Source organism: Lissotriton vulgaris, chromosome 3_1 (assembly GCF_964263255.1).
Source record: "Lissotriton vulgaris chromosome 3_1, aLisVul1.2, whole genome shotgun sequence".
Taxonomy (NCBI): Eukaryota; Metazoa; Chordata; class Amphibia; order Caudata; family Salamandridae; genus Lissotriton; species Lissotriton vulgaris.
Window position 1 is genome coordinate 250,062,109 of NC_141689.1, and position 144,179 is coordinate 250,206,287.

The window sequence follows — 144,179 nt, forward strand, 5'->3', positions numbered from 1 at the left end:
ATAAGAAATAGTTTGTAAGATTTAAACATGACGATTAGAAAAGCGTAGCACCGGTAATATTAATGAGGTACGGAGAAAACGAAGATAAGGACTAAAGGCCCGATGTAGGTAGGGCTTTACCGATCGGTATCGGCCGAAAATACTGATTTTTGGCCCTTACCGATCGGTAAACAGCCATCGAGATGTAGGGAACCAAAAACAGAACGAATCGGATAGAAAACCGATTCGGAATGTGTACCGAATGGGAAAGATTCCGATACGTACATACCGAAAATCGGATATGTAACGAATCGGAAAAACACCGATTCGGTTACAAAGACCGAATCGGTCCATGTACCGATTCGTTAGTGACACCGAATCGGAAAATCACCGATTCGGTCCTACTACCGATTCGTTAGTGACACCGAATCGGAAAATCACCGATTCGGTCCTACTACCGATTCGTTAGTGACACCGATTCGGAAAATCACCGATTCGGTCCATGTACCGAATCGGAAAAAATACCGATTCGGACATGAACCGAATCGGAAAACATGCCGATTCGTATGAATCTCCGATCGGGAAATTCCCCGATTCCGACAGTTGGGGAGATGTAGGGAGGCACAGAAACACCGAAAACGGCTCAAAATCGGTAGAATGCACTCGGTATTTACCATGGATTGCAATCAGGTGGTAACCAACTCCAACCCATATAAACAGTCCCAAAATGCATTGCAACTTGCAGGATGGCAGCTTTCTATGTCATTGCGAGGCGGCTACGGCTACAGCAGGAAGGACAGAGGGAATGGCTAAGAAATGAACAGGTCTACAGACAGAGGATAACCCTGTTCATGCTCACTGAGGCTGAGATCCTACAGAGATACAGGCTGGACTCTGACACCATACTTGAGCTCATCAGGGACCTTAAGCCATACTTGGACCACCACACCCCAAGGGCACACGCCATCCCTGCGCACGTCCAGGTGCTATGCAGCCTACACCTGGTAGCGTCTGGCAGCTATCAAAGTGGAGTAGCAGCAGCAGGAGGGGTGAGCCAGAGCAGCCTGTCAAGGTTCTTCCACATATTCCTTGACGCCATGATAGACAGGATGGACCAATACATCTCATTCCCTGCAACCCACGCAGAACTGCTACAAACCAAAGCGGACTTCTACCAGATGGCACACTTTCCCCAAGTCATCGGTTGCATAGATGGCACGCATATTCCGATTTGCCCACCAGCGGACACCGAATACATATACCGCAATCGGAAATCTACACACACCATCAACGTGCAGGTGATCTGCAATGCCAAGTGCACCATCACAGACCTGGTAGCAAAATTTCCAGGAAGTACCCATGACTCATATATATTCCAACAGAGCGGCATATATGCACGGCTGATGGCTGGCGATTTTGGAGAAGGATACCTCCTAGGTGAGCCACATCATCAGACCCCCATAACACATAGTAGGTAGGTGTAATACATATATGCATGTGTCTAATGTGACCCCTTTCTCTTCCAGGCGACAGTGCATATGCCCTCCGCTCATTCATACTCACCCCCTACCTCAACCCCTCCACACCCAGCCAAAGGAGGTATAACCGGGCCCACATACGCACCAGGAATGTTGTTGAACGGACCTTTGGCATCTGGAAAAGTAGATTCAGATGCCTGCACAAGAGTGGAGGTGCAAGGCAGTATACCCCCATCACCTGCTGCAAGATCATAGCTGTATGTGCAATGTTACACAACCTTGCGGTCAAGAAGGGCACTGAGGTGGAGTTGTCTGACTACGAGGACTATGACGACGACGAAGCTGTGCCACTGACACAGCCAGCTGGGGTGTGTACGCCATGTGATGGCAGATACAGACGTGAGGAGATCACTGAGAACTATTTCTGACTGAGTACAGATGCAAAGACAGCTAAATGTTGCTTGGAAAAAAAAAGTTTTAATAAAGATGCACCACAGTTACAGCACTGATGTGCATCAAATAATGGAGATTGTTAACTCAAATAAAGTCCAGGGTTCTGGTTTGCTCATCCCCCCTTGCCAGCCTATTTTTTGGCCCGCTTTCCAGACCCACTGGGGTGTCCCTCGGCCCCCTCCGAATGGCCAGCAGCATCAGCGGATCGCCTGGTGCTCCTCCTTGGCTCTGATGCAGCGCTGGCCGGGCTGCTGCGGCTGCTGCTGTCTCCAGCATCACCCAGGTCCAGGGCAGGATTGGAGGCGGCGTTTGATATTAACATGGCCTCCATGGCCGTGGTGATCCTGGCCATCCCCCTAGTCAGCTCAGCTGTATGCTGACTGAGCGCCGATTCCTGATTTGAGCTGCGATGGCACAGCTGTGCGGTCGCCGCTGCAAGGCGGGCCATGGCCCGGTTGAGCACCCGGGCATCCCTCCTGCGCGCAACCTCATGCTCCTCCTGCCTGGCAGAGGAGTGGGTGATGGCAGTGGTCAGCCTGCCCAACCCTGCTGCCACCTCCTTGTTGCTGTCCACAACAGCCTGGAAACCCTTCACCAACTCCCCCATCTGCAGGTTGTGCTGCAGGAGCTGGCGTTGGCAGGCCATGGTGGATTTGGCCTGTTGGCGCTGGATTTTTACCATCTGGCCCTCCAGGCCCAGGAACACACTGCCCTCCCGTGCTGGTGCAGCAGTGGTGGTGGTGGTGGCACGGCGTCTGGCACTGCTGCCTCCGGCCTGCTGAGTGGGCTGGGGTGCCACTGGTGGTGGTGTGGTGCTGGCCGGTCCCGGAGCCCCTGCTCCCACGACAGGTTGGACGGGTGGCAAGGCCACGGTTGTGGCAGGAGCTGTTGTCGGCGGAATGGTCTGCCTTGTAGGGGAGTTGTCAGGTGAAAATTGCAAGGGGGGTGAGCTGGGCAGTACTGGGGAGTGCACTGCCTGGAAATCAATCACCAGGACTCCCTCCATTCCAAGCCCTGGGGTGTCTCCTTCCTCATCCTCATCCTCCTCCTCCTGGCCAGGCTGGCTGGTGCTCGGCCCTGCCACTGCAGTATTTGATGTCGAAGCTCCCTCTGCTGCCACAGTGGTGCTGCCTGATGGTGCCCCTAGGTACAAAGAAGCATTTGTAAACTGAGTGCCGATGTATTACAGTCAGTACAATTATGGCATTCCACATGTCCTTGCATCTCCTTACACCGTGTCACACTGTTTCCTGTCTTGTGATTCTGCACTGACATATTTGGCTAACTTCTGCTGACTACATGTACCATGATGCTTGTCTCTTGTATGTTGGTGACAGTACAGTGCTGGTGTTTGCCTATGCATGGTGTCTAATGGGGAGGTGTCTGGTAGGGTGTGTCATGATGCGCATGCTTCTTACCTGTAGCTGTGGCCATCGCAGTGCTGTCCAGGGTCCCGATCCCTACGATGCTCGCCCTCTCGATGGTGCTGGAGACAATTTCCTCCAGCTCGGTGAGGGGTGGCGCCGGGTTCTTGCCTCCTCCGGTGTGTCCAGCCTGCCTTTGGAGGTCGGCCAGCTTCCTCTTCGTGAGGCTGCGGAGGTCGTAAAACCTTTTCTTAAGTTCCTCAATGGACCTGGGGGTGCCTCCAGCAGCATTGACCTTCTGGGCGATGTCGGCCCACAATCTCCTCTTGGTGCTGTCTGGCACGTTGAGGGACAGCTTGCCAAAGAGCTGGCGGTGCACCCTCACCACCTCCTCAACCAGCACCTGAAGTTCTGTGGTGGTGAATTTGGGCTTCCTCTTTTGGGAGGACTTCTGGCTTCCTGCCTGATCTGCCATTTTGCTGCTGTTCAGTCTGCAACCTCCTTCTCCCACTGCTGCTAACTGTGTGTTGGGCTCAGGCAGGCTTTCCAGAAACTTCTAGAAACTTCTTAATTGTCTGCACCTGCCAGGGTTGCCACTCCCTGTTTGGGTGGGGGAGGGGGAGCCACCTCATTGGCTGAATCGCCTATTGCCGAGTCGGCTTTTACCGATTCGGTAAAATCCGATTCGGTAAAATCCGATTCGGTATTATCCGAATCGGTAAAAGCCGAATCGGTTCATGCAATGCATTCCTATGGGCTTTTTCGCCATGGGTCTATGATTGCCGATTCGGTTTTTACCGAATCGGCTTTTACCGAATCGGTATTCGCCGAATCGGCAATATCCGATTCGGTGGTAGCCGAATCGGTGTTTTCCGATTCGTTGTTGGCCGATTCGGTAATTTCCGATTCGGACCGAGCTGAATCGGAACGTACCGAATCTCATTACCGATGCCGACCGAATCGGTTTTCATTCGGTATTTTTTTCCTACATCTCGTTTTCCGATTTCAGAATACCGATTCGGCCCGCCTCGGTATTTTGAAATCGGAAAATCGCGTTTACCTACATCGGGCCCTAAGACCACTGCTTTTAAGAGGACTGAAGTTTAAAAATAAGGCAACCAATCAGTGCCCACTATGAGAGACGTATAATTGTCTTGATAAAGATGGAACAATAAAACAGAACCATCGAAACGCGTCGACGCTGCATTCAATGCAATTCGTGGGACTAGCTAATCCTATAGATAATAAGGACAGATTTATTTAGGACTAGTGCTTAAAACTGTTGGAATCGGATGTGTTATCAAATGACAAAATGTGTTGTCTATTAAATTGTCTTGTGGTATATAAATCTTAGGTATAGGTTTTTGTTTGTTTCATTGCATACAGGACTGGAATCAAGTCTAATGTTTTTATATTTAGTCCCTCAGTGATATTTGTTTTTTTGCATTTATTTTCAATAATTGTTTGTATGGTATATCAATTAGATTTTAATGTGATTGATGATAATTTCTACTGTGTCTTTTTAACTGCAAACACTATTTATTTTTATTAAAAACACTTTTTAATACATACTTTACATGTGGCATTGTTATATCTAGTAGTGTGTATGACCTAACATATGGGCTAACATTTCTTCCCCTTTTGCTGGGAACTTAGAGATCTAGAATTCATATAATTTTCCACCAAGGGATCCTTATTTCTACCTCAATAGGTTATTCCCCATTCCAGAGAGTTTAACATGTAATCTGTGTTAACTCATAGGTATATAACAGCCAGAATTGTTAATTCCTGCTCCAGTATCTTCCTGCAGAGTAAACAGGATTCTTAACGAGGGCCTTAGGTCCATCTCTGGCAACATGCAAAGATATTCAAAGGTGGAAAAATAGTGGGAACCCCCAACATTTTATGTGGGTATATGAAAAGTGGTATACCACTGTACAAAATATTTTCTTCATAAAGAAAACATTCACACATGCTCATGCTATGATAAAGTGTGGTAGCGTGCACCTTTCATCTTGAAGAGAGCTTCATAGCATTGAGCAATCTCGCAAAAAGGCACATTTTGGATTCACCATAGAGAATCCCTACAAAGGTAGAATTCTGGAACCCATTTCCATCTTGTTTTATGATCCTTGTGAATGGAACCATTAGTATGTATCTGTGAAACATCCATCACTTCATCTGGATTTGTCCTCTCATTAATGCAAAGTCAAGAAATGTGTGGATATGTTACGTTGGCCAATGGGTTTAGAGTATGGCAGAAGTGTACATCTTAAAACAAGGGTCAGTTACATTGAATTGTATCCATTTCAATCTCCAGAGTGGAAACTGAAGGGAAGTGTAGATAAGAGTGAACATTTTGATTGACATAGTTTGTGTGGACAGTGCGTCCACGGATAGGAGCGGAGTCTTTATATCAGGTCCTTTACCAACTCGGCCGGCCACCATCCTCTGCCAGTTCTGAGACTCCTCAGGATAAACCTGGCAGCCCCGTCCAGAACCCCTGCCCCAGGCACTCTGACCATGTCGGCCTGTAGCACCCTCCCACTCTCGCTAAGATACTTTGACCCTCCATGATGACCCTTAGTACCACTAGAACATCTGCGCTGTTGCTCACAAATCCACTATCATTACATCTAGTGCCCTGTCGTTGCCACATACCTACTGCTCTTCTGAAATATGTGTAAGAGGTGCCTGTCAATTCCACATAATTACTGCTCCTCTGAAGTTTCCATTTGAGGGTGCCTTAAAAGGGATCTATGGCAGCCTGTTGATGACATCACTAGCCTTTCTGTGAAGTGTGCATGATGGTCTCTTAAAAAAGCCAGACTGGCATGGCAGTGCCACATAACAATAGATCCTTAAAAGTTGGTGCATGAGAGTTATGAGGGTGCTTTAAAAGAGACCTACAGTGGCCTTTTGCCACTTAGCTACTTCTCCCCTGAAGAGTGAGCATTGATGTGCCCATCAAGAGACATACAGTGTCTGTCTCAAAGTTCAGAACTGAGTTTGGGGTGCTTCTCTTTTCAGGTGTCCTTCTCAGGCTTCTCTCTAGAGCCTTCATGTAAAGTAATGCTTTTTGCAGCAGGGACCATTGGGGCTATCCCCAGCATGGAGCACACACAACACAGGCACAATAAAGTGTGAGGTTTCTGTACCTGGCTGTCATCAGCCTCTTAGAAGCAGTAATCAAGGATAGACAAAAGGACAGGACTGACGGGGAAATTTCCTCATCTGGCACAAAAGAAACTGCAGTCCCTCTACCTACTATCAACTAAATAGCAGCAGCCAGGAAGAACTAACCATCAGCTCCTTGCTAACAAACATCCTTGTGGAATGTGTAAAAGTCACCCTAGCTCAATCCTCCTCACTTTAGTATCTGGATGTCCACCCTCCAAACACAGGAATGCAGATAATACAATCCCACTGTCTGGGGAAGCTATCATCACCTTACATCTTGTGTTATGTTAATCTGGGTGTTTCCAAAATGGATCTCATTGGCTTCAATAGTTAGGCTTACTCACACGCAGAACCCTACTACTGCACACTTGCTACACCCACCCCAACCCACCACCAAGTACTGGGCAAACACATAACAGAGTACCTTTACGTAAAAAGGGTCTGTTGGCCCCGCTTTCAGTGACACAAATTAAAAAGGTCTGGTCACACCATCAACTGCAGAAACAGGTATGCTGCCACCACTGTTTTATGAGCTTTACCCAGGACAGGCACAATATTCCTCTGACAGCTAGGAGGGCAAGAACAGTGTGTTCCCCAGGTCATGTTAAATGTCCAGGTCCTCTCATAGTCTAGGGCACGCCTAGGGCTCTGAAAATGCACTTAGGTTGGTACATCCGTATACCATCTAGGGGACATTCACATCCCAAAAGGAAGCATATTGTCACATGGGAGTGCCCAAAGAGACAGATGGGGCAGTCGAGAGAATTAAGGGTGCATCAATGTGCAATAACCCCAATAAACCTAAGTCCCCACTCCTCGCACACCCACCCAAAAAACTACTAAAATACCTAGGTCAGGGATTTCAACATGTCAACATTGCACCTACACAGAATCAGGACCAAGAGGCTGGTGCCACCCCTCATGCAGCTGAGTGTTGGGTGCCAGCCCTCATGACCAAAGACCCTCACTTGTGTCAGCAGTCATAGCTGAAGCCCTCACTAGTGTCAGCCTTCATGGCCGAGACCCTCATAAGCCGTGACTTAACACTAAGAGGCGCCATGGAGACATTTTAACGAAGTGCAGATGTAGGTGTGATATCAAACATACATACGGCGTGCAGCCGTGGTGCAAGCTTCCCGCAAACACACCCAGAGTACCGTACATGCAAGCACAATGTAAGCATCTCTCGAAACCACATCATCTACAGCACATAAAGCCACAATGCAAATATTCCTCAAACACAGACACACACTCAAAGAGTACAGTGCAAGCGTCCATTATACAGGCAACCTGTGAACAGTGCTTAAAAACCACAATGCAAGCATCCCTTACTCACAAACCGAGTGCAGCACATGCAGCCACAATGCAAGCATCCTGTTCACACAAACTAAGTGCAGCCAATTTATCTGTTACACACAGACACACCTAGTCACCACATGCAGCCACAGTGCAATCTTCCTCCTTCAAAAAGTACAGCACATGCAGAGATAGTACAGCAAAAGCGCATGATTCCCTCGCACCCATTGTACAGACCGATGTTAGACCTGTTAGCCGTTGGGATGTCTTCCCCATACATTTTGCCTTCCTCCTCCATTTTTTACTGATCTCATTTTTATTGGCTTAAGACTGCACTTTACCACTGATGACCAGTGCTAAAGTGCTTCTGCTCTCCCCCTAAACATGGTAGGATTGGCTTATCCCCAACTGACATTTAATTTACCTATAAGTCCCTAGTAAAGTGGCCCTACATGTATGCAGGGGCCCTTAAATTAAATGGTACAAGTGGGCCTGCAGCACTGATGGTGCCACCCACTTACGTAGCTCCTCTAAACATGTCTCAGGCCTGCCTTGCAGAGCCTGTGTGTGCAGTTTAAACTGCGATTATGACCTGGCAAAATAAACCTTTTGCCCGGCTCAAACCTTCCTTTTTAATACATACTAGCAGCCCGTCCCGACGTTGTCCGGGTATGAATTGCTGCCGGCCAGTAGTATATTGTTTTGTAGGATTTCGTTTTGATAGCATTTCTTATCTGTGACAGGCCTGTGAAACGCTCCGATTCACAGTGCACTGCTGATGCACTTAAGAGTGCGCGTTCAGTAGTGTGTGAACTAGAGTTTCCCTACTTTATCTTTCCTTGCAATATTATATAGCGCGAACTCGACAACATGGCATGAGCACAATTTACATTACAGAGGAACACATTCATTTGTTTTAGGCACGGAGAGACAAAGCAATTTGCCTGGAATCACAGGATGTTGTGCTGATGCCGAGATTCGAACGTAGCTCCCCAGCTCTAAAGTTCGCAATTCTAGAACTTGTGGCGGGAGGTGTGTCTAAAAGTGTATGTCGGTGCTGGCCATCAATGAGAGAGACCTGTGCATTTTTCAAATTGGTGGTGAAAAAATATGAGTATGTTGCTGGAGATGTGGGCCGCTGTGCCACCAATGTACTTACCGGGGGAGGGTAAACACCCATTATTCCGCAACTTTCTTTCCGCATACCATCACTCCGCATACTTTCATTACGAAAGTACCATGACTCCGCAATGCCATTATAACGCATGGCATTACATTGTATATGCTTTTACCACGCATACATTTACAACGAAATTTGTTGTAAATGCATGAATGGTAAAAGCATGTTTTTTTTTTAATGTTTGGATAAGGTAAGTATGGTGTAGGGGTATATGTTTTGGGGTACTGAGGTATATGTTTTGGGGTGTTTGGGTTTTTTAAGGGTTCAGATATAGTTTTGGGTTATGGGGTACAGGGGTAGTTTTAGGTTTTAGGGATAGGTATGGGTTTTGGGGTACAGGGGTATTTTTAGGGTTCAGGGCTAGGTTTGGGTTTTGGGGTATATGGGTATTTTTAGGGTTCAGGGGTAGGTTTGGGTTTTGGGGTACAGGGGTATTTTAAGGGTTCAGGGCTAGGTTTGGGTTTTGGGGTAAAGGGGTATTTTTAGGGTTCAGGGCTAGGTTTGGGTTTTGGGGTAGGGGTATTTTAGGGTTCAGGGGTAGGTTTGGGATCTGGGGTACAGGGTTATTTTTAGGATTCAGGGCTAGGTTTGGGTTTTGGGGTACAGGGGTATTTTAGGGTTCAGGGGTAGGTTTTGGTTTTAGCCCTAACAGGGGAATCCAGGAATAAAATAGTTATTAAGATATCCCTTGGTTAGTTTTAAAAATATTATCTACACTTATTTTTGTTTAGATCCTTTCCCTTTCTTTGTGTTTGTATTGTCTTCCCCACCCTATTGCTCCACCTCTAGCATTGGTCTGCGCAGAGGTGTTTTCAGCAGCCCTATGATGAAGCATGCCACAACTTGTGGTTGAGGGCAGTCTTTTCCTCTCTTTGCCCATAATTTTCTCATAAAAGAAGCGATCTACATTTCCTTACTTCTCTGTGTGTGATGTAATTCTCACCTTACAAACAGAGAACCAGGTAGTCCCAGCACACACAGAGGGGGGATGCACACAAACATTCCCACCTTGAAAAAAGAAAACCAGGAAGTCTCAGGACACACAGACATTCTCACTTTACAGAGAACCAGGAAGTCCCAGCATACACACAGGAGGAGGAGACACACAGACACTCCAACTTTGCAAATAGTGAACCAGGAAGTCACAACGGTGTACAGTCAAAATATCGAGTTTTTTATATCGAATTACATTAATATTGATTCAAAAATATAGAATGGACACAATATCGACTGTACAGAATATAGACTACAAAAATATCGACTAGAATAGCATTAATATCGATTTCAAAATATAGAATGGACAAAATATCGAAAGGACAGAATATAGACAACAAAAATATCGAATTAGAGGTAAGTAAGTTAATATCAATTTTTTAAAGTGTTTTTTATGTTACTATATGTGGGAAAAGTGTATATTTATTTTATAATTTATTATAATTAATTAATTGTATGGTATTTTATTTTTGCGTAACATAAATCAGTAGCGGGTTGTGGGTTTATACAGGAATAGGGTGGGAAGTCATTTAATTATAATTAATTAAATATGTTAATTTATTTATTGGTATTTATTTTTAATTAATTGTTAATTATTTATTAATTGGTAATTAATTAAAATGTAATTGGTAATTCATTTTAATTAATTGATTAATTGATAATTATGTTAATTATATTAATTTATTTTCTGTAGCGGGTTGTGGGTTTATAGGGGAATAGGGTGGGAAGTAATTTAATTATTATTAAATATGTTAATTTATTTATTGATATTAATTTTTAATTAATTGCTAATTATTAATTGGTAAATAATTAAAATTAAATTGGTAATTAATTTTAATTAATTGGTTAATTGATAATTGTGTTAATTATATCAATTTATTTTCTGTCGTGGGTTGTGAGTTTATAGGTGAATAGGGTAGGAAGTAATTTAATTAAAATTAATTAAATATGTTAATTTATTTATTGGTATTTATTTTGAATTAATTTTGAATTATTCATTGGTAATTAATTAAAATGTAATTGGTAATTCATTTTAATTAATTGATTAATTGGTAATTAATTAAAATAAAATTAGTAATTCATTGTTAATTAATCAATAATTGGTAAGTAATTAAAATATAATTGGTAATTAATTTTAATGAATTGATTAAATGTTAATCATGTTATTTGTATTATTTCTTTTTAGTAGTGGGTTGTGGGTTTATAGGGGAATAGGGTGGAAAGTAATTTAATAAATATTTACATTTTTTAATTTATTTATTGGTATTTTTTGTTGAAATTAAATAATTTATAATAAAAAATGATTTTTTTTTAATTAATTGATATTAATATTTAATTAATTTTCATTCATATATGAAGTATTTACGTTCCCTACTGTTGCACTCTCTGGAGTGGGAATAGTAATTTTTACCCTACACTATCCAAAGCTTTCCCTACTGTTGCACTCTCTGGAGTGGGAATAGTAATTTTAACCCCTAAGCTATCCAGCGCTTTCCCTACTGTTGCACTCACTGGAGTGGGCATAGTAATGTTTACCCCTACGCTACCCAACGTTTTCCCTACTGTTGCACTCACTGGAGTGGGAATAGTAATTTTCACCCCTACGGTATCCAAGGTTTTCCCTACTGGTGCACTCTCTGGAGTGGGAATAGTAATTTTTACAACTACGCTATCAACGTTTTCCCTACTTTTGCACTCATTGGAGTGGAAATAGTAATTTTTACTCTCCCGCTATCCAACACTTTCCCTACTGTTGCACTCATTGGAGTGGGAATAGTAATTTTCATCCCTACGGTATCCAAGGTTTTCCCTACTGTTGCACTCTCTGGAGTGGGAATAGTCATTTTTACCACTACGCTATCAACGTTTTCCCTACTGTTGCCCTCATTGGAGTGGGAATAGTAATTTTTACTCTCCCGCTATCCAACGCTTTTCCTACTGTTGCACTCATTGGAGTGGGAATAGTAATTGTAACCTTTACGCTATCCAACGCTTTCCCTACTCTTTGCACTCTCTGATTGGGGATAGTAATTTTTACTCTCCCACTATCCAACGCTTTCCCTACTGTTGAACTCATTGGAGTGGGAATAGTAATTTTCACCACTACGCTATCAACGTTTTCCCTACTGTTGCACTCACTTGGGTGGGAATAGTAATTTTTACCCTCCCGCTATCCAACGCTTTCCCTACTGTTGCACTCTCTGGAGTGGGAATAGTAATTTTTACTCTCCCACTATCCAACGTTTTCCCTACTGTTGCACTCACTGGAGTGGGAATAGTAATGTTTATGCCTACGCTGTCCAACACTTTCCCTACTGTTGCACTCTGTGGAGTTGGAATAGTGATTGTTATCCCTACGCTATCCAACACTTTCCCTACTGTTGCACTCTCTGGAGTGGGAATAGTAATTTTTACCCCTACGCTATCCAACGCTTTCCCTACTGTTGCACTCTCTGGAGTGGGAATAGTAATTTTTACCCCTTCGCTATCCAACGCTTTCCCTACTGTTGCACTCTCTGGAGTGGGAATAGTAATTCTTACCCTCCCGCTATCCAACGCTTTCACTACTGTTGCACTCACTGGAGTGGGAATAGTAATGTTTACTGCTACGCTATCAATGTTTTTTCTACTGTTGCACTCACTGGAGTGGTAATAGTAAATATAACCCTCTCGCTATCCTATGGTAAATATATTGTATAATTTATTATTAATACTATATATATATATATATATATATATATATATATATATATATATATATATATGTATGTATTAATTATTTTTTTTTAAATTATATTAATTATATTTATTATTTTATTAATTTAAATTACTTTTAACTATTTTAAAAAGTCGATATTTTGACTATATTTTTTACATCGATGTTTTTGATTCAATATTTTTGTACTTACCTGTTTGGAGATAGGAAGTCGATATTTTGGCATTCTATATTTTTAACTCGATAATTTTGTATATCAATATTTTTGACCGATTTGTGTCAGTGATCCAGCCACAACACACACAAGAGGGGGAGAGTTTTGGAGACAGAAATTCTCACTTTACACAAACAGAGACCTAGAAAGTACCATCACATACAAGAGGAGGAGACACACAGACACTCCCACTTTACAAAAAGAAAACCAGGAAGTCCCAGCACACATAGGAGGAGACACACACAGACACGTCCACTTACAGAGAAACAACGCTTAACTCGAACCTCCTGCCTTTCTGGGATCATGGCTGCAGCAGCTCAGGTCACGAATCTCAAAGAGGAGGCCACGTGTTCTATCTGTTTGGAATACTTCACTGATCCTGTGACTATTGACTGTGGACACAACTTCTGCCGCTCCTGCATCATTGAGTGCTGGGAGGGAAGAGATACTAACTTCCCCTGTCCGCAGTGCAGAGACGTATCTTCTGGGAGAAACCTCCGACCCAACAGGCAACTCAGAAATATTGTTGAAATGGTGAAACAACTTCATTTGGCCCCCGTGAATCCCCCAGAAGAGAATAAGTGCGAGAAACATAACCAGGAACTGCTGCTGTTCTGTGACGAGGATCAGACACTCCTCTGTGTTGTGTGTGACAGATCCAAGGAGCACAGGTCTCACTCAGTGAGTCCCATCGAGGAGGCTGCCGAGGAGTACAGGGTATGTGTGAGGGTGTTCGGAGATCACAAATGAAGTCACTGCATAAGAGCAAAAGGTATGTGTGTGGGTATTAAGGGATCACAAGTGAAGTTTTCCATTAAGTCCCACATGGACCGTTGCAGAGGAGTACACTGTGTGTGTGGGGATATAAAGGGATCACAGTGAAGACTTGTTGAGGCTCATAGAGAACGCTGCAGAATGGTACAAGGCCCCAGTGGAGAATCTGTGTGAGAAGCATAACCAGGCACTGCTGCTGTTCTGTGAAGAGGCTCCGACCCCCATCCATCTGCGTCGTGGGGCATATTTACAAGCCCCTTGCGCCGCCGGTGCGTCAACTTTTAATGTGGGGAAAAGTGATGCCCCAGCGGCGCGAGGGGCTTGTAAGTACGCCCCTGTACGTGTGTGCGTGCGTGTGTGTGTGTGACAGGTCCAAGGAGCAGAGGTCTCACTCTGCGACTCCCATAAAGGAAGCTGCCCAAGAGTACACGGGATGTGTGTGGCAGCGCTTGGATCACTAGTCTCACTCCGTGAATCCTCCAGAGGAGGCTGCAGAAGCATACGAGGTATTGTGTGGGTGTTCAGCATGTCTGTCAATGCTCCAAGACAAAATGAGAGGGCGATATTTGTGCGGCGCAGCTAGCACGCTCGGCGGGCCAGTGACATTGGGGGTTCATCGCTGTGGTATCTCACCCGTATGGGTAATGGGGCTCCGCCCTCCATAGTTGATGCAATTTGATGTTTTATTGCACCTTCAGCGCCCGACTCAAGATGTGAATCTGGTTGCCAAGGCTGGGAATGTCTCGGCCTCAGGGGCCAGCTCGGGTGTCACCCGCTGCAGCTTCACCCATACAGGAAGCCCCAGCGGCTGTAAGCTCCAGCCCTGATGTGGCCAGAGCTGCCACCGCGCCCTCTCGCATCCTCACAGGATGGGAGAGGTAAAGAGAACTGAGAGTCAGTAGGGAAAGGGTCAAGTGAGAAAGACGGAAAAAAGAGAGAATGTAGGAAAAGAGGCACACAAAGAGGCGGCCAGAAAAAGAAATAGAAGACTGGGGTTTAGAAAGAGGTGGATATGGAGGGGGCGGGGCGAGTGTCACAAGACACAAAAGAGTAAAACAGAAAGTGAAACAGAAAGGGGAAGATGAAGAGAAGGTGTAAATCATCCACGAGATATCTGGTGCATGCACATTTTTTATTGTATAACCACAGTTCCGCATCTTCCTCAGTATATCAATTAAACTGCAACATGAGATATAAGTCCCCACAACTTTTAGACAAGGAGGAGTAAGCGAAGCAGGCCAGAGGTGGATTATTTAACAAGAGCCCGGCATGGTCTACCCTCGAACCAGGAGCATGTAGGGCCATTCTCCACCACTCATCCTCCTAGGGACTGCCAGACTGCGGCTGCCACCCTGTGATGATAGTTGCTCAGGGCTCTGGGGCCTGCTTGCCTCACCCCAGCCCTCCACCCCTGAGCCGGGCTCCATGGAGAGTGCTGGCCAAGAGCAGAAGGTATCTCTAGCAAGGATGCCATTAACTCTGGTGAAGTAAGGAAAAGGCCCCTTCGACTGCTGTTGGGATAGTAAAATACAGCATTTTTCAGGGTTCAATGGGCCCCTGAAGGCTCTGGGCCCTTGTGCCACTGCACCAGTGGAAGCTATGTCCCTACAAGGCATGAGTGCAGAGGTGCAGGGTTCATAACTGAAGACACTTTGTGAGTTCATACCGGACTCTGCAGAAGAGCAGAAGGAGCGCAAGTAGGAGTCACTCATTGCATTTTTTTGGGCCCACACTGTGAGGTCAAGAGAAAAGACTGCAGAAGAGCAAACGGTGTGTCATTCATAGTCCTGGGGTCACAGGTCGCACACTGTGAGTCCCTCAGAAGAGGCTGCTGAGGAGCATAAGGTGTGTCATTCATAGTCCTGGGGTCACAGGTCGCACACTGTGAGTCCCTCAGAAGAGGCTGCCGAAGATCATAAGTGATGTCATTCGTAGTCCTGGGGTCACAGGTCGCACACTGTGAGTCCCTCAGAAGAGGCTGCTGAGGAGCATAAGGTATGTCATTCATAGTCCTGGGGTCACAGGTCGCACACTGTGAGTCCCTCAGAAGAGGCTGCTGAGGAGCATAAGGTCTGTCATTCATAGTCCTGGGGTCACAGGTCGCACACTGAGTCCCTCAGAAGAGGCTGCCGAAGAGCATAAGGGATGTCATTCATAGTCCAGGGGTCACAGGTCGCACACTGTGAGTTCCTCAGAAGAGGCTGCTGAGGAGCATAAGGTGTGTCATTCATAGTCCTGGGGTCACAGGTCGCACACTGTGAGTCCCTCAGAAGAGGCTGCCGAAGATCATAAGTGATGTCATTCGTAGTCCTGGGGTCACAGGTCGCACACTGTGAGTCCCTCAGAAGAGGCTGCTGAGGAGCATAAGGTATGTCATTCATAGTCCTGGGGTCACAGGTCGCACACTGTGAGTCCCTCAGAAGAGGCTGCTGAGGAGCATAAGGTGTGTCATTCATAGTCCTGGGGTCACAGGTCGCACACTGAGTCCCTCAGAAGAGGCTGCCGAAGAGCATAAGGGATGTCATTCATAGTCCAGGGGTCACAGGTCGCACACTGTGAGTTCCTCAGAAGAGGCTGCTGAGGAGCATAAGGTGTGTCATTCATAGTCCTGGGGTCACAGGTCGCACACTGTGAGTCCCTCAGAAGAGGCTGCCGAAGAGCATAAGGGATGTCATTCGTAGTCCTGGGGTCACAGGTCGCACACTGTGAGTCCCTCAGAAGAGGCTGCTGAGGAGCATAAGGTATGTCATTCATAGTCCTGGGGTCACAGGTCGCACACTGTGAGTCCCTCAGAAGAGGCTGCCGAAGAGCATAAGGGATGTAATTCGTAGTCCTGGGGTCACAGGTCGCACACTGTGAGTTCCTCAGAAGAGGCTGCTGAGGAGCATAAGGTGTGTCATTCATTGTCCTGGGGTCACAGGTCGCACACTGTGAGTCCCTCAGAAGAGGCTGCCGAAGAGCATAAGGGATGTCATTCGTAGTCCTGGGGTCACAGGTCGCACACTGTGAGTCCCTCAGAAGAGGCTGCTGAGGAGCATAAGGTGTGTCATTCATAGTCCTGGGGTCACAGGTCGCACACTGTGAGTCCCTCAGAAGAGGCTGCCGAAGAGCATAAGGGATGTCATTCGTAGGCCTGGGGTCACTGGTCGCACACTGTGAGTCCCTCAGAAGAGGCTGCTGAGGAGCATAAGTTGTGTCATTCATAGTCCTGGGGTCACAGGTCGCACACTGTGAGTCCCTCGGAAGAGGATGCCGAAGAGCATAAGGTGTGTCATTCATAGTCCTGGGTCACTGGCTACACACTGAATCCCGTAGAGGAGGCTAAAGAAGAGCACAATGTATTCCATCAGAGCACACAGGTCTCTGGTCACACACAGTGAGCCCCAAGGTTGGACTGCACAAGGAATGTCAGTCACAGCTGTAGTTTTACACGTTACACAAAGTAAGCCCCTAAGAAAAGACTGCAGAAGGGCACAAGGTATAATTGCCATACACATGGGATCACAGGTTGCACCAGATGACTGCAAAAGTGCACAAGTTATGACTGTCACAGCTCTGTGATTACAGGTTGCAAACCTTGAGTCGGCAAGACTCAAAGTTCTATGGTGAGCCCCATAGAAGAGGATACAGACAAGCACAAGCTATGTCTTTTAAAGACCTGGCACACATATCCCACACCGTTAGCCCCAACGTTTTGTCTGAAGGATGCTTAAGAGTACACAGAATGTCAGTGGGTGTCCTGGGATTTCGTGAGGTTGGTAGGTGTTAGAAAGGGGATTTCTGGTTGGCTAAGGTTTGCGCCAAAGCCAGGCAGAAACCACCACTCTAGTCAGGGCAAGGGAGTTACACGCCAAGATAACCCCTGCTCACCCCCTTGGTAGCTTGGCACGAGCAGACAGGCTTATCCCGGAGGCAATGTGTAAAGCATTTGCGCAACACACACACATCAGCAACACACCAGGCACACCACAAAAAGGTACTCCACACAAGGTTATATATAAAAATAGCCTTTGTATTACCATAAACACATTAGATCATAATCACAGAATTACACTGTGCCAACTGGCACTAGGCAGTATTTACAGGGGATTATATACACAGGACAGGGCCACATGGGCCACCGTCAGAAATAGGACTTAGTAGGAATAGCACTTAGAACATAGAATGATGGTTGCACCAGATAGCAAATGTAGAACACAACCAGTAACCACTTGTAATAGGTAGGTACACACTATGCAATCATAATCACTTTAGACATATATCACATAGGGAACCATGAACTCACAAGCATAACCAATACTAGGCAAAACAACCTCCTAAGCATAAACACATTTAGAGGTATCACAGGCCTAAGGGCATTGCACATTACGCATAAATCACATTAGGCATCAGGTCATTACCAACATGAACACAAATACCATCACTTTGCATAGAATTACATTAGATACTGACCCCCAGACCAACTTGCCCTCTCAGGAGCTCAGACACCCTTTGTCCAGCAGAGTCAGGGCTACAAGCTGCCAACGCAGCAATGCGCAGGGCGCAGGGGCACCACCTAAACATTGCAGCTGTCCACTAACTGCTGGGCAGCTGGGGAAACTGAGCCCGGCACCAGCGTGCCTCCTGGCTCTCCTCTGGGGCTCAAAGAAACAATTGTGCCCCCAAAACAACGGGGGAGCCCCTTTGGTCTTAAAGATCAATAATGCCCAGAACAACGTTGGAGCCTCTTAGGCTCTACCTATAAGAAATGCTCCCGTGTGCGTGGTAGCCACGGGGGCTCTAAATCAACAAATGTCACCACACCACGTGGGAGCCTCTCGGGCTCTGACTACAACAATGCCCCAATTACCGTTGGAGCGGCCCGCTGCCTTCCGGGGCCACTCAACAAACCAGGCTCTCCCACCAAGAAGCCCTCACTCACCGGCTTCTGCTCGCAACACGGGGAGGCTCAGACGTACCGGCCAGCTTCCTCTTGCTGCAGCGGTGTTGTGGGGCTCTCCTCACACCATGGGAGCCCTGCCAGCGCCAGCAGCCCTTCTCCTTCCCCCGGAGGCACTCCGGGGCTCTTGACTGGCATGCCTCTCTCTGTGGGGCCACAGGAGCGCGGGGTGGACTCCCGTCCGCTTCCTCGTTCTACTCTGGGGGCCACCCTGCTTCCTGGGTGCGTGTTGGGAAGCCCTCGAGCCGGGGACCAATCCCAGCGCGGCCCCACAATGACGCGTTGGGCGTTCTGGCAGGCGGGAACCAATCACTGCGCGGTAGGCCGATGACGCAGCCGGAATCCCTAAGGCCAGGAGCCAATCCCAGCGCAGTGCACCGATAATGGTGTCGGGACCCGGGCTAGCGGCGGTGAATTTTTCTACAGCGGAGAATAAGGGGTAGGCTCCCTCGAGGATGAAGATGAACAGCGGGGTGGGCACCGCTGTAATTTAAATAAAAATCACACAGTCGTCACGCAGGGTGGGCACCTGCTATAAAAATATCCCAATAACTAGGCGGCCATGCGGGGTGGGCTCCCGCCTCTCTCCCCTCCAGCAGGGGGGGAGTCCCTACGTCTGGATTCCCCCGGGAAAGGTTGCCACGCCGCGCTGCGGAGTCCTCGAGCTCCACTTCAGCAAGGCAAATTACAGGCACAAATTAGAGCGCTCCTCCTGGAAATTAAAGCGCTTTGCTGTAGGGAGAATAAAGCACCCCCAGGGTGCTACAGCAGAAAAGGTCCTGTGGGCAGAGTTCAGGGAAGTCATTCAGAAGGTAGGGGGCAAAGGCTGGGCCCAGGGGCCAGCTCACAGGGCCCTCCAACAGGGAGGCAGCACCCAGTGGCGGTTCCTTCTGGCGCCCAGCAGCAGCAGGCCCCCCTAAAGTCAGGATCAGACAGAGAACATTTTACATGGGGTCATAGCCCCATTTTTATACACATATTTTCTTTGTCTCAGGCTGCAGGGTAGGGGGAGGACCAGTCGTAGCTGGTTCTGGAGCACTTTGTTGTGCTCAGCCCCTCTACCCATTCACAAGACAGGCTATGGACGTCAGACGCACCACAGGGGGCGGAGCCAGCATTGTGGAGGGAAGTCCTAGCCCTATTCAGGTCCCAGGTGCACTCCTCCCTCCCATCAACATACAGATCTCTCCATTCGCCACCGGGGCAGACCCATCATGACTCCTTGAGCCAGGCACACCAGCCAGCTCCAGCCAATCACAAGCCAGACAGTCAATTCACATTTACTACACAGACAGGCCAACTTCTAGAAGAGGCACTTCCACACCAGACACATTAAATCTGCGCACATCATGGCGCAGGATTTAATCTCAGGAGTTCGCACATACCAAACTCGCCCCTGCACTCCTCTCACATCAGTAACTACCATGGACACATACATTCCCCATGCATTCCTATGGGAGGGCAGGCCAATCTCACAACATGCACTCAGAGTGCGCACGCACTTTACACTGGGACACAGTGTTAAAGTGCACAGAAGCCAAAAACAACCAACACCAAGTCACCTTTAAAAGCAAAAAGTTTAGGGGTGAACCTGCCAAAAGTGCCAAGTCCAACACTAGCAAGGAAGGTTCAAGACTTCTGTCTGTGAGTGCTCCAGGATCTCAAGCTGTGCTCTTGCATCTAGAAGGAAGGTGGTCCACATGTACCCAGTATGTTTGTGAGTTTTACAGGCTCTTGAGTACTGCAAGCTTTAAACCAAGCAAGATCCAGTGGTACACAATATCTCTGTGATCTTGCAGGGATCTAAAGCATCTAAAGCACGAAGGGCTCCATAGAGAAAGAAGCCCAAAGGTACATTGTATGTCTATGTGTGTTCTGGAGTCTCGAGTCTTGCTGTGGGCTCTAGAGTGGAAGAGTTCAAAGAGTACACAGTGAATCTGTGAGTGTTAAGGGATATCCAGCACCATGGGCTCTATAGCAAATGAGTCCAAGACCCCACAAGATGTGTTCTGGATCCCAGGTAATTCCTTGGTCACTCTAGAGAAAGAGGCACAGCAGTGAACGTTATGTCTGTGAGTGATGTGGAATCACAGGTCTCATGCAGTGAGTTGGTATCTGACAGCCCTGGGATCACAAGTTGAGCACTGTGAGCACCATAGACATGGAGGCTGAAGAGCCTGAGGTGTGTCTGTCACAGCCTTGGAATCACAAGTCACACCAAGTGAGCTTTATAGAGGGGGGTTGCAGAAGTGCACAAGGTACGTCTGTCACAGCGCTGGGATTACTGGTCATACAGGGCCAGCTTTAGCGCAGGTGGCACCCTGTGTGACAATGTTTGTTGGCGCCCCCCACAGACTCCTTCTCTACTACCCTTTAACAGTGCCCCCTCAAATCCCATAACCACACTCTCTCAGATGTATTTAATTAGTTATATAGCGCCATCTATATGAATGTAGGGTGTCAGCAGGCCCATTAGCTCTCTGTGCTACCATAAAATTAGTTAAAACTTCTGCTAGACAAAACTCCTTCTCTCTCCAGGAAGAACATTACTCACCGGAGTTATCTTGACATTTTTATTGTTGTATGAAAATTGCCTGAGGCCTTTAATGTGGCAGCAGATGCTTTTAAAGCCAAAATACTTCTAAACACGGCGCCCCCTCGAAGAGTCAGCTACCAGTGCTGTGGCACCGGTCGCACCGCCCTAGAGCCGGATTGAATTTTAATGGAGCTGTAGGGATCACTTCCCAGGAATAAAAGAGTATGGGCTTCACTCATACTTGGGTAGATTCGAGATTCACCAAAAAGTAGCGGTTGGGCCAACTCGCAGCACCCCCTCCCTACTTAGAATCAGTGGAAGCACTGTGCATCTGAAGGGAGACCCTCCACTGCCCCTACCAGCAGAAACCATTGATCGCAGGGCCATCCATCAGTGGGCCCTCAATCAATCTACGAAAGACCATTGCACTGTTCCATCGTACAAGTTCACGGCTCTGAATCGTCAACTGAAACCTGGCATTGGCGGTCTTTCAAAGGGAAACAAAGAAATTACCACCACGCACTGGAAGAAAACTCCCAGCATTTGAGAGGCCTTTCATTTTTGCTCTTTTATTACAAACTCCCAAGAAACAAAAAAAGAAGAACTTTGCTGAGCAGACTCATTAAATATGGCACCCACTCATCAAAGTGTCAGGGACCTCTTTATGAGGTGGTTTGCGTCGCTCTTGCACCACACAATGTGGGGCAAGAGCGACGCAAACCTTCATTCAGATTTATAAAGCCACAGCACGGTCCCTTTGAGCGGCCCTGAGTGGATTTATAAATCTGGAGTAAGGCAGCGCACCGCAAATCGCTGTGTTGCCTTCCTCTGCCCTGGAAGGCTTTTCATGGGCGTTGTATGGGTGTTCCTACGCAACTCCCATGGTTTTTGACGCATTCACAGAATTACTAGAACTGGAAAACCTGGGAATTTCCCCCATAAGATACGCTTTACCAGGGCAGGAGTAACACAGAGAATTTTTTTTATTTTTCTTTGTTACTTCCTCCTTCTAGATGTTCTGCATTGTGCAGCACACAAAGAACGAGGAAAATGCCTTTCACATAGAAAGAGGAAAATGCCTTTCACATAGAAAGAGGAAAATGCCTCTCGTGATTGTTTTTGAGCACGAAGCAGGGACGTAACTTCAGGGGGGTGTTTGGGTGTTACATACCCCTAATAAAAGTATTTTCTGCTAAATAGTTGGGCTCAGGTGCTATCAATCGGGTATAATGAGGTGTCTGTTGGATTTCAACAGGAACTTTAACCCACACACTGACAAAAACGCAGACACACAATTCCCTCTCTGTTTTGAAAGTGTCACCAATGTTGGTTATTTTACAAAATAATGTGTTTTCTCTCACTTAGTGCCCCTACCAATCCCTATACATCTCCCTTTCCATTGCCCCTTTAACCCCTCTCATGCGCCCTGCTTGCCATATAATGTATTTTGACGTTATATGCTGGTGTCATTGTTGAAAAATATGAAGCTCACACCCTTTCAATCTTACTGACCAAGTTACGCCCCTGGCAGAAAGGTGCCCCTTTCCCCCTGTGCAGGCGCAGTTTCAGCAGCCTAGCGCCAAAGCAGGCACTCTTGCACCATGGTGCAAGGGTGTCTGTGTTTTAGGCAGGATTGTTTTTGTGCAGAAAGGGACACCATCCTGCACAAAAAAACAATCCATAGAGGCATAGTAATAGAGTATAGAATGTAGCACACAGACACTCATTACGCCTCACTTGGGAAGGCATATCATTTTGGCACATTTCCAAGTTTGCCAGGTTTCAAAAACCATGCCTACTCATCACCCTACACCTCTCCCTCTACATACCTCTCATCACCCCCTCTCAATACATTCCTACTCATCACCCTACTCTTCTCCCTCTACTCAGCTCTCATCGCTCCTTTGTCCATGCCTACTCATCACCCTACTTCTCTCCCTCTATTTACCTCTCATTGCTCTCTCTCAGTACATGCCTACTCATCGCCCTACTCCTCTCCCTCCACTTACCTCTCACCACCCTCTTCTTTCAGTACATGCCTACTCCTCACCCTACTCCTCTCCCTCTATTTACCTCTCATCAGCCCCTCTCAGTACTTGCCTGCTCATCGCCCTGCTCCTCTCTCTATACTTGGCTCTCATTGCCCCTTTGTCCAGGCCTACTCATCACTCTACTTCTCTCCCTCCATTTACCTCTTATTGCTCTCTCTCAGTACATGCCTACTCATCGCCCTACTCCTCTCCCTCCACTTACCTCTCACCACCCTCTTTCAGTACATGCCTACTCATCACTCTACTTCTCTCCCTCTATTTACGTCACATCACCCTCTCTCAGTACATACCTACCCATTACCCCACTCACCTCTCATCACCCCCTCTCAGTACATGTCTACTCACCACACTACGCCTCTCCGTCTACTCACCTCTCATCACCCCTCTCAGTTCACCTATTCGTCGCCCTACTACTCCCACTCTACTCACCTCTCATCACAGCCTCTTAGTACACGCCGGCTCATGGCCCTACTCCTCTCCCTCTTCCCACCTCTCATCACCCCCTCTCAGTACATGCCTACTCATCTCCCTACTCCTCTCCCTCTACTCACCTCTCATCACCCCCTCTCAGTACATGCCTACTCATCGCCCTACTCCTCTCACTCTACTCGCCTCTTATTGCCCCTGTGTACATGCCTACTCATCACCCTACTTCTCTCCCTCTAATTACGTCACATCACCCACTCTCAGTGCATGCCTACTTATTACCCTACTCACCTGTCATCACCTCCTCTCAGTACATGCCTACTCATCACCCTACTCCTCTCCTCTCCTCTCCCTCCTTCCACTCATCTCTCATCACCTCCTCTGAGTACATGCCTACTCATCACCCTACTCCTCTCCTCTCCCTCCTTCCACTCACCTCTCATCACCCCCTCTCAGTACATGCTTACTCATCACCCTACTCCTCTCCCTCTACTCACCTCTCATCACCCCCTCTCCGTACGTCTACTCCTCGCCCTACTCTTCGTCCTCTACTCACCTCTCATCACCCCCCTCTCAGTACATGCCTACTCATCACCCTACTCCTCTCCTCTCCTCTCCCTCCTTCCACTCACCTCTCATCACCCCCTCTCAGTACATGCTTACTCATCACCCTACTCCTCTCCCTTTACTCACCTCTCATCACCCCCTCTCAGTACGTCTATTCACCGCCCTACTCTTCGTCCTCGACTCACCTCTCATCACCCCCTCTCAGTACATGTCTACTTATCACCCTACTCCTCTCCCTCTATTCACCTATTATCACCCCTTCTCTGTACACACCTACTCATCACCCTACTCCTCTCTCTCTACTCTGCTCTCATCATCCTTTCGTAGTACATGCCTTCTCACCACCCTATTCCTCTCTCTGGATTGACCACTCTTCACCCCTTCCTAGTACACGCCTCCTCACCACCCTACTCCTCTCCCACTACTCACCTCTCATCAACCCTTCTCATTACACACCTACTCACCACCCTACTCATCTCTCTCTTCTCACCCTTTCCCAGGACGCGCCTACTACTAACCCTAGTCATCTTCCTCTACTCAGCTCCCATTGCCCCTGTGTACATGCCTTCTCATCATTCTACCTCTACTCACCTCTCATCAACCCTTCCCAGGACTTGCCTACTCATCACCCTACTCCTACTCCTCACCCTCTACTCACCTCCCCTTCCCAGTACATGCCTACTTATCACCCGAGTCCTCTCCTTCCGCTCACCTCTCATCATCCCCTCTCAGTACACGCCTACTCATCACCCTACACCTCTCCCTCTACATACCTCTCATCACCCCCTCTCAGTACATTCCTACTCATCACCCTACTCTTCTCCCTCTACTTATTTATCATCACTCCCTCTCAGTACTTGCCTACACATGGCCCTACTCCTCTCCCTCTACGCACCTCTCATCACCCCCTCTCAGCACATGCCTACTCATCGGCCTACTCCTCTCCCTCTACTCACCTCTCATCACCCCCTCTCAGTACATTCCTCCTCATCACCCTACTCTTCTCCCTCTGCTTATTTATCATCACCCCCTCTCAGTACTTGCCTACTCATGGCCCTACTCCTCTCCCTCTACTCACCTCTAATCAGCCCCTCTCAGTACATGCCTACTCATCGCCCTGCTCCTCTCCCTCTACTCAGCTCTCATCGCTCCTTTGTCCATGCCTGCTCATCACCCTACTTTTCTCCCTCTATTTACCTCTCATTGCTCTCTCTCAGTACATGCCTACTCATCGCCCTACTCCTCTCCCTCCACTTACCTCTCACCACCCTCTTCTTTCAGTACATGCCTACTCCTCACCCTACTCCTCTCCCTCTATTTACCTCTCATCACCCCCTCTCAGTACATGCCTACTCATTTCCCTACTCCTCTCCCTCTACTCGCCTCTCATCAGCCCCTCTCAGTACTTGCCTGCTCATCGCCCTGCTCCTCTCCCTATACTTGGCTCTCATTGCCCCTTTGTCCAGGCCTACTCATCGCCCTACTCCTCTCCCTCCACTTACCTCTCACCACCCTCTCTCAGTACATGCCTACCCATTACCCCACTCACCTCTCATCACCCCCTCTCAGTACATGTCTACTCACCACACTACGCCTCTCTGTCTACTCACCTCTCATCACCCCCTCTCAGTACATGTCTACTCACCACACTACGCCTCTCTGTCTACTCACCTCTCATCACCCCTCTCAGTTCACCTATTCGTTGCCCTACTCCTCCCACTCTACTCACCTCTCATCACAGCCTCTTAGTACATGCCTACTCATCGCCCTACTCCTCTCCCTCTACTCACCTCTCATCACCCCCTCTCAGTACATGCCTACTCATCGCCCTACTCCTCCCACTCTACTCACCTCTCATCACAGCCTCTTAGTACATGCCAACTGATGGCCCTACTTCTCTCCCTCTTCCCACCTCTCATCACCCCCTCTCAGTACATGCCTACTCATCGCCCTACTCCTCTCCCTCTTCCCACCTCTCATCACCCCCTCTCAGTACATGCCTACTCATCGCCCTACTCCTCTCCCTCTACTCACCTCTCATCACCCCCTCTCAGTACATGCCTACTCGTCGCCCTACTCCTCTCACTCTACTCGCCTCTTATTGCCCCTGTGTACATGCCTACTCATCACCCTACTTCTCTCCCTCTAATTACGTCACATCACCCACTCTCAGTGCATGCCTACTTATTACCCTACTCACCTGTCATCACCTCCTCTCAGTACATGCCTACTCATCACCCTACTCCTCTCCTCTCCTCTCCCTCCTTCCACTCACCTCTCATCACCCCCTCTCAGTACATGCTTACTCATCACCCTACTCCTCTCCCTCTACTCACCTCTCATCACCCACTCTCAGTACGTCTACTCCTCGCCCTACTCTTCGTCCTCTACTCACCTCTCATTACCCCCTCTCAGTACATGTCTACTTATCACCCTACTCCTCTCCCTCTATTCACCTATCATCACCCCTCCTCTGTACACACCTACTCATCACCCTACTCCTCTCTCTCTACTCCGCTCTCATCACCCTTTCATAGTACATGCCTTCTCACCACCCTATTCCTCTCTCTGTATTGACCACTCCTCACCCCTTCCTAGTAGACGCCTCCTCACCACCCTACTCCTCTACCACTACTCACCTCTCATCAACCCTTCTCATTACACACCTACTCACCACCCTACTCATCTCTCTCTTCTCACCCTTTCCCAGGACGCGCCTACTACTAACCCTAGTCATCTTCCTCTACTCAGCTCCCATCACCCCTGTGTTCATGCCTTCTCATCATCCTACCTCTACTCACCTCTCATCAACCCTTCCCAGGACTTGCCTACTCATCACCCTACTCCTACTCCTCACCCTCTACTCACCTCCCCTTCCCAGTACATGCCTACTCATCACCCGACTCCTCTCCTTCCGCTCACCTCTCATCATCCCCTCTCAGTACACGCCTACTCACCACCCTACTCCTCTCCCTCTACTCACTTCTCATCACCCCTTCACAGGACATGCCTACACACCACCCTCCTCTTCTACTTACCTCTCGTCACCCCCTATCAGTACATTCCTACTCACTGCCCTACTCCTCTCTCTACTTACCTTTCATCACCCCTTCCCAGTACACGCCTACTCGTCACCCTACTTCTCTCCCTCCACTCACCTCTCATCACTGCCTCTCAGTATTCGTCTACTCACCACGCTACTCCTCTCTCTCTCTACTCACCTTTCATCCCCCTTCTCAGTACACGTGGGCTCAGGAATTGTAGGCACTCTTTCTTCAGGAAAGACAAGCTGACTTTTGACCTCGATCTCTGAAAGAAGAGCAAATGTGACAAGATAACAAGATTTAAAGGCATCTTTATTGCTCACAATGTGAAAGAGCAATAAAAATGCCATTAAATCGTATCTAGTAATACTTTCTGGTGTTTAGAGACAAAGGTCAAAGTCAGCTTATCTTATCACATTTCCTTTTCTTTCTATGACTTAGGTTAGAGGGTGTTGTAAAGTGAACTGTGTGACAATTGAACTGTGCAAAGCATGTTAAATGAAAGATGTAAGATGTCAGGCTTTTTACTAACACAACACTGACATAGCTAAGTGAACTGTTCAAACATTTCAAATATATTTCACTAGTTATGAAGACCCATTTTTGTAATTCTGTGGTAAAAATATTTTATAGGATCAAAACAAAATAGAAAACTTTACTTGGTGATGTGCAAAATTAGAATATTTTTGCTGAAACCCAATTTCCCAAAATTGTTTCTGCGCTATTAACAGTAAAACTACGTTAGCAGACCTTTTTGTGGCCATTTCAATGGAAAATATGCTATCTGTAAATGACATTGCACTACAACATCATGCTTTGATAATATCTGTATGAAAAGTGAGTTTTTAAACATTAACTGGCAATTATTACTGCTTCTGACCAGATGTCAATGCTATTAGTGAACTAAGAGGCAACCCAGGAATCATGTGGACCCTATTTATGGGCTTGATTCTTGTTATACATGGAGCAAATATTTAGTCTAGTTAATATGAGATTTTTTTGTAAAGCAGAAATAGTGAACCTACATATTTGAAGGTGCTCTCTTATTTGATTATAAAGAAAAAGGAGGCTCTATAAGACAACATTTTTGCCTAGGATCACACAATTTGAGGCCAGTTCACAGATCAAGTACATCACAGTTAGGTCGAGTAGATTATTAAGCTTTCTAGACCTTGAAGGTCTAGTAACATTTTTATGCTCTCCCGCTACTCACCTCTTATCAACCCCTCTCAGTACATGCCTACTCAGCTCCCATCTTCCAATTGGTTCATCTCTTAATCACACGGGTTCTCTCTCTCTCTCTCTCTCTCTCTCTCTCTCTCTTCTCTCTCTCTCTCTCTTTCTCAATCTCTCTCTCTCTCTCTCTCTCTCTCTCTCACTCTCTCTCACTCTCTCCCTCCCTCCCTCCCCCCGGTTCCCAGGTACAAATCCTGCAAGGGAGAGGAGTATGCTCGGTCTCTATTGCTGCATATTCCCTGTCACAGACAGTGCATGTGGGGGTAGCCTCCTATTCCTTTCTCGCTGTGGCTGCAGATTCCCTGGGGTAGATCCTCACGACGGCCGGGCCTGTTCCCTTCTGTAGACACTTTATGAGGCTGTTGCCTGCTCTATATGGAGGACCCTGCACCAGGCTGGTCCCTATTTCCCTGCCACAGACCCTTGTGGGTTGGTGCCTCCTAACCAGCCTCCTGTCGCGTATGTCAATCACGTGATGAAGCAGACCGGGCAGTGACGGAAATCACTGGCTCCAACCGCGAAGTGCATTGCAAGTGCATGGCGCCGGGAGAGACAATTCGTCTGAAAACAGCTCACCTTGACGAAGTTAGTTTCTTATCTCTAATTCTGCCACGGAGGGTGGAGCAGGCACTTTGGGCTATCGCTAGAATGGTCAGACCAAGTCCCAATGCCTACTCAGATCTTGCTTACAGCAGAGCAAACTATCAGATCAGGCCCTAAGTCGGGTCCGTTTTTCTACTCATCACGGACTTAACTTTTGTTGTCTTCCTACCTTATTATCTCTGTAGCCCAACAGCGTGTGACAATAGGGAGCCGTCCTCGCTCCCCCGGTAAAATTTGCCGGGTGAGTGGTCGTGTCTCTTTCTCTGAGCACTTACGCCTTTTTTTACTTTGCGTAATATTAATATAAGGAACGCGTGTGGATTGAGCGCTCGAATTGGACGTCTATTTTCATTAAATGGGACGCAAGGCCTTATGAATTGCACTATTGGCCTGTCTTTTATTGCGATGCCCATATGGAATCACTTGTTTGATCGGGCTGGTAAAAACCACCTTTGAGTGTGTGTTTTATTCACAGAGGGCACTGCACTGTATATTTGATATATGTTCTTGTTGGTTTTATTACAGGTTTCCCTCGGAGAGCAAGTTACTCTTATAAATACATAAATAAATAAATAAATAAAGGGGTTTGTAAAGCGCATGGTGACGCCATCCCGGCGTGTCCCCGCGCTGTGGAGAGAGAGGCAGAAGATAGTGAGAGGCTGGAAACTAGAGGGTATACAGGTAGGTCTTTAATAGTTTCCTAAATTTAGTTTCAGTGTCCGCTAGCCTGATATTCATTGGAAGAGAGTTCCATTTGTTGGCTGCCAACACACGAAAGGAGCGGCCTCCCATTCTGGCTTTTTTTATCCTGGGGATTTTAAGTAGACCTGTTCCCCTAGAGCGTAGAGTTCTATTAGGCTCGTAGGTGATGGCTAGATCTGTCAGGTAAGGAGGGGCTTTGTGCGAAGTGATCCTATAGCACATTAAGAGCGCTTTGAATAAGATCCTCTTTTTTATTGGAAGCCAGTGTAGAGCGGCCAGGGTAGGTTTTGAGGCTGCTCTTTTGGGTAGTCGGAGGACTAGTCCTGCTGCCGTGTTTTGGAGCACCTGCAATCTCCTGATGTTCTTTTCCGTTGTTCCTAAAAGTAGCACATTGCCATAATCTATTCGGGAGGTCACTAGGGCTTGGGTCATGGTTCGTCTGGCTTCTAAAGGAAGAAGGGCCAGAGTACGGTTAAGGGTCTTCAGAACCCCGAAGCATTTCCCTACTACTTTATGAACATGACCATCAAAAGAAAGTTTGGGATCAACCCAAAAACCCAAGTTCTTTGCTTCCTTACAAGGAGTGGGTAAAGGACCAAGACAGGGTGACCACCATTCTTTAGTCCAGCGGGCATCCTTTCCTCCTATCACTAAAACCTCTGTTTTAGAGCCATGTAGTTTCAAGCAGTGTTGGTTCATCCAACCTGCAAGATCCTGCATACAGGTTTTGAAGTTGGCAGCTGCTATGGTGGGAGCTTGGGACAGGGAGATAAGCAGTTGGGTATCGTCGGCGTAGGAGACTAATTCTATGCCGTAAGATTGAACCACATCTGCCAACGGAGCCATATAAAGATTGAACATGGTGGGGCTCAGGGCAGAGCCCTGAGGCACCCCCCGTTCTAAGGCTATGCTGTCTGAGAGGTAGGTACCTCTCTGAACCTGAAAGCAACGGTCTGTGAGGAAAGCTTTCAACCAACCCAGTGCCGCCTTGTTGACCCCGGCTTTGTTTAGACACTGTAGCAAGATGGAATCTGCTACTGTGTCAAACGCGGCACTGAGGTCCAGCATAATGAGTGCCATGGTATGACCCTCATCTGCTCCTGCCCGTAGAGTTTCGGTCGCTCTCAAGAGAGCTGTCTCTGTGGAGTAGCCCGTCTGAAAGCCAGATTGGGAGCTATGAAGAACATTATTGGATTCCAGATGGGCCATAAGTTGTTTATTAGCTATTTTTTCCGCCACTTTCGCTAGGTAAGGTAGCAGAGAGATGGGTCGCAAGTTTTCCAGGGTGTCCTGGCTCACATTGGGTTTCTTTTTAATAGGGAGTACAATAGCTTACTTCCATTCTTCAGGAAGACAGGCCGATGCAAAGGAAACTTGGAGCACATGTCTAAAGTATGGTTCCAATACTGTTAAACTTGCTCCTAGTACCTTAGGAGGGGCTGGGTCACGGGGGGAGCCCGACTTGATACTTTTGCAGATGTTGGCGAGTATTGCAGGAGGGGGAACCGAGAAACAATGTAGGCATGACTCTATGAGACTATCTCCTTCATTTTCCATAAAATCATGACCAGATGTCAAGTTTCCAGAAAAGTTGGCATAGATGTCAGTTATCTTACCAGCAAAGTATTTGGCAATTTTGTTGCACGTTTCCACAGAGTCAGTGTGGGACGTATTATCAGTGGTTAGCACAGAGATTTCCTTGAAGATTTTAAAAAGCTCTTTCGAAGAGTTCTCTGCTTCCCCAATGCGAATTTTGTAATGCAAGGCTTTAGTAGTGCGTATCTTTTTATTATAATCCTTTTGCGCTTTTTTATATTGAGTTTTAATTGTCGTGCAGAAGTTGGTGCGCCATTCCCGTTCTAGTTTTTTGCAAGCGGATTTAGCTATCTGGAGTTCAGGAGTAAACCACAGGGTGGACTTCCTCACATTCTTGGATTTTTTCATGTTTCGAATAGGGGCAGTGCTTTCTAGGGCAGTTAGAATACGGTTCAGTAGTCGATTATATGCTGTTTCACAGTCTAAACCTCCTGGAGGTCTTCCTGTTTGGAGTATTTTGATAAAAGTGTCATGGGAGAAATGTTTCCATTTCCGACACCGGTAGCGATGTTCACAATCTTTTTTTGGATCAGTCTCAGATACCCGTATGTGAAACGGAATTAAGAAGTGATCAGACCAGGGTACCGGTTGCGGAGGTTGAGCTTGCACTCTGGTCCAGTTCCCAAAGATAGGGTCCAGCAAGTGTCCTAGTCTATGTGAGGGGTCACAATTTTTTAGGTCTAACTGTAGGGAGTGTAGTTCTAACCTGATGTCCTCAGCATCTTTGTCGAGGGGATCATCAAAATGAACATTCATGTCTCCGAGCACCATGAATCTAGTCTTTCTTATGGCTAGGTGTGCTGTAGCTTCCACCAGGCTAGCCGTGAAATCATACAGCCTACCTGGGGGTCTATATACAAGAATACCCGAAAGGGAGTGTTGAGGCCCTATTATAATAGTGAAAGAGCCTGCTTCACAATGATCGATCGTCAGGGGAGATATGGAGCATTCCATAGGAGCTTTACTTGCGATTGCAATCCTTCCACCCCTTCCGTCCTTCCTGTCCAGTCTGGAAAGGGAGTAGCCAGGTGGCATGGCCTCTATTATGTCAGGGTCTGAATGTTCTCCTAGCCAGGTCTCAGTAAAAAACAGGATGTCAAGTGCCTCATCCTCAATTAAGTGATATATTTGTATGTTATGTTTACTAAGAGATCTGCAGTTTATCAGTGCCGCCTTTATCTGCCCTTTGGAGGGCTCATTAGTCGGTGCGTCATCAGGAGTAAAAGGACACACTGAGCAGCTATGCAGCGATATCGCCTCCATAGTGTGTTTACATGGTAAGGTGACAGTGGGACAAAGATCCAATAATTAGTGTCTACTATACCGTACATTGGGGGACTTTGGACGACCAAGATTATGTCCCCGCGCCACGTACGGCCGCGGACGGCCGCGGACGGGCGCAGATGGCCGCAGACGGGCTTGACTTTGGCTCGACTTCGGCTCGCTTCCGGCGTGCCCGCTGCACGCGTCCGCTGCGCGGTCGCTGGCCCACACACATTTATAGAGAGGTAGGGGCAACTAGAGCGCTGACCTGGCAGCCCTGAGCCCGGAAGTGCTGGGCTCCTCCTCACCCTCCGCATCAAACGCCCAGAAATGGACGCTGCGGACCGGGGCGGGAGTAGGCGGAATGCGTGATCACCGAAGCTTTCAGAATCAGCCCAGAGGTGAGGATAAGTCACAAATTATTTAACACAAAATACACTGTAAAAGTATTAAGATTTAGCCTACAATCGCTAAAGTTAAAAACACGCTATACAATCAGCGCTTACAGTGTGGTATTGGTAGAGCACAGCGTAAAGCGGATAAAGTCAGCCCCTGCCACCGGCTAGACTCTTCCATATCTTCTCTGAGCATTCACTCAGATGTGTGTCTACACTCGACCTTAGGAGTGAGGAGCTAGGGGTAGCACCTATGGGATCTTTTTCCTGTTAGTCCTGATGAAATCTGGGGTATTTACGGTAGCGGGCTGAAACATGTCGACGTTTTGCAGAGCGGAGGGGTAGGGGGTCATTATAGCCTTCCATACCATCATCCACTGGTCCGTTAATGACCTTTTACTCTGGTCAGGGAATCCAACATTAAAGTTACATTTGTAATTCCCGTGGTCAGTTTTAAATTGTTTTTCTGCACCATTTCCACTTGTGATCTCACACTATTTCTCTATGTGTTGTATTGTCTTCCCCTCCCCGATTGCTCCAGCGTTGGTTGGCACGGAGGTATGTTAGCAGACCTATGATGAAGCATGCCACTGATTTCTTTGGGTGAGGCCATTTTTAAAAACCTGGTGTGTTTTCTCACCCCTAGATCACACCGATTTTAAGTGCAAAGCCCCCCTTATACATGTGTGTGTAAGTGATCTTAGGAGGTCGAGGTGGGGCGTTTTTTCCTCCTACCCTTTATCTTTTGTGTGTGGTTGTCATTTCACTTTCAAAGACTGTAGGAGACTGGCACCTCTTTTTTTACATGGCTGCCTGTTACCTGGCACAGATGTCGTATGAGGCATTTGCCTGTCCTCCTACTCTGTCTGCCTGTTCCCTGTTGCAGGTCCAGAGTAAGGTTAGTGTTTGCACTCTTATGGAGGTGTCTGTTTCTGTGAAAGGTCAGTGTTTGCTCTCTTGCACAGGCTGCCTGCTTCCCGCTGCAGGTCCTGTGTGAGGTTAGTATTTGCTCTGTTGCACAGGCTGCCTGTTCCCTTGCGCAGATGGTGTTAGAAACTTTTGGGTCCCTGTAGCCCTTACAAGGTGCTTGTCTAAGGGGAAGGTGCCTACTCTCGCTCTTTCTGGCGCCCTGTAGGAGGCTGGTGTTTGTTCCCTGAGGCAAACTTGTAAGGGGGCAGTTCCTGCTCTCTTGCTGCCTGCTAGATGGGGCTGGTATCTGCTCTCCCTGGTGATGTCTAGCTCTTACCTGGCACGGGTCTTGTTTGAGGCTAGTGCCTGCTCATATTCTGGCTGCCAGATGACTGTCACTCACTCTCTAAGAGGCTAATACTGCCTGTTATCTACCACATGCGTTTTAAAAGTAATTTGCCTGCCCTCCCACTCTGCCTGCACCCAGTTGCAGGTCTTGTTTGAGGTTAGTGCTTGCTATCTCAGCTAGGCTTCCTGTTCCCGGATGCCTGCTCCTTGAAACAGACCCTGTGTGGGCTTGTCACCTGCTCTCTCCTTTCCTTCCAGTAAGGGACTAGTGTCTGCTCTCTCTCCTTAGGACTGCCTGTTCCCTGGCACAGACCCTGTATGAGGCCGGTGTCTGCTGTTTGTAGGGCTGGTGCCTGTTTTCTCCCATAGACCCTATAATGGATGCAGCCTGCCTATCACAGACCCTTATGCCTGCTCTCATGCTTCCCTTTCCCCTGCATAAGATTTAGTAATAGAAGCAACTTCTTTGTAGAGCAAGTTCATGGTGTCATTTAAAAGAAACTGGGCTACAAAAGACAGGCTCTGAGGCTATCTTACACACAAAAAGGCTACAAGGATAGGGCGACATGTATGGGTAAGTGGTTTGTGAATTATTCAGCGCTAAGCTGGATACCTGTTGCTTGGTACTTACAATCTGGATAAGACTGGTCTGGCGTTTTACTACAGGTCAGAGTGCCATGGAAACCTCAGTCTGAAAATGTGCAGCTGGTGCCGGGAAGCACGTGGCCTGGAACATAACTATCTGGATATGTGTGTCTGGAACTTAAAATCTGTACATGTGTGGGCTTGGTACTTCTATTTTGGATAAGTATGGCTGATACTTCTAATTTGGAAAACTGTGGCTAGCACTTATAAACTAGATATGTGCGATTGGTGACTAAATTGTAAATATGCTTGGCTGGTACTTTCAATTTGTACATGTGTGGATGGTGCTGTAATGGATATTATTGTAAGAATTACTTGACTTTACAGAAGTACAGTTGTCATTTGTGTTCTATGCTCTCTGCAGGTGAAGCTCCAGAACTGGCTGTGCCCTATGAGGAAAGAGATGGGATACATTCTGGAGTCTAAACTCAGGAAACAGCAACAAATTAAGACCCTGAGGGTGAGTAGCAGCCATGAGTCCTGTGCAGTTTAAGATCCGCCATTGTTTATGTGCGATTCTGTGCATGTGCCTGTCTAGGTTAGAGATGCAGGGAAGCCATTGGTTCACCCTCCTGCCTGGCTCCGGCCTCCACCAGGTAAATCATCCTGGGTGGAGATTCATTATCTGGAGTTTTGGAGCCCAGATCTTTCCAAGGGTCTTCTGGAGAGAAAAAACAGGAATTACTCTTCAGGCCTTTACGTAGTAATCACATAGTAACATGCCCGGTGTCAGAGTAAGTATGCATGATCTTAGGCATCTGACTGTAAGTGTTTCCATGCGGTATTCTACATTTATTTATGTGCATCTGTCTTTTTGTGTGTACATGGTAGCAATTGTGTGTGTGTGAGTTTTGAGTCATCTCTCTGTGAGGGCCACTTACATGTGGGCCTCTGGGTCTCTCTGTGTTTATGTATGTTCAGGTGTGGGAAATGTGTTACTATGTGCATGCATGCGTACATCTCTGTGTGTGTGCCAGTAGGTTTGTGCGTGAATAGATCTGGAGTTATCTGTCAGTGAGTTTGTACATGCATATATGCAGCTGTATGGTAATGCGTGTGTTTGTTCATCTTTGAATTGTTGTTCTGCTGTCATAATCTGACACCCCCCCCAAAGGTCAACAAGAACAGTCCTCGATACCAAAATCTTGCCTACATTATTGTTGATTTGTACTCAGGATCGATCTGGCACTGGCCACAGTTTATACTCTTTTTAGCAAATCTTTTTTTACATGCCATTACTTAAACTGAGCATGGTGAAGGGCATGTGGTCTTGTAGTCAGTATTGTGCATTTGACCCTTTGTTATTGAGATTTGTGCTGGCTTGCTTTTATGAGGTTGAGATTCTGACATAAAGCCTTGTGAAAGTGGAGAGTCAGTTTTAAGATTGTCTAAGGGATGTCAATTTAATTTCCTTCGGTAAGAGATATATGCCTCAAATCAGTTCTCACCAAGAATAATTAAAGTTATGGATGGGTCTTGTGGAATTGGGATAAATCAACTCTGGTCCCAGATTGGGGCGGACCCAGCCCCCCTTATAAATTCCTCTTAACATCTCTATCAAGCAGAGTAGGAGACCAAACTTCTCTAAGATAAAAAAAAAGTGCCTGCCAATCCACCAGATCGAATGCCTTTTCTGCATCCATCATCAAAATAGCCGCTCTATCCGCCCTGGCTGAAAAATAGTAGATAGCTTGAATTAAAAAAAAGGTATTTGCAGCCCTCGATTCCCGGGCAGGAACCCTGTTTGGTCCACATGTTTCATCTGTTGCGCACATCCCGAGATCCTATTCAACCAAATTTTCATAAAAAGCTTGTAGTCTACATCTAATAGACTTATTGGGTAATAGGACCTCGGGTCCCTAGCGTCCTTATCCTTTTTCAGGATAGTAATCACAACTGATTTCTTAAATCTGTCAGAGACAGACAGCCCATTCATAAACTGATTACACAAGAATACCAAAAAAGGATAGAGTTCATCTAAAAACAGCTTATAGATATATACTTCAATCGGTATTCCATCATTGCCACTTGCCTTAGCATTAGCCATTCCTTTTCAATTTCCCTTAGATCTGTAGATGTAATCGGTTCATTCAGAGCCTTACAATCATCCTTAGTAATCATGGGTAACTAAACTGTAGTAAAATAATCCTCAAGGGCCTGAGTGCTAACTGGCTGGGTCTCTGAATAGATTTTCTTAAAGTGAGACACAAAAATGTCGGCAATTCTATCTTTTTTACTAACCAGATTCACAGTGGTCGGATCTCTTATTTGTGGGATTAGTTGCCTACTCTGTTGAGTATTTGTTGACCAGGCTAGAAATGTACCTATCTGTTTGCTTTCTTCATATACTTTCTGTTGACATGCTTTGCTCCCAGAGATCTCTTCTTTGAGAATAAAAAAGTTTTTTAATTGCTCGTTCGCTTTTAGTCATTCCTGCTGAAGAAACTCCACCTCAGGATCCTGGGGGCCCGGACATAAGATCTCCCCTAGCTCGATCTAGCATTCTAAAGTCCTTCGATCTTATGTTGCCTAGGTTTGTAAAGATTCGCCCTATATGCAATCACCCATCCTGAAAAGAGGCCTTAAAAGGTTCCCAGACCATAAAACCTAATGCTGTATTAATATTCTCCTTATAAAACCATTGTATAAACTTACGAGTTTCAGAGATCCATATTGGATCCGAGAGCAATGCTTTATCAAAGTACCACCTGCTATTATTTTTTGGGCAAGTGGGTAAATATATTACCAAGGAGACTAAAGAATGGTCTGCACATGAATTAGAAAAAATAACGGATTCCCCTCTTACAATTTGTTTATTTGTCAAGAAGAAATCCAATTGCACAGCTGTTTTAAATCTAGCTGAGTAGTATGTAAACTGAGTGAGGCCTGGTTGGTCGAGCCACCATGGATCTAATTGGGCAAAATCTTATTTCATGATTCTTAATAATCTAGTTGTCTTTGGTTTTAATTGCTGTTTACCCTTATTGGATGTATCTGGGCCTAGATTTTGTATGAAATTAAAATCACCTCCCATAACTATGAAGCCATGAGCATCTATCAACAAATCGTATATCTGTTTTAGGGCCTTAATATCGTCAAAAATTGGCCCATAATAGTTCAACAACACAAGGCCTACCTACCCCATTGATTGAAACCTCGATCCAGATCCATCTTGCTCCTTCATCCTGGATCACCTTTCCCAGCTCCCAGTCTAGCGCAGAAGAGAGTTAAATACCCACCCCCATACCGCAGTATGTTCCGAAGCATAGTACGCATGAGCATACTTCTTTGGGAGTGCTAAGTTAGGGGAGTTGGATTTAAGGTGTGTCTCTTGTAGAAAGATCACCTGCGGAGAAAATTAGCCCAACCATTTTAACGTCGCTCCTCTTTTCTGTACATTTAAAAAGACATTTACATTGCATGATATTACTTTTAATGCTTGTGACATTCTTCAGAATAAGAAAAGGTTATTGGGATTACGCACACCACTGTTAATCCAAATGAAAATTTGTGGCGTGCACTAGAGATATCACTTCCTGACAGAAGTGTGGTAATCAGTAAACGGTCCGTGACACCCAGTGTGAGTGTCAGCTCTCTAGGCACAACCTCTGAAAACGCACAAAACGTTTTAAACAAAATAATCCAATAAGTTTAGTTCATTTTGTGATATCCTTGATAATCACGAATATTTATTCCATGTTATTATTCACATGTTTTTAGGTTCATTGCATCAAGGTGAATTATTACTCCAAGTATCATTCCAGATACACAATGTTCAATTCATCTTTAACATCACCCAATGCATTTCGGATCAAATCCTTCATCAGGGGCAGTCTGTAAATGATACAAATAATACAAATATAATCCTTGTCGAAAATGCCAAAAATGTCTAATCTATACATTACAGATTCCAAAATGCGTGACAACTGGCAAAACAGAAAGTGCGAGGGTCACACAAACGGGATAGATGGATGATTAAAAAGTGAAACAAAGTCATTGTGTGTGTAACTGAACGTAAACCATAAGGTAGGAGGGTGAACCCGTGAAAGGAAACACAGAAATGGAAACCCGGTAAAGGCAACCCTGTTGCCGAACAGAAATATGTATGTGAAGACAGTAACATTCAACGTGATTGTAAACTAAATAGCCACGGTGCGGTTAACAAACGAGGGTGAAACGAAGCGCGTGTCAGCATTGGAAGAAAACACTCACCAAAGATTCAGCGTGGAGAGATCCCACATCATCGTGCGTCCTACGCTACGAATGAAAGTTAGTCAATAACGCGTGTGCATTTAAAATACAAAGTGACGTGCGCATAGAAAGCGGACAGGAAACGGTGGCCATATTGGAGTGGAGTGTAGTACTCCGGGTGAAGATAGAAAAGAGACGACATCTTTAAAATACACGAAATGATGAGAAAAGGTTGAAGCAAAACAGTAAATCAGTAATAAAAAATACATAAAAAATAAATATGTGGATATGACCAATATAACAAGTGCATTATAAATAACAAGAAAATTCCATCCGGTCATTTAACCCATTTGGTTTAGCAGATTGCAGAAATTTAATCCAGTGATTTTCGTGTTGCAGAAGGAAGTTATTATTGTCTCTGCCCTCACGCTTCTCCACCACTTCAACAGCAGCAAATCTAAGTTGACTTATATTGTGTCTGTTGTCTTTGAAGTGTATTGCCACGTTGGATTTGGTGTTTTCAGTCCGAATATTGCTTTTATGTTCATTAATTCTCGTTTTCACTTTACGAGATGTTTTTTCAGTATAAATCAAACCGCAAGGGCATTTGATGATATTAATTGCATTTTCAGTGTCGCACGTGGCATTGAACCTGAAATTTATGTTCGTCCCTTTCATTGGATGTTTCATAGTGGATCCCTTGATCAGATTGTTGCAGTTTTTGCAATTGAGGCATGGTTGGTTACCCTTGTACGTAACAGAAGTTGATGGATTGGGTCTAGTGATGATGTCTTTTAAGTTGTTCCCCCTGGTGTATGCAAAAAGTGGTTGTTCTTTGAAGATCTGTTTGAAATCAACTTCTCTGCTGATGATAGGCCAATGTTTCAAGATAGATGCTTTATACGCTCTAGAGACTACAGAGTATTTTGAAACAACCACAGGTCTTTTTATGGTATCCTTCTGTGTAGAATGTAATGCCTCATGTCGGCTCAGTTTGTCACAACGATCTTTAGCATTCTGCAAGATTGACTTGGGATAGCCCCTATCTTCAAAGCGATTGATCATGTCGATAGCTTGATCCTGAAATTTATTGGGTTCTGAAACAATCCTTTTAACCCGTAGGAGTTGAGAGTACGGTAAGTGATTCTTCAAGGCCATCTGGTGAAAAGACCTATAGTGCAAGGTGTTGTTTTTGTCTGTTGATTTCCTGAACAAGTCGGTTTCCAGACGATTTCCACTGCGGCTAATTTTGACATCCAAAAAGGTGATGGATTCCTGACTGTACTCATACGTAAATTGAATCCGATCATTGATGAGGTTCAACTGTGTCAAAGCTGTCTGTAAAGGATCTAGAGCTCCTTGCCATAGAACAAAGATATCGTCGATATATCTTAAAAAAATAATGGCATGTGTATCCCAAGGATTGCGGTTCAAGATTTGGTTCTCCTCAAAGTACTTCATGAAGGCATTCGCATAGACCGGTGCAGCACAGTTGCCCATAGAAGTACCGGACAACTGTATATAGCACTGGTCCTCCCATGAAAAATAACTCCGGTATAAGATGAAATGCATCAATTGCATGATAAAAATCTGAAATTGCAGGTCTAAATCAGAATGCACCAAAATGTTCTCAATGGCTTCCATACCGAGGTCATGTGGAATGCTGGTGTATAAAGATTTCACATTTATGGAACACAGCCAAATAGAGTCCTGTTCTGAAAAAAGAATATCACCTATTTTTTGCAAAAAATCTGTGGTATCCTTTGATGTGAGAAAGATGTTCTTTAACTTGTGCTGAAGGATACTGATTTCTATCGTTCACAAGTTAAAGAACATCTTAATGACACCAACACGTACAGTGCCATACAATACAACCCCACTGGTCAATTTACAGAGGTGTTAATGAACATTTTATCAGCAGCTTTTGACGATGGCATTATCAACCAAAAAACGGTGAAATTCTTGACTCCAGACAATCCCGGAACACCCAGCATGTACATGCTGCCTAAAGTGCACAAGAGTTTGACTCAACCGCCCTTCAGACCCATTGTCTCCACCAGAGGGAACATTCATGAAGCTACAGGCAAGTTCATTGACAGATATCTGCAACCGCTAATTCAATCTTCACGCACTTACGTAAAGGATACCACAGATTTTTTGCAAAAAATAGGTGATATTCTTTTTTCAGAACAAGACTCTATTTGGCTGTGTTCCATAGATGTGAAATCTTTATACACCAGCATACCACATGACCTCGGTATGGAAGCCATTGAGAACATTTTGGTGCATTCTGATTTAGACCTGCAATTTAAAATTTTTATCATTTTCACCAGATGGCCTTGAAGAATCATTTACTGTACTCTCAACTCCTACGGTTTAAAAGGATTGTTTCAGAACCCAATACATTTCAAGAACAAGCTATCGACATGATCAATCGCTTTGAAGATAGGGGCTATCCCAAGTCAATCTTGCAGAATGCTAAAGATCGTTGTGACAAACTGAGCCGACATGAGGCATTACATTCTACACAGAAGGATACCATAAAAAGACCTGTGGTTGTTTCAAAATACTCTGTAGTCTCTAGAGCGTATAAAGCATCTATCTTGAAACATTGGCCTATCATCAGCAGAGAAGTTGATTTCAAACAGATCTTCAAAGAACAACCACTTTTTGCATACACCAGGGGGAACAACTTGAAAGACGTCATCACTAGACCCAATCCATCAACTTCTGTTACGTACAAGGGTAACCAACCATGCCTCAATTGCAAAAACTGCAACAATCTGATCAAGGGATCCACTATGAAACATCCAATGAAAGGGACGAACATAAATTTCAGGTTCAATGCCACGTGCGACACTGAAAATGCAATTTATATCATCAAATGCCCTTGCGGTTTGATTTATACTGGAAAAACATCTCGTAAACTGAAAACGAGAATTAATGAACATAAAAGAAATATTCGGACTGAAAACACCAAATCCAACGTGGCAATACACTTCAAAGACAACAGACACAATATAAGTCAACTTAGATTTGCTGCTGTTGAAGTGGTGGAGAAGCGTGAGGGCAGAGACAATAATAACTTCCTTCTGCAACGCGAAAATCACTGGATTACATTTCTGCAATCTGCTAAACCACATGGGTTAAATGACCGGATGGAATTTTCTTTTTATTTATAATGCACTTGTTATATTGGTCATATCCACATATTTATTTTTTATGTATTTTTTATTACTGATTTACTGTTTTGCTCCAACCTTTTCTCATCATTTCGTGTATTTTAAAGATGTCGTCTCTTTTCTATCTTCACCCGGATTACTACACTCCACTCCAATATGGCCACCGTTTCCTGTCCGCTTTCTATGCGCACGTCACTTTGGGCCAGATGTAGGTAAATCACATTTACCGATTTTGAAATACCGAATATTACCGAATTTTACCGATTCGGTATTTCAAAATCGGTAAATGGGATGTAGGTACCAACATCTGGATTTTTTACCGATTCCTTAATAATTCGGTATTTACCAATTCGGTAAATACCGAATTTGTCAAGGGTGCAGGGGGTGTCACTTTGACACCCTCTAGCACCCCCAAAACGGGCATGTGTGCAATGTGGCACACAGACATGCCCTAAGGCATGTGGAGAAGTGTGGCTCACGGTGTAGAGCAGGCAGACCCGGAAGCTGAGGTCAGACCCGGGACCAGGGTTCAATTCCCGACGCGGCAGGGTCTTGAGCTCAAATGTCCACGGACTCGATAATTCTCGCTTCGGTGCCTGCTCTAATCATGGGTTCTCACTCTGCAACTCTGGGCATTAAGCTTGCTTAATCTCCACAACGGCCCCCTGCGGCGGGATGCCTGGCTTTCACCTTGGGGATGCCCTGTAGGGGCTATCTCACAGGGAAAAGCCAGGACGGGTTCCCAAGGCAAGCGCCGGGAAACCTCTGGGTAGCTGTGCGCTCAATAAATGCAATAATAAATAAATAATAAATAAATAAGGGCACGTCTGTCTGTCACATGGCACATGTGTACATGCACAGATGTGCATGTACACAGGAATCGGTATTTTACCATGGATTTGTATTCCATAGTAAAATACCGATTCTGAAAGCCATGTGCCAATGGAAAATTGGCTACCCACATTTCAATCTTGCATTTTCGGTAAAATTACCGAATCGGTAAAATTACTGAATCAGTAAAATTACAGAATCTGTAAAATTACCGAAAATGCAACATTTAAGGGCCCCTACATGTCAATGGCCATTTACCGGTCGAATTCGTCCGTTACCGATCGGTAAATGGCTATTTTCGGCCACCTACATCTGGCCCCTAGTATTTTAAATGCACACGCGTTATTGACTAACTTTCATTCGTAGCGTAGGACGCACGATGTTGTGGGATCTCTCCACGCTGAATCTTTGGTGAGTGTTTTCTTCTAATGCTGACACGCGCTTCGTTTCACCCTGGTTTGTTAACCGCACCGTGGCTATTTAGTTTACAATCACGTTGAATGTTACTGTCTTCACATACATATTTCTGTTCGGCAACAGGGTTGCCTTTACCGGGTTTCCATTTCTGTGTTTCCTTTCACGGGTTCACCCTCCTACCTTATGGTTTACGTTCAGTTACCCACACAATGACATCGTTTAACTTTTTATTCATCCATCTATCCCGTTTATGTGACCCTCGCACTTTCTGTTTTGCCAGTTGTCACGCATTCTGGAATCTGTAATGTATAGAGTAGACATTTTTGGCATTTTCGACAAGGATTATATTTGTATTATTTGTATCATTTACAGACTGCCCCTGATGAAGGATTTGATCCGAAATGCATTGGGTGATGTTAAAGATGAATTGAACATTGTGTATCTGGAATGATACTTGAAGTAATAATTCACCTTGATGCAATGAACCTAAAAACATGTGAATAATAACATGGAATAAATATTCGTGATTATCAAGGATATCACAAAATGAACTAAACTTATTGGATTATTTTGTTTAAAACGTTTTGTGCGTTTTCAGAGGTTGTGCCTAGAGAGCTGACACTCACACTGGGTGTCACAGACCGTTTACATTCTTCAGAATAAAACATGCCACCTTAACACAACTCACAACTACACGTTATGCTCTTTCCTTCGCTATCCTTTGATTCGTACCGTCTGCATTGTTGAAGTGTGCTCTAACCCCTTAAAGAGAGAAAAACCACAGCATACCCCTTGCCCCCTGAACTTGGTTCTATTACAGTCCTGTTCCTTGTCCATTACTTGCCTGCTGTTCCCCCACCCATTTTGTTTGTGATGCTTCACCCCTTAGCCCAACCAGCCCTCCCTCCCCGAGCTACCTGAGGAAGGAGGTAGCCCATACTTTGCCTCCTCAACCACCCAGAAAACAACGGTCTGTTGTCTCTGCACCTGGTCGCACATCTATTTACCCCCCTTCCCCCACCGTGCTGAATATCATGTAACTTGCAACCCCCGGAGTATCTCCTGCATAAAGAGCTCTCATTATCAAAAAGTGATTGTGCTTTAAGTGTCCACCTGAACCAGCTGGAACTCGTTTTATTAGCCAAAACCTGCAGTCCATTAATATAGTAAGACAGCTCATTCCTGGCTAAAAAGTGAACGTACAAATCATCTTTACACTAACCAATACATATTCAAGAAAAGGTTACTACAAACTTTTCCCATTCCAACATGGAAAATACCATTCCTACCTCTTAGGGGGAAAAAATAAAGTGCAATAGTGGAAGAGAGCACTGTGCATAAAGATGTGTGGGTGGGTGCTGCTCATTTGAGGAGCCGTGTGGGTGGGAAATGTGCTGCTTAGTGAGGTTGTGGGTTGGCTGAGCATACCTCAGTCCTGGTCTGTGTGGGTGGGCATTGTTCACTTTAGTGGGCAGATTGACTGAGGAGCTAAGGGGTTGAGCAGTGCACAGCTCAATGCGGCTGTATGGGTGAACAGAGCACAGCTCAGTGGGGAGCTGGCGTGGGTGGAAAGTACAGAGCTGAGTGAGACGCTTCGTGTAGGCAGTGCTCAACATAATGTAACAGGTGCTCTTTGGCTTCTAGGTGGGTGAGCAATGCACATCCCAGTGAGGGTTTGTGTTGGTGGGTAGTGTACTGCTCTTTGAAGATGTAGGTGTGTTATGCACAGCTCAGTGGAGGGCAGCGTGGGTGGGTAGTGCACAACTCAGTAAGGTTCTGGTTAGGTGGGCAGTGCACAGACAGCTCACTGTGTGTGGGGCTTTGTGGGTGAGCAGTATACAGCTCAGTTGGGAAGACAGGAGGGCAGTGCAGGGCACAGTGGAGGCTGTGTAGGTGTGAGTGCATATTTCAGTTAAGGGCTATGTAGGTGGGTACTATGCAGCTCAGTGGGGGGCTTCATGGGTGGTAGTAGGCAGATCAGTGGAGGGTTGTGTGGGTGGGCAGATCCCAGCTCAGTGAAGGGTTGTGTAGGTGGGCAGTGTACAGCTCCATAGAGGTCTGTGTGAGTAGATAGTGCACAGTTCAGTGGTGGGGGTTGGATGGGTAGTGCAGAGCAAACTGAGGTGGCTGTTTGCAACACACAGCTCTGGGGGGTCAGTGTGAGTGGGTAGTGCACATCTGAGGGGGAAGAAGGGTGAGCAGGGCATAGTTCAGAGAGGTCTGTGTAGGTGGGCAGTGCACAGTGGAGTGAAGGGCCATGTTCAGTGTATAGCGGAGTGGGAGGTCTGTGTGGGGGACAATGCACAGCTCTTTGGACGGCTGTGGGGTCTGTGTGGGTGGGTAGTGCACAGCTCAATCTGGGATATGTGTGCTTAGGCATTACACAGCTGAGTGGGAGGATTGCCTGTGTTGTTGGGAAGAGCACAGCTCATGGGGTGGTGGGGGGAGGGTTATGGACAGTGCATAGCCCACTGGGGGCTTGTGTTGGTGGGAGATGCACAGGGCAGTAGGGAGTGGGCGGTATGCAGTCAGGCAGGTCAACTGCCTTTGGCGCACCTGAGCACGAGTCACCTGCGAAGTTTGTATTTTTAATCGTATTTCCATCCGCCCTGACGATTGGTCCCTTGTCAAGCACATTTAGGAAGCATATACATGGCAGGAAGTATGTGTTTGCCAGTTGTCGCACAGCAAACAGAGCAATCTGACTATTTATATCGAATTAACACAAGGCTTGGGGGGCAGGGGTGACTAGACTGGGACCTGCATTCTTATGTAGGGTTAGAGGGCGCATATGGTGTTAGTTTGGCTTCAGCCTTTACATCTTTATTCTCAAGGACTTTGACAGTTTGAATTGTCTGACCAATACTGTACATACCAACAGAGTAGCATCTGCCCCTTCTATGTTCTTATCTCAGTCTAACACTCAGGTCACTTGAGTCTCCCAGTCACCGGCATCATCCCGCCCCCCAGCAACCAGAGTGCGCCGATCCTGTACTGTTCAGCATCCATTTTTCCTACCAAGTTGTGTACTGGTGGGAGCGGAGAACAAAGACAGAGAAAGGAAGGTAGAAAAAGTATGCAGTTGAAAAACATGTTTTTCTTGCTTAGCTTAGCACCTATGCACCTCTAAATATGGCACCTCCTTTTGTCAGTTTCTGACAGAACACCCTTGCCCTTCCCCCATACACACTTAGGGCTGCAGCGTAAAGATGGCGGTGCTCACTGAAAGCCTCCCAGTATCTAACCATCTTTCATTTGATGCTGACAGAACAAGGTGAGAGCTGAGAAGGAGAACATTGCATCTGAGATTGAACAGCTGCGCCAGCTCCTGAGACATAAAGAACAGATACTGACCGGGAGACTGGAGGAGATGGAGAAGACAATCAGCATGGCAGAAAATGCAAATATCTCCAAAGTGTCCAATCAAATCACCTCTCTCAATGCCTTGATAATAGATCTAGAGAGGAAGTGCAAGGAACCAGCACTGGAACTCCTGAAGGTGAGACACTGCTTGGTAAATACAAAACAATACTAAAGTGCTACATTCACGTGGTGTGTAAGGTGTTGAATGTAAGCAGGGGACATGTATGATCAACAGACGGGGTTACTTCACCGTGACCTCCTGTATTCTGATAACCCAACAAAATATACAGACAAGTTCAACTAATAACAAAACCTTCTCTTCTGATATCCCATTGTAATGTGCAGGCAGCTTCAGTATAGACCAACCTCCTTGCATACTGAGAGCCCGACCCAAAATGATGGTAGGCTGGGTCATGTGATTCCATTCCGAATGTCAGACTGTTTGATATCATGTAATCTCTTTAAGAATATCACATGTGATCCCATCCAGAATGTCAAATGATGCTATCCTGTCACCACATTCAGAAAATGAGACTTTGGAGTGTCTGATGACCCTATTGAGAATGTCACATTCTTTGCTGTGCCATTTCAACACTTTCAGAATATCAAATATTACAAACTGTGCTGGCATGGGGCCCCATTCAAAATATCAGACTCTGTGCCGTCTTATGTGGCCCCATTCTAATTGTCACATGCGATGCTGTGCCGTGTGACAATATTCAGAACATCACAAATTGGACCCTGTCATGTGATCCTATTTGAAATATTGCAGACTAAGCTGCATCATTTAATCTTTTATCCCGCAGCATGTGACACCACTCAGAGTACCACGTGTGTGACCCCATTCAGAAAATCATAAACGATACTGCGTCACATTACCCCATTCAAAATATCACACTGTGTCGCGTGACCGCATTCACAATGTAGTTATAGATTCTTTTTTATTGTTATAAAACCTCCCAACAATGACCATCCTTAAAACTGTATAAAATATATACATACATTTCAATTATGTTCCTAAATTAAAAAATCATGATTATAACATACTTGACATGTTCCTAATTAATGGTTAACAAGGAGCACTGGTTACATTCAAGAACCAGTTGTGACTCAGAATATAATTACTCCAATGTGTGTAGTTTTGGTCAACCCAACTAGTACCATCCCATCTCCTCTTATAATGGCAAACCACGTGTGCGCAGATCAATACAGAAATTGTTCATTGAATGGTCAGAAACTATTCTATGAGTCAGCAATAGAATAGGTCAGAACCCATCCAATTCAAGGAGACAGAAATAGAATAGAATGAATCGAATGGTCAGAAACTATCCATTGAGACAGAAATGGAATAGGTCTCGAACCATCCATTGAGACAGAAATAGAATAGGTCATTAACCATCCAATGAGACAGAAATAGAGTAGGTCAGAAACCGTTCAGTGCGATATACATAGAATAGGTCAGAAACTATTTAATGAGACAGCAATAGAAATTGCATCCCTATCAACTGCTTAAACGTGGGCATGATTGATTACGCTTTTTTAATTGTATATGAATTGCGTTTTTAGCTTGTATAACAGATTTTATCAGATTTTTAATGTTTCTGTATATGTATAGCATACTTTTATGATTTTAAATAATCGAATACAGTGGTTTTTGACTTGACTTGACTTGAGACAGAAATAGAATAGACTGGTCAGAAACCATCCACTGAGACAGAATTAGAATAATTCACAAACCATCCAATAAGACAGAAATAGAATAGAATGATCAGAAACCATTCTATGAGACAGAAATAGAATAGAATGATCAGAACCCCTTCTACGAGACAGAAATGGAATAGGCCATAAACCGTCCAATGAGACAGAAATAGAATAGGTCAGAAACCATCCAATGAGACAGAAATACAATAGAATGGTCAGGAATCATCCAATGAGGCAGAAATAGAATAGAATGATCAGAACCCCTTCTACGAGACAGAAATGGAATAGGCCATAAACCGTCCAATGAGACAGAAATAGAATAGGTCAGAAACCATTCAGTGAGACAGAAATAGAATAGGTCCCAAACCATCCAATGAGACAGAAATATAATAGGTCACACACCATCCAATGAGACAGAAATACAATAGAATGGCCAGAAACCATCCAATGAGACAGAAATAGAATAGAATGATCAGAAACCATTCTAAGAGACAGAAATAGAATAGGCCATAAACCATACAATGAGACAGAAATACAATAGAAAGGTCAGAAACCATCCAATGAGACAGAAATAGAATACAATGATCAGAAACCATTCTACGAGACAGAAATAGAATAGGCCATAAACCATCCAATGAGACAGAAATGGAATAGAATGGACAGAAACCATTCTATGAGACAGACATTTCTAAGAATAATGGTCAATTATTGTGAAATATGGTTGCATACTGTATGTTAAAGCCCTATCTGCAATGGGTTTCATGCTTTTTAATTTGGTTCAGTGCTGTTTATCCAAACAGTAAGTAAGCTTTAAGGCTCGTGGTCTTAAAGAGCTCCTAATTGGAATTACTTCAGTCCATTCTTTTCATAATTTGTTCTTCACATTTTTTTCAAACAATTCAGAAGGAATTCTGACTTTTTGCTTAGAAAAAAATATCATGGCTGAGTCTGTTCCAATTCAAATTTTCCTGAGAGCATTTGAGTCACGTCTGTTAAATAAAAACACCATGGTAGAGTTGGCAAATGTGCCTTTTTGCGAGCACTGGTTATACCCAGTTCTAGTGTTAGCTTGTATGGGTAGACGTTTTGTAACAGAAACAAGAGACGGCAGGATCTAAACCTGTGCTTTATCCATAACCCTTGTTCATCTGCAGGAGTACATTCAATTCCATGTAACTCGGTTACAAGTCATGGTATACTTTGAGTACAGACGCTAGTTGTTTCTCTGGAACGCAGCCACTTATTTCTAGTAATGCATCAGTTTTAGCAGGATGTGCCGCCTTTGCGCGTGTTTCCCTTCGGAGCACCAATTGTTCCTCCGCCACCTCCTACGGCAGTGGTTCCCAAACTTTTTGACCCGTGGCTCCCTTGACCTAATTGGCAATTGGCCGTGGCTCCCTCCCATTTTTTTAACGGTGGACAGGTGGGTGGGGATGTAAGCCCGACCTCTGGAGTACTTCCTGTTGCACTCTGACTGCCCCCTCTGTCCATGCCTGCCCCCGCGCCCTCAGACTGCCCCTTCTGTGCATGCCTCCTTTCTTCGTGACCTCCGACTACCCCTACAGTCCATGCCATCTCCATACGTGCCTTCTGACTCTCCCTTCTATCAATGCCTGCTCCCTTCGTGCCATGAGACTGCCCCTTTCCTCCATGCCTTCTCCCTTTGTGCCCTGAGACTGTCCCTTTCCTCCATGCCTGCTCCCTTCATGCCCTGAGACTGCCTGAGACTGCCCCTTTCCTCCATGCCTGCTCCTTTCGTGCCCTGAGACGGCTCCTTTCCTCCATGCCTGCTCCCTTTGTGCCCTGAGACTGCCCCTTTGCTCCATGCCTGCTCCCTTCGTGCTCTAAGTCTGCCCCTTTCCTCCATGTCTGCTCCCTTCGTGCCCTCTATCCATTATCTCCATGCCTGTTCTCTTTGTGCCCTCAGACTCAGGCTCGCAACACCCATTGGACTCAAAGGGCGTTAGCCCCCCTCCCCCCTCTGTGGTGTGTGGCAGCCTGGGATGAGACAGCTTCCTGGGCACACAAGCAGCCCCACCCGAGCACTTCACAGGTCTTTAAAAGACAATTTGCATGTTAATGAGGCCTTGCTGTTGTTTCACCTCTTCACCTCTTCCAAGAGCCACTGCAGCTCCACTCTGCACGTTGCTTAAAGATCAGACTACCCTTTCTTTCCATTTCTGTTTCCTTAAAGCGGCAGATTTTACACGATTATGCAGGTGGCATTTCTAAATTTCTAGCGCTGCCACTGCAATTTCCCACAATGTGCCGCGGCGCCCCTGGCAACTCGTAACGGCATACCGGGGTGCCGCGGCGCACAGTTTGGGAACCACGGTCCTACGGCATCGGGGGATCCCCTCCTCTGCAGCCAGTGGTTCCCCTCAGCATCAGACCTGCTGCCCCAACTATGCAATGAGCCTCTGCGCCCCGCCACTGTCGGCTTCCAGACACCTGTGCTCAAGGTCCTTAAAGAGTGACCATGGGCGTCAAATTGGTAGAAAGTGTGGAATAATGAAACTAAAGGAGAGAGGAGACACATTCAAAATGCACAAAGACTGTGCTGTGTCCCTGTGCTCAGAACCTCGCAGACCCGCATGTGATCCCGTTCAGTATCACACACTGTCATGTGACCCATTCAGAATATCACATGCTGTCACGTGACCCCATTCAGAATATCACACGCTGTCATGTGACTCCATTCAGAATATCACTCGCTGTCATGTGACCCCATTCAGAATATCACTCGCTGTCATGTGACCCCATTCAGAATATCACACACTGCTATGTGACCCCATTCTGAATATCACACACTGTCATGTGACCCCATTCAGAATATCACACGCTGTCATGTGACCCATTCAGAATATCACACGCTGTCATGTGACTCCATTCAGAATATCACTCGCTGTCATGTGACCCCATTCAGAATATCACTCGCTGTCATGTGACCCCATTCAGAATATCACACACTGCTATGTGACCCCATTCTGAATATCACACACTGTCATGTGACCCCATTCAGAATATGAACCATTCTGAATATCACTCGCTGTCATGTGACCCCATTCAGAATATCACTCGCTGTCATGTGACCCCATTCAGAATATCACACACTGCTATGTGACCCCATTCTGAATATCACACACTGTCATGTGACCCCATTCAGAATATCACTCGCTGTCATGTGACCCCATTCAGAATATCACACACTGTTGTGACCCCATTCTGAATATCACACACTGCCATGTGACCTCATTCTGAATATCACACACTGTTATGTGATCCAATTCTGAATATCACACGCTGTCATGTAATTCCATTCTGAATATCACACACTATCATGTGACACCATTCAGAATATCACAGTGTCATGGGACCCCATTCACAATATCACACACTGTCATGTGACCCCATTCAGAATATCACACACTGTCATGTGACCCCATTCAGAATATAAGACACTGCCATATGATCCCATTCATAATGTCTCATTTCTGTGTCTTGAGACCTCATGCAGAACATCACAGACTATGCTGTGTCACATTCAAATTATCAGACTGTCATGTGACCCCCTCCATGCAGAAAATCACAGAATATGCTGTCATATGACCTGGAATTAGAATATGAGGCTGTCATGTAAACCCATTTAGCACATCACACACTGTACCCCCAATGTATTCAGCAGACTGCTGCAACATGTGATGCAGGTCCAAATATCACAGACAGTGCTGGGTCATGATATTTTCAACATCACAGACTATGTCAAGTGATCCAATTCAGAATAAGTGAACGAGAATTCAGAATATTAAAGAGTGTGCTGTGTCACTTTACACTATTCATAAAATCACAGATTTTGCTGAAAAGAGAAGCCTTTCAAAATATCACAGATTGTTCTGTCATGTGACTCCATGCAGAATATTACAGATTTTGTCACATGCCACATTCAGAATATCACAGACTGTACTGTCATCTGCCTTCATTCAAAATTTGATAGCTCTGCTGTCTTTTGGGTTCATTTGGGATTATTGCAAACTGCTGTGTCCCTTGACACTATTCAGAATATACAACTGTTGCGCTTTAGCACTGGGAAGCTTCACTTCAGTGCCAAGCCTAGGCCACAAATGGAAAACCTTAATCAATTTGATCCCAAGTCAACTTCTGTTTTCATTTGAGATTCTTTATTTGTCCTCAAAATAATTGTGTCTCATGTTGTAATTATCCACATAACTCATGTGAAAACATAAACCGTATGCATCAATGGTGAACGTCAAACAAAGATTACAATTATCCCCAATGCATTTCGGGCATATCGATGCCCTTCATCAGGAGGTATGTTCCTGAAAAACAATAAATCAAGGAAACAGGAGTTGTTTCATTTTCGCCTCGGTTTATTGTTTTTCAGGAACATATCTCCTGATGAAGGGCATCAATAGGCCCGAAATGCATTGGGGATAATTGTAATCTTCGTTTGACGTTCACCATTGATGCATATGGTTTATGTTTTCACATGAGTTATGTGGATAATTACAACATGAGACACAAATATTTTGAAGACAAATAAAGAATCTCAAATGAAAACAGAAGTTGACTTGGGATCAAATTGATTAAGGTTTTCCATTTGTGACCTCGGCTGTCCACTAAAGGGATGCTTCCCAGTGGTAAGCGCAACAGTTGTTACGTTGATACACGTCCAGGATCAGAGGATGATATTTTGCTGCACGCCAACCAACCCCCAAACACCTGCTCCCAAAGTTTGAACAAATAAAAGGATTATCACAGAATGCGTAATCCATACCTATTTAATACCTCCAATTCAGAATATCACAGATTCTGTGTGTTGAGGCGTCAGATCATCCCACTAATGTCTCCTTGGCTGAGCTACTTGTGCATATGTGTTTAACTAAACTTGAAATTCACAACTTACATGATACCTACACTGCTGCGAGATATTTAAAATCTGTCATGGAAACTGATGTCCTTTTGTCTGTTCTTCTGTTTTTCAGGAAGTTAAAAGCACCCTGGACAGGTAAGGTTGGTTTATTATCCTCCTCTGTGAGTGTAAGGAACAGGTCTGGCTGTACTGTGGAAATCTCCAAACCACTATGCTGCCAAAGGGGAAATAGCCATTACATGTGTAACGTATGCAATTACAACGCAGAAGTTACAACCACTGTGTTATTACATTGCAGTACATTACAACAGAAGTCATTACATTGACTTGCTAAAGGGGGCACACTAATTTAAGGAATAGTATAATTTACTATTCCAACACCTACCCTACTGTTGCGCAAACTGAAGTTGGAATAGTAAATTATACTGTTACTAAGTCCAGCGCGCCCCCTACAGCAAGTCGATGTAAAGACTTGCGTTGTAATATACTGCAATGTTACAACGTGATCATTGTAGTGACCACATTGTAATCGTATGGAATGTAAGGTGCTATATTCCTGCCGAAGCAATAGTATCACATGCTCAGTAGTGGCTGTCTCTGAACTAGGGTGGTGGGGTGGCGGGAGAGATAAAAAAAAGTACCTTCTTTGATGCCTCCGCAACAGCCACACACCTCTCCCGCTGGCGTACACCTCTCCTCTTTCCTCATGCAGCATCGGAAGCACCCACGCTTCTGTACTCTGCCAGCCAATCATGACGCTGTAGGAGCAGCGTCGTGATTGATCGGAGCGGCCTGTTTGGCTGCTCAAGCAGTGCCTGGGGAGGCTAGGCATGTTTTCCTCAGTCTGTGCAACACAGCCCAATGGAGAACATGGCAAGTGTGCATGGCTATTTGGCCGGCCCTAGAGGGCTGGCCAAGCCATCATGCTCATGTAGAGAGGAAGTTCAAAACACTCCTGCGTCCTCTGTGGTGAGCCCAGCTCCACCCCGCACCTAACAGGCTTCAGTGAAAATAAAATGATAATAACTTCTTGTTATTATTATATTCCTTTTTTGATTTGATTTGATTATCAGATTTGTAGAGCGCACTAATGCCCGTGGGCGTCTTGGCGCTAAAAAATGACTTAAGACTGCTGAGGATGGGAGAAGAACGTACGCCAGAGATGCCGGGGTTTATTTGGACAAGATTATTTTGAAAAGAGCCAGGTCTTTAGGGACTTTCGGAAAGATAGCAGTGATGGACTGTTTTCATTGCTACTGGTATCTGATTCCAGGCCTTTGCTGTGTGCAAAACAAAGCTCCCCCCCCCCCCCCCCCCCCCATCTGAGTTGTTTAAATCTGGGGGTCTTGAGTAGCATAGCACTACTAGACCTGATGGTCCTGGGTGGGTCGTATTGTCTTAGGTTGTATTTCAGAAAAGGGGGGCCTGAACCATGCAAGGCCTTATATGCCATGCACGCTGACTTAAATTGAGTTCTCTTCTCTATTGTTAGCCAGTGGAGACTGCTCAATCTGTGAGCCACCGGCTCAAATCTGGGTATGTCCAAAACTAGCCTGGCTGCAGCGTTCTGGAGGCGCTGGAGCTTTAGTAGTAACTGTTTTTGAAGCCCTGCATACAGAGCGTTTCCATAGTCCATTTTTTGCTCTGCTCAAGAACTAGTGGGCGATGCTCTCCCGCCTTAGCGGAGGAGCCGCAACAGCACATGCTATCATTATATGTAGATCACATTGTAGCTACTTTTCTGTCTTTCAAAAGCTCCAAACAGTGTTGAGAACCCTCAACCTATTCTTAAAACATCCACAGTCTTTAAAACTACTTTTCATTCTAAGAAATTTTAGTTGAGTTCTTCAACATGACCTTGAAACTTTAGTAAACTCCCAGTTTTCTGAAAATACCCCCTGAGCCCAGGCACACTCTTTTATGTCCACAAAAAGTAACTTTGTCCACCGAAAACTACTGTCGTTTTTCCACAAACCATCGAGTACTCAAAACCTCCTTAAAAACATCCTGAAGCCTGTGCCAATCCTCAACGGCCCTCAAGTGCTTAGAAACATCATTAGAATTGTCTAAATTCCTCTAACTTGCTTACTTACTTATACCTACTCCCTCTCTTTAAGTATAGGCTATCAACCAGGACTCTCCATCCATCCCTGTCCTGGACTTTTCTTTCACTCGTACTACAGGGCGTGCAGTCAGCCTCGAGGTCTCAATGCCAGGTGTTTCTTGGCCTTCCTCTTTTCCTTTTCTCTTGAAGGTTCCAGGTGACGGCGTGCCTGGTGTTGTTTGATGCAGGCTTACTGAAGTTGTGACCTCTCCAGCCCAAGCGCCTTTTCATGATTTCTTCATGAGCAGGGAGAAAGTCTGCTGTCACAGGTCGTTGTTGCTGATGGTGTCTAGCCAGCGGATTTGGAGGATTTTCTTCTGAGATGTGTTGAAGAAGGTCTGGACTTTGTTGGTGGTGGTCACTGCTGTCCTCCAAGTTTCTGCTCCATACAGAAGGACCGTTTTTACATTGGTGTGAAAAACCCTGATCTTGGTTTGAAGAGTCAGGTCTTTGGAGCGCCAGATCTTCTTTAGCTGAGTGAAGGCAACTCTTCGTTTGCAGATTCTTCCCATGACATTGGTGCATGTGCCGCTCTGCTTTTCTAAGAGACTGCCCACGTAGGTGAAGGCCTCAACCTCTTCCAGTGCATCTCCTACAAGAGTGCCTGCAGTTGTGCTAGCCGAGTTAGCCTTCAGGATCTTGGTTTTTCCCTGTTGATTTTGAGGCCAAGTTGTGCTGATGTGGCTGCCACTTTGTCGGTCTTCTATTGCTTCTGCGGATGGGTATGGGAGAGTAGGGCTTAGTTGTTTGCAAAGTCCAGGTCCCAAGCTGCATCCAAGGTGTCCCCTAGATACCATTTCTTATCCTTGTTTTGGATGTCTTTATGATCCAGTCTATGGTCAGCAGGTAGATAAAAGGGAGCTCAAACAACGCTGTTGGATGCCGGTTCTCATTTGGAAGGTGTCCATGAGTTGGCCTCAATGGACTATCTTGAAGATCATTCCCTCGTTAGAGTTCCTGATAATGTTTACGAGTTTATCTGGCATACTGTAGAGGCAGAGGAGTTTCCAAAGGGTCTCTCTGTCCATGCTGTAGAATGCCTTCTCATAGTCAATGAAGTTGACATTGAGGGGTGAGTTCCATTCCATCGACTGCTCAACGATGATAGTCAGTGTTCCAATCTGGCCTGTGCAGGATCTATCTTTAGGATAGCTTGCTGGTCTTGTAACGGAGCGTCGACTTGTTCCTTCATTCTGTTCAGGATGACTCTGTTGAACACTTTGCCTGATGTTGGTAGAAGAGTTATCCCTCTGTAGTTTGTGCAGTTACTCGGGTCACCTTTCCTGGGGATCTTGATCAGATCTACCGCCTTTGGGCCTGATGGCACCTTTTCCTATTCTCAGATCCTTCTAAACATTTAACAGGTCTTTCTGGCTTGCTATATCTACAGTAGAGTTTCCTTGTTATGTTGTAGAGTTCTTTCAAATTTCCATGGCTTGCTCCTTTCTGGGCTTCCGTGACAAGACCATCGATGACACTTCACTTTTCTGCGCTTAAGCTTCTCTTTGCTTCCTGGTTGGTTCTAGTGTATTCATCTTGAGATTTTGCTTTTTCTGCTCTTTTCCGGCTGGTGTTGACAGCAGCTTTCTTTTTCTTTCTTGCTTGCTTTTTGCAGAGTCTTGGTGGAGATGCATTCTTTATGCTGGTGTTTCTTGGGAACCACTTTTTCCTGGCAGGTTGATGTCACTGTTTCTTTGATCTACTCCCACTGACTTTCAACTGGGTCTCTGTCATCCTCTAATTCTTGCAGGACTTGAAACCTTTTAGAGTGACTGAGTATTCATTCTCTCTTGGAGGAGGGTGGTTATATCGCTGGCTTTCGTTTGTCGGTTCCAGAATGCTTTCTTCAGCTTTAGGTTTAGCCTGGTCATGACAAGGGGTGGTCGGATGCCACATCCGCTCCTCTCATCACTCTTACATCATGCTGGCACCTCCAGGCTCTTCTGGGCAATGCAGACATGGCTGATCTTATTCTCTGTTGAATGGTCTGGTTACACCATTGTTGCCTTGTGTATTCTTTTTTCTGGGAATTTACTACCACCTATTACCATACTGTTCAGTGCACAGTGGACTGCAAGCCATTCGCCATTCTCATTCATGTCGGTACCGTGTTACTGCTTTCAATCATGCCCTTGAGATCACCCATCAGTATGATGACCTCTCTCTCAAGGCATTTTTCCAGAATGAATTGGAGTCTGTTATAAAACTGTTCATTTTTAGAATTGTCTGAAAAGCATGCCCTTTCCTAAACCTATCTCATTCTTTGGTAAGGAGCCTATGTAGGGCTATCGAGGTTTACAGCCCTAGTTTTTGCCCAACTTTAAGGAGCATATACAAGGCACCCCTTGTGCCTATCTGACTGGGATTGGCCCAAGTACCCAGAGTTAAATTACTAATAAAAATTAAAATGGGTACAGTTTTCAAAAGTATTCCTGGGAAATAGCAACTATATGAAAGCAACTAATTCAAAGACAATGATCAAAGGGCATGGCTTGAGCACTGAGGAAACATGGCACCCGATATGTGAACTCCCATTGAGCAAGCATTGCAGCGGCATAGATCCAGGGTCTCTGGGACAGCATCTGGCACTCAACCGTCGAGGAATGGAGAGAGGACTGACTGGTAGGGCAAAGGATCATGGGACTTGCACAATCCTAAAATTTATGAATGAAACCGGCGAGCCACGATTTCAATATGTCAGCTGGCTTCCTCAGGGAGCACTGATAGCTGGTGAGGAGTAATGGCCAGCAAGTTAGTGCTACAGGTTGTTTCGCCTTAGCAGGGAGATGGGCCTGCCTGGCTGCATTCTTGCCCTGGGGACTGTCTTCTCTGTACAGAGCAAGGGGGCGAATGCAGCTGGTAATTCAGACCATGACCAGGGCGGTGGGGGACGGCACTCTGCCCCGCCTCTCCTCCCTCTTCTGCTCTGTCCTGTCTTCCCTTTCAGGAGCTACCAACACTATCATGCGAGTGGGTGTTAATGGGGCATAGAGAGAACATAATTACAGAGGAACTACAGGACTGTCAGGGGGAGGATCATGACCTGCGTTTGGGGAAGAGGTAAGGCGCCACATAAGGCAAGATCACAGTGGGCAAAAAGGGTTGGAATTGGAATTGGAATTGGAATTGGAATAGATTTATTGAGCGCGATTGCTGCCCGGGGGCGTCCAAGCGCTGGGAGGTAAGAATCGAAGGGACCGGTGATGTGACACATTATAGCTCGGAGACTTTGGTGAATAGTAAGGTCTTCAGCTTTTTTCGAAATGACAGCAGGTCCGGGTTGGAACGGAGTGAGAGGGGGAGGGTGTTCCAAAGTTTGGCGGTGTTCACCGAGAACATCCTACCCCCGGCTCTGGCTCTCTTTACTCGGGGGACCACTGCCAGAAGGGCCTCAGAGGAGCGGAGGTTCCTGTTTGGGTGGTAGGGGATGACGAGCTTGCTATTAATAGCAGGTCCTGTTTTCCAGAATGCTCGGTGTGCAATGCACAACGCCTTGAATGACACTCTGTGTTTAACTGGCAGCCAGTGTAGACTTTTTAGTGCAGATCTGGCTGACTGAGCTCGAGGAATCTTTAACAGAGTGCGCGCTGCGCAGTTTTGCACTATCTGGAGTTTCCTGAGGGTCATCTCGGGAGCCCCCACGTATAGAGCATTGTTTGTGTCAAGGCGGGACTGGATCAGGCCTTGGACTGCCACTTTACTGGCTTCTGGAGGCAGAAGTGGAAGGACCTTCCTTAGGGTTTTGAGGATGCCGAAGCAGGTGGCGGACAGTTTGGTAGCCTGGGTGGAGAAGGACAGCTTGCTATCCAACCACACTCCTAGGCTCTTGACGCTTTCCTTGGGGGTGGGGGGAGTGCCCAGGGCTTGGGGCCACAAGGAGATAAAAGGTGTTGGCGAGGCAGGGCCTAGAAGCAGGAGCTCTGTTTTATCTCCATTTAATTTGAGGGAGGAGCTGGTCATCCATTCCTTTATGTCCTCTAGGCAGCTCAGTAGGCCTCCTTGGGGGTGACTGATGTTCTTTTGAGCCAATGATACCACTAGCTGAGTGTCGTCGGCGTACGACACAATTTTGATGCCGTACGGTTCGACGATTCCAGCCAGTGGTCTCATGTAGACATTGAATAACACAGGGCTCAAAGAGGAGCCCTGTGGTACTCCGCAGCTGAGGGGCTTGCTGGCTGACACTGTGTCCCCATCAAAGATCTGGAATGATCTGTCGGACAGGAAGGAGCCGAACCACCTTAGAGCATCGCCAGAGATCCCGATGTCCCGGAGACGGTTCAGCAGGGTGGCATAGCTGACCGTATCGAATGCGGCGCTTAGATCAAGGAGGATCACTGCCACTGATCCTCCCTGGTCCAGAGCCCTTCGAGATTCCTCGGCGACCGCTAACAAGGCAGTTTCGGTCATCAATCAATCAATCAAAGACATTTGTAGAGCGCACTACTTACCCGGAGGGTCTCAAGGCGCTTGGGGGGGTGCTGCTACTCCTCGAACAGCCAGGTCTTGAGCTTCTTCCTGAAGGAGAGGTGGTCTTGGGTCAGGCGCAGGTCGGTCAGGAGGGAGTTCCAGGTCTTGGCGGCCAGGTAGGAGAAGGACCTTCCTCCTGTTGTCGTTCTTCGGATGCGGGGGACGGCGGCGAGGGCGTGACTGGCTGATCGGAGATGGCGTTTGGGAGCGTAGAAGTTGATGCGGTTGTTGAGGTAGCTCGGGCCTTGATCGTGTAGGGCTTTGTGTGCGTGGGTGAGGAGACGGAAGGTGATTCTTTTGTTGACGGCGAGCCAATGCAGGTCTCTCAGATGTCCGGAGATGTGGCTGTGTCGTGGGATGTCGAGGATGAGTCTGGCTGAGGTGTTCTGGATCCGCTGGAGTCTCTTCTGGAGCTTGGCGGTGGTTCCGGCGTAGAGGGCGTTGCCGTAGTCCAGTCGGCTGGTGACGAGGGCCTGGGTGACCGTCTTCCTGGTCTCGGTGGGGATCCACCGGAAGATCTTCCGTAGCATGCGCAGGATGTTGAAGCACGACGAGGAGACGGTGTTGACTTGTCTGGTCATGGAGAGGGAGGAGTCCAGGATGACGCCCAGGTTGCGTGCGTGGTCTGTCGGTTGGGTGCGGTGCCCAGGGCGGGGGGCCACCAGGAGTCGTCCCAGGCGGAGGGCGAGGAGCCCAGGATGAGGACTTCCGTCTTGTCTGAGTTCAGTTTCAGGCGGCTGGTCATCATCCACTCGGCTACGTCTTTCATCCCTTCGTGAAGGTCGGCTCTGGTGGCGGCGGGGTCGTTGGTCAGGGAGAGGATCAGCTGGGTGTCGTCAGCGTAGGAGATGATGTTGAGGTTGTGCTGGCGTGCGATGGCCGCGAGGGGGCTCATGTAGACGTTGAAGAGGGTGGGGCTCAGCGAGGATCCTTGAGGGACGCCGCAGATGACTTCAGTGGCCTCTGACTTGTACGGTGGTAGTCGGACTCTCTGTGTTCTTCCGTCGAGGAAGGAGATGATCCACTCCAGTGCCCTCTCCTGGATTCCGACGTTGCTGAGGCGCTGCACTAGGGTGCGGTGGCAGACAGTGTCGAATGCCGCGGAGAGGTCTAGGAGGATGAGGGCCACTGTTTCTCCGTTGTCCATCAGGGCTCGGATGTCATCGGTGGCAGCGATGAGGGCGGTCTCGGTGCTGTGGTTGGCTCGGAAGCCAGACTGTGAGGGGTCGAGGGATCCATTCGCCTCGAGGAAGGCGGCCAGCTGCTTGTTGACGGTCTTCTCGATGACTTTGGCAGGAAACGGGAGGAGCGAGATGGGGCGGTAATTCTTGAGTTCGGTGGGGTCCGCTGTAGGTCATAAGTTACACTAGGTAGGCCCGGAAAATTACAGCTTCCCAAAAGCACCGGAAGCTAGTGGAGCGGCTTGTGCACCAGTAGTGGAGAACTTGGACGATCAGGGCCCTACACTTAAAGATCTATTAAATGCCATAAAAGAGTTCAGGGCTGCACTTGAAACTAAGATAGATAGCGTAGTAGTAGATGTCACTCTGATCAGAGAAGACATGGGAAAGATCGTGGACTGAGTAATCATAGCTAATGCTTCACTGAGGTAATATTTCAGTTCCATTACGACCTTAGCCGTGGATGTCCGCCAGCTTAAAGAGACCACCTGCCAGCTTCACTCCAGGGCAGAAGACACCAAGGGCAGATCTCCCCACAATAATGTAAGATGCATGGGAATGCCTGAGAATGCGGCGGGTACAAGCGTGGAAACATTAATTGAAGATTTTGTAACAGCAAAAGTTAACACAGGTGAACCTGCCCCATATTTTGCAGCAGAGAAAGCACACAGAGTGCCTGGGACACCACCTAAACCGGGTGCAAGACTGAGACCAATATTAGCTAGATTCCTTTAAAGACCAGGCAGGCCTCCTACAGTATGAAAACCAAACAATCATGGCATTCCTGGATTTTACGCAGGATGTCCAGCCCAAACTATGCTTATTTGATATGGGGCAACAATAAGTAAGAAAACTTAATTTTCAATATTCAATGTTATTCCCCACAAAACTTTGAATCCTTGAGGATGGGACATTGTGGTTCTGTGCTACTCAAGAGGAGGTGTTGGGTTGGCTGAAGGGGTGAAGCTGGCGAGGTGGGCTAGGCAGTAGGGCCTACGGATAATCCTTGCTATCCACAGAGATGGGGAGGACAAGGCCATAAGACAACCGTAAGGCTCATAGAGAGAAAGATACAGATGGCTACTAACATGAAAACCCAGTGCTGCAGCAACCTGAGGCAAGAGACATGCTGGAACAGTGAGTTATAGACAGGATATTATGAACTGCCAACACCCCCTCAAACAAGGGATAAGGACTGGGTGACACCAGAATTTCACAGGTTTGATGTTGGTTATGGGGGATGACAGACACCACATGCATTGGGTTGGAGGGTTCTTCAATCTTCCCAGCCTAGGATCGTTGGGCAGGGGGTTGATACTAGAGCAGACACACATACAGTTAGAGGCAGATGAAGGAAGAATGGAAAATAAACCATAAACCACAATGACACAAAAAGGAGATAGAACCCAACACACAACATCAGGTGCTAATTAACCTAAAAATGCTGGGTAGCAAATTGAAGTTCGGAGTGATGTCCCACTTTTTTGCTAAGCACAATCCCGATATCCAAATACTGTAGGAGGCTAATCTTATGGGCAACAACTGCCTTCTTGGGACTCAGTAGATACACAATCCTGGTGCATTCAGGATTCTCGACGGGCTCAAGGGGTGCGGGCATCTTGGTTAAGAAGTCACTCCCACTCACAATCACAAAGACATGGGTAGACCCGTGGGGGTGCTACGCTGCACTTCTGGCTGAGTGGAATAGAGAACTCATGGTGCTCGCCTCATGGTATTTACCGGGACGTCTGTTGCAAGAACATCACAAGATGGGGGCAAGGTTAGTGCAGGCTCCATGGGCCACTACCATAATAGGGGGAGTTTTTAATCTCACAATGAATGGTGAACTGGATAGCCAGAGGGTGCAATGCATGGAGGGGGCAAATGACTGTGGGACTGCAAGACATTTGGAGGGACATGCATCCCATGGAGAGACAATACTCTTATGCAAAGGAATTTTTTGGGTCTCTGTCTAGACTGGATTACATTCTCATCCCCCAAATGGAGAGGTACAGGAACACTCACTATTTGCAGAGGGGGATCTCAGACCATACCCCACTCTATACCCATCTGGAACGAGGGTCACCCGCATTACCCTTGCTAGGAAGGAGTACTGCTCTCTGGTGGAAGACAAGGCTAAGGCTCAAGACAGGTCGGGACAACATAAGCTATATTAAGTGGGAAATAAAGCTGGAAAATTACTAGTGTGGCTCACAAAGAGAGGAGGCGATGGATGCAGCAGGTAGACAACAAGAAGAGTGGTTCACACTGCAGAAGATATCATTGGGGTCTTCACAGCTTACCTTGCGGAACGGTATAGTCCCGGACGGGGGACATGCAGAGCGGATCTCCAGAGATTCGCAAGGGATCTGTCTGTTCTGGTACTGAGTAAAAATGACTCGAAGGCACTGAACAGGGAGATTACTACAGAGGAAATTGGGAGGTCGTACACCAACTGCACAATGTGAGGACACCAGGGACGAATTGGTTCTGCCCGAGTTCTTTAGATGCATGTAGAGATTGGTGGGTGAACCGCTACACATAATGCTGCATGTGACCAAGAGGGAGGACAATCTGCCTCGAGACCTTAGGTCCACCACAATTCTTCTTATCCATTAAAAGGACAAGCCTACAAATCAATGTTCCTCTTCGTGGACTATCATTCTACTAAATAAGGAGGTCAAGATTCTGGCTTAGGTTTTGGCTAACCAACTATCACAGGTGATTGACCAATTGATCAACCTCATCCAATAGAAATTCATACCCACGCAACCCACCAGCCACTATCTGCAGCGGCTCTTTGGGTGCCTGGTGGGGAGAAGAGTCTTGGAGGAACCCGCTATATAATTCGCATTGGATACATTTGATTCAGTTAAATGGAGTTATCTGTGGGAGGTATTGGACAGGATACGGTTCGGTCAAGAGTTTGATCCTACATCCATCTCCTAAATGAGAAATCGGTGGCTAGAGTGCAATTCAATGGGTCCCATTTAGGGGCATTCTCCCTGTGGAAGGGGATGAGGCAGGGCTGCCTTCTATCAACCGTACTGTTTTCCCTTGCCCAGGAGGCCCTGATATGTGGACCGCGGCAATCAGTCTCACAATAGAGGCTGGGCATGCACTGGTGACTACAGCCTGAACACACGGCCTACAGGGCCAGGGGATGCCCCAGGAAATTTGAGAAAATATGGGACCCATGGATGGAATACAGAAACATGGATTAGTTCTCGGGTTGACCCTAAGGATGCGTGTTTTGATCGTGTTACCTGTTTTCGATTTAACTGGCCTATACTCTGCAGGTGTTATGTTTTTTGTCTGTCATGGTATTTAGTACACAAAATTAACAAAAGTATATTTTTTTAAATTCAATGAAAGTTGTTCAAACTGAGGCAAAGTTAGGAGGTTGCTGAGTTACAGTATTAATACATTTGTTATTCAGGCTCATTTCTTCACATTCAGAGGCTTTGCAGTCTCTTGCATTTGGTGTATGTTCAGAAGTAATATCAACACTAGGTCTTTCCTAAGGGAAAGCTTTAGAGCAGTAATTAAAGGTTAAAGCATACCTCTACTTTCATGGTTACATGCTCACCTGACACATGTGTAGTGCACTACACAACAAGCCATCAGTTTAATCCCTAGTCAGAACATTAAAAGAAAAACGTTGATTAACAATTAGAAGTGTGTGGAGTGCATCACTTGAAAGAGGTGAGATAGAATGGGCATGGATTGCAGTATTATCATTCAGTGTCAGAAAGATGTAAATGAAGGAATGGCACTTGAAGACACAGCTCAGGGATAGTGAAAGCAGCAGTTCAGTTAAGATGTCCTGCATTTACTAGAACCCTCAGCACGGAAAGGGCCTCATACCGGTCTCTGAGTCACAATGTACAAAATACAGGTATAAAGAAATCTAATGGTCATTCTAAAAAAAAGTATACTTCATAACTTCTCCACTTTATTTTTACTCATTCTTTAGTGACATCGTTCCAGTCCTCAAATGGCTCCTCCAATTTTCATAAGCCCAACTATGTCCCTCTGATATGCTCCTAGTCCTAAGAAACCTTTCTTCGTCCCTCAATGACTTCCCTTCAGTCCTCAGTATCCTCAGGGGCCAGCATCAAATAGATCTTCTAATCTTTGAAAATGTTCCAGAACCCTCACTTCTGGAAGCAGAGAAAGGAGAGGGATAGATAGGGCCTAAATTATTGAGAGAGGAGGTAAAAAGAAAAGAGAGGTAGAAGAGACAAATGTGGTTGAACAGGATTGGAAGGAGAAGAAGGGAGAGATACAGAGGGAGGTGGAGAAGGGGAAAATTCGAGCACAAGAGAACACAGGCAGGAATTGGATAGATGGCGTACCTGCTGGTTAGTGACATCATTTCACTTTTGGAGTACGTGGTTTAGTATAATCTAAAAGCAGCTTGGGTTCTAACAGAGGGGCTTGTTCTCTGATACTTTACTTTAATTGCACCTGGAAGAAGTTCATTGCTGAAGATGAGGATCCTTGCGAACATGAAGAATTAGAAGGAAATTTGTGGATCCATAGTTGCGAGGTGTTGGAAGCAGCAGCTAAGAAGTAGTTAAACCAAAGATGGGGTTTAGCCTTGAAATGAGATATCCCAAGAACTTGCAGTCGGGTTCAAGGAGCAGGAACATCCAAGCCTGCCAGCTGCAGGACCGCAGAGACTCCAAACTGCAGGACCTTAGAGACTTCAAAGTACAGGACCTCAGAGACTCCAAAGTGCAGGAACTCAGCCTCCAAGGTGCAGTCCCTCAGAGCCTACAAGGTGCAAGATGTCAATGAGTCTGGGGTGCAGAACCTCAAAGACTCCAAGGTGCAGGAGCTTAAAACTTCAAGGTGCAAGAACTCAGAGCCTGCAAGGTACAGGATCTTTAAGAGTCCAAGGTGTGGAGGTTCATAAATTCCAAGGTGCCGAACTTCAGTGTGTCCACTGTGCATAAATCCAGAAAATCAATGTGCAGAATCCCAGAGACACCAAGATGCAAGCCTTAAGTGAGTCCAATGTGTACGTGTTTAGAGGTTTCAAGGTACAGGCATCCAGTTATTTCAAGGTATAGAGATCCAGCGATTCCGAAGGACAGGAATCCAGAGATGCTAAGATACCGGGAAGTTGAAAGCTCCAAAATGTAGAGAGTCCAAGTATTGCAACCCCAGAGATTTTAAGGTGTAGGGCTTCAGGGATTCCTAAATATGAGATCGGTGGTATTTGAAGGTGCAGGACAGATTATAAGGGGCAGGGATCCAAACATTTCATGGTGTAGGATGTCACCAACACTTGTATTCAACATTACCGAGATTTTTACATGACGGATGTCTAAGATTCTAATGTTAAGAGCTTCAGAGCCGGTCAGTGTTGGGCTTCCTACCAGAATACACTGCAATCAACTATACCTAACAAGGAGCCTAACCCTCCTCCGCTTATTCTTGCTGCTGTTCCCACCAACACCCCTCAAGCGCTTGGCCACTGCTCGCATCTACCCTGGGGCTCAGCCTTTGAGAGGAAGACACTTCTACTTATAACCCCACACACTCACCTCACCTAATGCCTGGCTCTTCAGTCTATCTTCATGCCCACCAGTCTTTTCATAGGATGACCACTGACCATCCCTTGGGCTGCACGTCTCACCATAATAGTCTGCTCCCCTCCCTTGCCCGAGTACCCACCTCAACTTCCTTATATCCCCTACACCTCTCCCCACATTGTTTCAGAGGAAAGCACTACCTTGCATAGTGTACCATTAGTGAGAAATCCCCTTGCAAGGTGACAGCTTTTACATTCCTCTAATGTTACAAGGAAACCAATAAAAATGTTAAATATCGGGCCTATCCCTCTGAGGGTCACTGTTTGATCTATGTACTTGTAGGATAAAGGTGTATGGCATTTAGCCCAGCACAGCCCCCTATTTCCCCCAACACAGTTCTTCCCTTAGATAACTTTTAGAATATAATTGTGAAAATAAAGTTAGAAAGGGCATAAATAAACTTAGTATTAGGGCTGCCTTCTTACAATAAGGATGCACCACAAAAGCCTGTGAATAACACTACTAGAGTACAAGCATGTTTAGCCTTAACTGTGCATTAGGTCCCGAGTAGTTCACGCTACAGGTGTCTGCCAACGCACTGCACTAACCTCACCCTGCTGGGATCGCATTGTATCGTTATTTCTCCAGGGGATTTTATTCTAGGCAATCTTTCAACCCTTTGCTGAAGTTTCTGCTTACATTCTGATGTGGAAACCACTAGCAGAGCACTCAACAGCCTCTGAGGTCAGTTGAGTGCAGAGGTTGGGTCTTCAGGTATGGGTTTCGATACCTGCAGGACACTCCTCTCATCACCCATGTATATATTATGTTAGTAGTTCATGAATGGATGGCTATATGAGGGTTATCCTCCTCTCCCCATGTATGATGCTGATATTACAGAGCAAAGCGTCATGCAATAAGTGACCATAGAAGCCCACTCTGCACCATCCATACAGGAACTTACAAACAAATCTGACTCATCATAAGCCTGTAGCATCTGTACAATATCCATGACTGCTTATGCCCATACACATTAGGAGCTTACAGGTCATCTTACAAGCACCTAGTCTGTTTATGCTTATAGCACACTAGGAGTTAAAGCCATTTTACAAGAAACTAGACTGCTTATGCTAGGAGCTACTCGTCATCTTACAGGAGCCTAGACTGTTTATGCCTATATGAGGCATAAGCAGTCTAGACTCACAAGGAGTTACGGGTGTCACAAGAGCCTAGACCTGTGGTTCTTAAACTTTTTACTTATGTGGACCCCCAAGTAATCATTACTGAAAGCCAGGGACCCCCTCTAAATTATTAGTGGAATCTGGGGACCACCACCGAGTTATTATTTGAATCCGGCTTAAGCAATTTTGATAATTTGAACTACATAACCGTACACTCATTTGTGGATACAAGCATTCATCAAACAATGTGCAAATAATGAAATATTTTATTACATTTGTAACAACAAAAAAATCAAAAATAAAATGTCATGCGAAGAATGTAGCTTTTCTAAATTCAATTAAGGTCACATAATGTCCATACTATATTCTGTTTGATGCACTTTCACTGCTCCCGTGAATCAATCAAAGGATACCAAATAAAATTGTAAACTCCAATTTAAAATGTTGTCATAATTATAGAATGTTTTACAATATTCAATGTTATCTCTTTATTTATATACATATTATTAACCTGCTATTTTCTAAGATGTTGCGGACCCCCTTAAGAAAGGGCTCTCATTTGTCCCTACAATCCCACCTAACTTTTTAGAATTGCAGACCGAACTGCTTAGGTTCTGCAGACGGATTCGTTTGCAAGCATTTTTTCAACTCAACCCCACACCAATTAGCACTACCAATACCCCCTTTCGGCCACCCTCCACATTCTCTCCCACTTCAGGCGTGATCCCTGCAGAGATTCTCACTTTTGAGAAGATGGTACTCAAGGATTTGTCCATTTTGGAAAACACTAGACGCTTTATTCCTTACAACATCTCTCTGGAAGAGAAACAAGCGATTAAATCTCTCAAAATCAATGAGTCCCTTGTCCTCAAAAGTGCAGATAAAGGTGGTGGTATAGTGTTACAAGAAAAAGATGCTTACAAGGTAGGAATCGTATGCCAACTTGATAATATTGAACACTATCAAAGATTGTCCTCCAACCCCACTAAAGAAATACAAGGCTTAATCCTAAAAATTACAATGGATGGCCTTAAGCAAAAAAGGAATTCAGCTTCCTTAATGTCAAAACTCCCCGCAACCCGGTAATATACACCTTACCAAAAGTTCACAAAAATCCTACCAACCCCCCTGGCCGCCCAATTGTCTCAGCCTGTGGTTCAATTTTGGAGCCCTTAGGACCATCCACTGCCTGCTATGTGAGAGATAGCATGGCAATAATTAATCTCATTGAACATCACCCTTTTAATCCTGAGATTGACTTACTATGCACCATGGACGTCGAGTCCCTTTATACTAACATCCCTCAGACTGAAGCCCTACTGGTAATACAAAAAATACTCGACTCACGACCACGCCCTCACAATATCCCCACACTTTTCATTCTCCAACTTTTGGAACTATGTCTGACCAGGAACTTCTTCACTTTCGACAATCATTACTACCAACAGATCCAAGGCACCTCAAGGGGTACGATTTTTGCCCCAAATCGGGCTATTCTCTTTATGGATCAATTGGAAACGGGCTGCATCCTGACTGTAGCAAATCCTTTCTATTCGGGCATTTGCCTTTGGCAGAGATACATAGATGACATTTTCATCATCTGGAGACATGACACTAATTGTTTGCACCAGTTTTTACTCTGGTTAAACAATAACTGTTCCGGTCTCACCTTCACTATCACTATTGACCAACTATCCATTGCTTTTCTAGACCTCACCATTTTTCACTCAGAAGGTGAATTACTCACGTGTCTCTACAGAAAACCCACGGAGCGCAACACGCTTCTGAGTTACTCAAGCAATCACCCTAGGGCCCTAAGGGATTCGCTTCCTTATTCTCAATTTCTGAGAATAAGACGCAACTGCTCCACCAAAGAGGATTATTTTAGAGAGGCATCTACTCTCTCCACCAAACTAAAAGAACGGGGCTACCCTGATAAGTTAGTCGAAAATGCATCAAAACGAGCCTGGTACTGCTCCCGGGAAGTTCTTCTCACTCCCAAACCAAAAAATGAGTTAGAAAGAATTGCATGTGTCACCACATTTTCACCCATCTCCAATAAAAAACACAAAACGATACCTCAACACTGGCCAATAATAAATGCAGGCAGTCTTAACATCGAAAGACCACTGTTTGCCTTTCGCAAAAGCCGTAATTTGAAAGATCACTTGGTAAGAGCAGCCTTGCCCAACCCCAGTCCTCCGGTTACACTTGACTCAGTATGGCGACTGGCTCCTATTCTAGGCCATTCTAAGTGTGGGGGATGTAATGTGAGCGAATTCACCATTGAAGGCAAAAGTTTTACTTTCAATAACATCACTGTAAATTGTTGTGCCTTCCCAAACTGCAATACTTGCAATGTAATCTATTTGATTCAGTGTCCCTGTCCGAAACTGTATATTGGCCAGACAACGCTGAAAATAAAAATAAGGATTGGCCAACACCGCAGCAGGATCAGGTGCAAAACACCTAACGCACCATTGGTAGAACACTTCACACAGGCTAATCATAATGAAGATGACATTCTTTGGACAATTCTTAACACCTTGGCTGCTTTGACTTTTCCCCTCCTGTGCTGCAAAACAACCATTGTTCATGACGAGCTCAGCTCGTCATAAGCCCAGCTCCACTGTAGAAGGGGTTAAAGTACTGAAACTCCCACAAAGAGGTGGCAACATGGTCTAGCTACTGATAAGAGAAGAACTCAAATCAATAATTCTCTTTGATACCATCAGGAACGGGCTAAATAAGACTGAAGACTGGACAACTCTGCTGTGAACCCAAAAAAACTGAAATCACTAAATGTGGTTTGGTTAAAGTTGTCTACAAGTTGCTCCCAAGCTGCCAAAATGCCTTTTACTGAATTTGTTTTGAAATGTACTCTACCTGCTAATTTTGACAGGATCCCTATTGTATGAATATATTCTCAAAATTCCGTTTATTCACTTCATTTTGAAATGTATTGCACCGGCTTTGTATATATATATTTTGTAAAAAAATGCTAATGTACGAATGTCCTTTTTGATCCACTTGGGATACACTCCTCTTTCCATCCTTTTTGTCACATTATTCTACACTTTAAATTAACTTTACTCTAGGAACGAATCACCAGAATTACTCGGCCATCCCTGTCATTTTCCCATTAATCAGTGCAAAATCACGCAGCCTTCATACAATTGGTGGTCATCACCCTGGACCGCTTTAGCCTTGGACAGAAGTCTTTCCACCCTTTCCATCCCTACACTCACCCAAGATGGCGACTGCTTGCGGTCTATTTAAAGTTCTACTACATGGTAGCTTCCCAGTTCCAGCCACCGTGCCCTGGAACCGAAATCACACTGTTGCCACTCTGCATTGAAGTTAAGAGACGCCGCCTACACCGGCTGCCCTACATCCCACTCGCCCGTAAGCACAACTTACTTGTGGTTCCTAATGACCTACCTTGGTCTCCTCTCTCTCTCTCTCTCTCTCTCTCCCCCCTCAGCATGGCCAACGCCCTACCACCACTGACACACCTCCAGGATCAAGGAGGTAGCGGTCGCACCTACCCTACTTAAGGCTGACGCTTAAACTGGATTACTTTTTTATATCTAGCTCACTTGTAGGTGGAGCCAGAATAGAACGACTCCCCAGAATAGTGTCAGATCATAATCCACTGGTCCTAAATATATCAGTGCCCCAAAATAAGGAAACACCAAGATCTACATGGACATTCAAACGAGGGTTGCTGAAGGAGAAGGAGTACATTACAAGAATGCAAGATTGGATAATACAATTTTGGGACATGAATAGGTACTCGGCCTCAGCGGATATGGTATGGGATAGCTTTAAGGCAGGTGTGAGGGAGGAGACACTAAGTTACACAATAGCAAGAAGTAAAAGGGAAAAGGAGAAAACGGAAGAGGAGATTAGAACCTTGGTGGTACTAGAAGAGGCTCTAGTCGATGCAATAAGTAGGCAAGAACCTTTTGAACAGATTCTGCTGGCTTTGGAAGCACAGAAGGCAGAAGCAGGCACTACATTGGCGCAGAAGACAGCAAGGAACTATCTAGCAAAAAAAGAGAAGTGCTATGAATTTAATGAAAGGGTTGGCCATCTGTTGGCAATCAGGACCAGACAAACTCTAGCAGCAGGGGAGATAAAATAAATTAGGGATAGCACTGGGACAATTGTCAACAAGGTGGAGGAGGTACAGGAGGTGTTTAGAAGGTTTTATGAGGTCTTATATGAACAAGACACAAGTAGTGGAAATCTATAAGAAGAAAGCATGGAATATTTGCTACAAGGGCCACAGATAGGGTTAAGCACAGAGGAGAGGGATAAGTTAGATGGGCAATTAACAGTCCAGGAGATAAGAGATGCAGTATTTAATTTACCATCGGGCAAAGCAACAGGACAAGATCAGATACCTGCAGAGTTCTACAAAACCTTTTGGGATGTGTTAGCCAAGGACATGTGGGCAATCTGTTGCTTGGCACAGGGGGGTAGAATAGTTCCACAATCTTGGGCCGGCGCGGACATTATAGTGATAGTAAAAAAAGATAAACCTCCAACAGAACTGGGCTCATATAGGCCAATTACATTGTTAAATGCCGACGCTAAGATATTTTCTAAATCATTAGCTAATAGGCTGAGCAAGGTTATAGAGGGGGTGGTATCCCCGGCGCAACATGGATTTATACCTAGTAAAGGGACTACCCAACACACCAGGCAGATGATCACCATCTTAGATGCAGCGAAGGCTGCAAGAGACCCTGTCGCGGCGATTTTTCTGGATGCCGAGAAGGCCTTTGACAGGGTCTCCTGGGCTTATTTATGGAAGCCATGGAATGGGCAGGTATAGGTAAGGGATATATAACAGCAATCCAGGCACTTTATAAACAACCCACTGCCAGGATAAGAATTAATAAATCCTACTCAAAGACGGTTCAGATTTGACGAGGGACTAGGCAGGGATGTCCAGCCTCGCCCTTACTATTTGCCATATATTTGGACCCGTTTTTAAGAAGGCTCACACATAATATCAGGATCCCCCCAGTTACATTGCACGAGAAAGACTACAAACTATTTGCTTATGCAGATGACGTGGCTATCACAACACCAGCACCGGAGGGGGCGCTGATTGAAATCGAACAGGAGGCAAGAAATTTCGGCGCGTTCTCAGGGTATCTCATAAATAGAGGGAAGACACAAGTAGTACAGAATAGATCTACAACATTTGTAGACACAAGAGTAGTTCCAGAAGCAATGTACTTGGGAGTCAAGGTGACTGCGGAGTTAGAGAAACTAGTAGAGATTAACATGGAACCACTGTTAGGGAAGGTTAAAAGAAACATGGAGAGGGTCAACAATCTACACCTGACACTAATGGGTCGTATTAATTTTATTAAAATGGTCACTTTCCCAAAATTTTTATATCTGTTTAGAGCAATTCCCCTATACTTTGATGGCACATGGTTTAATAGAATAGAATCAACAGTGAATAGATTAATTTGGGCACAGGGGAAGACACGTAGGGCGTATCGATTTTTGACACTATCAAGAGAGAAGGGAGGTTGGGGGGCACCGGATTTTAGATTTTACTACTGGGCGGCAGCTCTCCAATACTCCAAGGGGCTATTAGGAGGAAGTGACCAACAGGATGAGAGAGCATATCCAGAGAATGTCTACGAAGCACTTCTGGGAAAAATGGCAGAGAATGCCTTAGTTACAACTGTGGATTTTGTCTATTTTAAACATACAAGGTTTAAGACTTTGAGCGCAGTATACAAAATCTGGAGGGCAATTAAGAAGAAGTTAGGATTGGGAAGGTATAATAGATACCTGAGGCTGTACATGAATAACGATCTCCCGGCAGAGATTTTTAGGGATGTTGTCATGAAAGAGTGGGATGGCAGAGGGATAAAGAAATTAGGAGACATGTTGGATGTGAAAGGAGGGTTCTTACTATTTCAAGATATCCAATATAGATTTAAAATACCTGGGAACAACTTCTTTAAATATCTACAAGTGAGAAGCTACTTTCATACAAAACAGGGGGGATCAGTAGGAATGACAAGCTGTAGGATAATGGACTATCTGGGGAGCAGCCTACAGTTCTCAATTAGACAACTGTATGCAGAATTACAGGTATACAAAACAGATGATAGAGAGAAATATGGCAATAAATGGGTGGAACAAGTAAGGGCCCACCCGGAAGCTCTTCAAGCCTCATTAGATCTAGGGCGAACCGTTCTGTGCTCAGCAACATTACAAACCCAACACTACAAGACAGTTTACTCGTTATACCATACACCTGCCAGAATTGCCCAGTGGGGGGGAAGCACTGGAATAACTTGTCCGCGCTGCAACTCAACGAGTGCTAACATCACTTACATGTTTTCACAATGTCCACAACACTATACCCTAAAATTGGCAATAGAGGAATTCTTGGAGAACTCCTTGGGGCTAAAGTCTAAATTAACGGACGAATTGATAGGCATCAGTATAGGAGATAATAACATACATCCAGAATTTTTGTTTATGGTTACAGCAGTTTTTAGGCTCATTATTGCGAAAGCCTGGAAAGATAAATCGGCACCGACGTTTCAGACGTGGATAGCAAAGATACTTTCCACATATAATCTGGAGAAAGCTATCTATGATAGGAAAGGCAGAAGGGCAAGGGTATTGAGGGTAGGATTTGGCTTCCCATTGAGCAATGGAAGAGCAGAAAGAAATAAAAATACAGGAGTTGATATGTTTTTCTGTTTTTTTGTTTGTGGCTCTTCATGGGCTATATCAGCTTCTGTTTTGTCTTTGTTTCTCCCTTTCTCTTTTTTGTTAGGTATGAAGATGGCTGTATTGTATATGTATAACTGTGTAAAAACAAATCTGTACTGTAAAAACTGTATTGGATTTAACAGAAAAATTGGGGGGGGAAATCTGAATAAAAATACTAAAAAAAAAATTTTTTAAAAAAGGCTGACGCTTAAAACAACCATTCCCTACCTCTCGATTGGTCTACAAATTCCAAGGTATGCGCTCCGCATGGCCAATTTTTCAAACAATTTCACGTTAAAGTATGGTTGCTCACCACTCTAATGTAGCACCAATTTCCTTACTGCAGTGCGCATAACCCGCCGCTCCCAAGGACTACAGCCGCTCCACAGAGCTGTTCAACCTTTTAATCCCACGTAATTACAAGACCCATTGTGCGATAAACTCACCATTAATATTCTTCACTATGACCTTATGAGCTTCAGTAGGGGCCACCCCGCTGCATGCCAAGTTAGCAATTGTTGTATTAAGGCATGAATATTGTTTGTCACTTCATCACCATGAGCCGTGAAACCACGATCGATCCACTTGGCACCTACTGAGGAATTCTATCTCTGCATGTAATCCACATACTATGCCAAGACTCCGGTTTCTTTAAATCCTTATCTTAAACTATAGACTCCATCAGTATTACCATCAGTATTTTTTAAGCGAATGTCTTTATCGTCAGTCACTTTGTGCACATCGCTCCCCCGTTTATAAACACACTGTGAGACTGGGTTTCACATAGGATTTATGTGCCTTACTTAGCACTGGAAATTCATCACTTCCTTGTTCTTCTCACTCGCGATTTTTTGAATTATCTGACCTGTTTGGTGCCAATTTAAAACAGTTGCTGATATGTGGAAAACCTTGTTATTTACCTGAAATTTTGACAGGCTCCCTGTTTGTTTCCCTTTTTAACCCAACAGATATTGTGGTCTATACCAGGCAATTTTAATTGTTCAGTCCTGATGATGATCCCTCTATCTAATGAGCTTGGGATCGAAACATCGTCGTCAATTCAAAATAGTACCACTATGATCCAATGTGCATAAATAATGTGGTCACTATTTTTGTTAGCTTGCTTTATTCTTTGATTAGTACAAGCTACCTTAGCTCCAGTTTTGCCTGAATCTTGTTTTGTCTATTGTTTGTTTGCTCCCCGTCCAGTGTATCAGGTGCAGGATTGCGTCATGTTGTATTGTTTTCTTGTATTATTTGCTATTCCAAATATATTGCATGTTAAAAATTCTCTGTCCGGCTGGACAGTGAATATATATAGTACCCACTTAGGTCTATATCTCATTTGTCTTTTAAACTTTCGCTCCAAGGACCATTGTTTGCTAAAATAGGTGTCACAGACTTTCAGGGGTCCCCGGACCACAGGTTACGAACCACTAGCCTAGACTATTTATGTCCATACCAAGCAAGTAGATGTCGGTCATCTTAGCAAGTAGATGTCGGTCATCTTAGAAAATATGCCTATATCACGCTAGGAGCTACAGGCCATCTTACAAAAGCTTAGACAGCATATGCCTATAATAATCGGTTATCTCCGTGCACATGTTACTAAATTAATGAAATACAGTAAAACGTATAGGTTTTGAATTAAAATATTTGCGAGTTTTTATGTTATATGCTGAGTACTAAGGTCCTGTATGTATGTTTATTTTATAGACCCCTGATGAAGGGTTAGCTCTATAACCCGAAATGCATTGGGCAAAATGAAACGCAACTTTATAATTCAGGAAACATCCTTTACAACGCAACTTTTACCACGCAGTGCCTTTACGACACAACTATTACAACGCAAACCATTACAACGCATTGCGCTGGTGGGCGCTCTAGGATAGGGAATAGATTTAATTTACTATCCAACGCCTTTCCTAGTGTCCAAGGGGACTGGAGTTGGAATAGTAAATTAAACTATTCACTATCCAGCACCCCAAAGCACTATGCGTTGTAAAGGTTTGTGTTGTAATACTTACGTTGTAAAAGCATGCGTAGTAAAAGCATGCGTTGTAATGTTATACATCCTTATAATTCATGACGAAAATGGATTGTTGAAATAATATTTGAAAACGTATGAATTTGATGAATAGCAAACATTTGAATAAAGAAAGAATGTCATCAACGTTAACAGTTTGAGTGGAATTCATATGTATATTGTCAAGTAAATTTAAGAAACAATTTTGTTTCACGTTAAAGGAGCATGCCTTTTGTGATAACATTATCACACCATTTAATAGCATATGCCTATACCATGCTAGGAGCTGCAGGTCATCTTACAAGAGCTTTGACTGCGTATGCATATACCACGCTAGCAGGCTACAAGTCATATTACAAGGGCTTAGAATGTGTATGCCTATACTACTCTAGGAGCTGTGGGTCATCTTACAAGAGCTTAGACTGCATATGCCTATACAATGCAATTAGGATACAAGTCCTCTTACAAGAGCTTAGACAGAATATGCCTATACCATGCTGGGAGCTGCGGGTCATCTTACAGTTGCTTAGACTGCGTATGCCTATACCACGCAAGGAGCTACGGGCCACCTTACAAGAGCTTAGACAGCATATGCCTATACCATCCTAGGAGCTGCAGGTCATCTTACTAGAGCTTAGACTGCATATGCCTATACCATGCTAGCAGGCTACAAGTGCTCCTACAAGAGCTTAGACAGCATATGTCTATACCCCGCTAGGAGCTGCTGGTTATCTTGCAAGAGCTTAGACTACGTATGCTTATACCACACTAGCAGGTACTTGTCATCTTACAAGAGCTTAGACAGCATATGTCTATACCCCGCTAGGAGCTGCTGGTCATCTTGCAAGAGCTTAGACTACGTATGCCTATACCACACTAGCAGGTACGGGTCATCGTCCAAGAGCTTAGACAGCATATGCCTATACCACGCTAGCAGGCTACAAGTCATCTTACAAGAGCTTAGAATGTGTATGCCTGTATCACTCTAGGAGCTGCGGGTCATCTTACAAGAGCTTAGACTGCATATGCCTATACAATGCTACTAGGATACAGGTCCTCTTACGAGAGCTTAGACAGCATAAGCCTATACCACGCTAGGAGCTGCAGGTCATCTTACATTAGCTTAGACTGCGTTTGCCTATACCACGCAAGGAGCTACGGGCCACCTTACAAGAGCTTAGACAGCATATCCCTATACCATGCTAGGAGCTGCAGGTCATCTTACAAGAGCTTAAACTGTGCATGCCTATACCACGATAGGAAATGCGGGTCATCTTACATTAGCTTAGACTGCATATGCCTATACCACGCAAGGAGCTACGGGTCACCTTGCAGAAAATAGAAACCTTCTCAGGGGTCCCACTGATACTTGGCCCTTTTAAACCAACAAAGAAGAAATTGGCACAGAAGCTGAAATATTCTCAGGGGTCCCACTGATACTTGGTCCTTTTAAACCAACAAAGAAGAAATTGGCACAGAAGCTGAAATATGAAAGTAACATCTTTATTAACCTCAAATGAGGGAGACTACGTCACACAGAAGCCTTAGCAACTGAATGAGGCAGTCTGAGGAGTACAGAAAACAGAGGCCATATATATGCTTAGGGTTACATAGTCAGCATAAGACCAAGGGGCAGTCCTGGCACATGTAAGCATGCAAAATGACTAATATGGGCATACAAGATCTGCTGGCTCAACAAAGTGGGAGGAGAGTTACTTCTCCATACAGCAGCAAAAATAGCCTGACAGTTCTACAAGCTGAGCAGGTGCATTCTACTAGCTAGGCCCTTCTGAGCATGTGAGAAGGTGGAAGATGCTAAATATAGTTTGTTTCCAGGCAGATTACAAGAGCAGTCCACACTGAGGAAGGACAGAGCACATGGCGAGCACGTGGCAGCACATGGCAAACAAGATGGCTGCCAGAAATACAAAATAGCTTTCAGCTCATGCTAACAAATCCCTGCAATATTTGACAGATAGTCCTTTTAGCTTGTGCTAAAGACATTCCTATGATCCAGTAGGAACATAGTAAATATTTGCACATTCATTTTCATAAATTTATCAATATCCTAATTCATTGCTAGGTGGGCATTCTCCATTCTAAACCTTTCATTAAGCAGGTATATAAGGTATAATCAGGAATACAAAGGGAACAAAGCATCGGGTCATAATTAACATACAGATAGAAGGAGAAAGTAATGACCACTATCACAAACAGAATTATAATTTTTCCTAGTCCTAAACAATAGCAAATCCTAAAATCATATAGTAAACATTTTCAGGGCTCCTATGCATTTCAGTGACTATTCATTTTAATTTTAGAATAGCCAACAACACATATCTAATAAAAATATTTTCCAATTGACTTTTACATTTTCCTTTTATGAGGGATAAAACATCAGTCATATCTGGGACCAGGGGGACCACACAGCCATAGAAATTAGAACAAAGGGCTGCTCATCCTCAAACATGGGACGACTAAAGGGGTACATTATTGACAAGAAAAAGAAGTCGTCCTTGGGGAAATTGAAGCCGCTGTACAACCTACCAGAGGGGAGTCTTCTCCCTGTGTTCGTTTGAGCCTCACAGGCAGGCTCTTGTTTCAACGGTGGAGCTGCACAACTCGCAACTCAAGAATCACAGCCCAGTTTCAAGGAAAAAGTCTCTTCTTTCAGGAAAGGGCAGTCACCCACCAGGCAAATGCTCTTAGCGATACTATCCAGTGTCTCAGGCAGTGCACCAGTTTTCTTCACTTCAATCTAACCAGTACCAGAGACACAGCACATGTACCCTAAACTCAAGTCCTTCCCTAACTCCTGTATTGCTCTGCTGGGGCACTGCTCATTCGTTGGGGCCACACATTGCATTCAGTGTACCCAGGTATCTCTTGACCAACAAACAAAGGAGCAAACTTGTATTCACTTTGGGACCAGGATTCAGAGGCCTGATGCTAGGATCTCTGAAGCAACCCTTGTTTCAAAAGGGGTCACCTCAAGCAAAGCCTCCATGCCATTCTGGTCGGTCTGATGTCCGGGCCCCTCTGGCCATGGTTGTAAGGCAGCAAATATCTATTGGTGGACAGAACAAAAGGTCTTTAGACACGGCACAGAAATAGTCTATCAACAAAGAGGATAGTCTCCGAATACTTCCTAGTCTTGGGACGCCCCATATATTAGCAAGGCACCCAAGAACCACTTCCATCTATCTATGTGAGAGTAAAAAAAACAACATCCTGGACCTATTGGCAAGTACAAAAGGAACTCTTTGGTAAACTGATAAGAATAATACAACACCCAATCCCAAGCAGCCAAGGAAGTCTGTTCATTTATTAAATTGTGAGTAAAAGAGGAAAACAACACAGACATACCCTAAATCCTTACATTGGTGTATTCCTGTGTGCTAATCTGAAAACCCTCAAAAAAGGAAATGTTCTACACTTTTGCTCATAAACTTTACATTACTTGTACATGACTGCAAGCACTTCTAAAATTATTCTTCTTAATAAAACCACTACATTGTATGCTTAGTATCATGCTCTCATGTTATAGGAGCAACAGAAATGTCTAAAACAGCTAATTTAACAGGAGTTCATATCTATAAAACATTTCCTTCAAAACATTTCTTTGCTAAGGATCACATGGACATCTTCCCTGCGTTCGACTTTTCATTATCCAAACTATGCAACATCAGCTCAAATAAGGACTGTCAGTTTATTTACATGGACTAGCTAATAAAAACTAGCAATGCCCTTGCAAAACGATATAGCATGGAATAACATTTAATAATGGTGTTATCACCTAAGAATTTTAGATCAAAAATTACCCACATCTAGCTCCCCTAAAGGTCAAAATAAAGGAACAACAATCTAGACTACTGATCCTGTCATAATTTCATCAAACAGGATGGGCAGTAACATAACATATATTTTCATTCATTTTATTAATGCTAACAATGTTTAAAACCGTATTACTGAATAGCCAATTGCATGTCTCATTGCTATTTCACAGACAATTTAGACAGGCTAAACAAAAATTGAGAAAAAGATAGAGCAACATACATTTACCTAGCCTTAATTTGTAGAGGAGATAGCCTCCTTCCCCCATTTTGACAGAAGGAAACTTGAAACAGGCTTCACTTCTGTCAATAATACTATCAACCCCTATTTGTAGCAACTGGCCATAAACAAAGTTATAGGAGGTACATAGCACTTTTGAGGCGGTAAAGAATATGAATACCCAAACCCCAATCCTTTAAACAAATGTACAAATGTAACATGAGGGCGAATGAATTCAAACTAAATCCCATAAGCCCAGCCCTAGTAAGTACCAGACTAAAAGCATGAGTGTTGTATATATGGCCGAGCTCACATATACAATTGCATTGTAGTATATTCATAAACTTGCTTTTGCCAATAAAAGAAAATAAGCACAACTCCTCCTTGTTTCCCTGCACTGCCATCTTGTCTTTCGAAAAGTTTCAGATGTCAAAATGTCAAAGCAGAACTGTCACTGGTAGCCCTGCCAGGCTTCTAAATATAGAACTGACGTTTAACTCTTCCCAGCTGTCCTTTTCTGTGTGCAATGGTTTCCACGTGGCTTGCCAAATTCAAAGTCACCCCTATTTGTCAGTTTAATAACTTCTGCTGTTTTTATACATTTTTCAATTATAAGCAGTGTGCAATATACTTGTCTAACCATATAGAAGTCAGATATTTGTATTATACATAAATGTATGCATTTACTGAAGCCTAAGGCATTTTAAAAGCTACTCTGAATGCAGATTTTCTTTGTGGGTGAGTGAATTTTGCCCAATTTCGACTTTGATATTTGGGGCACTTAAAAATGAATATCCTATACTTTTTTTGCATAATAGTCATCCTCAGAAAGTTCTCTAAATAGACCAGGAATGTAAAATTTGAAATATATCATAATTACCCGTATAAAAATGAGTTTATTAGGCCTAAGCGGAGTGATATTTCATATACAAAATTCCCCATTATGTTATATGATGTTATATGAGCTTATATAGCACTCAGCTGCCCCAGCAAAAGGGCGTCCCAGCGCTTTCACTCACACAGACCTATCCCGAAAGCCCAAAAACAGGGGATTCAGATACGAGCCAATGACAGAGCTATAGTGGTGGAAAAAGATAGGTTTTGATCGCTCTCCTGAAGTCCAGCAGGCCGTCCATGCCTCGGATCTCAGGTGGCAGAGAGTTCCATAAGTTTGCCGCTAGATAGCGGAAGGAGTGCCCCCCAGCTCTACAGCGCTTTACGCTGGGTACAGTACTGAAATGCTGCCCAAAAGAGCACAACTCACGAGATGGAACATAGGGGGTCAACATGTTGCAAAGCAGGCTGGGCGAAGCACATTTTTGTATTTAAATGAAAGACACAAAGTTTTAAACTTAATACGCTCCGCCATAGGCAACCAGTGAAGTTTCTGAATACTCTTGGAGATAGAGTAGCACTGAGGAAGCCCTAACAAAATTCGGGCTGCCATATTTTTAGTATATTGTAATCGAGCAATCTTGGCTTGATTAGCCCCTAAAAACAGGGAGCTAGTATAGTACAGTCAAGACAAAATCATTGCCTGTACAATCAGCTGACGTGTTGCGGGCTCAAAGAACTTTAAGAGAGGTCTGAGCACCCGTAATAAACCAAAATAAGTATTGGAAACTTTTTTTGTGTGAGACCGAAAGCTAAGGGAAGAGTCCATCCACACCCCTAAGTTCTTCACCTCCACCTTAGGTTCGGGAGTCTTACCAAACGCCCTCGGCCACCAATGTTCACCCCACAGACTAGCATTCTTACCAGCTATCAAAACCTCAGTTTTGCTAGCATTTAATTGTAGGTAATTGGAAGTCATCCATTCGGACACGGCCATCAAACCATCTCTAAATTTAGAGGCATGCATAGTGGACCCCTCTGTCAGAGCCACCACCAGCTGTGTGTCATCCGCATATGAGACGATGGAAAGATCCCACTGCTTGGCGACAGCAGCTAGTGGCTGAACATATAAGTTGAACAGAGTGGGACTCAGGGCAGAGCCCTGAGGTACCCCCTGTTCAATAGAGTGGGCCTGAGATAGAAAGGGTGGAGCGGTAACCCAAAAGGATCTCCCAGTCAGAAAGGAACGGAACCGTTCCAGAGCCGTAATCTTAATACCTGCCTCCTCCAGATGTTGTTTCAAAATGCCATGTGAGACAGTGTCAAAGGCGGCACTAAGATCCAACAGGATCAGTGCCGCCGTCTGACCTGCATCCAGAATTGTGCGTAAATGCTCAGTCATGGCCAGGAGGGCAGTTTTGGTACTGTGTCCGGAACGGAAACCGTTTTGTGAGATAACCAGAATTTTATTGGAATGCAGAAAGTTGGTTAATATGGTGTTAACATGGGATTCCGCCACTTTCGCCACCCAAGGAAGAAGAGATATAGGCCTGAAGTTTTCAGGCTTAGCCTGATCCAGTGCAGGCTTCTTAAGGATGGGAGACAACCAAGCCTGTTTCCACGAGTAGGCAGCAAAGCACAGGAAAAAGACAAGTTGATAATCTGGCAGAGTGGTGCTGAAAACAATGAAAGAGATTCTTTAAAAAGAGCCGGCATTAAAGGATCTTCTGGGGAACCAGATTTAATTTTCGTGCTTAGCCTGAAAAGTTCTTCATGCGAAATCTCAGGAGTAACCATGAGACTAGAGCTCGGGCCGGACCTTAAAGGAATAGAACCATAGGAAGAGGTCATAGGCGGAAAAGACATATATAGCCTGTACCTTTTCAACGAAAAAGGAGGCCACTTCTTCACACTGCAATTCTGAGGTAATTGCAGGCACCACATTTTTTCTGACTCTAAGGTCTTTTAAAATCTTAAAAATACATTTAGCAGGGTTAGGGCTCAGATTAATCTCATTAGTATAATAAGCTGCCCGAGCTTTACTGACAGCTCTGTGATATAGTTTAAGCTCGGTCAGATATTGTTTTTTAAATCCCGGGTGTTAGAACTGGCTATTTCTGGTTGGCTAAGCCTGACGCCAAAGCTAGGCAGAAACCACCATTCTAGTCAGGGCAAGGGAGTCACACGCCAAGATAACCCCTGCTCACCCCCTGGTAGCTTGGCACGAGCAGTAAGGCTAAACTCGGAGGCAATGTGTAAAGCATTTGCGCCAGCACACAACAGCAACAACATACTAGGCACACCACAAAAGGAACTCCACACAAGATTAATATAAAATAACTTTTGTATTGTAAAAACACATCAGATAGTATCACACAAAATACATGGTGCCAACTGGCACGGGCAATATTCACAAGGGATTATGTACACAAGACAGGGCCACGTGGGCCACTGTCAGAATCAGAAATAGCACTTCTAGAATAAAGAATAATAAAGAATAAAAATCATAGTAGCACAAATTAGCAGCTATGGCACGCAACCAGTAACCACTGGTAACAGGAACCAGGACCTCACTAGGACCACCTGTACTAAAAGAACAACCACCTAAGAATAAAATACATTTAGGGGTATAAACAAGAACACATTACCCATGATGCATGAAACACATTCAGAGGAGTAGTAAAGGAAAAACACATGATGCATAAAACATACATTCAGCGGTGTCATAACAAGGCACATGATGCATCAACAACACATTCAGAGGTACCGGAGAAAACACATGATGCCTAAAACATTCAGAGGTGTAAGGAAGGAAAAACACATGATGCATAAACCAACACATTCAGCGGTGTTCAGAACAAAGCACATGATGCAATAAAATACATTCAGAGGTGCAGCACAAGAAGACACATCTTGCCTAAAACATTCAGAGGTGCAGCACATGGAAAAGGTAGACACATGATGCCTAAAAACATTCAGAGGTGCCAGAACAATACAATAGCGCAAAAATCACATGATGCCTAAAAATATTCAGAGGTGCAGGAATAACACATGATGCAAGAAAACACATTCAGAGGTGCAATAACCATACAATTGCGCAAAACTTACATAAGCCACCACCTGTGGAAGTCCCTAGGCCAACAGGCTTTGTTGGGGCTAAGACGCCCTGTGTCCAAATGTCAGGGCGCGCTGCCAAGCAGTGACAGTCAGGGGTGCGCCGATGGCGCAAAACCTAAACGTAGCAGGTGCACACTACTTGCTGGGCACCTGGGACACACAAGACCTAAACGGTGCAGCTGCCCACTAATTGCTGGGCAGCTGTAGCAGGCCTGGCACCACTGTGCCACCTCTGTCCCACACAGGGACTCTCTCTTACATTGCGCCTAAACGGTGCAGCTGCCCACTAATTGCTGGGCAGCTGGGATCTCCGCAAAACTGAGCCAGGGCTCTCACTAGTCCTCTGAAAGAAAGAATGTGTCCAGTGTGGTGTGCCACAGGGCTCTTCATTGAGCCCTACCTTTTTCAACGTTTACATGGCCCCCCTGGAGAGTGTGGTACTGCCGCTGGGTATTAAAATCATCAGTTATGCTGATGATACTCAGTTGGTGGTAGGCCTCTCCCAGTCGGCGCACCATCCCGACCGGCTGCACACGTGTCTTGAGAAGATCTACACGTGGATGTGCAGCTCAGCCCTAAAGTTAAATGGCTCCAAGACGGAATTGATGCTGCTGGGGAACTCCTCTCCATCTTTGTCCCCCAGCAGCTGGCCAGACTGTCTGGGACCGGTACCCCCCCCCCAAACAGGAGGACAAGAGCCTGGGGGTATGGCTGGAGCAGGACCTATCGTTTAAAACTCATGCCAAAAAGACTGCTGGCGTGTGCTTTGGCCTGCTCCGCGCAGCCCAGAAGATTCTGCCCCTGCTCCCAGTGGCCACCCGAAGGCTTCTCATCCAGGGACTTATCATCTTGCGGCTGGATTTCAGCAATGCGCTATTCCTGGGCGCACCCGAATCTACCCTGAACAAACTGCAGCAAGTGCAGAACGCAGCGGCCAGGCTTTTGGCGGGTCTCCCCAGGCGTCAATCTGCTCGCCCGGCGCTGAGGGCACTGCACTGGCTCCCTGTGAGGGACAGGGTGAAGTTCAAGTCACTTTGTATTGCCCACAAAGTTCTGCACGGGGTAGGCCCACCTATTCTGGAGGAGATGGTCCAGCCTTACAAGGCCCCTCGCTCTCTTCGCTCTGACCATCAACATCTCCTTCAGGTTGGCAGGGTGAAAAAGGCAAGAACGGGTGGCAGAAGGTTTTCAATAAACGTGGCCTCCTTGTGGAACTCATTGCCCCTACAACTGCGCTCGGAAGCTAGCCTTCTTCGGTTCCGCAAACTTTTAAAAACTTTTTTGTTCTCCGTCTAATCCCTTCATTCTTTAGTAGTGTTATGTTCTGGTAAGCGCTGGGATGCCTATTGGTAACCAGGCGCTATACAAAACTCAGAATAATAATAATAATAATACAAGGTTGGAGCCACGGGGCTCAGCACGGGCTCCTCTGGCCCTCTAGGCACTCAAATAAGCATGTGCACTGGAGCCACAGAGGCTCTGACAATAATCAGCCCCATCTCGTTGGAGTCCCTCTTGGGGGACTCGAAATACACAAATGCCGCCTCGGGGCTCTCGTGGGCTCCTGTACACATGGGGCGCCTTGAGCCTCTCGGGGCTCTGAACAACGTTGGGGCGACCCGCTGCCAACCGGGGCCGCCCGAATTGCCACCAAACTCCATCTGCTCCATCCGGGAGCGCACATACCAATGCCCCCAAGGGTAGGAGTGGCCCACTCAGCACACGGGGCCACTCTTGGCTTGGTGCCCTCACTGGCACCACATCCGTCGCCTCCCCCCCGGAGCCCTACTCACCGGCTCTGGCAGGGGAGGCTCTCCTCTTCCGCAGCGGCGTCAGCGCTTCTGGTGAGCAGCGCGGAGGGGCAGGCACCGGCATTGTGCCTCCCGCCCCCCTCCGCAAGACACAGGCTGCACGTCTTCTCCCGGGGCTCCCATCAACTCACGGGAGCCCCGCACCGGCACTCGAGGAGGCGGGGTGGGCTCCTGTCCTCCTCCGGATGCCGATCAGCTTCGCCTCCCTGCCGCACTTCCTCTTCTGTCCGTGACTCCGCCCACAACAAGGCAGGCCGTGGTGGCCATTTATCAAAAACGGCTCGGGCTGCGGCGGCGATTCAACGGAGGCAATAACGAGGGGTGGGCACCCTCGAAGTTAAAAATAAACATAGAAGCGAGGTGGGCACTCACTAAATAATTAAATAAATGCGGGCAAAGTCGCAGGGTAGGCACCTGCCAAACCTAACGCAAAATGCGTGACGGCGACACGCTCGGATTTCAGCAAAAAGCGCTCTCAAGGCGCTGGGGGGCCCAGGCAGCACCTAAAGTCCCCAGAGATGACCCCTACACCAAGAAGGGTCCACAGAAAGTCCTTCAGGGGTCCCGGACAAGTCCATTTGGGGTCCAGGACATAAGGTGGAGCCCAGCAGCTCCCAGAACAGGAAAGTCCACCAGATATCCAGGGGCTGGGCAGGGCCCAGGGATTCCACCGGCCCAAGTAGCAGCACTCCCCTGGTAAGATTCAAGTCCAAAACAAGAACAAATTGGAAGGGGACACAGCCCCTTCTTATACAGAGAAAAGTCTTTGAAGTCTTTGTGCAGGCAGTGTGAGAACCAGCTAGAACTGGTTATAGGGAACTCTCTTCAGTGTCAGGGACAGAGGTGACAGTCGCCCAGCGGGAGGTGGAGCCAGCATTGTGGTCAGGCAGACACAGCCCTAGTCACTCCCAGGTGCCATCTCCTCCCACTTCCCTGGCAGCAGATGCAGCCTTTCATCCACGGGCTGACTCAGGCAACCTCCTGGGGCCCCCAGCCCCTGTCACCCTCAAACCAGACAGTCAATCCACAAGCAGGCCCAGGCACTCCTGGACCAGGCTGACCAGCCAATCACACGTCAGACATTAATTATACAAATATGCCAACTTCTAAAAGTGGCACTTCTAGACTAGACACAGTCATGCCGCATATATCATTACGCAGCATTCAATCTCACGAGTTCGTAAATATCAAACTCGACCCTGCACTCCCCACACATCAGGAACTACCATGGGCATACATATTCCCCATTCATTCCTGTGGGGGGGCAGGTCACTCACCACACATACACAGAGAGCTCAAGCACTTTACACTGTACCACAGTGAAAAAGTGTGCAGAGGCCTAAAATCACCAACACCAGGTTCCAGAAACAGGCTAGGAAAAAGCAAAAAGTCTCGGGGTGAACCTGCCAAAAGGGCCGGGTCCAACACCAGGTCATACGCTTTCCTCCAAGCAGGTTCTGTTTTTTTACATGCCTTCCTTAGCATAGACAACGAGTTGTTATACCATGGACTAGACTCATCGGTACGACCCTTACACCAACGCACCGGAATTAGAGAGTCCAAGGCCCGGATAATCCAGTCACAAAACATGTCATAGCCTAATTCCACATTATTATAAAGACTAAGAGTATCGGCAATGAAGAGGGCATGAAAATCCTTAGGTCTCAATTTTTGCCATGGGCTATTGAAAACAGATCGAGGGACAGCTTTATCAGAGTGCTCTGATGTGAGAAAAGACATTTCTACCAAAAAATGGTCAGACCAGACGACAGGAGTGGGAATCGCCACAGTAGCGGAATCGATATTAGAAAAGATAGGGTCTAGCAAATGCCCACCAACATGTGTGGGGCTAGGGACCCGCTGGATAAGTTGAAATGCAACAAGGTCTGCCTAATAAATTACCAATGATACTATCTTGCGTAAGCTCAAGGTGCAAATTCAAATCCCCAAAAAACTGAAATTAGCGGTACCCGCCGCAAGCGAGCCTACGCGTTCCAATAAGGAATTGATAAAACCAGTGGCCGAGCCAGGTGGCCTATACACCAAAATGCCAGAAAGCGTCAGGTGAGGGCTCATACTGATACTGATACTGAAGCGAGCACACTCACAGTCCTCCAATTCTTCCCTACTAAAGTGGCAAGAATAACAAGATTTGAAAATCCTCACAATGCCACCACCCCTAGTTTCCCTGTGTAGCATGGCAACGATAAGTTTGGTTTAGTCATTGTTTCCCCATTAATACATTACGCAGTACAACACAACTTAAATTTAATTGTAATGCTAGGTCACAGTATGAGTATTAAGCTTTATAAATATTAAAAAACGAATTTAAATGCACTTAATTTTTAATAATTTTTCATAATGATTTTTTTTCTTATAAAAAACAATAATTTTTTGATAATTCCACATATGAAAAGCAAGCTGCATCCCTTGCCTATCATATTTAGACACATTCATTCATAATCCTGCGCACAGAAGCCTAACTTGAAACATGACAAATTTTTGCACCACTTTTTAAAAGGACAATTATTTAACATCATAACCACGAATATGCTTATAACAAGCATTTACAATGCAATGGTCTCGGCATTATTAAAGGTAGAGCTATTGGCATTGCTCATGACATTTTTAAAAAAAAATAAAAAAATAAATGGTATTGTCAATCATTTACAATGGCAATAGGTGAGCATTAGAGATTAGTAGAGAGTATTTGCGGACACAGAGCCACACACAGAGCCGCGCACACACACACACACAGAGCCGCGCACACACACACAGAGCCGCGCACACACACACAGAGCCGCGCACGAACACACAGACAGAGCCGCGCACACACACACACACAGACAGAGCGCGCACACACACACACAGACAGAGCCACGCACACACACACACAGACAGAGCAGCGCACACACACACACACAGAGACACGCACACACACAGACAGAGCCACGCACACACACAGACAGAGCCACGCACACACAGGCACAGAAAAACCGGGATGACAAGCAGGGAACAGAGGCACAGAAAAATTGGGGGAACAGAGGCACAGAAAAACGGGGGGAACAGAGGCAGAGAAAAACCGGGTTGACAAGCAGGGAACAGGAGTAAGAAGCAGACTAGAGAGCTTCATGGAAGAAGTAAGACAAAGGCAGTGGGAACACCAGGAGTAAGATGCAGTCTAGAGAGCTCTCTACTAACTGACAGCACAAGGCTGATTATTGCATCTTTTCTGTACTTCATCTGCTTTTCAAGTTTGAAAGCCAGCATATTTGTGTATGATCCTATAGTGACTACCAAACCTAAAACAACGAGAGCTTCAGTTTAGTCCATGGTATGCATGTAACATCACCTAAGACACTCTGGTCTAAGAAAAACTATACTCAAATGCCACAGAGGCCTGACTGCCAGTCGAGAATCCTTCAATAGTGGCACATGACATTTTCTGGACCTTGTCGTCATTAAAATCGACCTACTCTTTTTTAACTGGAGGACATACCTTCCAAGAAGGATACACTATTTTGTTCCGTATTGGTCTCAGAAACACAAGAATACCTTACAGATAAAAACGTATTATCTCAAACTACCATAGCTGGAAATGTAAATTTCACATCACCCTGAATGAAAATGGGACAGCGGATATCCAATCTTCAGATTTGCACCTCCTTATCTTCACCCGATTGATACCCTGAAGGCCCTAAAAGCTTACTCAATGGCTAGAACAATTGACACTGATACCGTATCTACCATCCTGACTGCTCATGGTGCCACAAGCTCACCTTCCTCCACACCCCAATTTTCCATTTCTCAGCCACACTCATGGAGTGAGACCAGAGGCAATAATGGTAGCATCAAGGGCCAAACCCACAGTCCTCCACGAACCCACATCTACCTTTTGGTGCTGTTTGTGTCAACAAAAGTCCAGGTCCAATTGCAGTGCACCAAAATATGCAGCACGCAAAATTAATCTACACAGATTACTCAACTCTCATAGGAAATAAATATCTTTGGAAACACTTGACTGCTCCCGGAAAAACAGAAAAATTTGCTCTGCTCTTTACTGCAGCTGTTCTTACTACTTCAGTTAACCACATTATTTGATGAGTCATGGACACCAGTTAGTGTCATTCAGGAACAATCTATTCAACCTTATGAATCAGTGTACATTAATCTTAAATCAGTATTAAGGGTCGCTATTCTCGCAGTTGTCTTTTAAATTCTCACATTCTCAACTGCCTCTCCTCTCATTCTCTAACTCTTGTTTTTTGTCTGTCACATTCTTTCTATCCCTCAGCTAACTATTGCCAGCCTATCTGGCACACTCATTCCTTTTTTGCTCTATCTCTTTCGTCCTCTTTACCCATCTATCCTTGACTTTCACAAGTTATTTTTTCTCTCTCTCCAACCAGTCACCCCCCTCTCTTTCTGTCTTCCCCACTTTGCCCACCCCCTTGTTCTCTTTCCCTCTTTGTCGATATTTGTTATGCATATCATAATCTACAGCGCCATCTCCTGGTAAACAAGAGGAACCTGTTATTCTTGGAACCTGCTATACTTGGAAACTTCCCAACAATTCTGGCTGGGCAAGCATTCTGAATGAATATTGATTATCTTTTATTGGTGCGGGGACTTTCGCAGATACACTTCCCTGTCACAAGAAGACAATCCTCGACCCATGTTAACAGCGACCTTTTGGTTACAGTTAATGTATATTTTTGGAAAGGCGTGGTGTAACTTAAAAAAAAGCAACTGGTGCATAGTACCTGAAAACAGCGATCTAGTACCACCAAAATAATGATACAATTAGTGCTGTGTTACTATTAAAGTACATTCCACGGGTAAACAAACATAAGGGAAGGGACAAAATAAACACTAATGCTCACTTTCTGAGGCAAGTAAAGGGCCTCTTTCCGGTCCTCCATCACTAACCATCACCATACAAGAGTCACTCTGGAAGGTTCTTTTGTATGATGATGTCTGCTCGGGTGTTGAGACATACTGTATCATTCACCTGATGGAGACATTAACATTAAGGTCGCATTTTTGGCGAGGCTGTAAATTTGGAATAGCACCTTTTCCTGGTGCGTACGACATTCGGGAAAGTCGGGGGCACTTACCCAGCTGAAGTGCAGACTGCAGGAAGCACATGAAGAGCACCAACAGGAAGGCCTTCATGATAGCTGTTTCATAAATACAGAAATGTATGTTCACGAGACCGGCTTCAAGACTAGTCCCGGCTAAACCACCTCTGCAGCCAACCGCCTTGCCTCGCTTTTGAAGGTGAATGGGAATCTTTGGGAAGATGTGGCCTCTTGGTGATAAGAAAATATCCTGTCACATGGGGTGTTGCCAAACAACAGGAATTCACGAGTCAAACGGTGCTTACAGCGCTGATTTTACGGACGAGGAAACGCTGTCCTCTGAAGTCAGGGACAAGCGGGGACGGCGGCAGTCAGCTCGGGCCTGCCTTCTGCAGGTCTTTGTTATAGGGCAGCGGGAATAGATACCAGATAGGTTACTTGCTGAGCTTGCGCACTACTTTAAACAAGGAAACGGCAAATTACATAAATCCGGCCGGGGTTAAAAGACAATGGACACTTATTGTATCCGCACCAGGATTTTGATGTAAGCTCCGTCCTTTTCAGACTGGGGCTTACAAAAAAATACAAGTGGATGGATGCAAGGGCCGGACGCGGTCGGGCAGAAATGGCTGCCGCAAAGCTCCTACATTTTTGGAATGGGGGTCATGTTTTTTGGTGAGTGACGGATGACGTCACAGATAGAAAGAACCTAAAAAACACGCCCCGAATCCGAAAAAGACAGGGCTTAGAGGGAGTGACGCCCCTCTCCTCCAATGGCTGGCCAGCATTTGCGAGGCCAGCCAATGGAGAAGAGGGGCGGGTTCAAGCCCCCTAACCTAAATCTTCAGACCGAGCTGCGCAAGCGCAGCCTACGGTCCTCGACCTAAAAAGGCTTTAGAAAAGAAAATTCTTATGTTAAATGTTTTCCTGTTATCCAAAATAATGAACCTGATTTTTGTAACTTTTTAAAACAGCTGTCTGAAATGCAGGGTTTTACCCCGTGGTTGCCCTGACAAAATCCTCTGTGGCCTACAATCAAAACAACAGCTGCTGCTAAGGGGCAGTAAAAAAACAGCTGTGGTAAAGCTATTTTTAGTGTTTGAAATGGAAGCACGGTGACAGTCTATTTAAAACTGAGGCATTTCAATTCATGTTCTATAATGTGTTTAGTTCAGCAAAATTTACTCAGATGATGTGTTTGCCTGTTTATCTCTAACACAATATATCTAAGGGAAATGTTTTATAATTGTTTATTTATTACAAAAACACACAATTTCGTTTTTGAGGCCTATTTTATTCCTATTGAATGGAAATTCTAATTTTATCTTTTAAGCATTAGCAGTGTGTACATGTGCATAGTTGCTTACTCTATAAATTAAATAGTAACATATCATTATTTAGCATATCTTATGGTTCAAATCTGGATTTTTATTTAATTTTTATTCAATATTAATTAAATGACATTTTGCATAACAGACTGATGACGGCAAGAAAACACAAACACACATTGAGCCCATTCCAGACATATACAGAAGGGGTCATACACTCAGAATCACATAATACAGTGCACTTAAGGCTAGCAATCCTTACACAAAGAGCGCAATCGCTATTTACTTACAGAAGTACCACTAATGTGAAAACCACAAACCACATAGACATTTAAACACATGATTTACCCACAGATCAACACTTAGGACAGAAACAAAGGACAGTCCACAGACTGTTCTTAAACCAAACCATTCGTAAATACTAGTTGTAAGTCATATTTACAAGAAGTGCTTCTCAATAGTATTCAAAAGACTGCAAAATAAACAGCCCAACAAACGTTTTATTTCCAAGAAGCCAAAATACACTCAATTCACAAGCTTTGTCTGGCAGAACACCAAAAAATCGCTCTGCATATCTCTATTTATAAACGTGCGTAGAAAAGAATCCCTGTTTGTATTATGTCCATATTTGAATTCCATGGGGATACAGAATCACCAAGGAAGAAATATGTTTTTATACCTAAATGTATTTAGCTATTCCCTCAGGGGAGCCGGCTAATTCACTTCACATCTCACTATGGTACCTCCAAAAAGCAACACATTCTTCGATGTGTGCTTGAAACAGGCATGCCAAAAATATTGCAACATATGCAAATATTATAATCAAAGTTGCACTTAAGGTACTCTTGTACTGTGTGGCGTTCAAATCAATTCAAAACAGAGAAAAGTCTCCTCATTACCTGCCTACATAAATTGCAATTTACATATTACATACATACAAATACAAATATTGGCCAACCATACTAATCCAAAGCCACAGTAAGCATTACTAAACTACCTTACAAATCCAAGGCATCAAAAACTAACAGCAAGTGCCGCAGAACCACTCTTACCAATCAAATGGTGTCCAAATTCTAACTGCCAAGTTCTGAATGAACTAACGGTCTTTTTTAGAATACTCTCGCCAAAAAGGTTCTCAGTCAGGAGTGACATCATGTGGAGGATCAAAATCAGGAAGACAAGAAATATACTGGGCTGCAGAGACAGAGAATCCCCAGAATCTCTGTGCACAGAGTACCTCCTTAGTAGAGTCCTGTCCTCCACAGTAGATTTCTGTGTCCTGACAAGATCACTCCCTTAGATAGTCACTTCTCTGATGAGGTTGATGTTGGAGCGCCATTTGTAGAAAATAGAAACCTTCTCAGGGGTCCCACGGATACTTGGTCCTTTTAAACCAACAAATTGGCACAGAAGCTGAAATATAAAAATAACATCTTTATTAACCTGAAATGAGGGAGACTACCTCACACAGAAGCCTTAGCAACTGATTGAGGCAGTCTGAGGAGTACAGAAAACAGAGGCCATATATATGCTTAGGGTTACATAGTCAGCATAAGACCAAGGGGCAGTCCTGGCACATGTAAGCATGCAAAATGACTAATATGGGCGTACAAGATCTGCTTGCTCAACAAAGTGGGAGGAGAGTTACTTCTCCATACAGCAGCAAAAATAGCCTGACAGTTCTACAAGATGAGCAGGTGCATTCTACTAGCTAGGCCCTTCTGAGCATGTGAGAAGGTGGAAGATGCTAAATATAGTTTGTTTCCAGGCAGATTACAAGAGCAGTCAACACTTAGGGAGGACAGAGCACATGGCGAGCACGTGGCAGCACATGGCAAACAAGATGACTGTCAGAAATACAAAATGGCTTTCAGCTCATGCTAACAAATCCCTGCAATATTTAACAACCGTACAGGAGCTTAGACAGCATATGCCTATACCATCCTAGGAGCTGCAGGTCATCTTACAAGAGCTTAGAATGCGAAGGCCTATATCACGCTAGCAGGCTACAAGTGCTCTTACAAGAGCTTAGACAGCATATGCCTATACCATCCTAGGAGCTGCAGGTCATCTTACAAGAGCTTAGAATGCGAAGGCCTGTATCACGCTAGCAGGCTACAAGTCATCTTACAAGAGCTTAGACTGTGTATGCCTATACCACTCTAAGAGCTGCGGGCCATCTTACAAGAGCTTAGACTGCATATGCCTATACCATGCTAGCAGGCTACAAGTCCTCTTACAAGAGCTTGGACGTCATATGCCTAAACCCCACTAGGAGCTGCAGGTCATCTTACAAGAGCTTAGACTACGTATGCCTATACCACACTAGCAGGTACTGGTCATCTTCCAAGAGCTTAGACAGCATATGCCTATATCATGCTAGCAGGCTACAAGTCATCTTACAAGAGCTTAAACTGTGTATGCATATACCACTCTAGGAGCTGCGGGTCATCTTACAAGGTATAGGCATATGCCTATACCACGCAAGGAGCTACGGGCCACCTTACAAGAGCTTAGACAGCATATGGCTATACCACTCTAGGAGCTGCAGGTCATCTTACAAGAGCTTAGAATGCGAAGGCCTATATCACGCTAGCAGGCTACAAGTGCTCTTACAAGAGCTTAGACAGCATATGGCTATACCATCCTAGGAGCTGCAGGTCATCTTACAAGAGCTTAGACTGCGAATGCCTATAACATGCTAGCAGGCTACTACTCATCTTACAAGAGCTTAGACTGTGTGTGCCTATACCACTCTAGGAGCTGTGGGTCATCTTACAAGAGCTTAGAATGCGAAGGCCTATATCACGCTAGCAGGCTACAAGTGCTCTTACAAGAGCTTAGACAGCATATGGCTATACCACTCTAGGAGCTGCAGGTCATCTTACAAGAGCTTAGACTGCGAAGGCCTATATCACGCTAGCAGGCTACAAGTGCTCTTACAAGAGCTTAGACAGCATATGGCTATACCACTCTAGGAGCTGCAGGACATCTTACAAGAGCTTAGACTGCGAATGCCTATAACATGCTAGCAGGCTACAACTCATCTTACAAGAGCTTAGACTGTGTGTGCCTATACCACTCTAGGAGCTGTGGGTCATCTTACAAGAGCTTAGACAGCATATGCCTATTCCACACTAGGAGCTGTGGGTCATCTGACAAGACCTTAGTCCACATATGCCTATACCATGATAGAAACGTCGATTCATCTTACGAGAGCTTAGACTGCGCATGCCTGTACTACACTAGGAGCTATTGGTCAAATTACAGTATCCTACAAAAAGAAGACCCCATATAAACAATTGTGAGAATCAGTGAAAGATCGGGAGGCATATATATATTATGTATTACCCAGTGGCAGTCATCACTGGGTAGTCATAGTTAGGATCGTGATTCCATAGGAAATGCATTTTTGTGTTGCTAAAGAATTTGATGCCATTTGACGACTCTCCGCGAAACTTTAAAAAAAGGGCTACTTTTTTTACTAGTTTGTGTGTGGAAAGTTTCAGGGTGATCTGTCCTTGGTGGCCAAAAAAAGGGGAGGGGTCCAAAAACGCATTTTCCCCATTCATTTTTCCTTAGGAACTTTAGACACAGCCACAACCTAAACCGCTGAACGGATTTACACCAAATTTCTCAGACAGCTATATCTAGGTCCAGGAAGTGTGCTTTTTGTGTTTTGGTGTATGTATGTATGTATGTATGTATAGGCATTTATATAGCGCACTACTTACCCGTAGGGTCCCAAGGCGCTTCGACAGCTGCGAAACCCTTCCTGGCTTCCCTGAGAGATGGTCCCTTAATGGGTATCTCCAGGGTGAGACCAGGCATCCCCGGCGGTCTGGTGGGGCCGTTAGTGAAGATGAGGCAAGCTAATGCCCAGAGTTGCCGAGTGTGATCGCTGATCAGAGTGGGCACCGAGGCGAGAGAATTATCGAGTCCGCTGACCCTGGTCCAGAAACCTGCCGCGCCGGGAATCGAACCCTGGTCCCGGGCCGTCCTCTGCTCTCGGGTCTGCCGCCTCTAACCAGTGAGCCACACTACTTCACTACCAGTGAGCCACACTACTTCACTAAATCTGTTCAGTAGTTTTTGAGAAATTAATCTCATTAGCTTACACCACCTCAACCAGGAACCCATCTTAGGACTTGAGACTCAATCCAAAGTGCTGAATAAAGCTTTTAAAAAGACATTAGAGGGCAGAGTAGGGATACAATGACACTTTAGGCCTTGTGATGGGGTCCCATGAGGGACCCTGCTTAGTGCCAACTCATTTTTGAATTTTTATTTTGCTGCAAATTAGAAGAGGATCATCTAAACTGCTGCAAAATGCCCTCAAAAATAGCAAGCGCAGGGTCCCCACAGGGGAGGGCCTGGGGAGATGAGGGGTTTCTATCTTTTAAGGGAGGGAGGATCATGTGCCCCCCAGGCTTATTTTGCACCGGGTACCCCTTCCCCAGGGTCTAACATCTTTTTCAGGAGGTGGGGGGCATGCAGCTTCCATACATGGGCCTTTTTGGGCCCAGAGGACCTTATCTCCCAGGGCCTGATGTCTTTTAGAGGGAGAGGGGGGCACATGGCCCCTCTCCCTGGGCTGCTTTTGGCCCAGGGTACCCTATCTCCTGTGGACGACCTACTTTTAAGGGGAGTGAGGTGCGTAACCCCCCCTCCCCGAGCCTCTAAAGGCCCTGGGGACTGCATCCCCAAGGGCAGCTAAACTTTTGAAAAGGGAAGGGGGCCACACACAGCCCCTCCTCCCTGAGCCATTAATGGCCTTGGGGATCCCATCCCCTGGGCCTGCTCACTAGTTATGTCCAGGGTAACCCACCCCTGAGACAAAGCTGTTTTCCTGCCCGTACCTGCATGGGCTGGTAATCCTGTGTTTGATCCCACTTGGCAGGTGCAATTTCAAAACTCTCGCCACACAGGAGTAAACACAAAGGGGCAGATTTTCAAAGGTTGAGTAGAATTTGCCCTGCACCAGAAAACCTTAGCACTGCGCTGGGTGCGTGAAAGTAATTAGTGCTGTGTCATATTTACAATGCGAAGCGTCTTAAACTAGCGCTTGCGCAAAAATAGTCTTGCGTTGCAGCTCAAAATGTATGTGCGTCATGCACATCCTTAAAATAAATAGCAAAACAGCGCAAAAGGACGCAATGTATTTTGGTGGATGTCCAAACACAAGAAATGGCAGAAACCATCACGCACAACCCATTCCTATAATGCAGCAGTCGGACGAGGATCCAGCTACCAGTATCTTCATGTAGATGAGTGATATTCTCTGCTTGTGGATTCTTTCCTTTCTCTGGGTTTTCTTTTCCAGCCAAGGCAACTATCCACTGATGGTGACGAACAATAGCAATCTCCATGGTTGACACAGCCAGTAGATATTTGTTGTGTTTCTGCTGGTAGATCTCCCAGTAAATGGCTCCAGGTCTTTTTGCGCATGTTTTGTACCTGCGCTATTTTTTCTGTGCAAATCCTTTTTACGCTACTCCGCGTCACTTTGAGTGACTCTTGTAAATACCAGTGCCCTCAGGGTTTCTGAACTTTTTGCATGGTTAACGCCCTGACACACCCACTCTGCATACATTAAACCGACTTTTGGCGCAGTGAGATGCAAAACCATTTGAGCGTCACGCTAACTTTAAAATATGGCACAAATACTTACGAGCGCCTATCTGTAAATTCGAGGTTTTGCGCTGCTTTGTGTCATGCAAGCACCAGCGCCAACTCTTTGAAAATCAGCCACAAAGTGTGCTAACAGCTGGCAACAGCTTTGAAAATGTTCCTGCCAGCTGGGTGCAGACTGGGGGCAGGGAAACAGATCAAAATATTACTCCCGCCCGGGGGGGAGCAGCATTAGTAGCTGCTCCCTCTGGGTGGGAACAATGTCGGTTTCCGCTTTATGCAAGAAGCTGGCTAGGGGACACAAATTCTCACTCGTGCTCTCCAGTCAACGTAGGCGAGCAGCGTATGAGACAAAACTCCGCCACGCAGTGGTTGGCAAAGTTTTGCTGGAACTCCACATTCCAATCAGAACTCGGAGTGTGCAAAACTCATTGGATACCGCCGGCGGAGTGGAATTTTCACCCATGCCAAATTATGTGCAAATTCCTCCAAGGTTCTGACCAGAATGGCGTTCACAGAATAAAGGATAGTGTGTGCTATCGTGTCCAGGACAAGGGCACTAGGACCCTGGGACAGCGCTGGGGCGAGGGGACACCGGACACCACATCCGGTCAGGGGGCGGACAAGGGCATTCTGATACTGGACCTCGAGACAGGAGGTCATGATCCGAGCATGATGTGAACCAACAAATAAAGGCATACCTGCAAGATGCACATCGTGTCATGCGTGAGTTCCTGGGTGGGAGGACACGACAACTGGCGACGAGAGGTGGGATGCGGTGTCCAGCGCAAGCAGAGGTAGAGGTGCGGCATCATCAGGAGGCCAGCAGCGACGTGAAGAAAATCGTGATTTTAAACCAGGAGCCCACCCTGGATCACAGTGCAGTGAAGAAGAAGGTAGTGCTAAAAGAAGACGTGCAGCGACGTGGTAGCCCACCCCAAGCGCTGCAGAGAGAAGACCAAGTGAAGCGGTAAGCGCCGAGGAAAAGCGCGAAGACGTGAAAGAATCGGCGCGAGCTCTCGCGAGAGTCTCGGCGGCCATCTTAGAAGCAGGCGCGAGAGCCAATAAGAACAGAGAACAGACGGGCGGCCATTTTAAAGCCAGGCAGAGTCCTGATTGGACGTGAAACAACGCGCGAACAACGGCGGCCATCTTTAAGCCAGGCACGGGAGCCAATAGGAAGCGAGGAACAGCGCGGCGGCCATTTTGAGGCCAGGCAAAGCGCGAGAAAGCACGAAAAGTGCAAAAAGAAGGTACAAAAAGGGTGATTTAAAGTAAATTAAAGGAAATAAGCAACAATAAGTAACATAAAGAGACAAAAGAAGTGGAAAAGAAAGAAGACAAGAACAACAAGTGGTGATAAAAGAAAAGTGAAAAAGAAGTGACAAAAAGGAGTGATTTAAAGTAAAGTTAAAGGGAAATAAGTCACAGAAGTGACCCAAAAGGACAAAAGAGGTACAGAAACAGCACCAAGGACACGTGGTGCCACAGAAATAAGTGCCAGAAAGGCGCACCGAAAAAAGAGAAAAAGAAAAGGAGAAGACAAAGTAATAAAACAAAGAGACAAAGAAATAATACAAGTGCATACCAGGAAAAAGAAGAAAATAAAAGAAAGAAGGACCAAGAAAGCCCAGAAGAGGCCAAATAAAGTAAAACAAAGGAAGAAAGGAGAATATAAGGAAAAAGGACTAAGAAAGCCCAGAAGAGGCCAAATAAAGTAAAACAAAGAAAGAAAAAGAGACAAAAGATCACAAAGAGAAAAAGAGAATACAAGGAAAAAGGACTAAGAAAGCCCAGAAGAGGCCAAATAAAGTAAAACAAAGGAAGAAAAAGGGACAAAAGATCACAAAGAGAAAAGGAGAATATAAGGAAAAAGGACTAAGAAAGCCCAGAAGAGGCCAAATAAAGTAAAACAAAGGAAGAAAAAGGGACAGAAGATCACAAAGAGAAAAAGAGAATATAAGGAAAAAGGACTAAGAAAGCCCAGAAGAGGCCAAAGAAAGTGAAACAAAAGAAGAAAGAGAATATAAGGAAAAAGGACTAAGAAAGCCCAGAAGAAGCGAAATAAAGTAAAACAAAGAAAGAAAATAAGTGCCAAAAAGAGCAAAAGGACAAAATAAATGACAGAAAGCACGAAGAGTCAGTGAACAAGTGCTAGAAATAGAAAAGAAGAACAGGTGGGGCCCCAAAAAGCGACGCTCGTGCTCAACAGCGGCGCCACGAACATCTCAAGAGAATATCAGAAACAAATAAGAGGACTAGAAAAGCTGAAAGGGAGAAAATCACTAATGAGTCAAGAAATCATCGCGCCGACAGATGGACCGACAGCCTGGGTAACACCAATGGTAGATCACCTGGAGTACAAAGCAGAAAAAGAATCACCAAGATCACCAGTAGTGACGGACCACCAATCGCTAAGAAAGATTTATGGCAACCGGAAAGCAAATGTACCACCAAGGACAGAAAGGTGGGGAAGATGGTTGATGGACTATGAAGTGAAAATAATTAACAAGAGAACAAAATCTAGCAGACTACACGTCCAGACATCCACGGCTATACAAAAAAAAAAGATGCAAGAATAAGGGCAGAAGATCACTTAAACTACATCCTAGAGAACAACGCACCGATATCAGCAACAACGTCAGAGCTAGAACAAGAGACAAAGAAAGACAACACCATGGAAGAGGCATGGATAGTAACACCCAACAGACTGAGCAAGACGAGACGGCCACCAGTGGAAGAGAAAATAAGTGCAGACCGAAGAGACTTACCAATAAAAGAAAGGAGAAATCGCGATGGTCAAAGAAGGACAAGCGAGGAAATGTGGCAACGAGATCCCAGAGGCAAAGTGAAGATGACAAAAGCAAAAGAACGGATGGCAAAGGTGGCAGCTTGGACAGTGTCACGTCACAGGGCACCTTTCGCATATCAGCAAGGCAGAAGCAAGAGAAGCAGAGAGGTAAAAGCAAGAACTGTAGAAAGACACACAAAGGAAGAAGCTCAAGCGAATATCAGAAAACAGCGGTCAAGAAGGAAACAGATGAACAAAAGAAACCAATTGAAGAGGTGTAAAGGAAGGGGCCTATGGGCCATCGCACATCATCAATTCTCTCTCTCTCTCTCTTTCTCTCTCTCTCTTTCTCTCTCTCTCTCTTGCTCGCTCTCTTTCTTTCTTTCTTTCTTTCTTCAAAAGGAAAATGTTTGTTTTGCAACAAGGGGGGAGATATCGTGTCCAGGACAAGGGCACTAGGACCCTGGGACAGCGCAGGGGCGAGGGGACACCGGACACCACATCCGGTCAGGGGGCGGACAAGAAGTGCATTCTGATACTGGACCTCGAGACGGGAGGTCATGATCCGAGCATGATGTGAACCAACAAATAAAGGCATACCTGCAAGATGCACATCGTGTCATGCGTGAGTTCCTGGGTGGGAGGACCTGCCAATTTTGGCCAACTCTAAAACTGCTTTCTTTGTGTGTATCATAAGACACACTGAATGCTGTTCTGCTGGGGCTCCTGTGATTATAGCATTTTATTTCCAATAATAGGATGTATGTGCTGTTGTTTTTCAGGCCCTTTAGACTCTAATTGTTCTGTAACACTAACATGTTTGTGTGTCCTTCCAGGTGTAAGAAGGTACAATTTCAAGGTCCAGAGCAGCATGTGAAGGAAACAACAGAAAAAGGAGCACATTTTGAAATTATGAAAAAGCAAAAACCTGAAGAGGAGATGAAGAATTATAAAGGTAAATGGACTTGAGCTGACTAAGGGGAGGGAGTTGCTTTTTTAAGGAGGTAGGGGGTAGTTTTAGATGTCAGGCCCAGGGCTTAGGGGGCCATTTTAGAGATTAGAGTGTGGGGGCAGGGATCGTAATACTTGTAGGACTTAGGTGGGCAGGGTAGTTTTTAGGGCTCGGGGGGTCTGGGTAGCTTTTAGGGCTTAGTGTAGGGCGGGGTCGTTTTTGGGACACGGGGGTCGGGGTAGGTGTTAGGGCTTGGAACAGGGACGTTTTTAGGACTCGGGGGAGGGACAGGGTTGGTTTTCAGGAGGGAAGGGGTCGTTTTAGGAGTCAGGGCGGGTGCAGGGGTCGGGGGTTAATACCTTAACAACGCATAATTCATTTTAAAGGAATGGGTAGTAAAGGCATACTCACCAAGGCATACTTGCATTGGTGAGACGGTGTGGTAACGCATACGTGGTTTCATTACACAACCGCTTCTTCCAGATAAGTGGTGCCTAGTGCAGTGTACAGTACAGTGCGCTCCTTCGTGAAAGGTGCTACCTAGTGTAGGGTATAGTACATTGTGCTCCTTCCAGGTAGCTGCTATAATGTCAGTACCGTAAGCTCCTTCAAGATAGTTGCTGCTTAGTGCAGTATATTGTACATTACAGTGTGCCCCTTTCATATAGCGGCTGTGTAGTGAAAAGTACACTGCCTTCCTTTGAAATCGGTGCAGTACACAGCACAATGCACTCCTACCAAATTAGGTGCTGTATAGTGCGGTACCATACAACGAGCTCCTTCAAGGTAGGTGCTTTCTAATGTATTGTAAAGTACAAAGTGTTACTTCCAGATATGTTAATCCTAGTGTATAGTGCAGTTTGTTCCTTACTGAAAAGTGCTGTCTAGTGCAGTTTACAGTACACTAAAGTATGCCCCTTCCAGATAGGTGCTGTTGAGTGCAGTAGTGTGCTTTCTCCATTTAGGTGCTGCTAGTGCAGTACATTACAGTGCACACCTTTTAGATAGTTGCTGTCTGGTGCTGTGTTTACATTACAGTCTGGTCCTTCTAGATAGGTGTTGTCCAGTGCAGTGTACAGTACAATAAAGTATGCTCCTTCAAGGTGGGCACGGTCTAGTTGAGTCCTGTAACGTATGCTCTTTCGAGACAGGTGCTGTATAGTGCAATCTATTGTATAGTAGATGCACGTCTTCTAGATAGGTCCTCTATTCTGCAGTATAGACATGCCTGGATACCCTATTTGGTGAGTAGCCGTGCTTTATAAATCTTGACTGATTAATTGATAGAGTATATGGTACAATACAGTGCGCTCCTTTCAGGTAGGTCCTGTCCAGTGCAGTGTAAAGTTCAGTTAGGTCCTATGTGGTACACGCGGTCTAGTGTACTGTACAGTGCCGTGCTCTCCTTCCAGTAGCCGGTGTCTAGTCTAGTGTGCAGTACAGTGCAGTGTACTCCTTCTAGATAGGTGCCGTCTATTGCATTGTACAGTACACTGAAGTACGCTCCTTCTAGGTAAGTGCAGTATTTTGTACAATACAGTTTGCTCCTTTCAGGTAGGTGCTGTACAGGTCAGTATAGCAGTGTGCTTCTTTCAGAAAGTTGTTGTCTAGTTTAGTGTGCAGTACACTAAAGTACAACACTTCCAGGTAGGTGCTGTATAGTGCAGTATATTGTACAGTGCAGTGTGCTTCTTCCAGATTGTCCTTCTTGGGAGATGATATCATGTCCAGTGTACAATACAGTCTGGGGCACTGGCAGAGCAAGGCCTTTGTTCTTTCAGATAGGTGTTGCCTAGTGCAGTGTACAGGAGAGTACAGCTCGATCCTTCAAGATGGGTTTGCCTCATGACAAGTTGCCTAAAATAAACTCGAAATATAAATGATATGCTGTATTTGTGTGCTTTAATTCACAAATTATGACTCTTCTCTGCAGTGATGGTGACACTGGATGCAGACACAGCACACCCCTGGCTCCTCCTGTCTGAGGGGTGTAGACGTGTGAGAGGAACAGACAAGCCACAGACCCTGCTGGACACCCCTGAGAGATTTGCTGTCTATTCCTGCGTGCTGGGAAGCGAGGGATTCACCTCAGGCAGACATTACTGGGAGGTGCAGATACTGCAGGAGGGGAGAGGATGGACCGTGGGTGTCGCAGCACAGTCTATGAACAGGAAGGAAGAGATCACAGAGTCACCTGAGGGGGGTGTCTGGGGTGTGGAGTTGGAGCATGGTCAGTACTGGGCTCTCACCTTCCCTAAAACACCTCTGTCCCCTTGTGAGAGGCCTGTTAAACTGGGGGTGTATTTGGACTATGATGGGGGGCGGTTGTCCCTATACAATGCAAATTCCTTGGAACTTCTCTACATGTACCCGCGCACCCCCTTCACAGAGAGGATGTTCCCGATCTTCTGTGTTGGGGGAGGAGAGCTGAGACTGCTGTAGGAGAACCCCACCCCAGCATCAGAGCTGAGGCTTGTGTAGGAGTTGCAGCCAACCCCCAAAAGGAGCTGCAGCCCTCCCTCGCCCGGCAGGAGAGCTGAAGCAGGTGTTAGAGCTTATACTCCCTACCGCCTGTTGTGCCCTTAATGTAGGGCCTGGCTGATGGCGTAGAAGTGACTAGGTAGGCACCGGTGTAGAAGACAAGTCTGGTCAGTCTCCGTTCACTGTCCAAATCTTTAATGAACTTTCTTCCAATTACGCGTCAGGATGCGTACATTCTTATTGTGCCACATGTCGTCTTTGAGGGTGTCACGTGACACACTACACCTTCCCCATCTTATGCATTTTAGTTCCCACTCCCTCACACCTGGGGAGGGGCTGAGACTTTAATCTCTGAGTACAGATTTAACCCCTTTCTATCCCTGATTTGTCATTTAATTACCACTTAGCTGCAATGAGTCAAAGCACAAGCACATCTGACTCAAAGTACATGAGCAGCTGAGTCCAGTCCCCCCTGTGTCATTGAAAGTAATGCTACTCAACAAAACACCTGCTTCTACTATATGTATGGACCTCAACCCACCATATATCATTCGTGAAATACACCCTACTTAGGGTGTCTCTACAGTGGATCTAGATTATCACTACTGCCTCAACGTGCCCTAAATCACGACTTCAATTAAAAAGTGGGGTATTATTACTGCTGGTCCACCCTCTCATCAATGTACAGAAGGACATCAAGAAGGGGGATGAGAAAGGAGAAAAAGGTGAGGAAAAGTTGGCAGAGCCTCACGGGAGTAACACCAAGGGAGGTTTACAAGCTGGTACTCGCCTGCATCCTCAGATTCTCATCATTAGCATCTGCCAACTGTCAGAAATAACGAGTGAATGGTGCAGAATAAGAAAAACCAAAAAGTGTGGTGTGTATTCTATAAGTGACCCTATTGGGATACCGAAATCTAACATAGAAACTCTGTATACCTTAACTAAAAATGTGCTTGGCAACACTGGACATTGTATTCTATTCCTCTCTGTGTGACTGCTCAATTAAAACCAACATGTTTCATTGCCTTACACAGTTCACTGGCAATTTCATCAGGGTTAGGGTCAGCGTCTTCACTGCACCTCGTTTCTCCGTTTATTGTACCTGCAGAAACACAGCATACCACACTGCAGCAACTTTAATCACAGACATGCATCAGGTTAAAAGAAGGAGGAAAAGCAAAACAACTATGGATTTAGGCCCAGATCTCTGTACTGGGGTGAATGTATGACATTGTTCTGCATTCTGTCCATCAACTGTGTTTTTTTCATTTGTCACCCCGAGTGGGATGGTATGCTCAGACGTGAGTCCCATGCTCTCCACACCACTGGATTCAAGCAAGCCGGGCTGAAGACGGCTGGAATGCCAGAAACCGATCCTCAAAAGCTTGTTTCCGGTCCAGGGAAGGCATGGCTTGGCAGTTCGGGCTGGACTGTTCCCATGAGGCACAGGGTCAGACTGATTTGCATATGACCATGTCTGAACTGGGGTGGTGTGGAGTGCAAAAAAACGATGGATTTAGGCCCAGATCTCTGTATTGGGTGAATGTATGACATTGTTCTGCATTCTGTCTATCAACTGTGGTTTTTGCATTTGTCACCCCGAGTGGGATGGGTATGCTCAGACATGAGTCCAATGCTCTCCACATGACTGGATTCAAGCAAGCCGGGCTGAAGACTGCTGGAATGCCAGAAACCGGTCCTCGGAAGCTTGTTTCCGGTCCAGGGAAGGCATGGCTTGGCAGTTCGGCTGGACTGTTCCCATGAGGCACAGGGTCAGACTGATTTGCATATGGCCATGTCTGAACTGGGGTGGTGTGGAGTGCACAAAAACGATGGATTTAGGCCCAGATCTCTGTACTGGGGTGAATGTACGACATTGTTCTGCATTCTGTCCATCAACTGGGGTTTTTGCATTTGTCACCCCGAGTGGGATGGGTATGCTCAGACGTGAGTCCCATGCTCTCCACACCACTGGATTCAAGCAAGCCGGGCTGAAGACGGCTGGAATTCCAGAAACCGGTCCTCGCAAGCTTGTTTACGGTCCAGGGAAGGCATGGCTTGGCAGTTCGGGCTGGACTGTTCCCATGAGGCACAGGGTCAGACCGATTTGCATATGGCCATGTATGAACTGGGGTGGTGTGGAGTGCACAAAAACGATGGATTTAGGCCCAGATCTTTGTACTGGGGTGAATGTATGCCATTGTTCTGCATTCTGTCCATCAACTGTGGTTTTTACCTTTTGAGGATAGGCACGATTCACCAGTTTTCTTGATAGCTCCTCTGTTTGATCCACATACCTCTGCGTGGTCGTACAATTTCTATGATAGCGCAAAAACTGCCCCACCTGTAAATTATCTCGCAATGCCCTGGGGTGATATGATCTATAATGGAGCAGCGAGTTTTTATCGGTGGGCTTTTGATGTACACTTGTCATCAGTTTGTTGTCCATCGCCTGTATGTCCAAGTCCAAATATGTAGCAGTATGTCTGTCCACATTCCATGTGAACTTCAGACATTCGTCCAAGCTGTTCAACCAAGTGAGGAAATCATATAGTTACTCTTCCGTGCCCCTCCATATACACAGGACATCATCAATACATCTCTTCCAGAGGACAATGTTCCTCTGGAAGAGATTGGTGGAATGATTGATGTAGTTGGACTCAAACTGCCCCACATAGATGCAGGTCAAACTTGGGGCAAAAGTAGCCCCCATTGAAGTCCCGGAGACCTGGAGGTATAGCTGATCTTTATATGCAAAGAAGTTGTGTGTTAATGCAATCTCGATGCATTGCAGCACAAAGGTCTGGGAGGTGTCATAGAACCATTCGCACTCCCCCAGGGCGCGGGCTGCTGCCACCAGCGTCGCCTCCTGGAGGATGCTGGTGTACAATAACTCATTGTCAATGGTCACCAAGAATTGGTTATTAGGGTCATATACCACGGTATCTAGATGTCTTACGATATCGGTGGTATCTTGTCTGTGAGATGGTTGCGATACAACACATTCTCTTGAAAAGAAATCAGAGAACTGGGATAAGGGTTCAAGTAAGGATTTAATCCCCGATACTATCAGGCGCCCAGGAGGTGGACGCTGGGCTTTATGAGTTTTCTGCATGTTATAAAATGCCGGAACCATTGTGTAGGATTGATGAGAAATTCAGCCTCTTTGTGTGTCAGACATTTTTTCTCTCTAGCTTCAGAGACCCATGTGGCTATAAAACTCTGCAGTTCTTTTGTAGGGTCCCTTGCTAAAGGCTTATAATGGTGCCCAACTCCTAGGAGTCTTGAAACTTCGGCCTCATAATCCCAGGTGTTCATCACCACCACTGCCCTGCCCTTATCGGCTGGTTTGATGGTGATGGAGGTGTTATTTTGTAGTGATTTGATCGCTTGCCAATCTGTTTTATTCATATTACTATGAGGTTTGTTATTCAGGTTTTTCTCTAGGTCTGTACCATCCTTGAGGACCTGTTGTTCGAATACAGAGACCTCAGGGCCTATTTGATTATTAGAGGGACAATCAATCAATCAACAAATTTGTAAAGCGCGCTACTCACCCGTAAGGGCCTCAAGGCGCTGGGGGGGGGAGGGGGGTCGCTACTGTTTGAACAGCCAGGTCTTGAGTTGTTTCCTGAAGGAGAGATGGCCCAGGCTCAGTCGAAGGTGAGTGGGGAGGGAGTTCCATGTCTTGGCTGCCAGGTAGGAGAAGGATCTTTCTCCGATGGTGGATTTGCAAATGCGTGGGACGGAGGCGCGGGCGAGGCTGGCGGAGCAGAGCTGGCGGGTGGGTGTGTAGAAGGTGAGGCGGCTGTCGAGGTAATTTGGGCCCGTGTCGTGGAGAGCCTTAAGTGCGTGGGGACAGAAGTGAGATGGTCGATGCAAATTAGATGTAAAAATCGAGGGGGATTCAGATTCCTTGCCCTCCCAACATTTTTTGAGCTTGATCTTCCTCATAAGTCTATAGAACTCTCCCCTGAATTGAAAACTGTCATGTTTGGGCGTTGGAACATATCCAAATCCCTTGTTCAACACCCTATTCTCGTCCTCTGTCAGGGCGTGGTCAGATAAATTGACCACTATATTGGTGTTGGGGTCTATAAAGGTGTTCTGCCCCGGCTGCGATTGATTCTGGATGAATACATCTGCCATGTCAAGTTCAGGTTCTGCCGTGCCCGTCCCCTGCCTCTGCGATTGGCCCTTCTTTGATCTGTAGGGTGTGACCTAAAACAACCCCGGAAAAGTGCTCTTAGAGCCTGATCCGTGCTTTCTTGTGAGTTAAACCTAACACTTGTGTTAGTAGTGGACTGTTGTGCTGGATGATCATTGAAAGAAATGCCAACTTTAGTCACAGGTACTTCGGACCCCAAACAGGGGCACTTCTCACTAAGTTACAGATAATGCGGACTCAAAGCATAGGCATTGCTGACTCTTTTGTAGATAAACCTGACTCCAAATACACAGCCCTGCCAAGCAAAACACATCAAGGGGTAGACTAATGTGTTTTAATGCTGGTGTCTGCATCACATCTTTAAAATGCATTAGTCACATATAGGGAGCACCCTGACAAGCTTCGGATATCATGCGCTGCTCTAAAAAACAGGCTTGCGTACAGAGCTTAATCTATGCACCTCTGCCATTTACCTTGCTGACAGACCTCGGGTACTCCAAAATGTTGTTTTGGGGACTTATGGTGACTTGGGCATGGCGTAATTGGATGCATTGCTTCACTTTTTTTTTTATATATATTTTTATTATTTTTTTATAAACAAAACAAATGCATTTTATATCAATGATAGTTGTACACTCAGCATCATGTTATGAAAATAAATTATTTTCTGGAGAATATCTTCTGCTTCTGATTATGCATTAGAAGTAGTGGTAAATACTGTCCATAATATTTGCAAAATCTTAAACCATCATAATATCAATAAAATTCTCTGGAAATTAACGTCCACTTTTCATTAAATCAAATATCACGAAATGCAGTCCCCTCCCTGATGGCGTAACAAATATTTGTAAGCAATGTTAATGTCAAGTCATAGCTGTGTTGATACTAAATGTGCACAATACAGTAATCCAGAAAGCCACTCTGTGGTGTCAGAGGTAGTTGTATGAGAGAAAGCATTGTAGCCGTCCTCTTCAGGGAGGTGTAATCCCTCGAAGTGGAGTTTCGAACCCCAGTGTGCTCGAGTCCTTGTTAGTGTCAGTATGTGGTGTTTTCAATAAGTGTACTAGTGCCTCCCAGGCTCCATCGCCTTATCGCTTTTAGCGCAGGTTGCCAGCTGCAGCCTCGTGGCTCCCTTGCATTCCCGCCATTTAATAAATTCAGTACGCCATCTCTGAAAACTCGGGGCCTTTTTAGCATTCCAGTGGGCTGTTATTTACCTCTTCGCCAGTAGAAGCCCCAAGTCTATAAATGTACTTGTTATCTTATTCCCAGAGATATGGGGGAACCAGTGCAGCAAATAGAGGCCTATAGTGGAATATATGTCCCTGTCTGTAATAGCATGTAAAAGAGTGACCTACTCTTCCCAAAATGTACCAAGTTGAGGACAATCCCACAGCATGTCACAGAAATCCGCTCCTACTATACTGCAGTGCGGGCACATTGCTGAAGTCACATTTAAATATTTATTAATTTTTTCAGGTGTAAGGTATGCTCGATGAAGAATAAAGAAATGTACCAGCTGAAAGCGTGCGTTCCTAGAGCTTTACCATGCACATTCCACCAGTCCCGACCATGTTTTCAAAGGAATTTCGTCACCTAGGACTACTTCCCACCGCCGCCGTAGCGTTACTAGTGGGGTCAGCCGTTAGCTTGTCATTCGGCAATATAAGCAGGTAACTGCTTTGATGGTGCCAGCAGCTAGAACTACATACTGACAAACCATGGAGGTGGGCGATTCCCTGAGTCCCATTTTCCAATGCGCCTGGATGGCGGTTACGAGCGCTAAGTGTAATAAGTAGTCTCCCCGAGCCAGTTCATATCTTTCCTCTAATACCTCATATGAAATCACAGAGCCACTTCATACAGATCCCCTATGGTGGTCAACCCCCTCTCCATCCAGTCCACCAGCGCCGCCTAGTTACCACCATGTGGTAGAGCACTACGTACCGCCAACGGGACCTCAGGGCATATGGACACATTATTGGTGCACGTCTTTGACTTCTGTTCCAGCAGAGCTTAAACATCCCCATCTCTCGAGTTAGAGAGGAGGCTGTGAGTAACAATTCCAATAGCAGTTTTGAAAGTGTTTGCCTATTTAGCTGATTCCTCTCCTCATCATCAGCGCTGTAGAACGTCAGTGCCTCCGCCAGAGTAAGCCACTGTAGTTGTGCAGCCAAACAATACGATTCACAATCAGGGACCGCCAGTCCACCCTTCGATCGTGGTCTCATTAGTGTATAAAGAGCCACTCTCTGCTGTCCCCCATTCCAGAGGAACCCAACCACCATTGACTGGAGTTGCTTAAAAACAGATGCTGGGATCCAGATCGGCAGTGTCCTGAAATAATACAACAGTCTGGGGAGCGGGACCATCTTGAGAATGGCCACTCGTTCAGCTACCGAAATTGGGAGCGTACCCCAAAACTCAATACAACCCTTAAGTGTTCTGATGGCCCTACCCACGATAACCTCCAATAGATCAGTTTGGGTGTGATAGATGCGAGTGGCAAGGTACGTCAGACATTGTCATCTCACATCGTACCTCCTGCGTATATTCTTGGCCTTCAGACTGCAGGGAACAGGCAAGTCTTTGTCCAATTTACCTTTAGGCCTGCAACCTTGCCAAGGTCCTTCAATTAAACCTTTGCGCCACAAAGGGCACCCTCTACATCAGCCAAAAACAGAAGATCATCAGCATGTAACGGGATATGATGAATTTGCTCTTGCACTCTCAATCCCGAATAGTGCAAGCCGTCCTAGCCTGTGCCGCCAGGGGCTCCATGGCCAGGGCGTACAACAGAGGGGAAAGGGGACAACACGGTCTCGTGGCTCGACCCACAGAACAAGTATCTGATATCATCACTCCCACCTTCACCCGCGCTGTGGCCTGTCTGTACAAAAGAGATGTCCAATCTACAAAGCCATCCCCCAATCCAAATTGCAGCATGACTTGGAACAAATATAGCCATTCCAAGCTAAGAAAGACCTTCTGGATATCTATTGCCAATACAGCAGCAGACTCTTTGTGGTAGGTGTCAGCCTCTAAAATAGTAATGAGGCGCCGCACATTTTGAGCCTTATTCTGTATTGGTATAAATCCTGTTTGATCCTTGTGTATTAATTGGACCATATATGGGAGTAAGCGGGTCCCCAAAATCTGACTTAAGATTTTATAATCCGTGGTCAGCATTGATAATGGGTAATAGGCGGTCCTGTCATGGGGAGGCTTACCCAGTTTTAGCAACAGTATAAATAACGCCTCTTGAGTGGTGGAGGGTAAAACATGTTCATTCCTCACAGTATTATACAGTGTCACCAACCTAAGGGCCAGCATGTCGACATACGTGCTTTAAAATTCCAACGGGAGGCCATCCACACCAGGGGTCTTTTATCGGGCCTTATGCTTCATCGTGCCACGGACCTCTCCCAGGGTAATTTCCTGACCCAGTAGGTCCGCCCTCTTACTATCTAGCGCTGGGAGATCTGCCGCCTCTAGAAACTCCTGAATGACCTCTTCACCAGGGGACACTTTGCTTTGATATAAATCATTATAATAAGCAAAGAACAGGTCATTTATCCCCTTTTGCGTATAGCGAGCCTCCCCATCCGGGGCACGGAGTTCTAAAATGACCGTCCCTCTTCCAGCTGGATTAGCTAGCCATGCCAGTAGCTCCCCAGATTTATCGTGCTCTGCATGCGCAGTGTATTTTTTATAGTCGAAGCAGCGTAATTGCTCCACCTGCACTGCGACCTCTTCCCTTGCTATTAGTAAGTCTTGTTGGTGATCTGGGTGCTTAGGCCTCTCCCTCTCAGCGTCTTTTGATCCACCCTCTTTAAATCTTGCAATAGCACTCTACGCACTCCCAGTTTATACGCTATGCAATGCCCCCGTATTACACTTTTGAAAGCATCCCACTCCACTATCAGCAATGAGGCAGTACCAGTGTTATTCTGAAAATAATCAGTAATGCAAGTTCCCACCACTTCGCAAAATGCTTGATCTTCCAACAATTCCGGATTTAAGCGCCATGTCGAAATCTTGGGGTGATCAGGCAATAAATTCACACGTAATAACAATGGGTTATGGTCAGATAGCGTTCTAGTGAGGTATTCGCTATGCTGTACTACAGCATGTATGTCAGGAGAGCAAAGCATTGCCTCTGGTCGAACATGGAGGTCCTGCATAGGAGGAAAGAACAAATAATCCCGGGTGGTCAGGTGGTGGGCCCTCCAGGTGTCTATCAGTCCCCATCTATGCTGCCATTCCCGCCTGTTCTTTGAAAGAGCATGGGTAGGTGCGTCCAGGAGGGGAGGATGAGATCTATCCAGTAGAATATCCATGACAGAGTTGAAATCCCCACCCATAAGTACTGACCCAGTTAAGAATGGAGCAAATTTTTGTGTTTGGTGTATATATGCTGCCCAGCACTACATCCCTTCCATTTAGCCGACCGGCAGTCAATATATAACGGCCCTCAGGATCCTTCAGTTGTCGAGTGTGTTGAAAAGGGACACCCGCCCTGACCCATATCAGGATCCCTCTTGTAAAGGCGGAGTACGTTGTGCAAAAAATCTGCCCTCGCCACCTACGCTGCAATGCCACATCTTCCTTTGGAACTACATGTGTTTCCTGAAGAAAAGCCAGTTGGCCCCCGCTATGGACTAAGTACGCATGTATTTTATATCTCTGTTGCATGGTGAGAATACCCCTGACATACCAAGATAAACATTTCAAATCAGATATCGAACCCATGGTGTTTATCCGCACTGGCTCCACACAGCTAATTTTAAAAGGTTATACCATAATTCCTGTAACATTCCCTTACGGCAAAAGAAACAACCCCAACAACCCCACCCCAGGACAGGCACTAAGAAACTAGTCCCCATCCAAACTACTCTAAACTGACTTCCTTCTAGTAACTACAGAGGAACAATGGGGAAAAGTGGTTGCAGTCCGTCAATTACCAGCAATAAAATTATGAAGAAAAGACCACACCCATGCCCACGTTGTGCAATCCGCTCCCATCCCCGGAAGGTAATGCACCAGCAGAATTACTCTACTCCCACCCGGCCTTAGCCCACAAGCAATATCACAATAAAAACAAATCTGAAAGAGACACGTTAGTGATAGATTCCTTACCTTAGAATATTCACCAGGTGCCAGACTGGATCTGGAAAGTTTTCTGCTTAGAAGTACCCCTGCGTGCCGGTAGGCTGCGTCATGCGGCTCCGCGTCCGTCACTGGCATCGTACGCACCGTGTTGACGTCACAGAGACTATTTAGACGCCACCCATGCGCGCTGACGTCAGTTCTTTCTTTTTCCGCGCCGAAAGCACAGATCCGGATTGAGCACGTACCTCGGTCATTTTTTGACAACTTTTTTTAGACTTTTGTCTACTTCTCTTGTCTCCTGGTGCATGTAGGGATGCCCGGCTTTAAGTCTTGTGGGTCGTGCTGCGGTAATATGTCGGTGCGGACCCCCATGATGTCTGCCTCTACTGCCTGGAGACCGACCATGATTCCCAGGACAACCGGGACTGTCGAGCCATAGCCCCAAAGGCCTTGGGGGAGCTCCAGGTCTAGGGGGCGGCGGTGGGGCCGCTCGCTGGATTGGAGCTGTCGCTCCTCAGGCTTTAAGTCTTCACCTTCAGATTTCAGTCTAAGAAGCGTGTTCTCTCTCCGGCTCCTCGGAGGTCGAGGGGGACAGGGGCTTCCCCTCTGCGGCTCCTCCGGAGCCTGGGAGTCCCGCGGCCTACCCGCTATACCCGGGTCCGTCGGCGACTCCCGAACAGATGCAAGAGATTCTTGCTGCCATGGACCGCACTGGGTGCCGTTTATCCCGCCCCTGCCAGGGTTCTCGGACCATTTCGTTCCGACCTGGGATCCACATTGGGATGCGGCTCTGGTTTGGCCCTGGATGGTGCTGTTTTCGCCGCTGTTCCCGGTGCCGCTGGCCCCTCTCCGGCTTCGGCCCTGACGCCACGGCCGGCTCCCTCCATTCTGGAGCCGGATGAGGACTGGGACGGCTTCGAGGACCCCTTGCGCGGCAGTGTGACTCCGAGCAGGATTGTGTGGATGACCTTCAAGATGCGGGTGCAGTTGATGTGTCTTCTAACCCGGGGTTTGCCTCCCCTCCGCCTACTATGGAGGAAGGGGCTTCTCGGCCATGGTGCTGCGTCGGGCTGCGGAGGCTCTCCATCTCAACCTCCCTACGGTGGACCTTAAGACCAACCTCCTTACGGAGGTGCTCCAGATGGCGTCCACATCGTTGGAACCACTGCTCCCTTTCAATGAGGCCCTTACAGATGTTCTCTTGGTCACTTGGTTGCAGCGGGCCTCGGGGGTTCCAGTGGATAAGAACGTCGCTAGGCGTCACCGTCCAGCGCCTGGTGATCCTGCCTTCTTGACCACTCACCCCACACCTGAGAGCCTGGTCATTCAGGATTTGACTTCGCAGAGTGCCTTTCCCACGGCTCCACCGGATAAGGACTCTAATAAGCTGGACCAATATGACAAGAGGTTGTTCTCCTTGGCCAGCTTGGGGTTGCGGTCAGTTAATACCGCTTGTTTATTGGGCCGTTACTCCCACGCAGTGTGGGATTCGGTAGCGGAGGTCCTGCCCCAGTGTTCGGAGGAGGTCCAGGTTGTCCTTTCCCAGGCAATAGCGCAGGGTAAGGATGCGGGAAAGTTTGCCATCAGGTGTGGTCTGGACACGGCTGACTCCTTGGGCAGGGCGATTTCCACGACTGTGGCATTGCGTGCTATGCCTGGTTGCGATCTACCGGGTTCTCACTTGATGTCCAGAGCTCGCTCATGGACATGCCCTTTGATGGCTCTCGCCTCTTTGGCGACAAGGTTGACAATGCCCTGGAGCGCTTTAAAGACTCACCGGCCACGGTGAAGTCTTTCCACGAAGAGCCCTGCCACGCCTGGATTTTGTTCCTTTCGAGGCCAGGGTAAAAGCGCCCAGGCACACTCCTCCACAAAGCCTGCGCAGACCCAACCTCAGCGTGGCTTCCGCAGGGGCAGGTCTGGCAACCACTGGGAGGGTCAGTCCAACTCCATCCCCGCTGCTTCTGCCTCCAAGCCTTCCTAATCTGAGATTCAGGGTGCACCCCACGCCGGTAGGAGGCAGGGTCCATCCCCACCTCCACCACTGGCGCGAGATCACAACAGACAAGTGGGTGCTGCAGATAATCTGCCAAGGTTACTCGCTCCCCTTTCTGTCCTCCCCTCCAGCCATGCAACCTCGGTGCCACCGCATGTCGGGGGATCATTTAGCTCTTCTCCGTCAGAAAGTCTCAGCCCTCCTGGCCAAGGGGGCCATCGAGTATGTTCCTGATCAGGAAGTAGGGATTTGATGGTATTCCCACTAATTTCTGGTTCCCAAGAAGGACAAGGGGGGCCTGCACCCCATCTTGTACCTCCGGGACATCAATCGCTTCCTCCAGAAGGAGAAGTTCAAGATGCTGACTCTGGCTCAGGTCCTGACTGCCCTGGACCCTGGCGACTGGATGGTAGTGTTGGACTTGCGGGACGCTTATTTTCACATCCCCGTCCTGCCGGCCCACCGGCGTTACCTGCAGTACATTTCAGTTTGCCGTGCTCCCCTTCGGCCTTACCAGCGCCCCGCGGGTGTTCACGAAAGTGATGGCGGTTGTCGCAGCTCATCTGCGCAGGTCAGGGGTGTTGGTCTTCCCCTACCTCGACGACTGGCTGTTGAAGGCGGGCTCGCCCCTGGCAGTTGTCTCCAAACCTCCAGACTATGGCCGACCTCCTGCATTTGCTGGGGTTCATCAATGTGCCGAAGTCACACCTGAGTCCCTCTCAGAAGCTCCCTTTCATCAGAGCGGTTCTGGATTTGAAGCTGTTTTGGGTTTATCCTCCAGAGCAGCGAGTCCAGGATATTCAGGCTATGATTCCGCTCTTTCAGCCTCTATCCTGGGTTTCCGTCAGGATGGCCCTCTGGGTTCTGGGCCTGATGGCCTCCTGCATCCTGCTGGTGACTCATGCCTGATGGCATATGTGGGGTCTGCAGTGGGACCTAAAGTTCCAGTGGGCACAGCATCAGAGCAACCTTTCCGATCACGTCCAGATCTCGGAAGGCGCTGCACGACAGTAGCGGTGGTGGCTCACGAACCGTGATTGGGTCAGGAGCAGATCCCTCTCCCTTCCCAAACCGGAGCACACAGTGGTGATGGATGCATCCCTCCTGGGATGGGGGGGGCACATGGGAGAGGCAGAGATCAGAGGCCTCTGGTCTCCAGCGGAGTCCCGGCTCCATATCAACCTTCTGGAGCTGCGGGCAATCCGGCTTGCACGGAAGGCATTCCTTCCCTCTGTCCAGGGAAGTGTAGTGCAGGTGTTCACGGACAACACCACCGCCATGTGGTATTGTAACAAATGGGGCGGGGTGGGATCCTGGATCCTATGTCAGGAGGCTCTGCGCCTCTGGATGTGGATGGAACATCAAGGCATTACCTTGGTGGTTCAACACCTGGCAGGTTCTCTGAATGCCAGGGCGGACGAACTCAGCCGCCGGGGCATGGTGGATCACGAATGGCATCTGAACTCGGATGTGGTGCAAGGTCTCTTTCTGCAGTGGGGAGAGCCTTTGTTAGATATATACGCCACCGAAGGGAACATGTAATGTCATCAGTTCTGCGCGTTGGAATTTCCAAGGCGGCACTCGCTCGGATACGCTTTGCGTCTCGTGTGGAGCTGCGGTCTACTGTACGCTTTTCCACCTATGCTACTTCTGCCAAGAGGGCTGAAGAAGATCAGGCGCGACCGGGCCCAAGTAATTCTTATAGCTCTGGACTGGGCTCAAAGAGTATGATATCCCGAGCTACTCAGTATGAGCATTGATCCCCCGATCAGTCTGATTCTTCGGGAGGAAATTCTGTCGCAGCGGCAGGAGACAGTTCTCCACCTGAACCTATTCAAGCCTCCACCTCCATGCATGGAGATTGAGCGGCGACAGTTGACACCTTTCGATCTTCCTTCCGAAGTCTGTGATGTCATTCTAGCAGCCAGGCGTCTCTCCACTAAAACCGTATACACCTGACGATGGAACAGATTTGTGGCATGGTGCACAGCAAAAACTGTGGACCCCCTTTCGGCCCCTCTTACTGAGGTTCATCTAATTCTTTTCTCTCTTCTGCTCTGGGCACTATCAAAGATTATCTTTCTGCTGTTTCCGCCTTCCTGAGGCTTCCTGATCAGCCTTCTCTTTTTAAGTCCCCGGTTGTTAACCGTTTCCTTAAAGGCATTGCACACACGTTCCCTGCCATGCCTTTCATAATGCCTCAATGGGACTTAAATTTGGTCTTGACTTTTCTGATGTGCGCTCCCTTCGAGCCTCTTCATAACTGTCCTTTACGACTTCTTACTCTGAAGACGACTTTCCTGGTATCTATCACCTCTGCCGGAAGAGTGAGTGAGCTCCAGGTTCTTTCTCTGAACCTCCTTTCCTTTCTGTTCATCCGGACGAGGTTGTTTTAAGGACCCGTCCTTCTTTCTTGCGAAGGTTGTCACGCCCTTTCACATCGGGCAGACCATCATTTTGCCCACCTTCTTTCAGCCTCCGCATCCTTCCAGGGTAGAGAAGAGGCTCCACCGTCTTGACCCAAAACGTGTGCTCGCTTTCTATCTGCAGCGTACACAACAGTTCCAGGTGGACGATCAACTCTTTGTTGGCTACATGGACGCCAAAAAAGGTAGGGCTATGCACAAATGAACCATTTCCCGGTGGGTTGTTTTGTACATCAAAGCATGTTACTCCTTGGCCAAGAAGGCGTCTCTTGTGGGGCTGCGTGCCCATTCTACCAGGGCAACTTCAGTCACTACTGCCTTGGGACACAGCGTTCCCTTGCAGGACATTTGTCAGGCAGCTACATGGGCCTCTCTGCACACGTTCACCAAGCACTCTTGCCTTGACAGTCAAGTCCAGAGAGACAGCTTCTTTGTCCGTTCTGTGCTCCGTGACTTTTTGGTGTAATCTTGTTTGCAGACCCACCACCGGGGTTGGTATTACTGGGGTATCTATTCTAGAGTAAGGAATCTATCACTAACTTGTCTCATTTAGATGCACAAGTTACTACTTGTGTAACAATATATCTGTAAGAGACATTAGTTAGTGATAAATTCCTTACCGCCCCTCCCATCCTCCCCTTTTAAGGCCCTAGTTGTATGCACCAATGGCCAGGTTCTTGCATGGCTCTGCGTTTCGGCGCGTTAAGTCGTGTACAGAACTGATGTCAGCGCGCATGGGTGACGCCTAAGTAATCTCCGTGACATCGTCCTGGCGCGTACGACGCCACTGACGGAAACGGAGCCGCATGACGCCACCTACCGGTGCGCTGGGGTACTGCTAAGCGGAAAACTTTCCGGATCCAGTCTGGCGCCTGGGGAATATTCTAAGGTAAGGAATTTATCACTAACTAATGTCTCTTACAGATATATTGTTACCCAAGTAGTAACTTGTGCAATACGTATAGTACCAATAACGAGAAGGCACACAACTCGTCAAACAGGCCTGCAAGGAAAATAAATCAATGAGACATTATTAACAATATAAACAATATCATCAGCAGTGCCTGGTGTGACATGTGACATCTGCAGGCCACTAGCCTTGGACTTGTCCGTGTCCATGCCTGCAGCAGATTTATCAGTTTCTGTGCCAGTCTCCAAACCCTTCACAGCGTCCCAGAGGAGTTCTGACACTGCAAGCAGTGCTTCATTTCTCTCCCTCTCTGTCTGGGAAGAGGTGGGTGTCTTCAGGGTGACAGGATGCCACCGCGGCCTTCGCCAGAGCTGTGGCAATCGTCCCGGGGGTATACAAGCGCCAGTTTCCCCAGCCGGCCTCTTGCCTGTCTTATATGTTTCTAGTCAGTCCATTGCCTCAGACGGATCCTCACAAAAGTGTATTTCACCATCCAGGATAATCAGCAGTCAGCCCGGAAACATCAGCAGATATTGAAGCCCCTCATCACGGAGAGCTCTTTTGACAGCTAGGAAAGACGCACGGTGGTGCTGTATCTCCAATGTATAATCCAGAAAAATGGAAACCTTGCTGTTGTCCACCGTATATGGCCCAACCGTGAGCACCGTCTGCAGAAGGTGGTCCCTATCCTTGTAGTGGAGACTTGGCCACCACTGGACGTGGAGGGCTACCTGGCGCCAGTGGGCGGGCCAGAACTCGATGAGCCCTTTCCAGAGTGTAGAACTGTGTCAGCCCCTCTGGTGCTACCTTGTCGCAGAGCCAGTCCTCCAGATACTGGACCATGTTGGACCCCTCAATTCATTCCCGAAGACCCAAAACTTGGAGGTTGTTCCTCCGATTTCTCCCTTTGGTGTCTTCGGCCCTTTTCTCCAGCATCGTAAGTCTACGGGTGATGTCTCCTACCTGGTCAGCGATGGACTTCTGCGCCTGCTCCAGAGTCGCCAGAGAGGTTTTAGCTTGCTCCACTCTGTCCGCCAACTTGGCATGCTCGACCAGCAACAGCCCCAGGTCCACCGACACTGTAGCAATATCCTGATGAAGGGCCTCCCTTGTATCAGTGATAGCCTGGAGTATGCGGGCCAAATGCTGTTGCATCCCTGTGTCTCCTGGCACTTCAGGAGAAGCCGGTCGCTTCTCCTCCTGCCCCACGTCTTCCTGATCCAGCAGGGACGTCCAAAGCTTCCCTCTAGGTATCCCCATAGCGCAGTCGTGAAAAAGAGCTCTCTCTTCAGGCAAGGGCACACCCTACTTGCAGCGTTGATCTCACCACAACAAGCCCCCACCAATGCCCTATCGGTATCTGATAAGGTGCTCTTGGGCCCACAGCAACTGATCTGACAGGGTCCTCAGGTCATCCACTCCATCAGAAAGGCAGCAGCAACCCCAGCTCGCAGGGTAATCCAATCAAACAAACAGGCAGTGATCCAGATCTAAGTTCAGATGTCCCGGGGGCCACAGGTCTTCCCGTGGTATTTTTAGGCAGTCCGGAGCTTGTGCACAATAAACCAGCCCAGGTTCATGGACTGCCTAAGCTTTTCATTGCAGCGAGTAGACCCCAGGAGAAACATTATGGGAGGCCCCTACCAGCTCTAATGCGCAGTTCAATAAAGGTCGCGCGGGACAACACTCACCCTCAAGCGCCCTTGGTGTTGTCGGGTCTCAGACGGGAGGCTGCTCGTGCAGCAAGGAGGACGCCCCAAGGTACCCCAGGAGCCCCTGCCGTATGGTGGTGATGGTCGGTGTCCCTCGATTCTGTCTCTTTCGCCCGTCCCGATCGATCACGCAAGGAGCCCGCCACAGGGAACAGCAGAACAGGATTTCAGGTCGTCGCCAGCCACAGTGCTACCCCTGCATGGGCATATACGGGCACTTGATTTTCAGCCGTGAGCCCCCACTTCTCCCAGAACATCCCAAGCCGGGCCCGTGACCCTAGGGGCAGTCCGAGTATCTTCTACCCTCCATTCGGCATCAGTTCGCCCGCCGCGGTCTGTAGGTACTCAGGGCCACCGCCGCTTCCACGCACCTCAATTCAGCCAAGCAGGGTGCCACACTAGGGCGGGAGCAGTCTGCAACGCTCAGTACCGCTGGGTCTCAAACGAGGTTGCCCCGTGTAGCAAGCTGGTCGGACCAGCCCAAACCAGGAAACACAGCCGTACGGCGGTGACGATCGTCATCTCTCGGCCCAATCACCGCCGCCCCTCCCGGCCGATCTCGCCAGGGGTCCAACACAGAGAACAGCGGTCTCCGGTCTTAGGTCGTCACAATCCGCTTCACTGCCTTAACAATGGTAGGCTCAGGTCCTCACTTACCAGCCGTTGGTCTCCGATGCTCTCCGTGCATCCCAAGCCAGCTTCGCGGGACAGTCTCTGCGCGTTCACCGCTCAGGTCGGCGCCATCTTGCCTTCCTCGGCCTGCAATCCCTCAAGGCCGCCACCGTAGCCACACATCGCAATTTGTCCATGTAGGAGAGTAGGATCTGCTTCCTATGGTAACCCCCACTTTCTGCTGTGATTCTCTGGTTATTCGACTTTAATGTGGCTGTGGTCCTGCTAATCAGACCCACTGCCCAGCTGTTCTCTCTCTAAATTGATACCATGCACGTTAGGTGCATACCAGATTGGTTACTGGGTCACCCTTGTGAGCTCCTGTATAGTGTACCATAAGTACCCAGTGCATAGGTTCACCCTAGGTCTACCAGGGGCTGCAGCATGTATTGTGCCACCCCTGGTCTGCCTTCCAAACTGACACCACAGGTCTGTTCACACAGCCTGGGTAAGGTGGTGTAATCACCCCTTACTTAGATATAGTATACCCATATCTACCTTTACATATAGACACATATACACCTATAAGCCACTCCTATGGTAGGCCTCCACAATCCTGGAGGCAGAGTGCTTGGTTTTATGTGAGAGGGTGCTCTGGCATGAGCTGAGCCCCTCTGCAGCTTTCGGAACCATCTCCTTATAGCTGTTCTCTGATATAGCCATACCATATACTCTTAAGTGCATTATAATCCTCGCAGTTAATGCTAACTTTGGTTTGGCTTTATCAAAACATGTTGTGTAAGGTGTCAAACACTTTGGAATACTACCCCCCACCCCCCACCAATTCTGGCAGCAGGGGTAGCATTCCATCCTTCTAGAGGGAAAAGACATGTAGTTTACTGCTTTACCCAGTTAAAGTTAAACAGAGCCTCAGCATCACAAAATGGATGCTGCTGCCACAGACACGAGTCTGACCTCCTGTTGCTGGGAGAAACTCCGGCAAGGGCGACCTGGACAATAGGTTTCCTGTCCAGGGAGGGGCCAGCACCTCCCCAGACAGGGGTTTTGTGTATTGGGGCAGGGAAGGCTGCATTCAGTGAATGCATCTAGACACTGCCTGGGGCACACAAGGTGCTCCATGCATAGCCCGGTTCAAACCAGTTGCTGGGGCACTCAGCCCCAGCTCTGGCGTCAAACTGGACAAAGGGAAAGGGGTGTAACCACCCCTTCTCAGGTCCACCCATAGGAGGGACCTAGTCAGGTAATCCAGCCCCCTTTCTTAGTATAAGTATAGGAGCTGTGTCCCCAGGACTTTAAATTATCCTGGACGAATCTTTGAAAGACATATCTTGGACCTTCGACATTCCATTCTGACTGGAAGACAGAAGACATCTCCCTTGTGGTCTAGGAGTGACCACCCTGTGCAAACAGGCACCAACAGCAACTTTGCCTGTCTGCAGTTTCAAGGCTCTCATTGGAACCCGAAGACTCTGCGACACAAGAACTGGACTTCCAGACTTCTTTGACCCGACCCACATCCACAGCAAAGCTGAGACCCGTGGCAGACACGAGACACGTGAAACCGGACATCTTGAACATCCTGCATTTTGCTACCTGCACTCCTTTCCTGAAGCCTCAGTAAGTTGTGCATTGGGGTACGAGAATCCCCACCCGAGCACCATTTGCACCATAGCCCAGGCCCCCACACTCCGTGAGTGTCCAGTGGGCCCCGACTTTGCATTTGAGCTCGACGCGTCTTCCTGGTTCCTTGCCCATTGGCTTGTGAGCCCCCTGAAGACCTTTTCTTGAACCCCTCAGACAGCAAGCTGCTGCTGAGGCTGCTGGGAATGCTAGTGGGACTCACAAAGTCTATTGGGATGATGGGCTCATGTATTCAGAGGCTGGAGACCCCAAGCCTGGAGCTTCCAGGAGGTTGGTCATACCTTTGGCATTCAAGGGCTTCCTTCTCACACTAGCCCATGATATTCCCCTTGCAGGACATCTTGGCCAGAACAAGACTTGGGACAGGCTTGTTCCACACTTTCACTGGCCTCATATGTCAGAAGATACCAAGGAGTTATGTCACTCCTGTGTCACCTGCCAAGCCAGTGGCAAATCAGGTGGCACCACAAAGGCCCCCCTTATACCACTACCTGTGGTGGGGGTTCCCTTTGAAAGTGTATGGATTGACTTTGTTGGACCAATGAATCCCCAAACAGCATCTGGGCACAGGTTTATTCTGCTGGTAGTGGATCATGCCACCAGATACCCAGAAGCAATTCCCCTAAGGACCACAACAGCACCTGTTATGGCAAGAGCCCTCCTGGGAGTTTTCTCAAGAGTGGGCTTTCTGAAGGAGGTTGTCTCAGACAGAGGTGCAAACTTTATGTCTGGATATTTGACTGCTATGTGGAAAGAGTGTGGAGTGAAGTACAAGTTCACCCGTCCCTATCATCCTCAGTGCAATGGTCTAGTTGAGAAATTTAACAAGACCTTAAAGGGCATGATTAAGGGTCTCCCTGAAAAGCTTAGGCGGAGATGGGACATCCTGCTGCCCTGCCTTTTGTTTGCTCACAGAGAGGTCCCACAGAAGGGGGTTGGCTACAGCCCTTTTGGACTTCTATTTGGGCATCCTGTAAGAGGACCCCTGTGTCTGGTGAAGGAGGGATGGGAGTTACCTCTCAAACCCCCCCAAACAGGACATTGTGGATTATGTACTTGGTCTCCGGCCCTAGGATGGTTGAGTACATGGAAAAGGCATCTAAAAACCTTGAGGCTAGTCAGGAATTGCAAAAGGCCTGACATGACCAAAAGGCTGTGCTGACAGTTTACCAGCCAGGACAGAAAGTGTGGATGTTGGAGCTTGTGGGCCCAGCAGCCCTCCAAGGCAAGTGGAGTGGACCCCACACTATTGTTGAGCAGAAGGGAGAAGTCACCTATTTGGTTGACCTTGGAACTCCCAGGAGCCCCCACAGAGTGCTCATGTCAACATATTGAAACCATATGTTGACAGGGCAGACATGGGCTTGCTCATGGCTACAGATGAGGGACAGGAGGAGGAGGAGAGTGACCCTCTCCCAGACCTGCTTTCTCAGAACCCTGATGATGGTTCAGTTGATGGTGTAGCCTTGGCAGGCAGCCTCACTGACCAACAGCAGCAGACCTGCAGACAAGTTCTACAGTCCTACAGACATATGTTTTCTCTGACTCCAAGTCAGACTACCTAGTGCATTCATGAAGTGGACACTGGGGACAGTCTGCCTGTTAAAAATAAGATTTACAGGCAACCTTATCATGTCAGGGACTGAATCAGGACAGAGGTCCAAAAGATGTTGGATTTGGGAGTCGTTGAGCCCTCAGAGAGCCCTTGGGCCACTCCAGTAGTCCTGGTGCCTAAACCTCACACCCAAGATGGTAAGAGAGAGATGAGGTTTTGCGTGGATTACAGAGGCTCAATGCTGTCACTAAGACAGATGCTCATCCAATACCCAGGGCAGATGAACTCATTGACAGATTGGCATCTGCCAAGTTTTTGAGTACATTTGACCTGACAGCTGGCTACTGGCAAATCAGACTAGCTGATGATGCAAAGCTAAAGACAGCATTTTAGACCCCTGGTGGGCATTATCAATCTGTGGTGATGCCCTTTGGTTTGAAGAATGCACCTGCCACATTCCAAAGGTTGGTGAACCAAGTCCTCCCAGGTCTGGATGACTACTGTGCAGCTTATCTAGATGATATTGCTGTCTTTAGCTCTATTTGGGAAGATCACCTGATCCACCTAAAGAATGTTTTGGAGGCCCTGCAAAAGGCAGGCCTAACTATCAAGGCTACCAACTGCCAGATAGGGCAGAATCAGGTTGTATACCTGGGCCACCTTGTAGGTGGAGGCCAGGTACAACCATTGCAGAGCAAGATCCAGACCATAATGGACTGGACTGCTCCAACCACCCAGACTCGGGTCAGAGCTTTCTTGGGCCTCACTGGGTATTACAGGAAATTTGTCAAGGGGTATGGTTCCATAGTGACACCCCTGAATGACTTAACTTCCAAGAAAATGCCAAAGAAAGTTCAGTGGACATTAAGCTGTCAAAAGGCATTTGATATCCTGAAGCAGGCCATGTGCACTGCTCCTATTCTGCAAAGTCCAGACTACTCCAAAGAGTTCATTGTCCAAACAGATGCTTCTGAGTTGGGGGTAGGTGCTGTGCTTTCATAACTGAATAAAGATGGCCAAGACCAGCCAGTAGCTTTTATTAGCAGAAGGCCGACCCCTAGAGTGAAACGTTGGTCAGCTATTGAGAGGGAGGCCTTTGCTGTGGTTTGGGCCCTACCACAGCAAAGTATGAGGCCATACTTGTTTGGCACCCACTTCAAGATTCAGACAGACTATAAGCCCCACGTGTGGCTAAACCAGATGAAGGGTGAAAATCCTAAACTGCACAGGTGGCCCATTTCCCTCCAGGGGATGGACTGTACAGTGGAACATAAACCTGGGACTGACCATGGCAATGCAGATGGACTCTCCAGATATTTCCACTTATAACATGAAGACTCAACTGGTCAAGGTTAGTTTAATGTCCCTGCGTTTGGGGGGTAGGGTCTGCTTCCTATGGTAACCCCCACTTTTTGCTGTGATTCTCTGGTGTTTCTACTTTCATGTGGCTATGGGCCTGCTAATCATACCCACAGCCCAGCTGTTCTCTCTCTAAATTGATACCATGCACTTTAGGTGCATACCAGATTGGTTACAGTGTCACCCTTGTGAGCCCCTGTATAGTGTACCATAGGTACCCAGGGCATAGGTGCACCCTAGGCCTACCAGGGGCTGCAGCATGTATTATGCCACCCCTGGTTTGCCTTCCAAACTGACACCACAGGTCTGTTCACACAGCCTGGGTTAGGTGGTGTAATCACCCCTTACTTAGATATAGAATACCTATATCTACCTTTACATATAGACACATATACACCTATAAGGCACTCCTATGGTAGGCCTCGACCATCCTGGAAGCAGAGTGCTTGGTTTTATGTGAGAGGGTGCTCTGGCATGAGCTGAGCCCCTCTGCAGCTTTCAGAACCATCTCCTTATAGCTGTTCTATGATATAGCCATACTATATACTCTTAAGTGCATTATAATCCTCGCAGTTAATGCTAACTTTGGTTTGGCTTTATCAAAACATGTCGTGTAAGGTGTCAAACACTTTGGAATACTACCCCTCGCCAATTCTGGTGGCGGGGGTAGCATTGGCAGAGGTGGGGCGCCAGGGTGACTGAAGTCGGAATCTGGGGATCACGGTTCGAACCACAGCGCCGGCGGCAGATTAGCCCAGCACCATGTGACTCTGGGCAATAGCTTGCTTAATCTTCCTGACGGCCCCCAGCGCCTAGAGACCCTTACGGGTGATTGTTTGCGCTTTACAAATGTGGATTATTTATTTATTTATTCCACCCTTCTAGAGGGAAAAGACATGTAGTTTACTGTTTTACCGGGATAAAGTTAAACTGAGCCTCAGCATCACAAAATGGATGCTGCTGCCACAGACATGAGTCTGACCTCCTGTTGCTGGGAGAAACTCTGGCAAGGGCGGCCTGGACAATAGGTTTCCTGTCAGGGAGGTGCCAGCACCTCCCCAGACAGTGGTTTTGTGTATTGGGGCAGGGAGGGCTGCACACAAGGTGCTCCATGCATAGCCCGGTTCAAACCAGTTGCTGGGGCACTCCAGCCCCAGCTCTGGGGCGAAACTGGACAAAGGGAAAGGGGTGTAACCACCCCTTCCTTAGGTCCACCCATAGGAAGGACCTAGTCAGGTAATCCAGCCCCCTTTCTTAGTATAAGTATAGGAGCTGTGTCCCCCGGACTTTAGATTATCCTGGACGAATCTTTGAAAGACATATCTTGGACCTTTGACATTCCATTCTGACTGGAAGACAGAAGACATCTCCCTTGTGGTCAAGGAGTGACCACCCTGTGCAAACAGGCACCAACAGCAACTTTGCCGGTCTGCAGTTTCAAGGTTCCCGTCGGGACCCAAAGACTCTACGACACAAGAACTGGACTTCCAGGCTTCTCTGACCCCGGCCCACATCAACAGCAAAGTTGAGACCCGTGGCGGACATGAGAGACATGGGACCGAACATCTTGGACATCCTGCATTTTGCTACCTGTACTCCTTTCCTTAAGCCTCAGTAAGTTGTGCATTGGAGTACGAGAAGCCCCAGCCCCGAACACCATTTGCACCTAAGCCCAGGCCCCCACACTCCGCGAGTGTCCCGTGGGCCCTGCCTTTGCATTTGAGCTCAACGGGTCTTCCCGGTTCCTTGCCGTAGGCTTGTGAGCCCCCTGAAGACCTTTCTTTTAATTTAACTTGCTTGCTTGGCTGCTCCAGGCTTGCTCCAATTTCCCTGAAAAGGAGAAGCGCCACAGACCTTGCTGGTCTCCAACAGAGCCAATCTCGATATCCTGTGTGGGTTGCGGTTGCCAGGGCTTGTTAGGTCTAACCTGGATACCAACACTGCAGTCAGCTAGATACATCGTAGGCCAGCTCGAATCCAGCTCCTGGTCATCGTCGATGCATCATGGACTTCATGGCTGAAGAGACAAACTCACCTCCTTCACCTTCAAGCACCCAACATTACCTGGTTCCTTCCTGGTCACTGGCTAGTGACCCAGAGCCTGTCCCCTCTGCTTTCAGGTTCTTCTCATCTCCGATCCGCCCTTGGATCCACCCGGACTTTTTTCCTCTGGTCACCTGCAGCACTTCTTTGCAGCTCTCCATAGAAAACGACGACAAAACCAGACACGAAAAGACACCTATGCACCCGGCTTCCTTGGGTGAGGTAACGCGAGTATTCCGGTGCTTCCATGGGTCTTGACTCTCGAAGTGTTCTAGTTTAAAAGGGTTCAATCCTAGTCCATCCAGAAGTGTCCTTAATTTGTAACTTTGTATCTTTTACGATCTCCATAGAAAGTCAATGGGAACCCGTGCCTGTGTTTAGACCCTGCACGCGGCTCCCATGGGTCTCCTACTTCCTAACCTTTGGTTGTTTAGTGTAGCCCAAGCGATTCTACAGGCCCTAGGCCTACTTTCTAATTCTCTCATGGTACTTATACCACCTTCTTAGTATATGGTTTGTGAGGCCCCTATGGCGTAATGTATACTGTGCAACTTATTGTATATTAACTGTGTGACTTGAATTGTATTTTTACCTCTGGCCTCATAAAGAGTGCAGAAGAGTTGTGTTTAGATTAAATACATATATATTTGATATATACCTTGTGTGGTGTCCTTTCATTTGGTATTCAAGGGATTATATATGGTAAAACAACTTGCTTAACTCGCCTACTGAAGTCTTAGCCTGAGGACTGCTGGTTCATGCTACCACTAGGATAGCTTTCTATAAAGTTGACATTACAACCACCATCAATAAGGGTCGATTGGACTGGTGCCAGGTGCCCACTAGAACTAGTGGACATCATATGCCAGGCTAACTTCTCACAGGTCAGGAAAGCACCCCGGAGCCCAACGCTACTGTGGGAGCATTCTGCGACGAGCTCCCGGGGATGGGACGGTCGTTAACTCGGATAATTCACGGGGCGGCGCGGAGCTCACACGTCTTCCTCCATCAGCCTGCAAGCCACGCCCCGTTGGATGCATTTCTTCACATTCACCACCTAAAAAAAAATGTGCTCCCTATGGCTCGGCCCTCATCACGCACAGGTGAGGTGGCTAAGTTGTGAGCCATGGAATCAGAGTCTCTGGCTGGCATGGGCAGCCTCTGGGCGGAGGGAACACATGAGCAGACTTCCACCCACAAGCATTCTCCAAAATGCAGGGGGTCCTGTAAGCATCAGAAACTTGCTGCTTTCACACAAGGGGGCTTCTCTACAAGCCCATTACGCTGCTGGAGTGTCAATTTTATTGGACCACCGGCAGCGCAATGTACTTCCTCACATTTACAAGGCCATGTAAAGTCACCCTGCATGACTTTTCATGGCCTTGTAAATATGTTTCCCTTTCACTCACCTTTGTATGAAAGGTGTGTTCCATGGGTGTTGCTGAGGGTGTTTCCATGCAACATCCATGGAACTGGACGCATTCCCATATTTACAACATTTTGTAAACCTGGGAATGTGTCCGAATCCTACACCTCCCCAGCGGAGGCTTAAGCAGGCGCAACAGAGAGAAATACTCTCATTTCTACTCGTTTTTTTCATACTGCAGGAAGCCTAGAAAGAGGAAAAAACCTTTAATGATTGTTTTTGTGCAGGAAGGTATTCCTGCCTGCACAAAAACAAGCATCCCCTCAGCGCAGGCACACTTGCAAAATTACGAAAGGGTGTCTGCATACCGGTGCAGGGGGGAAGGAAAGGCCTGCACTGTATATTTTAGAAACCTTGCATTCCTGCCCTTTTATTTTTATGCATGGCAGCGCAGCAGTAAGACTTGCTGCGCTCCTGTGTGTCACAATATTGTAAATAAGGCCCTAAATATTTGAATAATTCCTATGTGAACAAGTTTCATTACAATTACAGCTGGTGGAATTTGAAACTGGTAGGGCGTATGCAAAACGAATCAACGTATGCGAGCGAGCCAGACAGCAATAAGATTCCCTCTCCTGAGAAAGAAATGTACACAAGATTGGCAAATGGTGCATTTTAAAGCTAGTGAATGCAGTGATAAACCACCATGCGTGAGCCCAATGCTGGTTATAGTTTCAGAGACCCTTGATGCTCCCAGGTCACAAAAGGAGGAATCTCCTGGCCTTCTAGAATTACTTCCCAAACAATTTCCACGTTCCATTATTAGTATGAAAGGATATTTCAGAGTAAAGCAAAGAAGCGGATGTGGTAAAAGGACACTTGCCCGGACACTTGCCTAGCAGTATGGCACGAATTTTCTGGGTCTCTTTTAGTTCAGGGCCTGCCTTGCTGTTCTGTAAGTTGTGGGCTTTTAAGTAGATCTTCACAAGTTCACTTTTATCCAATCTCCTCTGCCTGTCCCCTTCTGACTCTACCTCGTCCCAGTAACAGGCACACTGTAAAGGAGACATATAAACTGGCACACAAGAGAGGTAAGATGCTAAACCTCCTTGAAGCGACCTCTGACCCTGTCTTCAGGTTAGGTCGCCCCCACGCTGCTGCCGCCTGCTCTCCCTGGTCTCCGCTGCCTCCTGCTGCTCGTTCTTTTGCCGCCGCTGCTCCCTGCGGCCCCGCCCCCCGGATACCCCTGCATCCCCATTCGCCGCCCTGCTCCCACCACCCAGCTGCTCCTCCCTCCAGTCAGCGCTCTTAAGGAGGCCTCGAGCAGCGACCTCCGACCCTGTCTTCAGGTTAGGTCGCCCCCCCCCCACGCCGCTGCCGCCTGCTCTCCCTGGTCTCCGCTGCCTCCTGCCGCTCGTTTTTTTCCCGCCGCTGCTCCCTGCAGCCCCGCCCCCCGGACACCCCTGCATCCCCATTTGCCGCCCCGCTCCCGCCACCCAGCTGCTCCTACCCTCCCGTCAGCACTCTTATGTAGACCACGCAGTGACCGCGCAGAAGACGCGCGCAGCGGGCGCGCCGCTGGCAAGCACGTATGCGCCCGTCCGCGCCTGGACCGTGCCCAGTGCCAGGACCCCTGGCCCTGACGATGCCAGCCCACGAGACGAACTTACGCCGCCGCCACCCTCAACGCACTCAACGCCGGCCAGAACCCCGCCTGCTACCGTGCCAACCCGAAAAGCACTCACGGACCTTTCACCTGCCAAGCCTTCGAATTCACCTGCCTCCGGACCTGTACCGCACCCGCAAGGCCAGGCACCAGCAACAATCACCTCAAGTGCATCCTGCTCAACACCCGATCCATCCACAGACAAGCCGTCGAACTCTGGAACCTCCTCGACACAACATCACCAGACGTCTCATTCCTCACAGAAACCTGGATGAACGCCTCCTCAGCCCCCGACATCGCCATAGCCATCCCGGAGGGCTACAAGATCACCTGGAGGGACCGCGTCAATCAAACCGGAGGAGGTATCGCCATCGTCCACAAAAACACCATCCGAATCACAACCAACTCCGACGACACCCTCACCGCCACCGAGCACCTCCACTTTCAGATACACACCGACCCCAAGACCACCCTCAGAGGCACTCTTGTCTACAGACCCCCGGGACCACGCACACAATTCAGTGAAGCCATTACAGACTTCATCAGCCAGCACGCCCTTACCTCCTCTGACTACATCCTCCTAGGAGACCTCAACTTCCACCTGGAGAACAACAATGACAGCAACACCGTCGCCCTCCTGGACAACCTTGCCAACCTCGGACTCAAGCAACTGGTGAACACCCCCACCCACTACGACGGTCACACGCTAGACCCCATCTTCTCCTCCAGCAAGCACATCTCCTTCAGCCACTCCACCGGACTACACTGGACAGACCACAGCTGCGCCCACTTCAACTTCAGGAGAACCACGACGCACCACCACCCGCAACAGGTTCCATGCAGAAGCTGGAACAAGATCTCCGCCGACCAACTCACCACCTCCCTCAGCCAGAACCCTCCCACCAACACGAGGGACCCCAACGAAGCAGCCCGCAACCTCACACAGTGGCTCACCAACTGCGCCTACGACCTCGCGCCTCTGAAGAAGCCCCCCCAGCAGACCCGGCAGCAAGAAAACCTCATGGTTCACCAACGACCTCAAAAACTCCAAGAAAACCTGCTGCACCCTCGAGAAAGCCTGGCGCCATGACCAGACAACGGAGAACATGACAGCCCTCAAAAACGCCACCCGCAAACACCACCAGCTGATCCGCACCACCAAAAGGACAACATTCAAAGAACGTCTGGACAACAACACCCACAACAGCAAAGAACTCTTCAACATCGTCAAAGAGCTCCCCAACCCCAGCGCCTGCAACAACGACATCACACCCTCGCAAGACCTCTGCGACTCACTCACCTCGTTCTTTCACCGCAAGATCGCCAACTTATACAACAGCTTTGGCGCACAGACCACGCTCCCAACCACCGAACCAGCGCCCCCCTTTACCACCCTCTGCAACTGGACCCCGGTCAGCAGCGAAGACACCACGCCCACGATGAACACCATCCACTCCGGATCCCCCACCGACCCCTGTCTACACCACATCTTCAACAAAGCCGACTCCATCATCGCACCCCAACTCCGGGACATCATTAACAGCTCCTTCGCATCCGCTACCTTCCCGGAGAGCTGGAAACATGCCGAGCTCAGCGCCCTCTTGAAGAAACCCCCCACGGACCCCACGGACCTCAAGAACTTCGGCCCCATCTCACTCCTCCCTTTTCCTGCGAAAGTCATCGAGAAGACCGTCAACAAACAACTCTCTGCCTTCCTCGAGACAAACGGATCCCTCGACCCCTCGCAGTCCGGTTTCCGAGCAAACCACAGCACCGAGACCGCCCTCATCGCAGCTACTGACAACATCAGGTCCCTGCTCGACAACGGGGAAAGAGCAGCACTCATCCTCCTGACCTCTCAGCAGCCTTCGACACCGTATGTCACCGCACCCTGATACAACGCCTCAGCAACACCGGAATCCAAGGAATGGCCTTGGAGTGGATGATCTCGTTCCTCGCCGGAAGAACCCAGAGAGTCCGCCTCCCCCCATTCCGTTCCGCGGCCACCGAAGTCATCTGCGGCGTTCCGCAAGGATCCTCGCTCAGCCCCACCTTCTTCAACGTCTACATGAACCTCCTCGCAGCCATCGCACGCCAACACAACCTAAACATCATCTCCTACGCTGACAATACCCAGCTGATCCTCTCCCTCACAAACGACCCCACCACCGCCAGAAAGGAATGAAAGACGTCGCGGAATGGATGAAGCTCAGCTGTCTGAAACTGAACTCAGACAAAACGGAAGTCCTCCCTCTGCCTGGGATGACTCCTGGTGGCCCCCTGTCCTGGGCACCGCCCCCAAGCCAACGGACCATGGTCGCAACCTGGGCTTTATCCTGGACTCCTCCCTCACGATGTCCAAGCAAGTCAACGCCGTCTCGTCGTCATGCTTTAACACCCTGCGCATGCTCCGAAAGATCTTCCGGTGGATCCCACCGAAACCAGGAAGACGGTCACCCATGCCCTCGTCACCAGCCGACTGGACTACGGGAACACCCTCTACGCCAGAACCACAGCCAAACTCCAGAAAAGACTCCAGCGCATACAGAACGCTTCTGCACGACTCATCCTGGACATCCCTGCCCATCTTAAAGACCTGCACTGGCTCCCCGTCAGCAAGAGGATCACGTTCAGACTCCTCACCCACACACACAAGGCTCTCCACGACATGGGCCCCAAGTACCTCAACAGCCGCCCTGCTTTCTACACACCCACTCGTCAGCTCCGATCCGCCAGCCTTGCCCTCGCCACCGTCCCACATATTCGCAGATTCACCACCGGAAGATCCTTCTCCTACCTGGCAGCCAAGACATGGAACTCCCTCCTCACCCACCTACGGCTGACCCAGGACCATCTCTCCTTCAGGAAACAACTCAAGACCTGGCTGTTCGTGCAGTAGCAACTACCCCTCCCCCCAGCGCCTTGAGACCCTAGCGCAGAGGTCTTCAAACTTTTTGATGCCGAGACCCCCCTGTCAAAATTTTCAGTCTTGAGGCCCCCCCTCCTGACAAAAATTTCTAGAACTTGGTACTCCTCATCATCGACAAGCATAAACGCCCACAGTTCTCACTGCAAATCATTTTTCTGTTGGGGAAATATTATTAAACAGTGTATAGCAAATCAAATGTTTGTGGGTGCCTGTGGTTTGGAGTCACAGGCTTACTACACAGTTCAAACTGAAAGTCTCCAAAAAGAACAGTACTTTATATTGGGCAACTGGAATTTATGAGGCAGGGGAGGACCAAATGAAGTGTCCGTTTTAAATTTATAAAGACAAAGCTATATAAGTGCTTTTAAGGTATGAGAGACTACATGCATTTGTGCTTCCTGCAGACAATATTTGTAGTAGTAGCAAAGGCACCAAGATTGAAACAGTCCAACAGGCCAGCAAGCAGCTAAAAAAAATACTCATTGACCTGACTTGTCAACCCTTTGGGCACTGCCAGACTGTCCTATTGGCAGGGCAACTGGAATTATGAGGCAGGGGTTGACCAAATAATGCGGCAGGGCTGACTAAATTGTGTGGTAAGAAAATGTAAATAATGTTATGTGAAGATGTACATTTTGGGATAGTATTGCTTCATTATTTTCACATTTTTTACACATGGTAACACTGGGCAAGATTTCCCCTTATCAGTACCAGTTTATTTATAACAAAAACGGAAACAGGGGAGCTGAAACAGCAGGGGCAGAACAGAAGAATACCAAAGACAGCAGTGGGGAAAGGGTGAGTGTGAAAATAAAGGGGGTGAGGGTAGCAACAGAGAGATGGTGGAAATGTAACCAGTGCCATCAGCACTAGAAAGCGGATTGTTTTAAATGAACAAAGCTTCCAGGGGAATAAAGTATTCTGGGAAACATCTTCATGAAAATTCTTGCAAATAAGAATGTGTGTGTGTGCATGCATGTATGTTTGTGTGTGTGTCTGAGGGGTGAAAAGCCAGGGCATGGCGGATGTGGAGGAAGGCGGGGGAAGAGGCAGCTTACTCAAAAGTTCTGTGAAAAACCTACACAAACGATTGAGAGTTTATACAACACTGAGGGTTGGTATTTTCAAATCCCCACCACTTCTGTTCAACAGACAGGTACAGTTGTGACCAGAAGATTACAGACTTGATTGGGTAAATATGTATGTCCCAAAATTAACTGCTTCAATGTACCCTAAATGACAGAATTACCAACCTCATAATATCCTCCATCAGTTAGTTACTATATGTGAGCCCATACACTGCAAAGTAACAGAAAATACAAATTTGCTGCAGTTTGTACCCAATTCTTGGCCATCCATAGTTTTTTTTTTTACTATTTTCATTACATCATTATAATGTTGCTTGCCTTTTTTACAGTACTGACATACAAGCCTTAACCTTGAGGCAACTTAACATACAGAGCAATGTGACAATCCATCATATTCTAGATATGGTATCTTTCATGATTTACAGGTCATGCGCAAGAGTAGGAATGCTTTTATTGAGATTTCCCTGGTGTCTTGAACATTTGGACAACATTCCTAGGTGTTGTGCCAAGTGCTATCACACCAAACTGGGGAGAGGTTATGGCCCAATGGCTAGGGCGGTCGACCTCAGAGCCGGGGAACCTGGTTCGAGTCTCGGCAGGGATGCTCAACATTCTGTGATTCTGGGCAAATCACTTAATCTCCTCACGCCTAACTAAAATGTATGTGTCCGTCTGTAACAAAACTGGTGCTCATGTAAAGCGCTCTGATACCTTTCGGGTCTAGTTTGGGCTATATAAAACTCCACCTACCAAAAAAATTTCTCAAAGTGTAATCCTTAAATAGTTACAATTCAAATAAGCATACATGAAGCTGTGATAGTAAAGTCGGTTAGGCTTTGGACCCTGACAATGAACTCCCTCCTTTGTGGGCAGGTGTTTCACTTTTTTTCCTCCAAAAGTATTGCAAATATTTGCAGCTGAGAGAGCGCAATTTGAATGAAATGTATGAATATATCATATTTACAGACCAGTTGCGTAAAGTTAGCTTAAGTAACTAGAAGATATGAGAATATGTATCCGCATTTACTCCCGATTGCTTTGTTAGATATAGTGAGCACATATAGAGTGTGGGCTAATATAGAAATGTGTGGAAATGCTTAGAAAATGTTAGATGTGTTAATCAGGTTCCATGTTATGTAGCTGCTAAATGAAGAAGGATGTGATGTGAAAAATGAAGTGTAGTTCCTAGTTTCCCACTAGGCCCTGCGCATTGGAATAACATAAACAGTAGTATCGACGTGGAACTGCGGATATTCCAGGCCTCCACTGACTATGCTAAACTTAATTGGGTTGTGTTACCAACTAGCTCAGAGGTCACTGGAAACTTTCTTCTCTGCATAGGAAGTGATCAGCTTCCTTGGCACAGACAAGAAGGGATTCAGTTTTTCAACAACCGTGCAACATGACAACTTTGCTCCTCAGATCAAGAGTCGATCTCTAGGGTCGTGTGAAACAATAGACATGTATTTCACTCAGTCAGTCTAGTGCAGTTTACTTTCACGAGATGTAGAGAATAGAGAGACGGGCGTTTGTCAATAAAGGGTTAACATTTATTGAACAGTCTTTCTTCTCGTACAAGAGAAATGTATTGCCACAATTGCAATAACTGTTATTATAAAAAGTACGTACAGTAAGATAAGTATTGCGAAATAGAACTGTAAAAGCATTGATATGGTTTCTTAGCCATACAATGGTTTAAAAGTAATAAAACGTATATACAGTCATATATACATTAGGCTAACATACTCAACTGGTGCTTCTAACTAAGCCTACCCCAGTGTGCCTGACCTAAGTCTAACACGTGAAAAGGGGAGTAAGTAAGTAGCTTAAGTTAAGTTGGTTTTGCCAAGATTTGTTTCAAGAATTCTCGTCTAAGGGTTTAGTCAACACCATACCTCTGAATAGAATGATGGAGGATTGGTATCTCCTTCAGGGGTCTCTCTCGATATCCCAGTCACCCGCGAGGGTAAACCGGAAGCGCCGGGACTGGATTTCTCTGCACGAGAAAGGCAGCGGCTTCTCTTCAGCGCGTCGAGGAAGGAGGGGGGACAGCGTCCGCGGGCAGCTGGAATCTGCTGGATGTCTTCGCAGAGGGACGGCTGTTCAGCTCCTTAAGCGTACTGCACCATAGGTCGCGCTTTAGCGGCGATAATGGTATCAGCAGCTTCACCACCACAGGATAGCAGGCTGCAGCGACAGAGTGCTAGATTTACCAACACAGGGTCATGCAGGCAGCTGGCATCAGCAACAGGCAACGAACATTGCTTAAGGCAACGTTGGTAATATTTATACCTGACAGGTGCCGGGTTTGACGCAAGTTTGCTGGACATAAGACGTCAATTAAAGATGTCACTAGGAAGTGATAGTTATCAGTTGCTCATTAGAGTTCCATTACTAATCAAAACATAGCAAGCGGGGATTTCCAGGTTTGCTAAGTTTTTATCTTGTTGAAGAACTCTGAGTGTTATCTAGGAATATCAGATAGTGACTGCTGCTCTGTCATTGCACTAATTGGTCGCAAAGGAAGTAGCAGAGAGTCATGCTGGAATGTGGCTCTGTTCTTGTGAGGCCAGAGATGACTTTTCAGAAAATCGCACTTGAACGGTTATGCCAATATAGGGAATAAATGGATTTATAGCCGAATAGGGGCATAAGGTCACAGTATCGATCAGGAACCTAGATAAACACGCAACACCCACTCCACGGGTTAATGTCCATCAAAATTACTAAAACTAAGCAATTAGATGCATGTGTAACATTGCCCACCCCAAAATACATAAATGCATTCGAAATAGGCGTACTTGTAATACATGGAATATAGGTACTGTACGTTTTTTAAAGCATAGTAATCATTCAAAAATTATTGCATATGAAATAAATGAACGATTATGCATAAAGAATTACACATGAAGTATCTGTGACAGAAGAAATGCGAGATAAATCATCACATAAAAATGCATTGTAATAACATATGTGCTAGAGGCTGGTGTAATGTTGTTATGTCTCTAGATGTGTTTAGAAATAGAAGTGTGAAGCTTCTGTTCTCTAAGAATAGTTTTTACGTTAAGCAAAGAATTGTTCGTGCCAAAAGGGGTCAATATTAAAAAAAATTGTCCAATTCAAAGAAAATAGATCTCCAGAGCTCTTGGCAGTTTTTGTTGATTAAAACTGAAGGCCGAATCCAGAGTTCATGGAACGCTGTGTGTCGGAAAAGCTTCTAAAAGTTATTGTTTCTCTACGGGTGAGAACATCGTATCAGACAGGCTCTCAAAGAATTGGTCTACAAATTCAGGTGATAGTTCAACCAAATTAGATAGCGCTGTAACTTGGCAGGTGTGAGAATGATTGCTGTCATCGAAGGCAGGACCAGCAATGCTCACAGAACGTTGTACCTGGATGATGTTGCTTTTGTCACTTGCTCCACTGTTACCACTTGGCTGTAGTACAGGAGTCTCCACAAATGCCGTCATCAGGATTGGTAGCCGCTGGGGACAACACAATGCGTGAGCCGTTATTGGACTGAGCAAAGTATCGACGTCCATTGGTACTGCTGATGGAAGTGAAAGACAGATGTCCAACACGCATTCATCGCCGCAAAGCATACACCGTAGCACAGGTAAAATGCAATTTTGCCATATCGGTCTGAATGAAAGGAACCAGGTCATGTTTAGATCTCTCAGCCTGGCCAATCCAAGGACGTTAGTTATCCTGTCCCGGTAGCGCATTGCTAGGATTGTCTCTTCCATTCCCATGGGAGCTATGTCTGAGCCGAGGCTTGCCATAACGTAGCAGGAGGGTCAAAAATAGAATCCCTGCGACGAGTCCCAAAAATAACGGTATGCCGCCAAAAATGGAGTGCACAAAATTAGGAAAGATTCCCAAAATTGCCTGGAAGGGTGTTAGCAGTCCCGTAAAGACTGTCTTAAATATGCCTGGGATGCTTGTCGCACTAGACATGTTAAGGAGTTGGCTGAACATTTCTACGAAATGCACGGGGCAATTTGTTGATAAAAGGTCATGAACTTCAGTAGCCGTCCTTGCGACTAGAAGATCATACGTCTCTTTAGATGACGTTATAGGCACTGTTGTCTGTAAAAGTACAGATTTCATTTTGCTTAAAGTATCAATTCGTATAGAATAGAGATTCAGACGAGGCCAGAGGGGAGTCACTATGTCTGGAGGCCCGCTCGGGAACAATGCTTGCATACAACATTTGACCATGGACGTTACTTCTATTAGATAACTTTTCCCTGGCGTGAGGCCACAACATCTGTGATCCGTTCTAAGAATGTAACTCCCGTTTGCGAGTTGCATAAAGAAGGGCTCTATCTGAGTTGCAGGTGTGACTAGCTGGTGGCATGAAAGGTTGTTTGAATTTCCATCACATGCTCCGTGTAAATTAATACCCTGACACAAAAGTATACCGCTTAGTGAATGTTTACAGTTCTCACCACTAAGAAATACATTTTTGTCGCTGTCACTATAGCAAGAATGAGTGTATGGTAATTTCCATTCGGATTTTACATATCCTTTACCCAATTGTTCATATTGGCCAGCAGGTATGTACTCAAGGCACTTTTTAAATCGGGAAGCTGTTATCGGAATTGTTATAATTCCGTGTATTATCCATTCAATGACAGGACTCTCTGACATTGTCAATGGTAATCTCTCGAGTTTTTCGATGCTCAGGATTGTATAGTCTGCTCCTTTCTGTGCCAAACTGATCTGTTTATCAGTAAGGTTAAAACTGGAAAATAATGACGTTGTGTTGATTAAACGCCAAGGCACATAGCCTGAACGAAGATTTTGCAGCGTCCAGCCTAATTCTATAATAGTATTTACAACAAGGGGTGGTGAGGGACAGAGTCTCTGAATTAAGCAGAAAGCTCTCACCCAGTCAAGAGATCAGGGCTAGATCCAACACCGTTTTTTAGCTCACTGCACCATCCCAGTTTCAGAACCTGGCTGTATGCAAATTAGTCTGTTCCTGTCCCAGTGCATGATGGGAACAGGGCAAACCAAACTACAAAAGCCAATTCTTACACTGGGAAGGAAACAAGCTCCCGGGGACCGGTTTCTGGCATTACAGCCGTCTTCGGCCCGGTTTGCTTGAATCCTGATGGTGCAATGAGCAAGGGTCTCACATCTGAGAATACCCTTCCACGCTTAGGGTGGACAAAAATATTTACAACAAGGGGTGGTGAGGGACAGAGTCTCTGAATTAAGCAGAAAGCTCTCACCCAGTCAAGAGATCAGGGCTAGATCCAACACCGTTTTTTAGCTCACTGCACCATCCCAGTTTCAGAACCTGGCTGTATGCAAATTAGTCTGTTCCTGTCCCAGTGCATGATGGGAACAGGGCAAACCAAACTACAAAAGCCAATTCTTACACTGGGAAGGAAACAAGCTCCCGGGGACCGGTTTCTGGCATTACAGCCGTCTTCGGCCCGGTTTGCTTGAATCCTGATGGTGCAATGAGCAAGGGTCTCACATCTGAGAATACCCTTCCACGCTTAGGGTGGACAAAAATATTTACAACAAGGGGTGGTGAGGGACAGAGTCTCTGAATTAAGCAGAAAGCTCTCACCCAGTCAAGAGATCAGGGCTAGATCCAACACCGTTTTTTAGCTCACTGCACCATCCCAGTTTCAGAACCTGGCTGTATGCAAATTAGTCTGTTCCTGTCCCAGTGCATGATGGGAACAGGGCAAACCAAACTACAAAAGCCAATTCTTACACTGGGAAGGAAACAAGCTCCCGGGGACCGGTTTCTGGCATTACAGCCGTCTTCGGCCCGGTTTGCTTGAATCCTGATGGTGCAATGAGCAAGGGTCTCACATCTGAGAATACCCTTCCACGCTTAGGGTGGACAAAAATATTTACAACAACTCTGTTCATCACCACCCCCTTTTCTAAATCGTTTTTGGCCACTATAGGTGTGGCAGGGTATACTCAGACATGAGTCCCTTTCTCACTGCTCCATCAGGATTCAAGCAAGCCGGGCCGAAGACGGCTGAAATGCCAGAAACCGGTCCCCGGTAGCTTGTCTCCTTTCTGGTGAAGAATTGGCTTGGTAGTTTAGTCTGCCCTGTTCCCATGATGCACTGGGCCAGGGACAGACTGATTTGCATATAGCCAGGTTCTGAGCCGGGGTGGGGCAGTGAGATAAATAACGGTGATGGATCAAGCCCTGATATTTGGACTGGGTAAGAGTGGTCTGCTCAATTCAGACACTCTGTTCATCACCACCCCCTTTTCTAAATCGTTTTTGGCCACTATAGGTGTGGCAGGGTATACTCAGACATGAGTCCCTTTCTCACTGCTCCATCAGGATTCAAGCAAGCCGGGCCGAAGACGGCTGAAATGCCAGAAACCGGTCCCCGGTAGCTTGTCTCCTTTCTGGTGAAGAATTGGCTTGGTAGTTTAGTCTGCCCTGTTCCCATGATGCACTGGGCCAGGGACAGACTGATTTGCATATAGCCAGGTTCTGAGCCGGGGTGGGGCAGTGAGATAAATAACGGTGATGGATCAAGCCCTGATCTTTGGACTGGGTAAGAGTGGTCTGCTCAATTCAGACACTCTGTTCATCACCACCCCCTTTTCTAAATCGTTTTTGGCCACTATAGGTGTGGCAGGGTATACTCAGACATGAGTCCCTTTCTCACTGCTCCATCAGGATTCAAGCAAGCCGGGCCGAAGACGGCTGAAATGCCAGAAACCGGTCCCCGGTAGCTTGTCTCCTTTCTGGTGAAGAATTGGCTTGGTAGTTTAGTCTGCCCTGTTCCCATGATGCACTGGGCCAGGGACAGACTGATTTGCATATAGCCAGGTTCTGAGCCGGGGTGGGGCAGTGAGATAAATAACGGTGATGGATCAAGCCCTGATCTTTGGACTGGGTAAGAGTGGTCTGCTCAATTCAGACACTCTGTTCATCACCACCCCCTTTCCTAAATCGTTTTTGGCCACTATAGGTGTGGCAGGGTATACTCAGACATGAGTCCCTTTCTCACTGCTCCATCAGGATTCAAGCAAGCCGGGCCGAAGACGGCTGAAATGCCAGAAACCGGTCCCCGGTAGCTTGTCTCCTTTCTGGTGAAGAATTGGCTTGGTAGTTTAGTCTGCCCTGTTCCCATGATGCACTGGGCCAGGGACAGACTGATTTGCATATAGCCAGGTTCTGAGCCGGGGTGGGGCAGTGAGATAAATAACGGTGATGGATCAAGCCCTGATCTTTGGACTGGGTAAGAGTGGTCTGCTCAATTCAGACACTGTTCATCACCACCCCCTTTTCTAAATCGTAATTCTATAATAGAACGCAATTGAGACTGGCCATGTTGTAACATTAGCAAATCTCTGTCTATCACATCAAAGGCAGAGGATACAATATTGTCCAACGAATATATTCTGGAAGACAGAGTCGTTAACCCATTGTCTACCACAGAAAGTGATTTCTCCAAATTAATACGATCAATTTCTCGTATTTTTTCAGCAGTTTCAATTTGCTTTACTTTCCAAGCCTTGTTGTAAGCAGCATAGATACTGGTCGCTATGAAACGCTTTTGACGCTGTTTGCGTGGTCCAAGAATGAAATCGCGCAAATCAGCACCATCTTTTAATAAAGACAAGTGTTGCTTAATTTCAGCCAGTGTGGATGATTTTAGCCATTCTAGGCAGAGTTTCCCTACACTGTATGTTGTTATAATCCCTGGATGTTGTCTCTGGGAATATCTAGAGTCTAATCTGGTCATTTTTAAACCCTGTGTTTTATTCAGGAATCTATCTTGACAGCTATTTGTGTCTGTAGGCCAGATTAACCATTTTTTCCAATCAGGATGTGTTCTGTTGAAATGTAAAATTTGTGACACGTCTAACTCAATATCTGTGGTTGTATTCTCAGCTATTGGCTTTGGAATAGACGGTGTTCTAAGGTCTTTGATCTTAGCTAGGCCAAGACAAGATGTTTGGTGTATTGTGTCATTTAAAAACAACATTTGTTCTGGTATCATGCAGGTTCTAAATAGTGCTTCAATGCCTTGCACCTGCCAATCTTTTGTACCCCAGATTGTTTTCGTTTCAATATTATTTTCCCAATAATCAAAACCAAATGTCATCATTTTGTCATAAAATGCTTCTGAATATATCAATTTAGAATTTGTGAGCATTGTTTTCATTCCTGTTTTATCTAATAGTTTGTAATAAAACGTTTCTGCATCACTGGTGTTAAACCCTGAGAAGTATTTGAATTTCTCAGAAAATGCTTTAGAACTGCTTTTAGGTGGTGTAGAACAATGTTCCCATTGATTATACATAAAAACATTTCTAGGCTGTGCAGATTTATGCAAGTAATGATCCCCATAGTGGGTGTAACAGAACAACTTCTCATAACTAGACGAACCTTGTAAATAATCATGATCTGTGAATCTAGCTGACATTAATAAATCAGACATCATGTCATTAATACTGTTAAAGTCCCAATCATCAGAGAATGTACTTGGTGTCACAAAGTCACTTAAGGAAACCTTTAGTTGATGAGGATACTTCAGGATTTCGACCGGACCATATATCTCATAGTCTGTTTTCTCCCATACTACCCCACCAGGTATTGGAATTGCCGTTACATTTACTGTTGACAGTTCTCTTTTCTTCACGTGGGATGATCTGTGTGGTTTCAGGACTAGGTTGATGTTCTGACTTGCTGTGTCCATTCAATTGGAATAAACTTCCCTAAAATTAAAACTAAAATTAGGCATAATAGGAGTATGA

General features: G+C 46.5%; 1 protein-coding gene across 1 annotated transcript; it reads left to right on the forward strand.

The window, feature by feature from the left end:
- The first annotated feature begins 13,019 nt into the window (after positions 1-13,019).
- Positions 13,020-105,775, forward strand: LOC147726272 (E3 ubiquitin-protein ligase TRIM39-like). Its single transcript, XM_086960372.1, has 6 exons — positions 13,020-13,570; positions 35,252-35,347; positions 46,777-47,007; positions 53,576-53,598; positions 102,213-102,331; positions 104,262-105,775. The coding sequence occupies exons 1-6, from the start codon at positions 13,157-13,159 to the stop codon at positions 104,768-104,770; spliced, it is 1,392 nt and encodes a 463-aa protein (XP_086816498.1). The 5' UTR covers positions 13,020-13,156; the 3' UTR covers positions 104,771-105,775.
- Positions 105,776-144,179: the final 38,404 nt, after the last annotated feature.

What these genes read in the sequence shown, in the direction of transcription:
- LOC147726272 (XM_086960372.1), top strand. Translation starts at nt 13,157, where the DNA reads ATGGCTGCAGCAGCTCAGGTCACGAATCTCAAAGAGGAGGCCACGTGT. An exon ending in AACAAATTAAGACCCTGAGG is followed by an intron (nt 35,348 to 46,776) that starts GTGAGTAGCAGC and finishes TGATGCTGACAG; the next exon opens with AACAAGGTGAGAGCTGAGAA. An exon ending in GTTAAAAGCACCCTGGACAG is followed by an intron (nt 53,599 to 102,212) that starts GTAAGGTTGGTT and finishes GTGTCCTTCCAG; the next exon opens with GTGTAAGAAGGTACAATTTC.